Raw genomic sequence first — 144,179 nt, forward strand, 5'->3', positions numbered from 1 at the left:
AACGAGATGAACACATGCAGGATCTTTTTCATACATTCTAATTTTCTGTAACAGGCAACTCCAGCACAGAAGCAGTTTGGCCTCAGTCATTTATGGAACACCCAAGCATTAGATAAAGACCTTTATTAGGAAATGCGAGGAGGAATAGGGATAAAACTGATTCATTTGCAATTATTGCCTGGACAAGATATTAGCTAATTTTGCCAGAGGGTGTTATATGCATACCTTTAACCAAGGTATGGTTAATTTAATTTAATTTACATTTAGGATTATAGTGCGTTGCAGACCCAACTGAAATAAGAATATCCTTCAAGAAGTACCTCTGATACAGAGAGCTCTAGATGTAGAATTAAGTTTTACTTGAAAGAAGTTCCTTAACATGACAGCTAAAAATGTTTTCTGCTAACCAGGATTGGTTTATAAGACCCAATTATTGTTTACTGAATAATACACTAAGAATGCTTCCTGAACAGTGTCATCTATGGTGCTTAAACAGTGAGGAAAAATATACATGGGATGTCTGAAAGAGAGCCTGAATCATAATGCTATATAGTTAATGCATTTTTGACTGAGTTCCCAGATTATTTCTGTAAGGAGAAAACACTTCATGTTGCGAGCTTTGAACTTTGTTGGTTGATACTGCTTATTAGAGAGGGTTCAGATAAACTCTCAGTTTTCTCTCAACCTCATCTTTCCCTGTCTTTCCATTTCCTGCACACTTTGCTTATTCTCTTTGCTTATCCTTTGTTAATACACATGCAACAAAAAATGGGAAGGGAGTATTTATTCCCCAAATTGTGTCAACAAAAGAAGAACTAAGAAATCATGATATAAAATAAATGTGGTACAAATGTCAAAAAAAAATTGAAATAGTGAATTGTAAAAATAGACACCTTAATATTACACTCTTTCAATGTTGAATAATTCTTAGGCAGACTGTAAAATATTATTTTAATATAGTTTAGTTATTACAATAATTATTATAATAATTCTGCATGTAGGAAAAATGACCCATAGTTTCTCTTTTTATTCTATTCTTGATCTAATCCCAATTTTTCTTTTGCATTGTAGTCACAATGAGTTAGTAAATTACCTCATCATTTTCTGTGTGGTAGAAGAGTTTGTGTAAGATAAAAATAACCTCATAACTACTACATCTACATTGTATCCTCTTTGTAGTTACCTAGGTGATAGGACACTTTTCTAGCCTGTGATTCCCTGCTCAATATTCTCGAGCATATTTCCTTGCAGTTAGGGTGACTGTATAATTTTTCGTGAAAATGAGGGACTTTATGAATGTGAGTGTGCACTATTAATAATTTTAGAAGGACAACGGTTGAAAAGCAGGATGTTGATGGACAGCAAATGACAGAGAGTATATCCTTTGAGATGGTGTTAATGTTATAATAAATACTTAAAGGCAGTTAAGTATCAAATATAACTTTAAGGGGAAAAATAAAAGGGAAGAAAGGGATAAAGCAAAGAGGAAAGATAATCTCAAAAATCAAATATGTGGATACCTATTTAGTGATAAATATTCTGATGAGGGTTGGAGTGAAATGGGACAAGAAATAGAACATCAAAAATGTATGAGATATTACTTCTCCCTTAGAGGGATTACAGAATACAGAAAAAATTAAGACATAGGAAATAGAGAAATATAAAACTATAGTCATGCTTTAACTTGTGATGAAAAGAACCTGGGAAAATCAGAGGAACAGGTGATAATTGAGACAGATCACTGAATATTGTCTTTAAGGAGGATATTCATTAATTTATTTGTTGTTATTTAATTAGAGAAAGCCATAAGTACTTCAGAATCTGTCTCTTTCTAAAGTGATTAGCACAGTGCCTACTTCATGATGGATGCTTAATAAATTTTGGTTATTATTATAATATACCATGTAAAGCACTTGAAAACTGAGTGAAGAGAGAAATGGCATAAATGGGATTTGAATATGTCTTGCTTAGAAGAGTTGTATTGCTGTCTTTGGTTTCAAGTTGTTCCAAAAGAATGTCATACAGTGGATAGGTAATTTATAAAAAAAATGGAAATTCATTTGGCTCAGGATTCTGGAGGATGGGGAGTCCACATGTGGGGAAGCCTCACTGCTACATCTTTACATGGGTGGAGGTGTCACGTGGTGAACGAGTACATGTGGAAGACAACCCCCTTTCCATGTGAGGAACCCACTTACTTGGTAACTATCCCACTCCCTCAATAATGACACTAATCACCTCTTAAAGGCCCATCTTTCAACACTGTTATATTGGTAATTAAATTGCAACACATATAAACTTTGGAGGACACATTCTTGCTATTGAAATTGCTTATAACTTTTAGGGCCAAATTATTTATTCATTCATTGGTCATTGGTCTTTCACTTTTAAGTACCTTAAAATGCTTATTGACTGAATGAATGAGTTCTATGATACTTGGTATGGGGGCTAAGTAGAGGAGAAAATGGACATGCCCATCCCTGAGCAGCTCATAGTCTAGCAAGACCTAACTTGCTATGTGTAGTCAGGAGGAGACCCAGTATATTCCCAACAGACATAATGAAGATATAACTTGTCTGGAAGAGAAACAGCCACCTGGTATTGTAGCAGTTCTGCCTAGGAAGTCAAGGAAGCCCTCCTAGAGAATAGCAGAGCTATGTTCTGAAGGGTTTATAAGATTCACCAGGCAGAGAAAGGGACAGAGGGAAGAGTGGGCTAGGTATTCCAGGGAATGACTTGAGAAGAGGCCTGCAGGTATGAAATGCTCCTGGGGAATGTCAAGTAGTTCAGGGTGTTAGAATACAGTATTGAGGGAGTAATTGGAAAAGGTAGAAGCTGGAAGAGAATACAATGCTAGAGAGGAAACCTGGGGTTTCTCCAGAAGTTACTAATGATGAAGTTTGAGTTTGTACTAAAGTTCTGAGGAATGATTTTGTGGTGATAGTGGAGGGAAGGAGGATCTTCTCTGTGTTTTTAGACCCTAGATGAGCAATGACCTATTTGCTATCCCATAAAGATGTCCTTGATTCCATTAACTACACATTTATACTTAATTAGACTTTTGTGGTATTTTTAGATATGAAAGCTCCCATCGTTATTGAATCAGGAAATGTGTCCATATTTTATAATTCCACATTGAAGCTGTTCCACAATTACCCTTAATAGGAGTTAAATCCATTATCTCAATTTACAAAGATCATCAGGAGCTTAATTGCAAATCATATTAGTGTTGAAACCATGTGGCACTGCAAGGTTTCTAATCTACAGGAATGTGACTCTGAGCAAGAAGGGCAGAAGAAAGAGGCCCAGGGTGAAGATCACAAACCAAAGAAACCACTACAGAGAGACAACCTCTGTGAATAAAGAGAAGCTGATCTTGTAGAACTCAGAGGGAAGCTGCTGTAATACAATCTAGATTTTAAGATGATAAAACACTTGCAGGAAATATTACCTCCATGATCTGTAGAACAAATATTTATTACTTATTTTCCCACAGCCAATTTTTTCAACCATTTTATATAATGTTTGCAATAATAGTACATCTGGAAGACAGCAAGTTACTGTGGAGTGAGATCCTCTAGAAAGATCAGAATTTCTTCTCCCCCAAACCCATGCCCAACCCCTTGAAGGCATTAAATCAAGGTTATGTTAAATTAGTATTAAATACTATGGGAAGAACATCATGGAGAATTGATCAACACATTTTGTGGGATTATAAGCCATAGGTCCATAGACATTTATCAAGTAACCTAATATATTCTACAAACACTATTCCAGGTATGTGGGGAACACCTGTGAGCAAAACAATTCTTATCAAGAAGTTTACATTCCAGAGAGATACTTATGCAATATGCATATCTAAACTGTGTTGCCACCTTGGCATCAGGATTATCCTGAAGTCCAAGTCTTCTCAAATTTGAATATGCCAAGAATGGCCTTGAGAATCTTGCAGGTGCTGATTCAGGAGGTGTGGGTGGGGCCTGAACTTCAGCCTTTCTAATAAGAGTAGATGCTGCCCGTGCTGAAGATGCACAGGCATATTTCATAACAAGGTAACCTGTGACTTTTCTACATTTGCTACCTGAAAACCAGTCAGGAAAGATGCCCTAAGGAAAAAAATAGTATTTTATCAGATAATCTTGAGAAGGGCTGTCTACTATATCCTCTCAGAGATTCATTATGCACATGACCATGTGCAAAGCTCTGAGAATTTTTTCAGTAAAGAAAACTGTAACTTTATTTTATTATCATGGATAGCAAAACACTCTCCCTTCTTCTTTGTAGCATAAAAACTGACCAAAAAGACACTTGTATAGGAGATACTTCTAATTTTTCACCTGAGGAATTCTTTAGGTTCATCATTAGCCACTGCGGGTACAGAAAGATATGACAAATTTCTCACCCATCATAAGCTCCATGGCCAATATGCCTACAGCAAAACGTGGGGTTAATAAGAGAAAACTGTAGTAAATTTGCTTAATCAAAATTTTCCATAACATAGGAAATTTCAGAAATGAATACCCAAATGCCCAGGGAAAATTCTCTATTTTTATACTTAGGTTTGATGGCCATGGACAATTGTGGACCAATGTGATCGGACAAAAGGGTATGACATGATAAATTGAGAGGGGATCCAGCAAGAGGTCTCTGTTCAGGGTTTTCTTAGTTTTTCTATGTAGCATTCTTTTTCCCATGTGGGATTCCTCTGTAATGAGGGTCTTGAAGGAGAAGGGAGAAGGGAGAGAGTGACTCTTTTTATGTTTTCTGGCTTGCTTTAGAGGAGAGAAGTTCCAGTTTTTATGAGAGTCTCAGGAAAGAGTATTATGGTTTTTATTGTTCACTTCAGGAGAGAATGTAAGATGAGAGCCAGGAGGATGGGACAATGTAAGAAAGACCTTGCTGCTGAGGCTTTTCAATCTTCTTCAGTTCAGAGTATTCATTCAGCACACCCCAAGGTGCCTCTACTTTGGGGTATCATGTCCTGAGCCCCAACATCACTACTAAATTTTTCTTTTACAATTCAATAATTTTCTGTTTGGGAATCAAAATTGCAAACCTCAAGACTGAAATCAACTTTGGTCAAAAGAAAAATAAGTTATAGATCATAATGATATTTGATGAGAAACCTTGGAGAAAATAATCTTGTTGACAAAAAAATACTCTTTGAAATTCCAGAGCTGTGGTGTTTACTGTCCTTTGTAGCAAGATAAAGAAGAGAAGGATAATGAATATTAATATTGCAGGGACAATAAACATACAATGAAGAAGAGATTGTTAGAGACTGGATAATTGTGACAAATATCTTATGTAATTTTAAAACTATTCATCTTGATTCTTTCTATTATGATCACAGTTCTCTTTTTTTTTTCATGTTCAAAGGAATAAGAATAAAAAGCTCTCTGGGATATTCAACTTTTTAACTACAGAGTTTTAAAAAAAAAATCTCTTAATTGTTAAGTTTTCGATAATCACCAGTCTTGCACAACATTTGGCTATAAAGAATCTCATTTGTTCACATAAGCTGTAGGTAAACTCCACAGCCTTGTCTTAGTTTTAGCTTACCCCTATAAATGAACTCTTCAAAAAATCGTGTGCAAATAAGCTTGTTACACTATATGGTGTATGAGTTCTTTTGTTACTTGAGAAGCACTAGACTATAGCTCACTTGTCCATACAGGTATGACAGAAAAAAAGTATACCTGTAACAGCATCTGATCTGAATGCACAGGAAGCTACATTTTTACCCTGTGTAGACTAGCATTCTGTGGATATTTGAGGCTGACTTACTCCCTCGTTTGATAGAAAAGGTACAATAATAGTAATGTGACTTGTGTGGCAGCTCTTACCTAGCCTCTAACCTGAGAAATATAGAGAAGGAAAGAAGAAAAAAAGCTCCTTTTACTACTTAGGGAGATTGGAGGGGAGGATAGTACTTGCCCTAAGGAAAATGACTTCACTTTTTTTTTTCTTACATTTAAATATGTGTATATTATTATAGGTGACAATACTGGTTTTTTTTTCAATAACTAACAAAGTACTACATTTCCCAGAGTTCTTTATTATAACACATTTTTCCCAACAAGTATTTACTTTTAGAAAAAAAATTAATGTATTAATTACTTCACTTTGGAAGCTTCCATTTGTGGGTGATGCAAGGCACACAGAGGGAAGGGGAAATATTTTTCTTTTTATCCTTCATAGTTCTTAGTTGGGATGGATTCCTAAAACAAAAGGCAGATCAACAAGACAAAAGCAAATTTATTTTTTATTTTTTTTTAAATTTTTTTTATTTTTTTTATTGTTGGTTGTTCAAAACATTACATAGTTCTTGATATATCATATTTCATACTTTGATTCAAGCAGGTTATGAACTCCCATTTTACCCCGTATACAGCTTGCAGAATCCCATCAGTTACACTTACATTGATTTACATATTGATATACTCATGTCTGTTGTATTCTGCTGCCTTTCCTATCCTCCACTATCCCCCCTCCCCTCCCCTCCCCTCCCCTCTACTCTCTGTACCCCCACTACTGTAATTCATTCCTCCCCCTTGTATTATTTTTCCCTTTCCCCTTACTTCCTCTTGTATGCAACCTTGTATAACCCTGAGGGTCTCCTTCCATCTCCATGCAATTTCCCTTCTCTCTCCCCTTCCCTCCCACCTCTCATCCTTGTTTAATGTTGGTCTTCTTCTCGTGCTCTTCTTCCCTAGTCTGTTCTTAGTTACTCTCCTTATATCAAAGAAGACATTTGGCATTTGTTTTTTAGGGCTTGGCTAGCTTCACTTAGCATCATCTGCTCTAATGCCATCCATTTCACACCAAATTCTATGATTTTGTCATTTTTTAATGCAGAGTAATACTCCATTGTGTATAAATGCCACATTTTTTTAATCCATTCGTCTATTGAAGGGCATCTAGGTTGGTTCCACAGTCTTGCTATTGTGAATTGTGCTGCTATGAACATCGATGTAGCAGTGTCCCTGTAGCATGCTCTTTTTAGGTCTTTAGGGAATAGACCCAGAAGGGGAATGGCTGGGTCAAATGGTGGTTCCATTCCCAGCTTTCCAAGAAATCTCCATACTGCTTTCCAAATTGGCTGCACCAATTTGCAGTCCCACCAACAATGTACAAGTGTACCCTTTTCCCCACATCCTCGCCAGCACTTATTGTTGTTTGACTTCATAATGGCTGCCAATCTTACTGGAGTGACATGGTATCTTAGGGTGGTTTTGATTTGCATTTCTCTGACTGCTAGCGATGGTGAGCATTTTTTCATGTACTTGTTGATTGATTGTATGTCCTCCTCTGAGAAGTGTCTGTTCAGGTCCTTGGCCCATTCGTTGATTGGGTTATTTGTTATCTTATTGTCTAATTTTCTGAGTTCTTTATATACTCTGGATATTAGGGCTCTATCTGAAGTGTGAGGAGTAAAGATTTGTTCCCAGGATGTAGGCTCCCTATTTACCTCTCTTATTGTATCTTTTGCTGAGAAAAAACTTTTTAGTTTGAGTAAGTCCCATTTGTTGATTCTAGATGTTAACTCTTGTGCTATGGGTGTCCTATTGAGGAATTTGGAGCCCGACCCCACAGCATGTAGGTCATAGACAACTTTTTCTTCTATCAGATGCCATGTCTCTGATTTGATATCAAGCTCCTTGATCCATTTTGAGTTAACTTTTGTGCATGGCGAGAGAAAGGGATTCAGTTTCATTTTGTTGCATATGGATTTCCAGGTTTCCCAGCACCATTTGTTGAAGATGCTATCCTTCCTCCATTGCATGCTTTTAGCCCCTTTATCAAATATAATAAAGTTGTAGTTTTGTGGGTTGGTTTCTGTGTCCTCTATTCTGTACCATTGGTCCACCCGCCTGTTTTGGTAGCAGTACCATGCTGTTTTTGTTACTATTGCTCTGTAGTATAGTTTGAAATCTGGAATCGCTATACCACCTGATTCACACTTCCTGCTTAGTATTGTTTTTGCTATTCTGGGTCTTTTATTCTTCCATATGAATTTCATGATTGCTTTCTCTATTTCTACAAGAAATGCCGTTGGGATTTTGATTGGCATTGCATTAAACCTTTAGAGAACTTTTGGTAATATCGCCATTTTGATGATGTTAGTTCTGCCTATCCATGAACAGGGTATATTTTTCCATCTTCTAAGGTCTTCTTCAATTTCTCTCTTTAGGGTTCTGTAGTTTTCATTGTATAAGTCTTTCACCTCTTTTGTTAGGTTGATTCCCAAGTATTTTATTCTTTTTGAGGATATTGTGAACAGAGTGGTTGTCCTCATTTCCATTTCAGAGGATTTGTCGCTGATATACAGGAATGCCTTTGATTTATGCGTGTTGATCTTATATCCTGCCACTTTGCTGAATTCATTTATTAGCTCTAATAGTTTCTTTGTAGACCCTTTTGGGTCTGCTAGGTATAGGATCATATCATCTGCAAATAGTGATAATTTAAGTTCTTCTTTTCCTATTTTTATGCCTTTAATTTCTTTCGTCTGTCTAATTGCTCTGGCCAGTGTTTCGAGGACTATGTTGAACAGAAGTGGTGAAAGAGGGCATCCCTGTCTTGTTCCAGATTTTAGAGGGAATGCCTTCAATTTTTCTCCATTCAGAATGATACTAGCCTGAGGCTTAGCATAGATTGCTTTTACAATGTTGAGGTATGTTCCTGTTATCCCTAGTTTTTCGAGAGTTTTGAACATAAAGGGATGCTGTACTTTGTCGAATGCTTTTTCCACATCTATCGAGATGATCATATGGTTCTTATTTTTAAGTCTATTGATGTGGTGAATAACATTTATTGATTTCCGTATATTGAACCAGCCTTGCATACCAGGGATGAATCCTACTTGATCATGGTGCACAATTTTTTTGATATGTTTTTGTATCCGATTCGCCAGAATTTTATTGAGGATTTTTGCATTTAGGTTCATTAGAGATACTGGTCTGTAGTTTTCTTTCTTTGAAGTGTCTTTGTCTGGTTTCGGAATCAGGGTGATGTTGGCCTCGTAGAATGAATTTGGAAGTTCTCCCTCTTTTTCTATTTCCTGAAATAGTTTGAAAAGTATTGGTATTAGTTCCTCTTTAAAGGTTTTGTAAAACTCTGCTGTATACCCATCCGGTCCTGGGCTTTTCTTAGATGGTAATCTTTTGATGGTTTCTTCTATTTCCTCAATTGATATTGGTCTGTTTAGGTTGTCTATATTCTCCTGACTCAGTCTGGGCAGATTATATGACTTAAGAAATTTATCGATGCCTTCACTATCTTCTATTTTATTGGAGTATAAGGATTCAAAATAATTTCTGATTATCTTCTGTATTTCTGAAGTGTCTGTTGTGATCTTGCCTTTTTCATCCCGTATGCTAGTAATTTGAGTTCTCTCTCCTCTTCGCTAGCATGGCTAAGGGTCTGTCAATTTTATTTATTTTTTCAAAGAACCAACTTTTAGTTTTGTCAATTTTTTCAATTGTTTCTTTTGTTTCGATTTCATTAATTTCAGCTCTGATTTTAATTATTTCTTCCCTTCTACTTCTTTTGCTGTTGTTTTGCTCTTCTTTTTCTAGGATTTTGAGATGAAGTATGAGATCATTAATTTGTTGGTTTTTTCTTTTTTTAAGGAATGCACTCCAAGCAATGAATTTTCCTCTTAGAACTGCTTTCAATGTGTCCCATAGATTCCGATATGTTGTGTCTGTGTTTTCATTTAACTCTAAGAATTTTTTAATTTCCTCCTTGATGTCTTCTAAAACCCATTGATCATTCAGTAACCTATTGTTCATTCTCCAAGTGATGCATGATTTTTCCTTCCTTCTTTTATCATTGATTTTCAGTTTCATTCCATTATGATCAGATAAGATGCATGGTATTATCTCTACTCCTTTATATTGTCTAAGAGTTGCCCTGTGACATAATATATGATCTATTTTTGAGAAGGATCCATGTGCTGCTGAGAAAAAAGTGTAGCTGCTTGATGTTGGGTGGTATATTCTATATATGTCAATTAGGTCTAGGTTGTTAATTGTGTTATTGAGTTCTATAGTTTCCTTATTCAACTTTTGTTTGGAAGATCTGTCCAGTGGTGAGAGAGGTGTGTTGAAGTCTCCCATGATTATTGTATGGTGGTCTATTAGACTCTTGAACTTGAGAAGAGTTTGCTTGATGAACATAGCAGCACCATTGTTTGGGGCATATATATTTATGATTGTTATGTCTTGTTGGTGTATGGTTCCCTTGAGCAGTATGTAGTGTCCCTCTTTATCCCTTTTGATTAACTTTGGCTTGAAATCTATTTTATTAGATATGAGTATGGACACTCCTGCTTGTTTCCGCGGTCCATATGAGTGATATGATTTTTCCCAACCTTTCACCTTCAGTCTATGTATATCTTTTCCTATCAAATGTGTCTCCTGTAGGCAGCATATTGTTGGGTCTTGTTTTGTGATCCATTCAACTAGCCTGTGTCTCTTAATTGGTGAGTTTAAGCCATTAACATTTAGGGTTATTATTGAGATATGGTTTGTTCTTCCAGCCATATTTGTTTATTAATGCTAATAAACCTGATTTGTTTTCCTCTTTGATTATTTTCCCCCCTTTACTGTCCTACCTCCCACTGTTGATTTTCATTGTTGTTTTCCATTTCCTCTTCCTGTAGTGTTTTGCCAAGGATTTTTTGAAGAGATTGTTTTATAGCTGCAAATTCTTTTAACTTTTGTTTATCGTGGAATGTTTTAATTTCATCTTCCATCCTGAAGCTTAATTTCGCCGGATACACGATTCTTGGTTGGAACCCATTTTCTTTTAGTGTTTGAAATATGTTATTCCAGGATCTTCTAGCTTTTAGAGTCTGTGTTGAGAGATCAGCTGTTATCCTGATTGGTTTACCCCTAAATGTAATCTGCTTCCTTTCTCTTGTACCTTTTAAAATTCTCTCCTTATTCTGTATGTTGGACATCTTCATTATAATGTGTCTAGGTGTGGATCTCTTATGATTTTGCACATTCGGCGTCCTGTAGGCTTCTAGGATTTGGGATTCTGTCTCATTCTTCAAGTCTGGGAAGTTTTCTCGTATTATTTCACTGAATAGATTGTTTATTCCTTTGGTTTGGAGCTCTGTGCCTTCCTGTATCCCAATGACTCTTAAGTTTGGTCTTTTGATATTATCCCATAGTTCTTGGATGTTCTGCTCATGGTTTCTTAGCAGACTTGCTGAGCTGTCTATGTTCTTTTCAAGTTGAAATACTCTGACTTCATTGTCTGATGTTCTATCTTCTAAGTGATCCACTCTGCTGGTAGTATTCTCAATTGAGTTTTTAAGTTGGTTTATTGTTTCCTGCATTTCTAGAATTTCTATTTGTTTGTTTTTTATTACCTCTATCTCCCTGTGAAATTGATGTTTTACTTCCTGGATTTGTTTATGTAGTTCCTTGTCAATGTGATCTTTCATTGTCTGATTTTGCTGTCTCATGTCTTCCTTGAGACTCCAGATCATCTGAGCATGTATATCCTGACCTCTCTATCTGACATTCCATCTGTTGCAGCTATTACCTCTTCTAAAGTTGAGTTGACCTGCATTGCCTGTGGTCCTTTCTTTCCTTGTCTTTTCATACTGCTGGCGTTTCTTTCTGCTTGGTGAAACTGTTGTGTTTTTGAAATTTTCCCTCTATCTATTTATATTGCTCTTGTATAGTTGAAAAATCACCCTTGCAGGGCAGGTAGTGGCTATGATCCTCCTCCAATTGGTGTGATCCGTCTACCCCGCTGGTGAGCCCTAGGTCTGCTCTGCTGGTCAGTCAAAGGTCCGCCTACCCAGCAGGCGCGAGGGGCACCTCTGTCACTCCGCAGGTTGCTGGGCCTAATCTCCCGATGGGTCACAGGTCCGCCTACCTTGCAGGTGCGGGGGGAGGGGGCGGCTCCGCCCCTCAGCAGGCCGCTGGACCTGTCCTACTGGTGGGTTGCAGGTCTGCGTTCCCTGCAGGCGCGTGCAGCCGCTCTGTCACTCGGCAGGTTGGTGGGCCTGACCTGCCCGTGGGTCGTAGGCTCGCCTAGCTTGCAGGCACTGGGGGAGGGGCCGGCTCCGCCCCTCAGCAGACCGCTGGGCCTGATCTGCTGGTGGTCACAGTCCCACCTACCTTGCAGACACTGGGGGAGGAGACGGGCCTGCCCCTCAGCAGGCCGCTGGACCTGTCCTACTGGTGGGTCGCAGGTCCGCGTTCCCTGCAGGCGCGTGTAGCTGCTCTGTCACTCGGCAGGTTGCTGGGCCTGACCTGCCCATGGGTCACAGGTTCGCCTAGCTTCGCAAATTTATTCATGTGTATCTCATATCTATGTGGGAGACACCCACAGAAATGGGTAAGTCTCAGAGACTTCACTTTGGGTTCAGGCCTTCATACCATCCTCTCTTAGAATGAAGCAAGAAGGATAGGCAGAGGGTCAGGTTATAGGGAGATAGCAAGGAAAAATATTGTAAAAAGGGAGGTTTGTTTTTTTATATTTATGTTGGTGCTTTGTCCACTTTGTCTCTGGTCATCTTTCTCTTCCTGGTACAGAGTGGGAGACAGACTTATGAATGAAGATGTCCTTTATAAGTGTGAATTTATCCTACATAAGGGTAACTCCTACTCTTCAGAGCATCGCCTGTGTCCATAGTTTCTCAAAATAATCAGCCCAAAATAATCCTTATTCCAAGAGACATATTTTGGGGTAACATATGCTGGCATTCCACATTCATATTTGGTATGGAATGTACTGGTATTCTAGGTAGATATCAGGATGTCCTTTGTGTCTTATTCTTTATTTTCTATTAGTTATCTGGGCAATCCTGACAATAGTATATACTGATTTCTCCCTTTGGGACAGAATGATTTCTGTAGATTGAGTGGAACTTGGGAAAATTCTTTCCTTCATGGATATGAATTTAAGTTTTATTATAAAAAGTAATCTGAAAAGAATTTGGTCCTTGAGAATTGTGTGTGTATGTCTAAGGATTTTGGAATTCTTGTTCTTTGCAATAATTACACTCTGAAGGACAGACATTAGAGGTGGGATAAAGGGGCAGAGGAGATACATGGCACCTTACAATGGCAAATAGATTTTGAATTTTTCATAGTCCCAAGTGTATATTGGAAACATCCGAGCGGGTTTTAAAAATATCCATGAAGAGAACTCTAGAGATCCTGAGTAGTTGGTATGGAGTGTAGCCCAAGCACAGTCCTATTTGAAGTACTTTTTTTTTTTTTTGGAAAGACAATAACAGCCATTCTTCTCATGAGAATAGTTGAACATCCATGGCCTAAGAGTCTCTGAGACTGAGGTAGAGACTGCAGATAGGGGTCAGGGGAGGTTCAGAAGAGACAGGAGCCAAATCTTCTCTCTTTTTCTGGAGGGTGTAGGCTCCTGGAGATTTCTTGAAGATGGGAGAGTCTATCACCAAGTGCTATGGCTGGATCTAGAATGAGCCCTAAGGTCTTATGCTCCAGAGTGGCACTATTTGGAGATGGGGAACCTTTAGGAGGTGGGGATGGGTGAGGGGGTCTTCAGGTATTGGAGGCATGTCCTTGAAAGGGATAGTGGTTCCCCAGCCCCTTTCTCTTGCTTTCTTTTGTGTTCCTCCTAAGGTGGGTGACTTTGAGATTAGAATAGAATAGATAGTCAAATGACAAGGCTATCAGGATAGGGTGCCCCCTTCAAAGGCAGAGACCAGAACAGGAGGTGACCAACCAATGAAAACATTAATGGGCACCCTCAAGTCCTTCTTCACATGTAAAACACAGTGAGGCTCACCTGGGGGGACACTCGAGTCAACCCCTTTGTGCCAGAGGCCAGAAAATGGAAAGTGGCACTATTTGGAGATGGGAAATCTTTAGGAGGTGGGGATGGGTGGGTGGGGTCTTCAGGTATTGTAGGCATGTCCTTGAAGGGAGTTAAAAGAAGGATTAACAATCAAAGGTAATAGCCCTGATGCTTTTTCCAGACTTGTTATACATAGATTTTGACCAATGACTGGTATTTTTTCAATGCCTATTTTACATAACTTTGCTCAAAACTGTATGAGCCCCTAAATGAGTACACCAAATTGGGTTTTCCTGTTATCAGGCCCCCTCCTGCAGGTCAGGAGTTCTCTCTCTTCCCACATGAATAAGTCCTACTCTGTTTACTCTTCCCTGCTGTTATTGTCTTTAGGTTTTATTCTTCAAGTTTGTGAGACAAGAACCCACAAGAAAATTGGTGAAGCAGAGAATCTAGTTTCATCTCAAAATGTCAGTTTCAACTTTGCTCCATCTTGTGCTCTCCATCATGATGGGCTGCCTTACCCACAGCCCCAGAAGCAACAGAGCCGACCAGCCATGGACCAGGACCTCCAGAACTGTGGGCCAGAATGAACTTTTTCTTTCAATGAATTGATCTCAGGTATTTATTATAGAGACATGAAGCTGATTAACATACTAGATAATCGTTTGGAAATTTCCATTTCAGGAAGCATTTATTTTCTTTGTTCAAGATTTGCTAGATCACGAAGCTGTAAAACTATAAATAATGGTTTGCTGTTGTTGCTTTTACCCAGAGAAGGTAAGTGCAAACTCTAACTGCCATTGTCATAAAACTGGCAGCTCTGAATAACAAAGATGATTTCTTATTTTTTTCCTGGCTCCAGCATCCATAGCAGACAATGCACAGAATGTGGCGTTCTGATTTCTTTCTTTTTAAGTTTCTTTTTTTAAAAAATTTTTAAGTAATGTTTGATAGTGAAAGACCTCTGTGGACCAGAAGCTAACTCTTCCTTGCTCTTCTATTATGGAAATGAATTTTCCAAAAGTATTAGTTTAATTTTGGTATTGGTTTTCCTTTTGGATTTCTATAGGATGTTTGTTACTTTGGGTTTCCTGCAATTATGTGCTATAATGATTTACAATGGGCTGGCACAAAGAGTTCTTCCCCCTTGAAAGGCTACTTTTGAAGTCTGTTTACTGAAATGGAAGCACCACTTGAAAAATCACTTACTCATTGAATAATTTGACTAAGTAAAGACTTTCAACTCTGTCAAATAAAGAGGAATCAATCAGTACACTCCTATATTTTAAGTAAATTTTAGCCTGACTTTTCATATGCAAAATCCTTTCTTCAAAAAGGAAGGATTTTGCACAGTGCCTGTCCATTAGGTGGAAATTATTGTGCCCCTTTCCAAGGGTTATTTCTAAAGATAATGTCTTAGAAAGCCATTTTGAAGATTATTATCTTGAAAATGTCCTATTCTGTGCTCACTTTCAGGTCCCAGAAAATAGGAAGGAATGAAATCAATATCCTCAGCCCATGACCCTTGTCTCTTTCCCAAAGTCAGAGACATCAGAACTTGCCACTGTAAGAAACAAGTGTTCCGGTTGTGCTATCATGAGGAAGACTTGGGTTCTGAAGCACATAATAAGGTCTCCCAATATCACTTCACAGAAATGGGCTATCTTTGTAAAGAAAATTTCTGTGAACTCTGGAAAATCTTTATCACATGTGTGAACAGGTCCGAGTACATATTAAGTTGTAGAATAAAAATTTTTAAATTTTTATTAAAAAAATTTAGTCTATCATTAAATATAGAAACTACATTCTATTTTTTTCCATGTAAAAGTATAATTCAAGAGGATGTATTATTTTTCATAAATTACTCTTTAAAAGAACAAATGTTCAGAGACTGCTTACTGGAGAAATTGAGGAAGGCACTAGGCCACTCAGACACTTTAATTATCAGGATTTATTAGATAGTCTCTATGGTTGGTTTGTTGAGATACCATCATTTTTGGTATTCTTCCTTAATTCACTTTACCACTAAGTTCTTTTATCTTAAACCCAATACTGGATAACTCTTAGTTTTTATCTGATACAGCATTTCCAAAGTAGTTTTTACTTCCTCTTCAATACTTCTGTTTAGAGGACTTGAAATCTAAATTATACCAAATAGTAATACCTGGGTGTTTTAGCACTCTTTTATTTTTATTTTCTTCCTTTTACAGTACAAGGTATTGAAGCTTGTAGGGCTACTCTATCACTGAGCACATCCCAAATCCTTTTTATGTTTAATTTTGAGACAGGATCTCACTAAGTTCCTAATACTGGCCTTAAAAAAAGTTTTAGGCAAGAGAAGCTAGAATACTCTTTTTTATTATTATGATAACACTGGCCATCAGGGACTTGAGTGGAGGAAAACTTTTTTAGAAAGTCCATACTGAGATAGTCTCTAGTGTCATTGCCACCCCTGCCCCCCACCCCAGTATTTGCCTCAGGGTCATCAGTATTTGAAACTTAGAAGAGATAATTACATATAGAATTTTTATTTTGTTCTTTTTGAGTTGTTGTCTATGCTTTACTAAGAGAAACCACATAGTCAGAAGAGCTCAAAAGCCAAAGAGTAAAGGCACCAGGAATTCCTGACTGTGATGGGAAGTTCCCCTCATTCAGAACATTCTCATTGGAACTTAAAATTGAGGCAAAAGAGGAGGTGCTTAAGTGTAAAAGGACCCTACATCTTAGAGCCACGGACTTCAGATTGAAGTTCAAAGGGTTTCCTAGTAAACAACACACTTTTCTAATAAAGACTGGAGAAAGAACCAGAGTTGGGTGAGTAGAGACCCACCGTAGCTGAGCATCTTTGAGAAAAGTGCTAACCATGAAGGTGTGCTCTTTAAGTAAAGTCCCTAAATCCCAGCAAAATCACATTGTTGAAGGTAAACTCTTTCACAAAAGATGAGACTAGAGAACAAAGGATTCAATGCAATTGAAGCAGTCAATAAACAAGTATTTATTGATAGTTGAATCAAAGCTCAGTGTATTTGGTGACAAGTAACAAAGCCAGAATACCATTAGCCTAAGCAGATAGGCTTTATCTCCAGATGAGCCAGTCTAGATCTGGCTGGTATAAATGTAACAAAGTGTCAGCAAAGATCCAAGCTCTTTCAGTCTTTCCACTGTGACAGCTTTACTCTATTAATCTACTTGTGTCTTTTGGCTTTTTGTCTTATGATCCATCTTGAGTGTTCTCTTTTTAAAACTGTGTTGAGTTTTAGTGCATAATAGTTATAATGGGGTTCATTTTTGACATATTCACAAATGATTATAACATAGCCTTCTCCATTTCAATCCCCAGCAATATCTACTCCTCTCCATCATCCCTCACCCTGATATCTCCTTCTTCTACTCTGTCTTCCTACTTTTGGTTTACTTTTGATTGATGCCATTAGAGTTAAAATTGGAAGGCCTTGTGATATATTCTTACTTGAACATAGAAAAATTGGGCCAACTTCATTCCCCATTTCTTCAGCTTTCCTTTCCCTGTTCCTTCTCCCTTGGTCCCCCACTTCTATTCTACTGATCTCCCTTCAATTTTCACAAGATCTTAATTTTTAAAATTCCTGTTTCTTCCCTAGTTTCTGCATATGAGGGAAAACATTCAAATCTTGTCTTTCCAAAGCTGGCTTATTTCACTCAGTATGTTGTTCTCCAGTTTCAACCATTTACCAGCAAATGACATAATTTCACTCTTCTGAGAAGAACTCCATTGTGTATATATACCGAATTTTCTTTATTCATTCACTTATTGATAGGCATCTAGACTGGTTCCATAACTTGGCTATTGTGATTTGTGTTGTTATAAACATTGGTATGCATGTATCACTATGGCATCCTCATTTTAACTCTATTGGATATTTACTAAGTAGTGCTTTCCTAAGCGGCTGTACTAAATTGTAGTCCCACCAACAATGTGTAAGTTTATCTTTATTCCCCACAAATTACCAGCCATTGTTGCTATTTGTATTCTTGATGATTGTCATTCTAACTGGGGTGAGATAAAATCTCAGTGTAGTTCTGATTTGCATGGCCCTGATTGCTAAAGATATTGAACACTTTTTTTTTCATAGATTTGTTGACCATTTGTATTTCTTCTTTTTGAGAAAGGACTCTTTAAAAAATTTTGCTCTTTTATTGAGGGGGTTATTAGTTTTTTTAGTGTTATTTTTTAAGTTTATCAGTTCTATTCAGTTTTATATGACAGTAGAAAGCTCTTTGATTTGCTGGACACAAATGGAGCAGAATTTCTCACTTCTCCTGTTGTGCATGAAGTAGAGTCACACCATTCATGCAACCATATCTATACCTAGGGTAATTATGTCTGTCTCATTCCACCATCTTTCCTAACCCTTTTCCCCTCACCCCTCCCCTTTGCCGCATCCATATTTCTTCCATTTATCCCATGCACCCCCACTTGCCCCTTATGGATTAGCATCCACTTATCATAGAAAACATTCAGCCCCTGTTTTTTTGAGATTGGCTTATTTCACTTCATGATATTATCCAACTCCATCCATTTATCTGAAAATTTCATAATTTTATTCTCTTTTAATGCTGAATAATATTCTATTGTGTTTACATACCATAGTTTCTTTATCCATTCATCTTTTGAAGGGCATCTAGGCTGCTTTCCACAGTTTAGCAATTGTGAATTGTGCTTCTATAAACATTGAAATGGCTGCATTAGTGTAGTATGTGTAGTCTTTAGGGTATAGACTGAGGAGTGGGATAGCTGGGTCAATAATGGTTACATTCCAAGTTTTCCAGTTCACTGCTTACCAGATTGGTTGCACTAATTTGCAGTCCTACCAGCAATGTATGAGTGTGCCTTTTCCCCCAAATCCCCGCCAATGCTTACTGTTGCTGGTATTCTTGATAACTGCCATTGACTGGAGTGAAATGAAATCTTAGGGTAGTTTTGATTTGCATTTCTCTAATTATTATGAATGTTGAATTTTTTTTCATATATTTGTCGATCAATTGTATTTGTTGTGAGAAATGTCTGTTCAGCTTCTTAGCCCATTTATTGATTGTGGTATTTGGGGTTTTTTTCGTGTTAAGTTTTTTGAGTTCTTTATATATCATGAAGATATGTTCTATCTGATGTGCATGTGGCAAAAATTTGCTCCCAAATGTAGGTTCTCTCTTCGCCTCATTGATTGTTTCTTTTTTCGTTTGAATCCATCCCATTTATTAATTCTTGATTTTATTTATTGTGCTTTAGGAGTCTTGTTAAGGAAGTCAGGGCCTAATCTAACATGATGAAGATTTGGGCCTACTTTTTCTTCTATTAGGCGGAGGGTCTCTGGTTTAATTCCTAGGTCCTTGATCCAATTTGAGTTTAGATAGACAAAAGAAATTAAAGGGACATGAATAGGAAAAGAAGAACTCAAACTATCACTATTTGCCAATGACATAATTCTATACCAGAAATTCCACCAGAAAAACTTCTAGAATTAATAAATGAATTCAGCAAAGTAGCAGGATATAAAATCAATACCCATAAATGAAATGCATTCTATACATCAGTGATGAATCCTCTGAAAGAGAAATTAAGAAAACTACCCCATTCACAATAGCCTAAAAAAATAAAAATACATAAATAAAATTAAATACTTAGGAATCAACTTAACAAGAGGTGAAAAGACTTCTACAATAAAAATGACAGAACACTAAAGAAAGAAACTGAAGAAGACCTTAGAAGATGGAGAGATCTCTCTTGTTCTTGAATAGGCAGAATCAATATTGTCAAAATGGCCACACTACCCAAAGTGCTATACAGATTCAATGCAATTCCTATTAAAATCCAATTGTCATTCCTTATAGAAATAGAAAAAGCAATCATGAAATTCATTTGGAAAAATAAGAGACCCAGAATAGCCAAAGCAATCCTTAGCTTTGTGAAGCAGGAGGCATCACAATACCAGACCTTAAACTATACTACAAGGCTATAGTAACAAAAATGGCATGGTATTGACACCAAAACTGACATGTAGACCAATGGTACAGAATAGAAGACACAGAGACAAACCCACATAAATATAGTTATCTCATACTAGACAAAGGTGCCAAAAACCTACATTGGGGAAAAGATAGCCTCTTCAACAAATGGTGCTAGGAAAACTGGAATTCCATATGCAGCAAAACGAAACTAAACTCCTATCTCTCACCATGCACAAAACTCAACTAAAGTAGTGTTAAGTTTTTTGAGTTTCTTTTACATTCTGGTTACTAATCCTCTGTTGGAAGAGTAGCCGACAAAAGATTTTCTCCCATTCTATATGCTTTTCCTTCATGCTCTTGTTTTCTTTGCTGTGCAAAAGTTTTTCTTTCGTTCTTTTTAAAAATATTATGCTATCCCTCTTATTGATTCTTGGTTTATTTCATGAGTTTTAGGAGTTTTATTAAGGAAGTTGTTGACTATATAAATGGGTTGGAATGTTTCTCCTATGTTTTCTTCTAGCAGGTTGACTGTTTCTGGTCAAATCCTAGGTCTTTATTCACTTTGAGTTGACTTTTGTGTATGGTGAACAATGGGGATCTATTTTCATTCTTCTACAAGTGAATTTTCTGAGCACCCTTTGTTAAAAGGTGCTTTTGGCACCTTTTTCAAGGATCAGATAACCACATTTATGTACATTTGTCTCTGTGTCTTCAAGTCTATTCCATTGATCTTCATATCGCTTTTTCAGCCAATACCATGTTGTTTTTGTTACTGTAGCTCTGTTGTATAATTTGAGGTATAGTGTTGTGATGCCTCCTCCAGCCTTGCTCTTGTGGCTCAGGATTGCTTTGGGTATTCTGGGTCTTTGGGTATTCTGGGTCTTTTATTCTTCCCTATAAATTTTAGAGCTATTTTTTCTCATTCTGTTAGGAATGTCATTGGTGTTTTGATGGGGATTGCGTTGACTCTGTAGATTCCTTTTGTTATATGTCCATTGGTTTAGTCAGCTTGTTCATTGCTGTGACCGAAGACCTGAAAAGAACAATTTTAGAAAAGGAAAAGTTTATCTTAGCGCCTGTAGTTTCAGAGGTCTCTGTCCATAGACAGCTGGCTGTATTCCTTGGGACTTAAAGTGAGGCTGAATGTCATGATGGAAGAGTGTGGTGGAGGGAAACAGCTCAAGACACCACACCAGGAAGCAAAGAGAAGGAAAGCTCTCCCCACCAGGACAAAATGTAAACCTCAAAGGCATACCCCAAAGACCCACCTCCTCTAGCCACAACTTACCTGCCTTCAGTTACCACTCAGGGAATTAATTCACTGACTGGGTTAAGGATTTCATACCCAATCATTTCACCTCTTTTTCATTGCTCACACATGAGCTTTTGGGGAACATCTTATATCTAAACAATAATAGCCATTTTGATGCTATTAATTGTATCTATTCATTAACATGGAAGGTCTTTCCACATTATCATGTCTTTTTCATTTTTTTTCCTTCAGTGTCTTAAAATTTTTGTTGTAGAGGTCTTTTATTTCCTTATTTAGATCTATTCTTAAGTATTTTTCTTGAAGTTTTTGTGAATGGAGTATTTTCTTGGTTTCTTTCTTGGCAGATTCATTATTGGGGTATAAGAAAGCTATGGTCTTGTTTGATCTTGTTTTCTCCTACTATGTTGAAATTATCAGCTCTAGAAGTCTTCTGGTGGAGGTTTTTTTGGTCATTGGCAAACAGAGATAATTTGACTTCTTTTTCTATTTGTATCTCTTTAACTTCCTTCTCTGACCCAATTGCTCTGGCTAGAGTTTCAAGAATTTTATTGGATAAGGGGAGACATCTTGTCTTGCTCCTAATTTAAAGGAAATCCTTTCAGTTTTTCTCTCTTCAGTATGATGTTGTCTTTTGTTTGTAATATATAGACTTTCATGTGGAGGTAAGTTCCTTTGATCCTTAGTTTCTCTAGATTTTTAAACTGAAGATGTGCTAAATTTTACCTAAGACCTCTTATTGCATCTATTGAGATGATCATGTGATTTTTGCCTTTGATTCTATTTATGTGATGAATTACATTTATTGATTTATATTTATTGAATCAAACTTCCATCTCATGGTTGAAGGAATTTATTATTGTATACAGTCTTCTTTTTTTATTGGTTGCTCAAAACATTACAATGATCTTGACATATCATATATCATACATTTGATTCAAATGGGGTATGGATTCTTATTTTTCCATGTGTACAGATTGCAGGATCATATTGGTTATACAGCCATGTTTATACATACTGCCATACTAGTGTCTGTTGTATTCTGCTGCCCTTCCTATCCCCTTCCTATCCCCCCTCCCCTCCCATCCCCTCCCATCATCTCTCTCTACCCCATCTACTGTAACTCATATTTCTCTCTCTTTTTTCCCCTTCCCCCTCACATCCTCTTATATGTAATTTTGTATAACAATGAAGGTCTCCTTCCATCTTCCATGCAATTTCCCTTCTCTCTCCCAATCCCTCCAACCTCTCGTGCCTGTTTAATGGTAATCTTCTTCTCATGCTCTTCCTCCCTACTCTGTTTTGAGTCACCCCCCTTGTATAAAAGAAGACATTTGGCATTTGTTTTTTAGGGATTGGCTAACTTCACTTAGCATAGTCTGCTCTAGTGCCATCCATTTCCCTGAAAATGCCGTGATTTTGTCATTTTTTAGTGCAGAGTAATACTCCATTGTGTATAAATGCCACATTTTTTTTATCCATTCATCTATTGAAGGGCATCTAGGTTGGTTCCACAGTTTAGCTATTGTGAATTGTGCTGCTATGAACATTGATGTAGCTGTATCCCTGTATTATGCTCTTTTTAGGTCTTTTGGGAATAGTCTGAGAAGGGGAATAGCTGGGTCGAATGGTGGTTCCATTCCCAGCTTTCCAAGGAATCTCTATACTGCTTTCCAAATTGGCCGCACCAATTTGCAGTCCCACCAGCAATAAACAAGTGTACCCTTTTCCTCACATCCTCACCAGTACTTCTTGTTGTTTGACTTTATAATGGCTGCCAATCTTACTGGAGTGAGATGGTATCTTAGAGTGGTTTTAATTTGCATTTCTCTGACTGCTAGAGATGGTGAACATTTTTTCTTGTATTTGTTAGTTGATTGTAAACCCTTCTCTGAGAAGTGTCTGTTCAGATACTTGGCCTATTTGTTGACTGGGTTATTTGTTTTCTTATTGTTTAATTTTTTGAGTTCTTTGTGTATACAGTCTTCGTAATGTGTTTTTGAATGTGGTTTGCTAATATTTTATTAAGGATGTTTTTACATCTATGTTCATTGGGGATATTGATCTGGAGTTTTCTTTCTTGATATGTCTTTGGTTGTGGTGTCAGGTGATACTAATTTTATAGAATGAATTTGGGCCTGTTTCCTCCCTTTCTATTTCATGGAATTGTTTGAGGAGTTATGGTTTAGCTATGAGGTGTCCCCCAAAAGCTCATGTGTGAGACAATGCCAAAATTTTCAGAGGTGAAATGATAAGATTATGAGCTATCTCCCCTCCACCCCCTGCCTCTCCTTCTTGGTTACAAGGTCCTAAATTACTTTCCTCCTCAAAACTCTTCTGCCCTGATGTTCTGCCTCATTTTAGGCCCAGAACTATGGAATCAGCTGACTGGGTATTGAACCTCTGAAACTGTAAACCAAAATAAGTTTTCTTCCTTTATTTTGTTCTTGCCACGTCTTTTGGTCACAGTGATGAAAAGTTGACTAAAACAAGGAGGATTGCTGTTTGTTCTTTAAGGGTCTCTGGTTGAACTCAACTGAGAATCCATCTGGTTCTGGGCTTCTCTTTGTTAAAAGGCTTTTTAGTACTGCTTCAATATTATTGTTGATATCGGTTTGTTTATGTTTTCTTTATCCTCTTGGTTCAATTTGGATAAGTCATATGTGCCTAGAAATTTGTCAATATTCTCTGGATTTTTCCAATTAATGGGAATATAAGTTTTCAAAATAGTCTTTAATGATCCACTGAATTTCAGAAATGTTTGTGGTGATATCTCCTTTTTCATCTCTAATTTTGTTGATTTGATTCTTCTTTCTCATTTGGCTAGAGGTTTATCAATCTTGTTTATATTTCCAAGGAACTAACTCTTTGTTCTATTGGTACTTTGTATAATTTTTAAATTCTCCATTTCATTAATTTCAGCTCTGATCCTAATTATCTCCCGTCTTCTAAGGGTTTTGGAATTAATTTATTCCTGCTTTTCTAGGGCCTTAAGATGTAGCATTGGATTGTTTATTTGGGCTATTTCTGGCTTTTTTCCCCTTTAATATGGCTACTTAATGCTATAAACTTTCCTCTTAATACCACCTTCATAGAGTTCCAGAGATTTGGTCATGTTACACTACTGTTCTCATTTGATTCTAGAATTTTTTAAATTTTTTCTTTTTAGATATACATGGCAGTAGAGTATGTTTTGACATATTATACACACATGGGGTATAACTTTCCATTCTTGTGGTTGTACATGATGTGGAGTTACCTTGGTCATGTATTTATATATGAACATAGGAAAGTTATTTTTGAATCAAGGAATTTTTAAATTTCTGTTATCATTTATTCTATGATTCACTCATCATTTAAAGGAGTATTGTTCAATCTTCATATGTTGTTGTAGCTTCTTAAGTTTTCTGGCCATTGGTTTTTAATTTCAGTGCATATTATCTGACAAAATTCATGGAATATTACTGATATTTTTATATTTGCTAAGGCTTCCTTTGAACCCTAAAATATGGCAAATTTGGGGTAAGGTTTCATGAACTGCTGAGAAGAAAGTATATTCAGCTGTTGTTGGGTGAAATGTTCTGTAGATGTCTGTTAGATCTACTTGATTTATACTATCATTTAGGTCAGAATTATCTTTATTGATTTTATGTTTGAATGACATATAACTTATTGAGTGAGGTAGGTTGAAATCCCCAAGTATAATTTATTGGGTTTATCTGGGACTTAACAAGTGTTTGGTTTATGTAGTTAGGTGTGCAAATATTTGGGACATAAATAGTATGTAATGGCCTTTAGCAGTATGTAGTGGTCTTTCTTTTCCCTTAAAATTAGTTTTTACTTGAAATATGCTTTCAGAAAAATAAATGGTTATTTTGGGGCTCTATTTACACAAAGTATCTTTTTCCATCCTTTTACTTTCAGTGTGTATATATCTTTACCTAAAAGATTATAGTCTTTTGCAAAGAGTATACATTGAGTCTTGTTTTTAAATCCATTCTTCCAGTCTGTGCCTTTTAATTAGAATTAAAACCATTTATATTCAAAATTTATTATGGAGAGATGCTTATTATACTCAGTCAGTTGGGTTTGCATCATAGATTTAATTCATTCTTAATTTCCATTTGTTTAATTGCTCTTCTGGAGAGTTTCATCCATTTGTGAGCTATGGAATTTGTTTTTTAGATCTTTGTATATTATTTCTTTAAGCATTTCTTATAATGCAGTTTTAGTGGTCATGAATTCTTAGTTTGTCCTTATCACAGAAAGTTTTTATTTCAGTTTTGATTCTGAATGATAGCTTTGATGTATATAGAGCAATCTTGCATTGTTTTCTTTCAGAGTTTGAATTATCTCTTTCCAAGTCCACCTCCCTTTAAAGTCTGAGTTGAGAAGTCTAAAGTGAACCTTATTGGCCTACCTCTAAACATAAACTGACATTTTTTTTCTTGTTGCTTTCAATATTTTATCCTTAGTTTTTTATTTTTGGAATTTTGATAATAATGTGTCTTAGAGAGCTTCTTTTTTGATCTTGTCTGTTTGGGGTTCTATATGCATCTTGTATGTGGATGGATAACCATCTCATTCATAATGTTTGGAAAATTTTCTGCTAGTATTTCACTTAAAAGTTTCTTAAAGCCATTAATTTGTATTTTTGTGCCCTCTTCTACCTCAGTGACTCTAAATTTGGTCTCTTACTGTTGTCTCAAGTTCTTGTATATTCTGCTCATAGTCTTCTTTTTCCCCCTTAATTGTTTTCTGAGTGCTCCAGCTCAAATACCCCATATTTAAGGCCTTAGGTTCTGTTCTCTATGCAATCTAGTTTGTTGGTGATATTTTCAAGGGAATTTTTTTAAACTTTGTTTTATTTACTTATTTTTCAATGTGGTGCTGAGGATTGAACCCAGTGCCTACATGTGCTAGGTAAGCACTATATCACTGATCCACAACCCCAGCCCTCAAGTGAATTTTTTATTTGATTTGTTGTTTCTTTCATGTCTGGGAATTCTGATTTTTTTTTAAGACTCTCTCTCTCTTTATTGAAATGGTCCTTCACTTTATGCAATTGCTTTCTAAGTTCATCCCTTAATTTATTTCTTAGATCTTCTTTTAGCTCTTTAATCATTAATCATTTTAATAATCAATTTTTAAAAGTCTTTCTCTTCAGTTTCATCCCCTTCCATGTCCATGTGTTTCTTTGTTGGGGGATTGTAACTTTTGAAGGGACACTTGTTAGCCTGTTTCCTCAGGTCTTGAACTTGCACATCTCTTGATGTGGATTCTTCCTCTGATTTCAAGGGGATGCCCTTTGAAATGTGGTTGCCTTTCTTGTTATAAGTCCCATGTTGTTGGTATCTCTTAGCTTCAACATGTAGGCTCAGTGTAATACGTGTGGTTTCAATCATCAGGGCCTCTCAATTTGCCACTGTAGAACTGCTGAATTTATTCATTCTTTTAAAGTTACTATAACTCTGTGGATTTTTTTAGCCTTATTTTTGGAATCTTTCTCTGTAGAGTAGATATTCAAGGGTGGGACATGATGTCCCCCTCTAATCATTCCTACTTGGGGCCTAGTCATTAGTTTGGGGTTTTTGTCTCCCCTACTGTTTTAGTGAGGTGTTTTGCTACTGTGACTAAATGGCCCCACCAACACAACTGTAGAGGAAGAAGACTTTATCTGAGGGTTCATGGTTTCAGAGGTCTCAATCCATAGACAGCTGGCTCCATTCCTCAGGGCTCCAGGTGAGAGAGGAACAACATGGCGGGAGAGTGTCGCAGAGGGAAGCAGCTTCTGTGGTGATCAAGAAGCAGACAGAGAGAACTCCCACTTTCCAGAGACAAATATGCACCCCAGAGTCACATCCCAATTCCCACCTCCTCCAGCCATACCCTACCACTTCAATTACCACTAAATTAATCCCTATCAGGGGAATAGTTCAGTGAATTATTTTAATTTTGATTTCAATCCATTATTATCTGATAAGATGCATGGTGAATTATTCTCCTGATAGGGGATTATGTTAAGACTAAGTCTTAGGTTAAGACTATAACCATCATTTCCTCTCCAAAACTTCTTGCAATGAGCTTTTGGCGGACACCTTATATCTGAACCATAGCACCTACTCTACGTGCTAAAGTATTGTTGAGGCTTGGACTGGTTTGTATGTGGTTTGGTTTGTATGTGGAAGAAGGTACACTGCAACTTTGCTGAATTATGAGTGTGGTTCAACTGAGAAGTCTCTCACCTGTGAACTCATAGTGTACTAGTAACTTTGCAGCCCCTCTCATAAAAAGGGGAAAGAAGCAATGGCAACAATTGTCGTGATCAATATACAACATTAGAATAAAATTCAGTGTCTATTATGACATGCGCACCATTAATTACTGCAAAAAGAAAAACATGGTTTCAGTATTTTAAAATAGCTATAATAAACAGTGTGAACTCGATCTAGCATTAAAATATACAGTAGGTATCAATCTTCCCAATATTAATAACCACAACAACATGAATGGAGGGGCCAGTAATTATATAAACTAAATTGTTCTTAAAGATAGTAAACTACAGTTCACTAAGAGGAAAGAAAAATGGGGTTGGAAGATGAGGAAAGTTTAAAATATTTAAAAGGTAAACAGAAGTACAGCAGGTGAGAGGTAGCAGGTGCTGATTACAAAAAGAGAAATAAAATAAATAACAAAAGAGAAAAAGAGAATAAGTGAATTTGGCTATTTAAGAGGAAGAGAGGAGAGGAGGATCATAAGAGAAACAGGAGAAAAAAGCCAAAAACAAAACAAAGCACATAAACAAAAAGCCCTTACTCTCTAAAATCAAAACAAGGTGAAATAACAAAAGATTGAGGAAAGGAAAAAAAAAAGTGAAACATAAAATATCAAAAAGAAAACTGAGATGAAAATTAGTGATTAAAATGAAGAGAAAAAATTGTGTGTGCATGTATTCACAAGCCAGTCAACAGCTAGAATATACACATACACAGATTTATACTCACACTAAATAGCAAAGGAGAAAAGAAAAAAAATAATGAAAAATGAAGACTTTGTGCCGAGGTCAAAACTGTTGGCAAGAATGACTGTCCACTGCCAATGCCTTACTGTCCCTGTGTACCCCTCAGAGAGAGAAAGAGAGGAGTGGGGTGCTGGAGGCTGTTACATCTTCTTTGGCTTGCTCAATAAGCTGTCAGCTGGAGTGGCCTGGACCTGAAGCAGGCTATAGGGGCTCTTAGCTCCCCTTCTCATCAGCTTAAGTTAGGTCAGAACAGGACCTAGTGAAAATTGGAGTTTTTCTATGCAAACTCTATACAGGCACTCCGGTGAGGGGCTGATACAGAGTTTTAACATACAATTCAGGCAGCTCTCTGTTAGATCTGACTGACATTCAAGCTTTGTCATGAGGTGTCTGCTCTAGAGAGGAAACCTCCACTCACCCTATTTCCAGGCTAATCTCTACTAGATCTGGGAGGAGAGCTCCCAAGAACTGCATTCTGGGGCAAAGCAACAAACTTTTCACTCTTCTTGCATACTCCACTGCTACAAATGTTGTCTTCTTAGGACCAGACCCTAAGCACAAATGTGCCTACCTGTCCAGTTTCTGAGTTCTCTCTGGGTTATCTTTTTTTTTTTTTTGGTAGTTGTAGATGGACACAACACCTTTATTTTTATTTATTTATTTGTATGCAGTGCTGAGGATTTAAGCCAGTGTCTCACATGTGCCAGGCAAGTGCTCTACCACTGAGCCACAACCCCAGGCCCTTTCTGGCTAATCTTGCAAGCTGTCAAACCCAAAGGGAAAGAGAACCACTCTGCACTCTGTATTCTTAGTTTGAGTTCCCCAGGGTAAATCCCTCTGTGCACCTTAGTCACACCCTTCCAGGGGGACTCTACATCTCATGGCAGGCATAGTTAGGAACAATTGGTTAAAGATGTTTCATCTCTGGCTCCTGCAGCAGAAAACCATCGGGAGGTCACCCCAAGATGGTGTCCTATGTCAGCTCTCTACTCTGTAGCTGAGAAACACAGAGCACCCCTCACACAGTGACTGACCACACTGTTTCTTGGTCACTCATTTTCACACAGACCCTCTATTCCATGAGTTCCCCTATGCCATATATATATATATATATATATATATATATATATATATATATATATAATTTTTGCAAATTTTTAGTTACTTGAGTTATCCCTCTACAGTGGGTTGGCATAAAGGAGTTACTGACTATATTCCTGGGGTCTTCTTTCCTATTCTAAGTCCAACACATCTGAATCTGTGTCCTTATGATTCTGATATTGAAATTCCTTCTGTCACCTGCCCCACTGGGAAACAGTATTCACACTGCTTGAATTCCAAGCCACAGAACAACTGGAAATCACAACCTTCTTCTATTCCACCATCTCTGTCCCTCCCAAGAATCTCAAGTGTTCTCTTTGATTTGTGAATTTTGTGTTCACATCCAAGCAGGAGGGGAACAGATAAAGAGAAGAAAAAGTGATGTTTTACCTAGCATTCTGATGATCTATTTACTACAGATCAAGCAATAGGTTTAAAGAAAAATTTAAAATATTATATGTCATGATTCTGTGGGGAAGGGAGAGCTGAAATAGCTGAGAGTTGCACAGGCATCTCTGTTCCCCCTTTACACAACCTCTCCACATGGCTAGCTTGGGCTTCCTCACAGCACAGTCTCCTCAGAGTAATAAGATTTCTTGTATGGTAGCTCAGGACTCCAAAGGGAAGAGAAAAGTACCAGGTGTCATGAAGGTTACGCTTGCTAAGGTGGCATAATTATTGGTCAAAGCCAATATTCAAGAGAAGTAGACAGACATTTCCATTCTCCAGGCTCTCAATAGTAATTGCAAAGAATTTACCTTCATCTCTACTGAAGTCTATACTCTTATAATACAATAGTTACATTTCTTCCACATACAAAAATATATTTACCTTTTCCAAGACCTCAAAAGTCTCACTTCCATGATGGTGGCAGATTTAGGCTCAACATCTAAGATCTTACAATCTGTATTATATCCAGGGAGATAGAAGGTTTCAGAGATATGGTTCTTGGATTCCATGAATACAGTTCCTCTCAAGCTGAAGATTTATGAGCTAAAGAGACAAACTCTGTGTGCCCCATATAAATAGAACATGTCATAGGATAACAATAGACTCACATTCAAGTAAGTGGGCTTCCCTCACTTCCATCATATTCATTAGGTCAAAACAGTCAGAAGCAAGCCTAGAATCAAGGGACGGGGTTCTAGAATCTCTTTTTGATGGGGAAGCAACAAAAGATGTGTAGCTATTTTTTAAGTTGCTCACATATATCAGTGCTATTAATCTGGGAAATGGAGCTATCCACAGAAACTCATACCTACATATAATTGATCAGAAATATGGACTATGGATCACCTCGAGCAGCAAAGGAGTTTGGGAAGTTGAATACAGTCAGGGAAGACAAGTATGAAGAAACTTTGAGGTAGCTAAATAACAGTGCCTGTAAAAGCTTGTCTACTATGTGCTAGGTATTGTATTTAGCATGAGAACAAACTAACTTTCAAAGAGATTGTGAAGAAGGTAAAAAGACTTTAGAGAATTGTGAGCTAGTATAGGGAGATGCTCAGGAAATGAGATGACAGGTTCCTATCCAAGAAGATCTAGGCAGGAAAAGGTAGTGCCTGTAAAATGAATAGGAATTGACAGGTTAAGGTGTGTCTAATGGGGATCAGGGAGTGGGAAGTGAGGAGGGGGTGTCATGGAAAAGCAGAATGAGCTTTAGCCCATTCAGTAAAAAGAGAGCGCAAGTGGTTCGTGATTACTGCATCAGAGCTTGAGAGCGTGGGAGAATAGAGATGATACTGCCTTTATATTTTGGATCCAATAGAAACCACCTCACTATTCCTTGAGACAAAAACTGAGTCATCTCACAGATTAAATCACAAAAGACACAGTTAGCCAGCAATTAAACGAAATGAAAATTTGCACATTATAAATTTCTTTGTAAATTGAAGTACTTGGGGACCAAAATTTTCATTACATGACAATCTCAAGTTATGATTCTCAGGTATATAATTCTCAGAATTCAACTCATACATTCAAATTCACTGTTGCCATTTAAACCATTTCAATTACTACATAAAAATCCAGGTTTCTATGATATAATAGCTTTGTTTATAAAAACAATGACATTGAAAAAAATAACATCTTCCAGTTTCTTACTTTCAGAACAATCTCATTGTAATTGGAAAATTTATTTGTCAGACTCTATTTTTTAATTTTAACTGACATAAAACATAAGTTGTACATTAATAGGGCAACATGTAATGTTTGATACATGAATGTATTATGCAATTTTAAGTTAGGTTAAACATACATATGTCCTCAAACTTTTATAATTTCTTTGTGATGAAAACTTTCAAAATCCTTTTTTTTAGCTTTTTGAAATATACAGTACATATTTGTTCTCCATAGTTACTGTACTGTGCAAAAAACAACCTAGATCTTTTTGCTCCCATCTATCTGTAACTTAGTACCCCATTTCTCATCCGTCCTTACCCCACTACTGTCCCCAAACTTTGTTAACGACAGAATTCTTCTCCATTTCTATGAGATCAACATTTTTAGATACCACATATGAATGAGATCATGTGATACTTGTCTTTCTGTGTCTGACTTATTTGGCTTAACACAATGATTCCCAGTTCCAAACAAGTGGCTGCAAATGACAGGTTTCATTTTTTTAATGGCTGAATAGTATCACATTAAGTATATGTACCATATTTTCTTTTTTCTCTCATCAGTCAAGGGACACTTGGTTGTTTCTATTTCTTGGCTACTGTGAATAATTGTGCAATGAGCACGGGGCTACAGAAGACTCTTAAACATACTGATTTGATTTATTGTAGCTATATAGCCAGTATTGGACTTGTTGGGTCATATATTATTTCTATTTTTAATTTTGTGTGAAATGTCCCTAATGCTTTTCACCAACAGAGTCCCCTTTTCTTCACTTCCTTGCCAGCACTTGATATCTTTAGTCTTTTTGATCATAGGTATCTTTACTGGGATGAGGTTGATAATAGGCATTTTTACTGGTATTGATATGCATTTCTAAGATGATCAATGATGATTATTTTTTTCATGTACCTGTTGACACTTGGTTATCTTCTTTTGAGAAATATCTATTTGGACCTATTGCCCATTTTCTAATTGGGCTATTTATTGTGTGTTTTCCTATTTATTTATTTTTTAGTTCTTAATATATTCTGGGATATCAACCCCTTGTAATATGTGTATATTTCAAATATTTTCTCACATTCTGTGTCTCTGCAGTCTATTGAGTGTTTTCTTCACTGTGAAGAATGCTTTTAGTTTGACATAATCCCATTTGTTTATTCTGGTCTTATTTCCTTTGTTTTGAAGGTTTTATATAAAAATACTTGATCAGTCTAAGGTCCTGAAGCATTTCCCCTGTATTTCCCCATGTTTTCTTCTAGCAGTTTCAGTTTTTTAATTTAATTTTTTAATCCATTTTGAGTTGATCTTTGTTTCTGGTGAGAGATGGGAGTCTACTGCTTCATTTTTTTTTCTGCATGTGGATGTCCATTATCCCAACACCAATTTTTTTTGAAAGACTCTCCTCCAATATGTGTTCTTAGCACCTTTGTCAAAAATTAGTTAGCTATGGATATGTGGGTTAATTCTAGCCTCCTGTTCTGTTGCATCTGTTTTGGATGCTGATACCATGCAGTTTTGATCACTATATCTTTGTGGTATGTTCCTTATTTTATTATCCTTAATCTTCCTATTCAGTCTCCTTTACCTCCATCTCTGTTTCCCTTCCTTCCCTCATTCTCTTCTTCCATTTCTCACTTTCTTCCTCTCACAATCTCTCTGCTTCCTACTTTCTTAATCAGTTTTCACTCTGCATTTTTCCTTCTAAGATGTTTATTTCATAGCAACAACATAAACTCTTCTATAGCTTTGAGAGCTCTGAGCATTAGCATGTCAAATGTCACACACAAATGTCTAAAAAACATTAGATCCCCACAGGTAATAGATCCATCTATCACTTTTCTCCTTTTGTTTCTTAATTTTAGTCAACCCACTTCAGCTATTCATCCTTTGCTTTGATGCACAAAGACAATAAACCAACCAATGACTTCCTTCTAGCAGCTTAAAGCCAAAATAACTTATATATATTCATCAACTATTGGATATTTTAGTTTTTGTGTCTACATTTAAAAAATACCTTCTTTTCAGTTGAAATTCAATATACTTTATGGCCACTGTTTGTTTAAAACTTTCATAATGTCCTGAAGTGATAGAATTTTATGAATAAAAGACCATCTGGCTCCCCAGAGTTGTGAAATTTTTTTTCAGCCTCTTTGAATGGGGCTTTATTTTCAGTAACAAGCTACACCTAAAAAATGAATGTGTGATGAATAAACCAGTGAGGCTTTGTAAAGTGCCAATTTTGTCTTTCAGGAGCGTCTTTTAAAATCTCTTATTTCCATCTCTTTATTTTTCCTATACCCATAGGAAATGGAAGTGCATCTAAGTCTCTTTTACCTGTCTTCTTTTTGTCTTAGATTTTTACCCAAGGGAAAAAGTCATCCTGAGTCAAGGTAACTGGTACTGTGGAATAGGAAGGCTTAGGTATAAGTTGAGGAGGACAGTAGATCTCTCACACCCAGCTAAGATTTCAATGGAAATAATCCAGTCAATAATAAAAATAACAACAGCAAAAGATACTCCAAGATCCACCTGCATCAGTTCTGGAAATGAAGAATGGTATTATTCACCTGCTAGAAGAGTCAGCAGTTTTTTGTTGATAGATGATTGTAGATGGAACAGGACAGAGGACTGACATCACTTCTCTCTACAAACACAAATTGTGCTAGGGAGTTAAGTGGTGTGTATTAGCTGTGCTAGGCTGTTTTATAAAAAAAACAAAACAATCCCACATCTCAGAGGCTTATAAAACACATAATTATTTCAACATGTTCTCTCTCATGTAAAATAACTCTAGAAAACATAATGAAGTAGTTAGATGTTCATAAGTTTATACAGAATAATTGGGTGCCAAAGTACAAATATAGATTGATAGATGTATGTTACAGAGGTCACGCTTCACAAGAAGCATTGCCATTGAAAAAGTTATTTTCAAAATGATAGACCAGCATTTGTTTAAACCCTGAACAAGGTAAATCCTTTGCATTCTATAAAATTCTGTATTTATTGAAATTGTTTTAAAATTTGTTTAAATAAATGAAATAAATGTATGAAATAATTACATTTATATGAATGTAAATAATGAAATAAATGTAAGTTCTAAAATAGCTATAGTTTCTGCATGCATAATTCTCCAGTGGGATGCTTGAAACTGTGTAGCCATGAGAAAAACCTCATTGTATGGAAGTTTCCTTCTCATTGCAAGAAGTCTAGTATCTAGCATATGTTTTCTGCACACTCATAAATGAAAATCCTAGCCATTGTGGTGAATGATATGGCAGTTCCTCAAAAACTAAAAAATGGAATTACCATATTATTCAAAAATTCCACTTCTGGATAGATACCCAGAAGTATTGAAAGCAAGATCTTTAAGAGATACACATTTGTATTCCTTTAGTCATAGCAGCATTATTCATAGTTAGTTAGAATGTAAAAGCAACCCAAGTATCTATCAATGAGTAAGCTAATAAACAAGATGTTGTTCTACATACAATGGAATGTTATCCAATCTTTTAAAAAAGTATAATATTTTGATAAATACTACAGCATGGAAGAATGTTGAGGAAAATATGATAAGTGAAATATGCTAGACACAAATGGATAAATATTTTATGATTCATCTTACATGAGATACTTAGTCAAAACCATAGAGGTAAAATATAGAATGATAATTTTGGACAGGAGAATTTAGAAATGAGTGCTATTGTTTGACAGGTAAAAGAGCTTCATTTTAACAAGATGAAAAGAGTTCTACAGTTCAGGTGATGATCACACAATGCTGAATGTACTTAATGTGACTCAACTGTATATTTAAAAATGGTTGAGATGGTAAATTTTATATGATGTGAATTTACCACAATAGAAAATGAAATGGAAAACTCCACAATAATCCACCTGAGTCATTAAGATGACAAAATCACCCCAATAGATTTTTAAAGTGCCCTCCCTCATTTTTATTGAGAAGCACTGCACTAAAAGAAAATGGCACATGTTCATGAAAACATAAGACTAGAAAAGGAAAATAAATAATTCAAATGTCAGGAAAGATAAAAGAAACAATAAGAAACATTAAAACAGAAAGAAACACAAACAAAAAAAAAATAAAAAATAACTTTCTGCCTACTGTGTAGAAAACTGGGAAGAGTGTTCCTGCCACTCTAACAAGAAAAAGCCAAATGAATTATAAATCATTACTTTCCTAAAATACACCAGAAAACTGAGGTCCCTGATCAGTCCATCCCTCAGCCTTGGTGGAGCACAGAAGGAGAGATTCCAGGCACAATTCAAGATGGCAAGAAGATTCAACTAAGATTTTTAACAATTGCTAAGTGGAAAACGTCAGCTAGCAGGAGAATACAGAATCTCTGGGAGCCACAGAGACAAGAGAATTTTGCAAAAACTCACAAGGTCTTTTCACGCACCTGTAGTGGTTACGTAGGAAAAAAGATTGGGTGGGAGATCAGAGGAAAGCGTCTGTAGATAGTGCAGCTCTGGAAAAGGTGTTTTCTCCTCTACAGAAAAAGCAAGAACTCAGTGTCCTACAGACTTACAAAGCAGAAATTTTAAGCCTCTTAAGGAAGGAAAGCAAACTATATTGCCTCTGGGACACAGTGAGGACTTGGAGCTAGGGAAAGACTAAAAGTGAAAAACACAAAACAAATGAAAACAAAAACCTTCTACCATGGGTGAGGATGGTAGAAATCTTCCTGGGCCCAACCCGGTAGAGTTATTCTACTATTGGGGAAGGAGAAAAACCTCTCATAAGACCTTCTGATGATACGAAAAACTTTGACTACCATGGGGGACAAGATCACAGGAAAAGCTACACCTCAAAGACCCAGAGATCCAAGATTCCCTTAGACAAGCTGCACAAAGACAAAAGTAATACACTACCCTCAATTACCAGGTAGTGTATTAATAAGACAATCAATAGCTCTCTACCACTGGGAAAAGAGCAAGAGCATCCAGAGAGATTTCTAAGGCACAGGTGCACAGCAAAAGCCAAAATCTGAGGATGCAGCAGAATTATTCAGAAAAACATCATAGGCATACTAATCTCTAACCTAAGCAGTAGGTGATACTGGACTGAGGGCAACCGTAGCAGCAAAAACCAAACTCAGCCCAATTCTTGATTTGCTCAACCACTCATGCTAAGCATGTAGCAGAAAAACAGCATAAATATTATTTTTAAGAATGAAAGTATTATTTGTCTTGGATTCTGCTCTCTTACACACACACACACACACACACACACACACAATATGAGTCTCCCTCCCTTCTTCCTTTCCTCACACCCCCTGCCCATGCCACACACCAAGGAAAGCAAAAGGTGTTTCAAGGCATAAGACAAGGCAGCCTGTAGAGTTGGGTTACCTGTCCCGTCACTCTGCCTTTGGTGGCTATTGTGGCAGGACGAGAGGATCCAGTGCAGTGGGAGATTTGCCATAACAGCATAGATTGAGAGTACACTGAGGTCATCACCAGTAGCTCCAAGAAAATTACAGACTTTCTTAACTCCTTCGTTATGTCTTGTTACTCAAGACTTGCAGCTCTGTAAGTGAAATCGACAGCAGTTGGTTGGAGAACAGAGAGCCTAGGAGCATACTGCAGCACTATGCCATGCTGCTGTGGGGTGGTTGCTTCCAGAGCACAGGCCATGTTGGGAAAGACCCCATCAGCCCCCAGCTCTTCTTTGCTTCTTAAGGAGCAGCAGGGCTTTTTGTTTGTTTGTTTTGTTTTTCTTTTTACAAAAATGTGACCTTTGGGCTCTTCCATGTATAGTCCAGGAGGACTGTTGGAAATAACATTAGGATTTTACCTGTTCAGTAACACTTTATAGAAATATTTATCAATGTATTTGAGGTGCTTGTGTTCAGAGACCAAAGCCTGGGACTCTGCTAAGATCCACCCCACCTTTCATTTTTCTCTCTCAGATTTTCCTTACAGTCCTATTGCCTGGTTCCATACTGATTCCGTAAAGAACAGAATCCACTTTGATGGAAGGTGGGGTTGACATGGCTCGGATTTTCATGTCCTGGCAAAGTGGCTGCCATAGAATGTTGCTGCTAACTCATCAGTGTCTTGCTTTGAAAGGTCAAGACCAGGCTTCCACTTTGCTGAAAGGTCATTTTCAGATGTTTTTTCTTTTTTTGGAACTTGAAGCTTTTATGCCTCTCATATTTCCCAATTAAACCCCTCAACTTGAAAGAAAAGTCAGACAACCAACCAAATCAGACTCAGATGCCCTAGATGTTGGAATTATCAGATGGAATTTAAAATGTGTCATGGTAAAAGCCTCAAGTATAAAAACCAGACAATATGTATTAACAGGCAGGAAGTTTCAGCAGAAAGAAACTGTGAGTCAAGTAGATATGATGGAAATTAAAAAAAAAGTGATAGCAGAGATGAAGAGTTACTTTGAAAACCTTACCTATGGACTCACGCCAAAAGAAAAGGAAAAAACATTGAACTCTCAGATAATAAAAATTATAAAGTAAAAAAGTATATCAAATACAGCATCAAAAACTGTGGGACAACCTCAAGTGGTCTTGTATGTATATAATTTAATTTCAGAAGAGAGAGAATGGAATAGGGAAGAAGAAATATTAAAAGAGATAATAGTTGAGGATTTTCCAAAAATAATGAAAGATCCACAACTCCAACAACTTGGAGAACTCCAAACAGGATCAATACAAAACAAACAAAATTCACACAACTAAATATAGCTACACATAATACTCAAACTGTCAAAACCAAAGATGAATCTTGAAGCTAGCAGAAGGGGGAGGTGGGGAGAAGGGCATATACAAAACCAAAGGTAAGAATTATAGCAAACCTCTTGTTAGAAAAACTCTGTCAGCCAGGACACAATGGAGTGACAGAGTTACAGTGTTGAAATAAATGTCAACCCAAAATATCTTTGAAGAATAGTAATGAAACACATAGCTATCAAAATATACCATTAAGAAATCAACTTTCTAAGTCAAACACCTTCAGAACACTTTGCTACCTCACCCACTCCACCTTGAATTAAATCTCCTAGGTTTTAAACACCAGCTCTACTCCAGTATCCAATTCTAGCTACTAATTCTGTAACATGGGTCCACTTTATGCTTTGAGTATAAACCTTGCTGCTCTACCACAGGAGGCTTATTTATAATGACCCCCAGCTGCCACTTTCTTATTCTTCTGCCTGTTCCCCTCCCTAAAAGCAGGGAAGCAAGACTAACATTTTTCCTATCCCAGTCTGAGCTACTATGTCCTTCATTGCTTAAAAGAGTCTTACTGTCCCCAAGAACAAAGAAACATCAAGCCTGGGAACTGGAGCAACAGCTCTCTCAAGGACACCCAACGGACACTAATTAATTGTATCTTCTGATAATATTTGTATTTCATCCCTCTTAAAAAAAAAAACCAAAAAACAAAAAACTGTATGTTTCCCTGGCAGAGAGAATCACAGTCTCTGGGACAGGAGTTCCATGTGTTTCTCTTGGTCTAGCAAATCATTGAAACTTCCTTTTCCTTTTTCTCAAAAACTTATTCATGTTATTGGATCAGCTATGGGGACAAGGACCGAGCTTTCCGTATCAATTCTAGCTTCCTAATGCTTGCTATCATCTCCTCTGATCCTTTCCTTCTATAAAGGATGAACAATCATCTTACAAGCATAATGTAAAAAGAAAGTTAAAAGGAATCTACAAAATTGCATCTTCTACTTTAAATAAGCCAGTCTACTGAGCTTTTGATGCAGTTTTCTAAAAAAAAAAAAACCTAAGTTAAAGCATTTGAAGAAAAACTCATTTTTTAAAAAAAAATGTGGCATATATTTGCTTTAATACAAACATCACTTATATATCTAAAACTTCCCTTTAAATGGCTTTTGTCTCTTTTATGAATGTAATTATGATGTATTTTCAAGGTATACATTTCATAAATTAAATTTTATCTTTTGTTTTTGACTCTCTGCTCTGAATGATAGACATTCTCATTTTTACATTGCCTCTTTCTTCACCATTTTTTTCTTTTTAAGTCCCCTTGTCCCGTTTCATTGGCATTGTTGAAATTTTTTTCCTTCTATAAAGGTTTATTCTATTTCATACTATTCCATCCAAAATATTATGATGTTTACTTTATGAAATTTAATTTCAAGAATTAAAATAATTACTTTGTTTTGTGCTTCTAGTTACTGGTGCATCTAAATGGAGTCAGATTTGATGCCAAGTTTTTTGTTTTTTGTTTTTTTTTTACTGTGACTCTTCCATTTGTGAATTAATTTATTGATTCATTTTCAAGCTTGTTGAATTGTGTATTGATGTGGATTTTCAAAAAAGTATTATGAGTTTCTGAGTATTGGAAACTATCTTTCATTTTTCTTCATTTGTCAGTGGTAAGTCTAGACAAGTAAATAAATCTTAATTTGTCTCATTTATCCCTTGTTAAACTGAAATTCTTGGCCTCTGCTTTCTCCATATTTGGATGATAAAGTCTGGCCCAAAGTAGCCTCTGTATGTGCCCTAGCTTGATGTGTAAGCCCAGTGTAACCTAATCTAAGAATATACTCTTGTATCCAAGCAATTGATCCTCAACCAATCACAGCAGTTATGCAGTTATGCTTCAGCCATTTCCAGTCTGTCAATTGATCAGCTCATGTCTATAAAAAGCAAATATTTTATATATATATATATATATATATATATATATATATATATATATTTCAGAGCAGAGAGTCAAAAACAAAAGATAAAATTTAATATATGCATATATATATAAATTAGAGGAAAGGGCATATAAAGTAGGTGATAAAGTAATTACGATTATAGAAATAAGTATATTCAACTTTAAGATAATCAGGTTGAAAATTTTAAGCAGATGGTTTGTGGTAAAAGAAAAAGTTATGAATTATTAAAGTAAATCTAAGATGAAGAAATAGTGAGTAGCAGTAAATCAAAGAAATGGTAAATATATTTCTTTAGTACTATATACCAAGGATATAAGTTCACATCAATTAAAAATCTAAATAAGAAACATAAAATAATAACATTAATATAAGATAGTAAGAGGGAATATTATCTTAAGATAGAAGCAGGAAAGGAGTTCTTCATTAAAATTGAGAAGAATAACCATTGTTCTTTTTCAACCATCAATTAAAAGTAATTGTTTCCATCAAAATTATCTTCTAAGGAACCAAAGTAGACTATGGCAGACTTTTCAGGAACAAGGGCAGATGTCTGAAGACAATGGAATTCGTCTTCAAAGTATATAGACTCAGATAACAGATACCTGTTAGAAAAAATATTATTCAAGAGTGAGCAAATATTGATTTTTTTCCCAAACTAAGAAGGCTTACCAACCACAGATATTTATTGAAAGAATTAATTAATGTAATTTTAAGGTAAGTCAACTATTTGGGAATAGAAAAAGAACTGGCAAAATAATTCTAGAAAAAACAGTTGAAAATAATAAAAATTTATAAATGAATTGTCTCCAAAAACATAATGTTGAATTTAATGGAAACTTGAATTTTAGAAAGTAACATAAGTTATCTGAAGAAAATTATATAATGCAATTTAGATAAAATCTTGAAACATGTCATATATCTTTTATCTACCTATGCACATTTATGTTGTAAATGACTAATAAGTGGACTGAAAGAATTCACAAGAAATTCATTCTTCTTTTCTTTGAGGAGAAAAAAATGACAGATTTAATTGAGAATCAAATGAAATTCAAATATTTTGTTTATTTTACCTAAAAAGATTAGTTAACTATGTAAAATATTCTTTTGTTTTAAAACACTGCAACAAATATGACAAATACCCTATTCATGCTTGGTGGTGTGTATGTGTGTCTTAAAATGTTACTTCTGGCATTTTATTAGCATTTACCAATTAAAAATAGAAAACATGGGAGAATAAGCAGAAACTCTGTTAGCAGAGTTGTAGAGAGAGAATCCAGAAGATTCCTCAGACATTGACAGAACAAGCTGACAAAAATTAAATAATATTTAAACAAAAATGAAATTATATTTAAATATTCCTTCCTACTATCTTCCATTAATGTAACTGTTTTACATTTCATAATTTAGAATTTTAACTGATGTGAACTTATATCCTTGGCATATAGTGTTGAGAAAATATGCTTACCATTTCTTCTTTGATTTATTGCTATTCTCTTTTTCTTCATCTTAGTCTTAATTTAATTATTTGTAACTTTTTCTTTACTACTTTCAGCTTGAAAGTTTCAACCTGTTTATCATAAAAGTTGAATACAATTATTGAATACAACAGGCACAAAGAGAAGTTCCTAAAACATCATTTTGTTTTTGCTTTCCCAAAGTTAAATTGGTTTGCCATTTTGACTCTTTTAGTTATGACTTACAATCTATTTTAAAATTTGTGTATTTCTTGTGATATGTTTTTATTAATTAAAAGTTAAATAATATGTAAATATTTGAAAGCTGAATATATTTATATGTAATATTTATGAAACAGTTATGCCAATTGATATATAAACCACAAATTGTATCTCAATTTATATCCAAAGGCAAAAATCATATCAATGATTTGTCCCCTCACATCAATGGAATCAAATAGTAATAATAAGAAAAGTCCAATAGATCATGGGCATATCAAGAGATAGACTTCTTTGAATTAAAAATACTTAATTTTGGATCAATGAGAAATCCAACTAATATTACTAGGTTATTAAATACATACAGAAGCACAAGAATTGCAGATTTTTGAGAAAATTCTACAGTATGACAAAACAATTAAGAGAATAAAATGGAAAACAGTGTCTAGTGTCTAAATTAAAGGACTTCAGGAAGAAAATTAATATCCTCTGGATAATTCAAGATTATATTGATGGCATAAAACTAGCACTCTTTTCTATGGGAAGAGAAAATATAGATAAGACAAATCTGGGACACTAAATATATGATTACTACATTTTAAAAAAATGTACATTTGGAAGATGAAGTTAAAGACTTCCAAAGAATGTAAAAGAAGCAGACAACCAAAAGACATGTGAACAAAGACAAAAGGCATACAGGGTCAATTCCAGGAGTTCAACATTCAATTACTAGATCACCCAAAAAGAGAACCCAGAGAGCTGGAGAGAAAGTGATTAAATTATAAATACAAATAGTATAGTTGGAAAAGAAGGAATAAGATTCATCAAGTGTTGCACTTGATGGATGAATAAATAGATAGACATATGAAGTTGCTAGAGAATGAGGCATAAAGAGAAGTTCTTAAAACATCAGAGAGAACTGAAGATAAGCTACAAAGGAATGAGAATCCAACTGAAATCCTGTCTCAGGAATGGAATTTAATGCCTTTGAGCATGTGAGGGAAAGTGATTTCCAACTTAGACTTCCTTTCCCAGTCATATTACCAGTCAAGTGTAAGGACAAGAAAAAGGTATTTTAAAGTACACAGGACTCAGACTGTCTTCCTTGGATTTTTTTGTTAAGTATGCATTCCACTGAAGTCATGGAATGAACTAGAATAGGAGGTCAGGAATTAATGAAGGAGAAGTACAGCTCTATATGTAGTACAGGGGACAGTCCAAAGAAGAGAGGCTCCAGGCTCCAGTGGGCTCCAATGGGCTCCAGGAAAATAAACAAAACACACTATAAACAAACCAACAAACATACACAACCATTTAGAATTTGAAGGAACATAAACTACAACAGAGAGCTTGGAATATTTTACATGATAAAAACACAGAAGTAAATGCAATTAGAGCCCATGAAAGAAAAACAAGTAAAACTATACAAAAAAAAGTCTGATCCTAGAAGGTAGCAAAGTTGTGGCAAGACATGGGTCAGTCAGTAGAGTGTAAACAGGAGCAATAAGTCTGAATTCAGCCCAGGAACATTCTATTTTGAGTGGCACAGGAGAACTGACATGAAAACTACTGAAAATTTGCCTAGCCATTTGAAATGCAATCACCATTTATTGGTTTTCAACTTTTAGAATCTTATAATTTACAGGCAAAGCATAGAGGAACTAAGTTTAAAAAGTAAATAAACATGTTATTTAAAAATCACAAGTAAAAGCCAAAGTAGAGACAATATTGGATAGGATCTGAAAGGATAAAGGAATGTGGATAATAAGTGTTATTGTCATTGAAAGACAGTAGGTAAAAGTTGTATATGTTATCAGGAAAAGAAGTGTGGGTTTAAGAATGTTGCTGTAAATGGAAATTGAAAATAATGATATAACTCTGGTGAGCAAATAGAAGGATGAAAAGGTAATAGGAACATGTTAAATCCTTATCTATCAAATAAAAACTTAATGTTGATATCTGAATTATGTGAATATTGAAATAGAACTTCAGTGATCTTATTTAGAGATAGACTGTCACTAGAGGTAATGAAAGAAAACTGGTTTAAATGGCAATCATAAATTAGTGACATTTGAGTGGAGATGGGTAGGCCATAAACTGGTTAATTTTCTTTATAGATCTTTCAGAATGCTAATATATATCCTGTGCATACATTACTTTGAATACATCTGCAATTCAAAGACTCTGCAAAATAAAATGGAGATGAATAAGCTACACAGAAAATACAGAATGTGGTCAAAATAAGCTCAGAACTAAATTTATAGTCTTAAAGGTTATTATAAAATAAGAAAAAAATTAAAATAAATGAAGTAAGCATACCATGCAAGTTAGGAAAACAAGACTAAGGAGGCCTGAAAGGAACAATGGGATACAATAGAAAATTATAAATTATAAAAAGAGAATTATAATGCTAATACATCTGATGCTATTTTAATTGTTTTTCATGCTTTAATTTCTTTAATCAACATAGCAAACTATAAGGGAGTTGCTGTTAGTAACCTCATGTTCAGATAAAGAAATTGAGGTACAAATACATAATTTGCCCAGAGTTATCTAGTGAATAACAGAACAAAGATTGAGAGCAGGGCCTGTTGGCAAAGGCTTGGCAATATTTGACAAACAGCTTTCCTCCCCCTTGCCTCCCTGCCAAAGCCCTTTTTCAAAGTGTTTGTACTCCCTGGACGGTCAGTTCACTGACACTGTGTGTCTGGAGTTGGGAAGAGATGTGCCCAGTTTGCCCTTTGAAGCAGCACACTACTGATTCAAACCCAGGTGATCTGGTTTCAGAGGATTAAAGTGAGGTTATTCTAAGGGCATTTCCATTAGTGTTAGAGAGAGATTTTTAGATTGGCAATATTGTTATTATACCAAATATAACTAATGCAATGAAACAAATAGGTGATTATATAGCTACTAAAGTGTCATTTAATTCCAGTAAAGAGTGAAATTGGTACAGAAATGGCATTGGACAATTGGTGATTCATTAGAAAGGTGATCAGGTTAGACCACTACCTTACATTACATAAAATCAAATTCCCGAGGAATTAAATACCTAAATATTTTTAAAACCTGTGAAATATTAAAAATAAATATGGGAATATTTTTGTAGCCTTGATGTAGGGAGACTTTCCTCAGCAAGCCACAAGTAAAAGATCGTTAATATATGAGTGTGTGAGTAAATAATATGAAAAATGAACACAATCAATGAATTAACAACAAATGTGATTATTTCTAGAGCTGAGAGTGGATGAGGAATGTACATACATGGAAAATCTCAGTGATTTTTACATCATGTAAAAATAAAGAATACAGCCAAATGCCATGGTGCATGCCTATAATCCCAAAGGCTTGGGAGCCTGAGACAGGAGAATCTCGAGTTCAAAGCCAGCCTTAGCAACTCAGTGAGACCCTGTCTCTAAATAAAATACAAAATAGGGCTGGGGATGGGGCTCACTGGTTGAGTGCCCCTGAGTTCATTCAATCTCTGGTACACACCCATCCCCACCGCCAAAAAAAAATGACTGCAACCTACAATTTAGATCGAGTGGATGATTTTAATGAATACTAGACATATGAGAATTAAATAAAAGAAATTAGAAAATGTGAACAGATCAAAAAGTCAAGAAAATTAGAGGTACCCATCAAACTCTCTCTCCTCTCCTCCCTTCCTTTCTGTTCTGTGAAAGACTTCAGGTTTATAGTGTGTGGGATATTGGTCACTTAACTTATGAATTACCAAGTTACATATTGTTATAACTCACAGAAAAAATAAGGAAAACTTTCTCATTCAACTTAATAATCCATTTAACAAATATTTATTGTGGTGCTTGCTCGATTAGATTTTGAGGTTATAGCATTAAATGAGAATTTTCATTTAAATCTAGAAAATAATGGTAAAACCAAATTCTCCTTGTATTTGCAATTATAGTAATTAAAATCTGGCAAAGATAGCAAACAGAAAACAATTTTTGAGAGATAGATAGGTCCCAAGTAGTCTATTAAATATTACCTAACTGAATTTAGTAGTGTATTAGGAGGCAATTATAAACCAGAGCAAATTAGGTTTTATCCTAGACATATAAGGATGATGAAACTTTTTTTAAAAAAATGGTTTAATACAAACAGTGGATATTTCTGAGAAAAAATATGCAATAATCATCTTTGTAGATGATAAAAGGTATTTGATAATATCCAATATATCTTTCTTCATGGAACACTAATTTATTTAACAAATATTCATTGAATTTCAGGTGTCCTAGGGGTACTGGGCATAAAATAGTGAAAGAGAAGGCTCATGCTCTAGGTTTCAGGTAGTTTATATTACAATGGAGAAGACAGAGGCCTGACTAACGAATTGTAACGCAGAGTGAAAGGGAATTATAGGTGCCTAGAAAGCCAGATCAGCTTGTGAGTTTGGAAGGCTTATTGGAATAAGAATTCACCAGCAAAGAAGGGTGAAGACCACTACAGTATGACTGGAGTGCAGAGCTAGAGTTGGCTGGTGGCTAGAGATCAGCTCAAGACATGAGCAGGGCCAGATCATTCAGGTCCTTGTAACCATACTAAAAAAATTTAATTTAATTCTAAGAGTATAATAAGAGATTTGTTGAAAGAATTGGGCAGAGGAGTGGCATAATCAGTGTTGCATTTCAGAAAGTTCAAATGAATGACAGTGTGGAATAGATTAAAAGGGCTCAGTGCAGGCGACAAATTGTTAAAAGCAGATGTGAAAACAGAAGAGAGGTGACAACCGCGTGGTCTAAGGCTGTGGTAGCCAAAAAGAAAATGTAGAGTAGATTGAGAGTTATTTACAGGTAGAATTGTGAAACCTTGGTGTTGACTAGATATACAGGGGGAAAGGGAAAGGGAAGAGTCAAGAGATTATTGGTTGGTGGAAGGAGATTCTCTAAAAGCACTCTGTGCTGTGTTATCACTTTCTTAAGGTTATAAAAGCTATTTGATTGAAGTCAACATAGCAGATTTTTAAATTAAATTTATTTTCAACTGATACAGAACATAAAAATTACACATATTAATAAAATAAGATCAACTTTGTAAGATTCCACATATGAGTGAAATCAGGTGGTATTTGTCTTTCTTCTCGCTTAACATACATCCTTCCGTTCTGTCCATCTTGTCACAAATGACAGGATGTCAATCCTTTTTATGGCTAAATGGTATTCCATTGTGCATATGTACCACATGTTCTTTATATATTCCTCAGGTGATGGACAACTTAGGTTGTTTCATTTCTTGGCTTTGTAAGTAGTCCTACAGTGAACATGGGAGTGCAGATGTCTCTTCAACATACTGATTTCATTTCATTTGGATATACATCAAGGAGTGGGATTGCTGGATCATATGGTAGTTCTATTTTTAATCTTTTGAGGAACATCCATACTGTTTTTCATAATGTCTGTATTAATTTACACTCCCACCAACAGTGCAGGCACATTTATTCTTAGTAATAAAACACTAAAAATATCCCTATGATAATCTATAGCAAGATAATAAGGTCCATTATTACCACCATAATTTAATGTTACATTTCAAGTGATAACTATGTAATAAGTAGGAAAAATGAATTAAAATAATTCTTGGAAGCCAGACAATTATTATCATCATTTACAGAAGATCTGAATATATACCTAGAAAACCCATGACTCAAGAGGAAAACTAGAAACAGGTAAAATCTCAAGTTATGACATAAATTTTATGAAATTTAGTAGTTTCTTATTTTTATCAAGAAAAACATTATAAAAGACAATTTTAAAACTTTCTTTTCAAAATGAAATGCAAATATAAAATACCTGAGAATACAGTTGAGAATTAATCAGTATTGATATGGAAGAAAAGGCAAAACTTTACTGAATAAATGGAGACTCATAACAAGTTCTTGAATGTGAAGTCTAGGAGAAAAAAAAGTTAATTTTCTCAAATTGATTTATAAATTTGATTTTAAAATTAAACTAGTAGTGTTAGAGCAACCAAGAAAATTTTGATATTGTGAAAAAGAATTATGATTAAAAATTATACTGCCAGATATAAAAAATATATCTTGAATTCATGGTAATTTGAGGTCTGGTACTGGTTTATAATTAGAGAGCGCAGTAGAATAGATTAAGAATGCCTTAAAACATTGCCAATTATATGCCAATTTTAGTATAAAATTTTATATATGAAGAAAGTAGCATTTAAGCTAGAGAGGAAAAAATAAGTGTGACTGAGCAGATGAATTTATGTCTTCTTTTATAGAAACCTTATGAGATATCAATAAAAGATTTTAAAAAGAACCAGATCTATAAGTATAAATGGATCAGGACAAAGGACAAAAGCAGATGAGAGATGCAAAGGTTTGGAAGACAGAGAGCAAACAGAGAAATAGTAATTAACTCAAGAAGGGAGGATGCTATAACTCAGGTAACAGTGAGATGAAGTCCAGTGACAGAGGAGAGAGGAATAAGGTTGAGGGGAATGTCTATATCCTGAATCCTGGGTCATACCCATGGCTGAAAGCAAGATGATCATTTTCTTGGGAAATTGAGAAAGTACCCCAATCTCATTATATTTGGGCTCCACTATCTAAAAATCCATCTTTCTGCCTAATGTCTCTAAAACAGAGCCTACCAATTTAAAACTCATATTCCCACCCTTTCTCCTTTCCCAGAAAAGCTCCAACTGCTTCTTGGAAACTCTCTCTTAGATACACATGGTATACCAACAGTAAGTAGAAAATTGAGAAAATCTACAACTTGATATAGAGTTGATATATAGCAAACAGAAAACAAATGGAATCCTCAGAAGGAATACGGGGGAAGGTGCTTAAAAAGACAACAAGAAAAACAAAAAATTCTGAAATTTTTATTCTCAGAAGGATAATAGAAAATATTGCAACACTGAAATAATAACCAGAGAGCATACAAAAGGAACAACCAGACCAAGAAAGAAATCTTAGAAATTAAAAAAAAAATGAGAAGGAGGAAAACAATAATAACAAATCAATAAAAGGATTGGAAAATGAGGAAGTGAGAAAAAAAAAAGGTCAAACACACACATACACATACATTCCAATGGAATAGATAAAAGTATAGAAAAAAAGAATTTTTAAGCATCAATCAGAAGAGGTGGTGGTGGGTGGGGCATTGAATTAATCAGTCCCCCCCAAAAAAAGAATAAATAGTATAGGAAGAAATAAAATAGCAAAAAATATATGGAAAAAAATTCTAGTACCGAAGACCTAAGTTTCTAAATTAAAAGGACCAACTGATTACTGGTAATTTTTGACTTTTCTGGTCATTAACAAAGATTGTAAACTCCAGCCACTTATGGCCAGTAGGTCTCTATTACTTTGGGGCACTACCATCATCAAGGCTATTAAAGAGCCCAATTCTTTAAAAAATGAAAGAAAAAAAAAAAAAGCCCGATTCTGTGTTATACCAGTACCACTGCCTTGCAGACAACAGCCACCACTAAATTCTGAGTGATGCTGCCCCCAGTCAAGTGCAGATCCTATTGGCCTTGGGGGATGATCTGTCCTCATTAGAATATTTATGTTACCCTATGTTGGTTGGCTTTCTCATCATTCATAATCTATTTATTGCAACATGCCCACTTCCCTCAGCCTTTTTGGTTCTTCGTCTGTCACCTGCCAGGACAATTCAGATATTCAGTGTGACTGGATGTCGGCCATTACTTTTTCCATGTGTCTAATAGCCACTCTAGCCATGAGTTTGTCATATTTCCTGTGGTCCTCGCTGGGATGATAAAGCCCATGTCTCAGAAAAGTGCCTTGAAGCCAATGAATTGTTGTCAGCTTCCTTCTTTACCAGGACATTTCACCAGGCCACCACCTGTGAAATATTTATCAATTGACCTGCCATCTTGTGCTAGGGATTATCCATGAATACTCACACTTCACTGACCACAGGATATTATCCTCTGTACCCACCAGGTAGTGAGTGAACTAGTTCCCAGTCCTCATCTGTTTTCTTGGATCACTCTCAGTGCAACTTGCATTAGTCCACTGAGTAGCAGCAGATACAGAACAGGCGGGAAAGACATGAATTAATCACTGATACTGCCCATCTGTCTTACTTGATTTCTGGGTAGATGGTAGTGTCAGAGAATACAGGGAAGGAACATTTGAAAGATAATGGTCTTTGAACACATATTGAACATCATCAGTGAAGAGGTATATAGCAGTCATTGAAAATATGTGGGTCTGAACTTGGGACTGAAATCTAGTGGTAAGAAATATGAATGGTCGTTGTGGCCATAGGAGTAGGTCAATTGCATAGGGAAGATGTATACCAAGTAAGATTAGAAGGAGGGCCCCAAATAGAGCAGCTCATTTATGTTACCCTATGTTCTCTAGATTTATACTGTAATTTATATTTCCATTACCTTGTGTCAGACCTTGAAGTTTTTTCTTCAAATTTGAACTCTTACACATCATCTAGCAAGAACAGTTTTGCACATACATCTTTGTCTAATTTTAAGCTTATTTTCTTAGGACAGATGCCCCAAAGTGGAATTACAGAGATTTTTATCCCACTTTGAAATATGAGGTGCTGTGGACATGGGTTATTTCTAAAAAAGGTTCTTATGAACAAAGTAGGGTGTGACATGGTTTGAGAGGAAAGCCTGGTGGATCAGTTATTCCTAAAGGAGACTATCATAATATCATTGAGAAACTTAATCTCTCCACAGTGTATCAGGGAAAGATGGGCCTCTTTAGGGTCTCTCAGATGTTAGAGGTCACTAGACAAGGATTTGAAACCCTCAGGCAGGACAAACCTGAGACACATTTACCAGGAACTCATGGAGGAAACAGTTTTCTCCCCAACTTCTCCAGAGAGCAAAGGTGACTTACCGCATGGGACTTGGTAAGTCACCTTTGCTTTCTTCTTTCTCACCCCAGTCTCACTCTTACTTTGACTAAAGCCATTTTGCTCTTTCTTTGTCCCTTTGAGGCAGCATGGGAAGATGCACGGCGTTTAGAGTCACAAAGACCTGAGGGTATGACTCAGTTCTTCTGCTTATTTGACAGTGTTCCAATTATTTATTGCTGCAAAACAAATCACCTTATGAAACTGCAGTTTGGGCAGATTTGGCAGGAACAGCTTGTCTCTGCTCCACTTAGCATCAGCTGGCGTGGATCACAGGCTGGAGGCTGGAGTGGAATGAAGTAGGGTTTCTCGCCCTCAGAGGGCTGGAGGCCTGTGTACTGTCGGATACTTATCAGCATCCCAGCTCCTACCCACTAGATGCCAGTAGCACTCTCCCTCTAGTTGTAACAATTAAAAATGTCTCCAGAAGTCGCCAAATGTCTCCTTCAGGGTAAGGGGTGAAGAGATGGACAAAATTGCCCTCAGTTGAGAAACGATCTGAATGCTTGCTCCCTGACGTGTGTGGCAGTTGATGCTGGTATTGACAGGACCTTTGTGGGGACTAATGTTTGGTCTGGGACATGTGGTCTCTCCTAAATGATGCTCCATCTCACAAAATGGTGGCTGAGATCCAATGGAGCGTCCCTAGACGGGGTGGAGAAGGAAAGCCATTGTGTTTTCATGACATAGCTCTGGAGGCAGCTTCATTTCAGACACATCTATTCACTGAGGCAACCACAAAGGCCATTTCCAATTTTGAGAGGAGCGGAAATGGACTCCACCTTTGCATGCAGCACTGACAAGCCTCTAGCAAAACATGTGGGACCATAAATACTGCTGTAGCCATTCCTGGAAAATTCAGTTTACCACAAATGAGAAGAAGTCGTAATTTTGTTTTGTGGGTTTGTTGGGAGAAATTAAGTAAGTTTTTCTTCTCTTAAATGTCAATCACAAAATTTAAATTCTGAATGACCTATATGTAATTGCTACTTGTTACTAAATGTGATCGTTACTTATGGGTCTAGGTCCTTTCTAATTCTGTAAGCACTGTCTGGTAACTTAATTAAAACATTTCCTCTAAATATTCCTGGGTTTTCTCCAGAGAGTTCAAGGAAGAACAGGGATACATATCTTCTGGAGAGTGACTCTAGGCCCAGAACCAAAGAATGGGTGGTGGTTAGGAGAGTAGAGGTATCCCAAGTGGACTCTGTGTGTAGCTGGGACAGGGTAGGTAAAGAGAGCCCAAGGGAGTTAAGATCAAATAGAGCTTTCTGCCAGGGATCTTTGGGATACAAAACATCAGAGTGGGCCTACCTACCCTTATCTCCCTCTGCGAGTAGAAGAGAATATTCACTTTTAATACTTTTGGCCAATCAGTCATTTCTGATATAGGGTATTGTGATATAAACATCTTGAGCTGGTGATTTGCACTACTGAATCATGAAAACCCATTTCCTAAAACTCCCAATATGTTGTCTAACCTCAACTATTTCCTAATTATAAACATTTCAGAGAATGAACTAATGGAAAGGCTTTAGGAGTTCATATATTAGTTTAAGGTATCAGGCATCCAGGGGGAAATAAGCAACACAAACAATAAAAAAAGGGGAATATGTTTATCTTGGACTGCATCAGTATAGTTGGCTTATACCAGATTCAGTTCAAATAGCTCAAGATGCACCTTGTTCTAAAAACAAAGCATGGCTTTCCTGGGGCTACTCAATCTTTATCAAGTTTCTCTTCTACAAAAGGCAGCGCTGGCCAAGCAACTTCATTGCCTTCTGGGGAAAGATGTTCCGCAGCACTGTCCTCACCACCTGGAGACTGCACTCAGGAATGGCAAGCAGCTATTGATGTCCCAGTCTCTGCTGGCACATTAGGATAAAAACAAGCCATCGTCCTGCCACCTTGCTTCACCTTACTGTGTCCGAGCTGGGTTCCAACTCAAGAGGGCAGATACATTGTTCATCAAGTTCTTAATTAAGATCAAAGGAATAAAGGGAAACAATGATAAAATAAGACAAAGCCCTGGCTGGTAGGAGACTGGCAATGGGATCAAGAGCAATAGAACTGGTTTCAGTAGGAGTCTTCAATTCATTAGGATTTTTAAACTTTCACAAGTAATTCAATCCTAAGTCTCTATCCTAGAAATTTATTTAAAACAAACAAACCAACCCCCAAAACTTTAAAACTATATCTTTAAAAAAGAAATGTACTGCAGCATTATTGACACTGATGATAACAGTGAGCAAAATATAGCCTTATGGATATTAGTATGTATGGAGGTAAAGTCCCACATTTACTGGATTGAATATGATACATTTAAAAAATATTGGTTATTAAAAATAGAGGAAATCATTGGGTACATGGCTGAATGAATCTGATGATATCTACACTTAAATGAATATTGTAATGATTTGTTTCAACACTTAATATTTATATAACAAACATAGTTATATAATCACATTATAACGTTCAAATACATGTCTATAATCTCATTAAAATGTTCAAAAAACTAAAAAATGTAATAATCCCTCTCTCTGACTCTCTCTGATCTCACTCTTGTTTCCAATTGTAATCATTACTAATGCCACAGTGCATTTCTCTTCTCATATTCTATATACATTTCCTTGTGTCATTTTTCATAATGAGATTATATTAAATCTATTGTTCTACAACAGGCTGTTATTATTTAATGATATGTATTGGAAATCTTTTCTCTAACTGACACTGCTATTGTTAACAGTGTTTCATATTTTTAAACATCCATTGAATTCTCCAATATGAATATGGGATAATTTTTTAAACTGCTCTTCTCCTGATTCAGATTTTGATGATTTCTATTTTTTTTTTTTAATTCTGAAAAGAATGATTCAATGAACGTTGCTGCACTTACATTTCTGTGTAGTGGGGTGAATATTTCTCTAGAATACCTAAAACAGAGTTTAATAGACTGGTTTCCAATCTTTTTTCCATTATATACTCCAATGAATGGAATATAGAACTATCTCTACCTAGAAAAGATTTTTTTTAATATTTATTTTTTAGTTTTCGGCGGCTACAACATCTTTGTATGTGGTGCTGAGGGTCGAACCTAGGCCGCACGCATGCCAGGCGAGCGAGCTACCACTTGAGCCACATCTCCAGCCCTAGAAAAGATTTTCAATGTCCTGAATTTCTGCAGTAAATGATGTTTTATTGGTTGAATGTTAATTTTCTTAATTAGCAGTGAAGTATGCATATTAGCCACTTAATATATTTCTCCTTTTAAGAACTCTTCATTTGTAGTTTTGTTGCCACTGATTTTTCATTGAGAAACACACACACAAAAAAAAAAAAAACACAAAGAAAACACATAAAGATATTAATAGAGGTTGTATTAAGGAGTAGACTTATAGGTGATCTTTTCTCTTCTGAAAATTTGAAATTTTAATGTGGTTTCATTAAAGTTTTTTTTAAAAAGCATCACAAATACATTTGTGGCTATTCTTTTGTTACTTTTCTCTCACAAGCTTCTTGAGGAGACTTTTCTTCTGAAAAGCAGCCTACACTTTAATCAGTCATGGGAAACTGGAACTGTCTCTTACTGTTGAATGCTGTGCACCCTCCTTACCACCACCACAGGGGATTAGATCCAGGGGTTGCTTCACCACTGAGCCACATCTGCAGCCCTTTTTATGTTTTATTTTGAGACAGGGTCTCCTTAAGTCCCTAAGATTCTTGCTAAATTGCTGAGATTGTTTTCAAACTTGCCATCCTCCTGCCTCCCTCAGCTTCCCCAATTGCTGGATTACAAGTGTGTGCCTCCTTGCTTGGCTGCGTGCTTTGTTGTAAGCTTGAAGCTGCAATCCTGAGAGTTGGTTGGAAGCATCTGCTGTGGGCCCAGATTCTGTGTGCTTCTTCACCTAAACCATGCTTTCAGCTGGTAAATGACATAATAAATCACACAAGAAACGGCTGCAAGAATCAGAGTGATAAAACATGAATTATCTTCTCACAAGGAATTCATTATATGGAGGAAAATGATTCATTATTTCCCAAAATGGTCATTTGTCCCTTGTCCATACTACATAAAACATCTCAGAGAATGGCAGCTCTGTTTGGCGCTCCTGAATAAATTCTGATGTTGGAGAGAATGTGAAGGAATGAGTACCTGCCAAGGTGCCAGGGATGAACTGACATCAAGACCTTGGATTGATGTCAGTCCTATTATTGTTGACCTCTTCTCAGACAGGGGGCCAGGAGGAAGTGCCAAGCCCCTGTGGGTGTCTATGGCATAGATTAGAGTGGGGAGAGTGCCAAATTTGCGACAATTTGGACAGGAGCTGAAAAGCAAACAAACTCAAAAGTGGAACTAAGTGGGGACAGTCAGCAAGATTCAGTACCTGGAGATGGGCTTTAAAGTTAGACAAACATGGATCCAAATCTTAATGTAGCCTATTTCTAATTATGAGAAATTGGTCAAGTAAAACCTATTTCAGTCTAATTTTTTTTTCCTGACTTAGAAAGGGAATAATAATGCAATTGGCCATGAGATGTATTTGTGAGAATTAAATGAGAAAATACAGAGTAATTTGAACAATATGTAGCATAGAAATAATGGCTTAATAAATATCGACTTCTATTGTATTAATTCTATTCTGTTTAATTTTTTAATTGTTCAGTACCAAGGATTGAACCCGGGGCAATTAATCACTGAATCACACCCACAACCCTTATTTATATTTTATTTAGAGATAGAGTCTCACTGAGTTGCTCAGGGTCTGTCTACATTGCTGAGGCTAGCTTTGAATCTGAAATCCTCCTGCCTCATCTTCCTGAGCCTGGGGATTACAGGCAGGTGCCACCACACCTGGCTCTATTGCATATTTTAAAATTTAATAAGCCACTTTTAATAAGGTGATAGGGTCTTCATTCCTGAAGAGGGGAGTTTGAATTTGACTCTTTTCCCTGGAGGGACTTAAGAAGGGAGTCTTGCGTATCGTTTGCTCCATGCCTGTTCCTTAATATCTGCTTATTCTCCTGATCCCTCAAGGATTTGGAATCAGAATAGGCTCATCTGAGGGTGGAGCCTAGAACTGTGTGGCTTATGCCTACTTAAATTCTTCTAGTCTCATGGTAAGATGGTCTTTGATCTTAGTGAGGATAAAGTAGACTTTTGGGGGACTCTGGAGGCAAAGGCAGGGAGCCAGGTGGGAAAGTACTGGAAATAAATGAGGGTATGAGAGCCATTTTGAAGGAAGGAAAGGAGAAAGGGAGGGATCCATCCTGACAGCTCAGAGATAGCAGTGAAGGAAGGAGGAGAGTCTAAGATGCAGGTACATTTTTTAGTCTAAGAAAATGGAACAGTAGAGACCAGGATTCTCTCCACAGCCCTGCTTCCATTTTCTGCCTCTCAGGGAATACTGGTAATCAAAGTGAGTCTAACCAAGTACACACAGCTTCCATATTGTAATTTTTAATATTTTGGATCTCTGTTTGACTATCTCTATTTATTTCTCTTTTGGAAAGATCTCTGTCAGCTCCTCATCATTTTCTTATCATGTGTTTATATCTAATGACTCCCATAGTTTCTGGGATTGCTGTTAGCAGCAGCCAGTGACTTCTACCAATGGTTTGTAGCACAAACTGCTTTCAAAAAGAGTTGTGTCTTTTACCACAAACTAATTTTGCAGAAATGTTCCTTGAGCATAACTTCTTGATTGTGCGAGGATTTCTCCAAATGATTCAGATTTATGATACAGCAAGTCATGTGTTGTTAACTATTGATAAAAATAACTCATAGTGGTCAACATTTTAGAATTAACATTGATAGCCTCCATGCTAAGAATTTTATGTCTTATTTCATAATAGCTTTGTAAGGATAACAGCCTTCTTCCTATTTTATAGATAAAGTTTAAAGTTTATTTTAATTGACATATAAAATATTTGGACCTTTTTTGTGAGATATAATTTGGTGTTTTGATTCATGAATATATTGGATAATCATCAACCAAGGGTAATCAGCATATCTTTCATTTTACACTCTCATCATTTCTTTATGGTGAGCACATGTGGTATTACCTCTTCTAATGAATTATTGTTAATTATATTCACCCTGTCATGCCAAAGAACACCAGAATTTATTTCTCCTACCTACCTGTAACTATGTTCCCATTGTTCAATCTCTTCCCTCTTATTCTCCACAGTCTCCTGTAACAGGATTCTACCATTTTAGATTCTACAAGTGAGAGCATGCAAGTGTTTGTCTTTTTTTTTTTTGCCTGACTTATGGGATTTAAAGTTTAGAGAGATGAGATTACCTGTCCTGCTACAGAGAAGAGAAGAGGTTAAAACGCAGGATGTTGGTTAAATTATTCAGTTAATTGTGTGCCTGTATGAATATGTAACAACAAATCCCGTCATCGTGTACACCATAATGCCTCAATAAAAAATATGGAAAGAGGGGGAAAAGAAAAGAATTAAACAAACAAACAAAAAAAATCCCAGACTGTTGACCTTGTGCTGGGTGCATACATCTCAAGCTGGATCCTGAAGGTTCATAGAAAAGTGACAGAAGTTTCGTGACACAAGTTGCACATTCCCAGAATGCCAATTTTACTAAATGCTTTAGAAGAAAATATTTGATTATTAAATAAATGTTTGTTACTGGAATCTCTAGATTCATCATCTAGGAATGGAAACAATGTCATTATAAAGCAGAACTCCGGAGACAACAACTTTCAGAGCTTGCCAGCCCACTTTATCAGGATGCCCAGGCCTTTCTGGTGACTTTTCTGATGTCACTCAAGTGAGTACAGAAAGTTAGTCCTGTCTGTTATAAGGTTTCACTAGTTGATTCAGATCTCATACCATCTACCTGAAACATGGCCATTAACTTGAACATCCAAGAACCTGATCACTTCTGTGGCACTGCTTCTGGCCGACCTTAGCATAGTTGTTTAGTATGCATTCTGTCTGTCTAAGCCATTTACTTCTGCTTCCCCAGCACCCTATGGATGCCCTGTTTTCTCTGGATGCCTTTCCTTCCTCTGAATTCAGGACAGGAATGCTACTCTCCTCTGTATTGTTTCTTCAGGAATTTCCAGGTTTAACTCTGGGTCTAGGGACTTATTACCTGTGTGAAATAAGTTTTTGCTCTCTCCTCAGGCAAGAATCATCTCACTTCCAGACTGTTTGCCTTCCGTGATTGAAGTTTATCTACAAGTACCTGGCATGGTCCTTTTTACTGACTTACAGCACAAGTACAGATACATTTTTAAATTTTACAATAGGTTCACTTTCAGCTTGTTCATGTTTTCTGACTCATTCAAGAAAAGCTCTGTCCATAGAGATTAGTGCCTTCTCTAAATGTCAAGCAAAGAAAAGCGAAAAATCCAATTTGTCTATCAGCACCATTGGTTTGGACATAGTGCCAACATGTGGCTGTGGGACCCCCACCTGAGAAGCGCTTGTTTAGGCACAGCAATGTCCTTGCTAGTACTTGGTGCAATGATGTCCATTCTTGGGCTCCAAGTTCATTGCTGTTTTAGTTTATGTTTCTAAAGTCAGCCATTGCTCCCCCAGACATGACTCCTGGTAGATGAATCTGGACAAACATCTAAGCCTTAGCCAAATAGAGTCTGAAGCCAACCTTTTCTGGGTTGTCTGGGCTTACTCTGCTTCCCCTTTTTTCTCATGGTGAATTACCCTCGGTCAATGGAACCTTTGGTGGGTTTTCCAGGCAACAAATTTATGTTGGAGCTACTAATAAGAATTTTTAAATATATAATTTTGAACTACAAAACCAGGAAGATCTTATTAGTTTTTTTTTTTTTTTTTAATCCAGGGATTGAATTCAGGGACATTTAACCACTGAGCCACATCCCCAGCCCTACTTATTTTTGTTTGTTTGTTTTGTTTTTACACAGGGTCTTACTAAGTCACTTGGGGTCTTGTTAAGTTGATGAGGCTGGCTTTAAATTTGTGATGCTCCTGCCTAAACCACCCAGGCTGCTGGGATTCCAGGTGTGTGCCGCTGTACCCAGCTCATTAGTTTTCCTTAGGAAACCTTTTAACTCCTGATTCAAACTGGTTTACTATCCCAACAAGGTTTTTTAGATCAAGGGATATTATAGTGACAAGGAAACTGTATTAGACATATGTCACCACTGATTTCCAGGAGAAATGTGCTGGGTTACCTTAGGTGGACCTTTCTGAGAAGAGCTTTGAGTTCTGACTACAGCTGATTCCCAAGTCAGAAAGGGAACAGAGCATTAGTTTATTCGATACCTGGCTCCACACTTCATCCTCAGATAACCTTTCAGTATGATAGACAGTGAGGACCTCCAGGTATCCTTTCTTTTTCCCTTAGAGTAAAATTCCACACTGTAATGCTATTATTCCTAAATTTTGAGTTAAACTCTATTTTATCCTTTTCCCTGATTATATATAGATAGATTGTGATAAAAAGTCATAATATTTTTAAAATCATGAAATGGGAAAGGTATTTTAACCTTGAAGTGAGAAGTTATGGGCTCACCCCGTGGAGGTATAGCATGTAGGTATACTTTGGACAAAACTGAGAAGGCCCTAAAGCCCCAAATGTAAAGCCATGTTTAGTTTGTGAGTCTTATGTTAGGTCTTTAAAATACTTTTAGGTCTAGGGTTTTGAAATTTCATGTTACATAACATAAAAATAAAAGTCTAGATTATGGAAATATAGCTTAGTTGGTAGAGTGCTTGCCTTGCATGCACAAGGCCCTGGGTTCAATCCCCAGAACCACCAAAAAAAAAAAAAAAAAGTCTACATTATTACCTTACTGTAAGAGTAGTTAGGGTAGCCTTTACCCTTGTATAATAATATCAGACTTCACAAAAAGTCAAACTAAAACCAATTCAACTGATTAAAATTCATCAATAGTCCTATCATAATACTTTTGTTTTAGTCAGCTATTTTACTGCTGTAACTAAAATACCTGACCAGAACAACTTTTGGGGGTGAGAGTTTCTTTGATGGCTCACCATTTCAGAGGTCTCAGTCCATAGAAGGCTGGCTCCATTCCTAGGGGTTTGAGGTGAGGCAGAACATCATGGAAGAAGAGTGTGGCAGTAGGAAGCAGCTCACACAGTGATCAGGAAGCAGGGAGAGTCTCCAGTCTCCAGATACAAAATGTATACCACACTCCCAATGAACTTTTTCCTCCAGCCACACCGCACCTCCCTTTTCTTACCACACAGTTAATCCCACCAGAGATTAATTCACTGATTAAGTGAAGGCTATGATCCAATCACTTATTCTCCAAACCTTCCTGCATTGTCTCACATGTGAGCTTTTGGGGTTCACCTCATATCTAAGCCATAACATACTTATATAATTTGGGTGGGGGGAATATGGTAGCTAAATTATAGTTTATGATATGATTCTATATAAGCCTAATCAATCAATTTGAATGACTGATTTAATAATAAGATTAAACAATTTTACTTGGAATTGAAGAGTATAAGGATGAAACAATATAGAAAATCTCAAGTGATAAAGTCAAGTTTTCTAACATGACAAAGGGAGCAGATCTAGAAAAATACAAGTTACCTCCTATATCACAGTCTTCATCTCTAGAGACCATTTGAGAACTGACTCACACACAAAATTAGGGGCTTATGGATCGAATCCTGCTGAGTGGTATACTTTTTTTTTGTCAGCACAGTGTTATAAATACCTTTTAAAAATTGCCAACATTTTTTAATTGTAAGATTAAAAATAAAAATTCTATTCCATGAAAATAAGAATTGGCAGCAATCATGTGTTGTGTATGAGTTCTGATGAGGACCACCACATGATGCCAGGAGATGCCATCTATGTGGATGTTAAGTAAATAATGGTCCCTAAATTCTGGTCTTCAACTCACTGTCTAGATTGAATCAATCACTTATGTTGCCTAGGCAATCAATATTGAAAGACTCTGTACATCTTTTTAAAGCCAACAGTCATTATTGCTTTTCTTCTCTTTATGGAAATCATCCATGTATAAGTGGAGCTCATTGAGGAGAACCAAATAGGCACCCTAAGGAGAGTTAGAATATGTGAATCACTGTAGAAATGGTCAAAAAGGAAACAGGGAATAAATTCATTTGGAAGACTAAGGATGATAACTAGAAAGAATCAGAAAAGAATGGGTCCAGAAAGTGAGCCACGAAGATCTATAAGGTTCATTTTTCACAGGTAGGTGAGGAATGACCACAGTTTGCTAGTAGCAGACATTATTCCAGATAAAGGAAACTAGCTGAAATCTAGGAAGCTGTTTTCTACAGAAAAGGAATCAGTAACAGGACTGGGTTGAGGGAGAAATCTCAATTTTAACACAAGGCAGTATTCTCTCATCATTTTAGAAGTTAGAAATTGAACATATTGCTAAATTGCTGGTATTGCTGTAAGTGCTAAAAATACGATGCGTGCTCCCATTGCTACCATACCTATATGGTTCCCACTGCCAGCCACTCTGCACCTTGTCTGACCATGCAATGCCATCAGAATGGAGTGTGGATATAGTTCCTGTCACTGCCTCTCCACATGAAGCATCTGGATCTGCACCTCTATTTGGTGGGAGGACAAGTGCTTCATCCCCTCACTAGTACTGGTACCCCAGATGCCCTCGTTAGTAACAGAATCAACATCAAAAATGTGTGAGGAAACCCTCCCCCACCGACTTGATTAAGGCCGCAATTTCCATTGTAGGAGTAGCCAGCCACACAGTGAGCACCCCACACATTCAACTGTCTACATCACACCTTCCTGAACTCTCTGAGTGTCCTTACTCTTGTATGACCTGCAGAAATACTAGGTGTCTCTTGCTCTGACACATTAGGCATTGTGTCCAAACTCACTAATCAGGGCAAGGGAACTATATGGAGACTACACCATGAAGCCCAGCTAGAATAAAAGCCAAAATTGCATAACAAACTGAAACCCCTAGGCACATCTTCAGGAGAAAGCCACTTACTAAGAAGAGTACCCCATAACAGTGGTAGAGACATTGGGTTCATGAGATGTACAAATCTCACATAAACACACACACACACACACACACACACACACTGTAAAAAAATCAAGATGATATAATAACTCAAAAAGATCATTAACTCTTTAGAAAAAGATTCTAAAGTAATTGAAATGGATGAAATGCCTGATAAATAATTAAAAAATAATTATTACAAAATGTTCAGTGGGATCAAAAAGAATACAAATAAACCTCTTAAGAAGACTATACAGGATATAAATGAGAAATTCAGCGAAGAGAGATTTGAAAAAGAACCAAACAGAAATCTTGGAAATGAAGATCTCAGCAAAGCAAAAGTGAAAAAAAAAAATCAGTTGAAAGCCTTAACCACAGACTAGATCAAGTGGAACAAAGAATGTCTGAATTTGAAAACAGGTCTTCTAAAATATCTAATCTGGACAAAAAAAAAGAAAAAAGAAAAAGAAGCAAAAAGAAAAGAAATAATGAAAAGATAAAGAGTGCATTCAAAATCTTTGGAAAATTATTAAATGACTAAACATCTGCACCTGTGTAATATCCAAAGGTGAGGAAATAAAGATTAAGGGCATAGTAACCTATTCAATAAAATAACAGCAGAAATAGTCCCTAATCTTGGGAAAGATGTAGACATCCATGTACAGGAGACTTATAGAACCATAAATAGATATAAACAGAAAAGATCTTCACCTTAGTATATTATGGTCAAACTGTCAAAGTACAGATTAAAGAAATAATTTTAAAATCTGCAACAAAAAAGCACCAAGTCACGTTTATGGATAGCCCCATTATTCTAACAGCATATTTCTTAGCCCTGTAGGCCAGGAGAGCCTTGGAATTATATATTCCAATAACTGAATAAAACAGCTGTTAAACAAAATTAATCAAATAAAATTACTACCTAGAAAAGCTTTTCTTCAAAAATGAAGAAAAAATAAAGACCTTCCAAGAAAAGCAAAAATTAAGGGAATCATTACCATGAGACTGGGCTTGTAAAAGATTCTTGAGAGTCCTACATCTAGAAGTGAAAGAAAGACAACTAACATTATGATGATGTATGAGAGTATAAATACCACTGTAAGAGTAACTACACAAAAGAAAAACAGAAAAGTATCAAACATCATCAATACAGCAACCATCAAACTACAAAGATGGACAAGGGAGGAAGAAAATAACAAAGAATATTTAAAACAACTAAAAGAAAATAAAGAAAATGTCCTTACCTTTTGATAATAACATTGAATGTAAATGGACTAAATTCTCCAATTTAGAGATATAGACTGGATGAATGGAAAACACAATAAAATATATCCCAATAATGTGCTGCCCACAGGAACTCACTTAAAAAGGCACATACAGACTGAATGTGAAAGGATGTAAAATGATACTCCAAGCAAATGTATACATAAAGCAAGCAGGACTAGCTGTGCTTCTATCTGATAAAATAGATTTTAGGACAATAACTAAGAAGAGACAAAGGAGGTCACTATATAATGATTAAGGAATCAATGGAAAGATGACATTATGATTATACAGCTATATGCACCTAATATTAGAGCACCCACATTTATAGAACACTATTAGATATAAAAAGAAAGACAGACTCCAATGCAATAGTAGTAGGTGATTTTAATACTTCACTTTTGTCAATGGACACTTCTTTCAGACAAAAAAGTCAACAAAGAAACACTGCAGTTAAACTACACTGCAGTTCAAATGAACTTAAGAATTTATAGAATACTTCATCTACCAGTTGCAGAGTGTATATTCTTTTCATTAATACATGTAACTTGATCTACAATAGACCATATATTAGGTCACAAAGCATGTCCTAACAATAAAAAAATGAAATCATATCCTATATCTTTTCTGATAGAATAGAAAAGAAACTAGAACTACAATAAGACTAGAAGTTATTAATAAAAAAGAAAAATTTGAAATTATTTAAGTATATAGAAACTAAACAATACACTTTTGAATGAACAGTGGTTCTTTAAGGAAGTCAGAAGGGAAATTCAAAAATTCTTTGAAACCAAGAAAAATGGAAACACAACTTAGCAAAATCTGTGAAATGCAGCAAAAGTAGTACTAAGAAGAAAGTTTATAATAATGAGTGCTTACATTAAAAAAAGATTCCAAATAAACAACCCAACAATGCATCTCAAGGACTTAGAAAATCAAGAACAAACCAACCCCATAATTAGTTGAAGGAAAGAAGAAATGAAGATCATAGCAGAAATAAATTAATTATTAACTAAAACCACAAAAGATCAATGAAACGGAAGAGTTGGTTCTTTGAAATGATAAGCAAAATTGACAAACCTTTAGCTAGACTAACAAAGAACAAAAGACGGAATAAACAGTCATATTTGAAAATGGAGATGGTATCACAGAAGACAAAATATAATTAAGGATTATATTGAAAAACTATATGCAAACAAATTGGAAAATGTAGATGACAGGAACAAATTTCTGGGCAAATATTGCCTACCAAATTTGAAATAAGAGAACATTAAAAAAACTGAAAAAACTAATAACAAGTAATGAGATTGAATCAGTAATTGAACACTCTCCCATTGATGAAAAGTCCAGAACCAGATGCTGCATTGCTGAGTTTTTAACCACTTTAAAAAAAATTTGATGAGAATTCCTCTCAAGCTATTCAATAGAATTGAAAAGAAGTAAACCCTTCCAAACTCACTCTATAAGGTATGTTACCACTATCTAACAAAGACACAACAGAAAAAAAGAAAACTATAGACCAATATCCCTGATGAACATAAATGCAAAAATCCTCAACAAAACACTTGCAAGTCAAATTCAACAGCACACCAAAAAACTCATGTACTTCAGGGATTCAAGGATGGTTCAGCACATGCAAATCAGTGAACATAATTCATCATACTATCAGAATGAAGGATAAAAATCATAAGATCATATCAACAGATGCAGAAATTCAACATGCTTTCATTATAAAATCCTGAACAAATTAGGTCCAGAAGAACTAGAACTTGACAGATGTATGACAAATCCCTAGTCAACATCATACTGAAAGCATTTCCTCTAAGATCAGGAACAAGACAAGGATAGTCTACTCTCACCATTCTTGTTCTACATAGTATAGGAACATAGCACTAGAAGATTTAACCAGAGCAGTTAGGGAAGATAAAGAATCAAAATCCTCTAAATAGGAAAGGGGGGAATCAAATCTTATCTTATTTACAGAGAATATAATTTTATACATATCAAAACCTAAAGACTCCACCAAAGGACTATCAGAACAGGCAAACAAATTCAGCAAAGCAAGAGAATATGAAATCAACATAAAACATTAGTAGCTTCTCTATATACCAATAACAAATGTGCTGAGAAAGAAATTATGAAAAAAACCCATTCACAATAGCTACAAAAATATAATACTTAAGAATAAACTTTACCTGGGAAGTAAAAGATCTCTACAATGAAAATGAAAAAGCATCAATGAAAAAAATTGAAGGAGATGCTGAAAGACCTGTGACCTTATGTTCATGGACTGGAATAATTAATGTTGTTAAAATATCTATACTACACAAAAAAATTTGTAGATATGATATCCCTACAAAATATCAATGATATTTTTCACAGAATAAGAAAAAATATCCCAAAATTCATATGGAAGCACAATAGACCCTGAATAGCTAAATGAATCCTGAGCAAAAAGATCAAAGCTGGAGGCATCATAATTCTACATACTATAGAGCCATACTAACCAAACAGCATGGTATTTGCATAAAAAAAGACACATGGGACAATGAAACAGAATAGAAATCCCAGAAATAAAATCACACATCTACAACCAACGGATTCTTGACAGAGTGTCCAAAAAATGTACATTGGAGAAAGGACAGAATCTTCAATAAATTGTGCTAGAAAAAATGGATACCAGAAGATTGAAACTTGACTCCTACCTCTCACTGTTAAAAATCAACTCAAAATGGATTCAAAGACCCAAATGTAATATATGAAGTAACTAGAAGAAAATGTAGAGAAAACACTTCAAGATATTAGTACAGGTAGTGATATTCTGGATAGGACCCCCCAAAAGCACAGGGAATGAAGAAAGAATAAACAGGATTGCACTAAACTGAAAGTTCCCTGTAAAGTAAAGGAAACAATAAGCAGCATAAACGAACAACCTACAGAATGGGAGAAAATATTTTCCAACTAGTCATTCTTCTAGAGAATGAATATATAGAATATGTAAAGAACTCAAAAAACAATAATAAAAAAGCACAAGTAATCCAATTATAAAATGGGAAGATGATTTGCATAGATACTTCTCATTTCCAGGAGTTCTGACTGATTTCTTTTTAAAATCTCTTTCTTGAATGAGGTCTTTCACTACCTGTATTTACTCTTTTAATTTGTTCTTTAGATCTTCTTTCAGCTTATTAATCTTTTTAGCAATCAGCTTTTTTGTAGTCTTTCTCTGAAATTTCATTCTCTTTGATATCTGTGGGTTCATTTATTGGGGGATGGCAGGGTTTCTGGAGGAGACTTATTTGCCTGTTTCTTTATGTTTTCAGAGGTCCTAAACATGCACCTTGGTTGAAATGAATTCCTCTTCCTCTTTTAGATGGGCACTCTTTGGGTGTCTCTTTGTTATAAGTGCCGTGTTGGAGATACATCTGAGCTTCAACACAGGTTCAGCATAATCCAAGTGTTAATTTCAACCTCCAGTGCCTCTCAGTTTGACGCTGCAGAACTGCTGATTTAATTTATTCTTGGAGTGCTGCTGCATCACTGTGGATTCCTTTAAGACATTATTTTGGAAGAGATGAATAGATATTTCTCAAAAGAAGAAATTCATATGGACAATAAATATATTTTAAAATATTCAATACCACTAGCCATCAGGGAAATGCAAATCAAACCACAACGAGATGTGGTCTCACTCTAGTTAGAATGGCTAATATTAAATACATACATACATACATATTTACAAATGATGACAAGGATATGGAAAAAGGAAATAATTATACACATTGTTAGTGGGAATGTAAATTAGTACAGCCATTATGGAGAATAGTCTGAACATTCCTCAAAAAATTAAAAAACTGCCATATAACCTAGCTATCTCCCTCCTGGGTATATATAGAGAGAGCCAAAAGAAATGAAATTAGCATATCAAAGAGGTACTTGTACACCCATGTTTACTGTGTACTGTTCACACTACCTAAGGTTTAGAATAAGCTTAGGTGACCACCAAGATGAACGGATAATGAAAATGTTATATATATGCACAAAGTAGAGTATTATTCAGCCACCAAGAACGACATTTTTTCATTTACAACAAACTGTATGACACTGGAGGACATTATGTTAAGTGAAATAAGCTAAACATAGACAAACAAGTACCAGGTGTTCTCTTTCATATTTTGAAACAAAAAAAATATGTCAACCTTAAAGTAAAATAGTGTTTGCTATGGATTGGGAAGGGTGGGGTGAGAGAGAATAGAAAAAAATGTACTTGGATATGATCAATACACACTGCATGTGTATGTGGATTAAATTCATTAATACATACAATGAATATATGTCAGTAAACTAGATGTATACATTTTTTAAACTCCCAAATTAAAAACAAAAACTGAAAGAGAAAAGAAAAAGCTGTATGTATATCAGATCAGGCAAATCTGATGTTAAGCCTCTCAACATAAAATCTTAAGTTCACTGAATTATATATCAAATTAGGAACAGGACTGATCAAATCCAGTAGTGAAGATTATACACAAACAATGCACAGAACCTCAGATGCCACCAGCCATGGGAGCTAGACTGATGAGAGACAATGAAACTAACAAACACTTTTAGAGTCAGACTAAAGGCAAAGTTCTGATGACTTCAAATGCTCTGAAATAAATTGATGGAGAAGAAGGGTTCATATTCCCTAATTCAATTCAGAAAGGATTCTTATCACTTAATACCTTCTTTCATGTCCACATTGAATTAAGCCTCCTGAATTAATATAGAGCTGTGGGTAAAATGTTTTCATGAGTCTTTTCAATCCAGAGTAAAGCTCCTTTCCTGCCTTATTAGGAAAACAAGATTGTGTTCCAGATGCTATCCTATCTAGTTCCACGTTTTCCCAGGAATTATGGAGCTGTATCCAGTGCCACACAAATATGCTGAGAAGACAGAGCAGCATGGCTCACTTTGCTGGCCATCTGGGAAGGCCATCTTGCCTGAGTTAGGCCACCACACAGCCATGGCTATATCTCCTCCATCTGGCACTGATTTTCAACATGTTTCCTAAAGACACAGAAAAATCACCCAATAAAGGAGACGATGATTCTTTCACTGTCATTGTCATCACTTTATTACCAGTCATCATGTGACTCACTGGAATGAATAGCCTAAGAGGTACCAGGTTCTCAAACTAGAGTTAACTATGAAAATGGGTCAGAGGCTGAAAAAACACTCTAATTTCTATCTATTCAAATTAATTGTTCAAATACAATTAAAGAAAAACAACAGTGGCAACTATAATTGCTCTCATTTATTATTGACCACACAGTGAATGAACACTAGGCAGGCACTCTATAACTTATTGAAACAGCAATGGCTCAAGATAACCTCTTTAAACTGTTTTCTGGATTGGTGGAAATGTGTCCCGAAGCTTCACTTGAATAACAATGACATTTTTTTTCTTATTTTTGTTCAAAATCATTATTGAAAACTTAAAAATGAGAGTAAGAGTAGGGCAGCACATTTTTTTCATTGTCTAATGAGGATACTGTTTATCAGATTTACCCAAGGAAATTTAGGGGTATGTACTTTGTCTACTCTTAGTAAAAAAAAACATACGTTACAATGTACAGGTTAACTTTTAGATCTTGTGGTAAGAATGCAAATAGTTTTTGCCCATTTGAAAAGACAGCACCAAAAGTTATGGTTCATTGCCTTGTAGGGTATTGATCAAATTTGTCTCTCTTAGCAAATTAATTTCCTCATTCTTTTGATTGACTTCATAAAGATTCACTTTCAAATTTTCTCTTTGACCCAGCCTTTCCATCTTGCTGGTTCTCTTATTACTAAGTTGAATCAAATGTGTGAGCATGTTCATTCTGTATTTGCATGAGAGTCACGTCCATAACTTCTCAAAAATTACAACAGATACACTGGAGGTATGGCCTTTGCTGCTTTGGGTGGAATCAAACAACTTCTGCTGAGCTTGCAGTCTAGCAGAATACTACTGAAACTGCTGTGGATTCTCCTGCAGCTCAGAGTTGGCAGCAGCTCCTTCTGGATGCATGTAGAAAACAAGAGTCTTTCTGTTCCTCCCACCATCAGAGCCCTTATCAGAGCTACTAGAGCTCCCTCTTGCCCAAGGTAACTGAAAATATGTTGGCAAGGCAGTTTGGAAAATGAAGACTTCTTGCTAACTATGATGTTAGGAAAAGCATGAAAATGAAGCAGTGGAGCTGAAAGCCAAAAGGCAAAATAATTGGCACAAAGAGCAAAGGCAGATGGAAGGGTGCACTCAAATCATCCCTTATGTTCTCCACAAGGTACATATAATCATAAATTCCACTTTATAAGAGGAAATTCAGGCACAGAGAAGCTACTCAAGATCACACAGCTGTTATTGGCAGTACTTGGATTTAGATGCAGACATCACATCAAAATTTAGTTTAAAATATCTGTTTGATTGTCTTCCATCATGTGATATTGCCTCCCCCAGAAAGTGAGTGTCAGACAAGAATAGCTGGCCATGCAATGCAGCAGCAGATATGGAGGAGACTAAACAGAAACGCTGGGAATCCATCAGTAATTTGGAACTCTAAGCAAGCCTATAAAAATCTGTGTCTCCTCACTGTCCCCATGTATCAGTCTGAAATTCCAACTCCAAACCTTAGAATGAACAGAGAATAAAAGAGAGACATGAATTATAAGGCAAGTTACTAGACAGAGAAAACAGGAAAACAAGCCAAGAGCTCTTTACTAGCTGGGCACAGTATCAAGTTTAGAAGGATGCAAGGGTTAGGTTAAAATATTTAGTGAACCGATTGAAGTTGGGTGTTCCAGGGAATATTATGTGGCAAATGCATCTTAGTTTCTTCTTCCTGTCATCATTCTGCAGTGATTAAGGAGAAGATGAATTCAGATGAGTGTTCTCCCCAAAGAAATGGAACTAAAAGCCTGCCCATAACCTACTGGGTTTCTAATAGACAGGAAATGTGAGAGAATGAGTTTACGTTAAAATGAAAGGGATGTCTATATAGCCATTTTTAAAGTCAACCTGGAACAGGAGAAGACTTATCAATTAAATTTTGACATTTATTGATTATTCACTTACTCCTTGATAAGCTTCAAAACATAAAATTGATCAATGAATTGAAACCCAGGAGTACAAAGATGAATCAAATTCATTCCCTGCCATCAAAGAGCTTATGGTCCAGAAACTAGTCAAATATATGTAGGCAGCTATCTATAGTGGAAAGTAAAATTAACTAAAGAAAACAAGCAAATAATTGTGAGAGAAGAAAAAAAGATGTCTCAAATTTTCATTAAGGAAAAAGGGGTTTATGGAAGAGATTTGTTTTGAGGTGATTCTTAAAGGATGATCAGGCTAGTGACACAAAACTTTCATCTACTTTAAAATTGTTAGAAGATTCTATGGATACTAATAAGTGTGGATATACCTTATGGAGCAGCTATATTTATACTGTTGAAATGTTTGTCTCTCATTCAATATAACACACACACACACACACACACACACACACACAGAGTTTAAAATGTCTGGATGTACTCATAAGCTAAATGGAGTGGGATGAAAAAAAGGAATGAAGAGCTATCTTGTACTTCTGCTTCATACATTATTATTTTGATTGATTTTTGGAACAAGGATGATATATTTTTATAATAAATTATCTTTTTATAAATAATACCTCCCCCTTCTCCAGATCAATGTGATTCTGACAGGCAGAGTATGGTAGGACTAGGGGCTGATGACAAGAAATGTTGGCAGCATATAGTTTTGGAGCAAAGGTTTATGGAATTTGAATCAAGTGTGTTGGGTATTAAATGCTTGAATGCTCAGGAATCTTTGGATCAAAATAAATAGAAGACCAGACTTAATCTATTTTAAAGGAAATTTATCTAAAGTAACTGAAAAATTGAGGGGAGATTTTTTTTCAGTATGTACTAAAACACTAATAACAGAAATATTTCTCTATGCATCTCTTGTTGTACTTTTCTCTAGTGGGGCTTAATTTTGAAGCATGAAAACGACTACCACGGTCCCAAGCTGACATCCCACTAGAGATTTGGAATCCCAATACAAAAAAAAGGCTATTTATTCCTCTAAATTTCAGAAGTCCCAGAGTCAGCTGTTTTGGGCATGATGTCAGCCATGCATGCACCCCTATGAATCACGGAATCCAGGATAAGTGAGGTCTGTGATTGGCTATGTCTGTCTCCTTTCCCCACCTCCTGGAGCATCTTCCCTGAGAGTGAAAAAGAAGTAAAAAGTCTAAGGGACATGCTCAAGGTAGATATCTGAAGGCAGAAGATTATGGGCAGGAAAAAAGAAAATTTATGAGGGACTTGCTGATGTAAGTCATGGTGGCATGGAATCTTTTTCTAAAGTCCTCAGCATGAATGAGAAATGAGAGTCCACTTAATGATGTACAAAGAGGAATGGCTGACTCCTTACAAATGTGACCCAAAAAGTGACCTTAGAGACCACAGCATAAGATGAGTTACTCACAAGAAAATGCTGCTCTGTGATTGTTTTTAGAATCTGAATTCCACACTGCAAGATGTGGACACATTCCCAAAGTGGTTAATTTCCCCACAAGAATATACTTCAGCATTGAGACAGTATCAAGAAATGTTCTCACCTGTGTATGTAGATGACCCAAGATCCACTGTCATTAGAAATTTTAACTCTTTTTTTTTCTTTAAATTGATCAAACTATGAGGTTTACCCAGGAGCAACAATGTAGCTTCTCCAAATTTTGTCTCTTTCTGGCTCCCTTTCCTGCATATTCATGCTCCTCCCCACTCCTAGTATTGATTCACTGATGTGCCTTTGTTTTGTTATATAAGGCAGTCACTCATTTGAGTTTGTGCTCCCATTTTTCATCTGCCTTATTTGGCTCATTCTCGAGTTCATGTCTCTATCATCACGGTTTCAGCTTTGACTGGCTTTCTTCTCTTTCTTAATGTTGGTTTTGGCACTAGCAGCAATTTTGCTGTAACAATAGTGGGTCTGCTGAAGCATTTCTCATCAGTGGGTGTCTCCAAAACACATCTGGAAAATAAAGAAAAAATAACTGGGGAATAGAACCTGAACTCATCCACTGCCTCCCCATCTTCCCACCCTTGCCACCACTGCGGTGTTATCAGGTGACTGACTGTGGCTCATTAAGAGTTGGCAGATGTTTTATCACTCATTATCTTATTCACTACGGTTTCAAGTATATAAAATACCATTAGTTACCCTAAATTAATTACAGGGGAATAACTATACCATGCTCATGTTTTTCATTCTTTATTTATCATGACTTTATTTCCTGACACATGGAACAAAGAGGATGTACATGGAATGAAATGAAACTTTAGATCCATCTCAACATTTTTCAGCACTGACATTCCTGTGTAACTATGAATCTATGAATCCCCATTACAATCTGGCTTCACTTTATTCCTCAGTGAATATCTACAGCAGTCTCTTGTCACTCCTAAAGTATTACTGATTTTTTGATAATATAGCACAGAATGTTTGTTGAAGTATCATGAATAATTAGAAATAACAGAAATTTGCCTTCTGAGCCAGTGTCCTTCAGTTCTTAATCACATTCTCATACAAAGTGTTGTAAGATATTCTAATACATAGTAATGTTCCTTGTCATTAATTGCAAATGGCAAGGGAACATAATCCAGCATTTTGCATGCTATTATATTTCAACCTCAATTCTGGTTTCAGCTTTGCTTTTCCCAGATGGGTGGCTTTGGACAAGTGCTAACCTCTCTATGTCTCAGTTTTCCTGAGCAAAAAAGAAAAATATAGCTGCTAATATTTACTCAGTATATGTGACAGGACTATTTGAGGATTAATTGCAAAAATTTAAATAAAAAGACTTTGCTAGGTGTATTAGTCAGCATTCCATCTCTGCAATAAAATGCCTGAGGACAAAATAACTTAAAAGGAAGAAATTTTATTTTGGTTTAGTTTCAGAGGTTTCAGTCCATGGTTACTTGGCTTCATAGTTTCTGGGCCTATAATGAGGCAGAACATTATGGTGCCGAGGGATGGAGAAAAGCTGCTTAACTCATGGTAGTCAGAAAGGTATGAGTAAGGGAGTGAGAGGAAGAATAGTAGGAGAGAAAAAGGGAAAGAGTGAGAGAGAATAAAAGACAAAATATACCCTTTTAAGGATCTATCCCCAGTGACATACTTCCTCCAATGAGGCATACTTCTTGAAGTTTCAACCTCCTCATAGCTCACTAAGCTATGAATTCAGCAATGGATTAAGCCATCGATGAGGTTGAAACTCCCATGATATAATCACTTTCTAAAAGTCCTACCTTGGAAGACTGCCAACTTGAGGGACCAAGTTTTTAATACATGAGCTTTGGGAAAACATTTCAGATCTAATCCATAACACTAACCTATAAACTATATATGATTTAAAATTATAAAGTATAGACTACTATAGAATATGACTTGACTTCAAACCATAAGCTCCCTAAAGGCAGTGACATGAACTATGTTGTTGATCACAGTGCCTGACATTAGTTGTTTTTTTGTTTTTTGTTTTTTTTTGGTGGGGGGGTTACTGGGAATTGAACTCAGGGGCATTAGGCTACTGAGTTACATCCCCAACCCTATTTTGTATTTTATTTAGAAATAGGGTATTGCTTTTGCTGAGGCTGGCTTTGAATTCTCCATCCTCCTGAGCTACTGAGATTACAGGTATGTGTGGTGGCAGCTTCCCAATACATATTTGTATTGAGAGCAGGCTGATTCTCAATACATATTTGTAAGTGAATAGATGACTCTTTCTGGTATTCTAAACACTAAGTCCATGTTACTGGTTAGATTGTGTCCTCCAAAAAGATCAGTTGAAGTCCCAACCTGTGAGGTTTCAGAAAGTTACCTTATTTGGAATAATCAAGTTAAGGTAAAATTTATTTATACTGGATTATGATAGGCCCTAATCCAACGACTGGTATCTTATAAGGAAGAGAGAAATTTGGATGCAGAGACAGGGAGGAGCAGGCTAGGAGGAGACAGAGACAGGGATTGGGCAAATATATCTATAATGCAGGGAACCCCACAGATAGTTAGCAACTACTAGAAGGAAGAACAATTGAAGGATTCTCCCCTAGAGGCTTTAGAAAGAGCCCTGCCAACTCTTTGATTTCAGACTTCTAATCTCCGGTACTCTGAGAGAATAAAATTCTGTTGTTTTAAGCTATCAGTTTGTAGTACTTTGTTATGGAATCCCTAGGAAACCATTATAGCCATCCAGGATCTCAAATAAAGTAGTACATGTCTGTGATGATGTAGGGGCTCACTATTTGATGTCAGTCTTTATTTAGAAATTTTATTTCAGAGAGGTAATTTGATTTAGCTTGGCTTAAAATGAACAAATGGAAAGTCCAACATTATGTACAATTAATGAAATACTATATAAATTATTACATAGTTAAATATTATATAAATTATAACATGTTTCCTTATTGTAATAAAAGAAAACAACAATATATTAAGCATTAATAGCAATTATTCTTAGATAATATAATTTCAAACTTCCATAACTGTCTTTTGTTTTCTGTCAATCCCTTTCCTCTAAATCATTTCTCAACATATGCTATGTTGACCTATGTAACGTTATAGAATTCTCAAAAGATAAAGGTTGATCACTGTACAATTAATATTTTCAGATATCTGCTCTTTCTAAAAATAAATTCATATTTATAATATACAACTCTCTGGCTACCATATGTCATCTGTATAACTTGGGTAGTTAACCACTGTTTGTAAACTGGTGCCAGGGCACTTGGTGAACACATGAAGATTTGAAGACTGGAGTAAGTTTCTAAGAGAGAAAGGATTTTTGGTCCAAAGATTTTTGTAAGACAATATGAATGGTGTATTATGTTGTCAACATCATTGAATTGTAAATGACAGCATTTAATTGTTAGGGCCATTTCAAGTTCCATAACAACAATTTTGTATCTTCATTAAGACACATTCTTTCCCCCGTTTCTCAATGATAAAAAACATACCTATGATTCACGTGTCATGCTTATCAGGTACTCCCAACCTTTCAGTTCAGCCTTTCTAATAGTAGCACACACTTTACATTAGAAAATCCTCAACTCACAGCTTTCCCTTTGCAAGGACACTTTGGAATTATTATACAAATATAAAAAGTTCTTTATAGGTTCATCGTAGAACAGAATTTATAGAAACTTCTATCTGGGTATCCAATTAAAATTCAAGGACATTTCAAATATGCCAAGACTTGTCATGAATTATGCATTGTTTTAGATTTCTATAATCTCCTTGCTTTCTTTGAAATATGTGCTCTAATCTTGCCTTGATTCCTCTGGTTTTTGATGTAACAATTTTATTTGAATCATTTTTGTGTTCTAGATTTTTCAGGGAGTAAATAAAGTATAATGATTTGCCAAAATTAGAACAAAGCTTTTTTAAAAATCTCAAAATGCCTGAAGTCATAAAAGATGTTTTTGTATATTTCTTTATGTATGTAGATGCCAGCATTATGTAATGACTTCTCCCCCCCCCCAAGGATTGTCATAGGTCTGCTCAAATATATTGTTTCATTTTATGGGACTCTTTTGCTCAGAGAAACAACCCCCCCCCTGCAATATACAGGCTGATATAAGTAGAACCCTCTATGGAAAACAGCATATTATTGCATTTTTGTCCCAATAAACATCAAATAAAGGTAAAGCTATCTTAAACATTTTTTTTTGTATTATTTTAGAATCAGATCGTTACCTATTTCTGGAAGCTTAGGTAGTACATTTGTACAAGATATTTCAATAAAGGAGTAGGGGGAGGGGAACGAGGATGTTAGAGCACAAGGAGAACTTTATAATTTATTAATATATAAATATTGTTTTCTCATTTAAAAACACTGCTTTAATACTTTCAGTAACCCTCTTTCAAAGAAACACTTTTGCAACATCTATATTTGGACAAAGGAATTATTGAAAAGAATGTCTCTATCTGGGAAACTGAACAACATCTTCAATATGGTAAGTTTTACATTTCATTCTACCTAATCAATGCTGAAGTAGATGAACCTCTGATTCATCCCTTCATTTTTGAAATCATATCAATAAATCAAAGAAATTAAAGACATTTTGATTAAACCATTTTTATGTCAGAAAAGATAATATCCATGATTTAATTATTTTAAAAAATCATTAAAATTTAACAAAATGGATTTTTAAAGATCATAGACTTGGATATAGAAAAAATATCTCAAATCATTTGATCACAAGAGTAATTTTAAGAAATGCATTTTGCTGATGTATTTTGTAAAGACATTGTTTTTCCCATAAGAACTTTTCCATTACATTGATTGTCTATCCTTAAGTCACCTCTGTTTCACCAGTTCTATTGTTTTCCTATATTATATTGCTACTTATCCAAAACTTTTAACTGTTCTCAGGCAAAAAGGCATGATAAAACCAAAGTCAAAATTTATCTCACTTCCTAAATGTCAACCAATGCTACAAGTACACACTTACTCAGCAGGTGGAGGGGTACCCCACCTCTCTACCTCTACATTCTGTCCAACTCTGCCACAGTCTATTTTCCCTTCCAACTGTTTCTTGCCCTAGTATTCAGTTTGGAGGCCACTCTGCCCCATTTCAACCCTTTTTTGCCTTTGTAGATAAAGACTCCCAGACTTACAGGTTTAAATAACTTGCTCAGAGTCATAAAACTAGTACATGTTGACATCATTCTGTCTGACACCCAAATCTTTACTCTTTCTGCTGTTTTGAAACTTCTCCAGCAGAAGTGATTTCTTGTGCACTGGTGCATTGGATACTAAAAATAGGTATGTTAGAACAATATTTCTCGGATCTTTGATGAACATGCAAATAACTGCAGATTCTGATCAGGAGGTTTGAGTATCCAATATTCTGTGAGTTTTTTCCTTCTTTATTATTAATTTTTTTCAGTGCTAAGAATCAAATTCAAATTCCATGGCTCAGTTACTCCCCAGACTAAGATTCTATATTTCTAATGAGTTCCCAGGTTCTGCTGAAGCTGCTGAACTTTCAGGAGTAAGGTCTTATGAATCCTAGCAGAAGCTGGTATTGTTTGTAAATCTACTATCTAATTCTATCCACTACTTTTCTTACAAATACTGCAGTATTTATCATATATTATTTTATGCTTTATTAAATATTCTGAGGTGACTTCCACAATAAATCTAATATGTTAGAGTTTTTGATATAGTGAAACAAATTCATATTCAGGATCATTAGCTAATCTGTCATCTCTTTCCAATGAAACTGGCAGAGTCATCCTTAAGAAAACGAATGAGTTAAATATGACCTACAGGTCCTTTTTGCAAAGGTGGTGGGGACCAAGAAGATAGTTTGACTAGGTACTATCTCCAACCCCAACTGACATTTTTATCTAGGTGACAAAAGGTTACAAAGAATATAATGAGCAGCCTTGATGGAGATCTGATCACCCAAGGGCAAGTGGAAGAGCAAAGGTGAAAAGTAGAAAAAGACCTGCTCTCAGAGAAGCTCCAGGTAGGAGCATGTAAAGGTGGGGAGAAGAGTTTCAAGAACCACAACCAAAGTTAGAATCTTGACTTTGCCACTCATCTTGGACATCTGATTTGGGCAAATCATTTATCTTCATCGATAGTTTTCTCTTCACTAAACATCTATTTTACAGTGTTACTATTAAGATCAACAGAATAATGGGGGTAAAAGGACCTGCTCACAGTAGGCAAGCTAAAAATTGATTTGTTTTTTGCTATTGCTGTCTGAAGTTAATATCCTATGTACTTTTAGGTACAGACCTTAAGCAGCTTTTCCTAGCTGCTTCTCTAGTGTCCCTTCCCTGTAGTTTTTATCCAGTTATCCTGGGCACCAATGGTATTGAAGGATGGGGTCTAGAGCAATTAATTTAATCCTAGAGAAGGCACTCTTGGCTGGTATCTGGGTCACCTAACATTTGCACATACATTATGATTCTGTGGATCATAAATATTTTACCAATTAATGCAATTGGGACAGGGCCCATCCCTATAGTCATTAAATCTGGTTGGTCAGTCAAAAAGCTTTACTTGACATCCTTGTGCAAAATAAATTTTGCATGTGTTTGTAATGCAGAGAGAAGCCAGAAACTTTTAATAATGAGCAACTGAAATTCTGAAAATAATGAATTCTACCATTTTTAAAGCAGATCCTTTGATAAATTTCAGTTAGCATTTGACATTTAGATCTATAGTTCTACTTAGCATGAACAAGTTTTCCTGGCACCAACTTCCTGTTTCTCAAATCTCTGAGAACTGAAGTCAGTCCTTCAGAGCTATTTTGGATGCCATTTTAACTTGTAGCAATGAGGCACAAAGAGGAGAGTGGAGGTAGGAATTCAGGTCTAGGAGAAACCAAGACTCAGCAAAACAACAAAATGATTTGAATTTTCTATTATAAAGGGGATGTTTTTCAGCTTCTGGATTGAGGCTTAAAATAACTCTGGAGAGGTCTGTCCAGCTCTATTGTAGAAAAAGCCTTAGGATTCTTTAGAGCCTCTTGTCTGTGAGTAAAGCAAGTGCTTTTGGGTGTCCAATAGCCTAGAAAATTATAGTGTCACTAAAAAAATTCCCTCCCTCTAATTCATTGATTTATCCTCTTCCTTTAAATCCATCAATTTGCTGCCTTCCTTCAGTTCCATCCTTATCTAGCTCAGATTCCACAGCCCATGAACACAAAGACTGTAGTCTTACTCAGCTTTTCATTGCTGTGACCAAAATACCCAGCAAGAACCACTTAGAGGATGAAAAGTTTGTTTCAGATCTTAGTTCTAGAGGTTCAATCCATGGTCAGTCAACTCCACAGCTCTAGCCCCAAAGTGAGACAGAACATCATGGCAGAAAGGCATGGCCCAGGAAACGTGCCCAGGTCCTGACAGCCAGCAAGCAGTCAGAGCTCAAGGGCAACAAGCAGCTATAACATAGTTCCCAAGGGCATGCGGCTATGGGATGATTTGAAAGTTAAGTTAGGCTGACTCCATGCTGCTCAGACATCTCACCCTGTACAGAACTGTCCCCTACTTTCCTCATGAACCTACTCTAATAAAAACTGACACCCTCACCCACTTGCATCCTGACCACAATATCTTTAAACTATGCAGCAGATGTTAGCTTACTTCCTGAATGGATACAAAAAAAGTGCCAATTTTGAGAATGTACTTAGGATTCTACTTGCCTCTCCTGCCCACCTCCTTTGTGGTTTTTCTGTTTAAATGGCCCCTATGTCTGCATTCAGTGTCTTGGACTGCAGAAGTGTCTGCTTTCTGCTCCCTTGACCCTGTCCAAAATAAATCCTTTGTCTTTTCTTCAAAAGACCCTGAGTTTTAGCTGGGATTTTGGAATCACACTTTAACATTGCCCCCAGTGACCTTCTTCTTCCAGCCACACCCTACCTGGCCAGTTAGCACCCACTAATCCATTCAAATGATTAATCCATCAAATGTATCAATCCACCAACCTGGCCACAGCACCCATAATCCAGCCATTTCACCTCTCAACATTCCTGCATTGCCTCACACATGAACCTTTGGGAGGACACCTCATATATAAACTATAACAACTGCTACCTCTCCAATCCCACCTCCCCTCTCCATCTGCACCTCCCTGCCAAACCCTGTCTTCAGTGAACCACCACTGACCTTTGCTGAGACTTCACTAGAGCAGCCAAGTTGATGGCAGAGAAAACCATATTCCACCCAGACAACCTGCATTGTTCACTTGCCTCAACTGAGCCTTTGACACTGTCCAGAAATTTCTTTCCAACAATCTTGACCTTCCATCCATAGAAACTAACAGTTCATACTTTACCTATTCTCTGACTTCCCCTGCTGATGACATGTGTAAGATGTCCTAGAAAAGATAGAAGTCATCAGATAAAAGTGTCTTTATATTTTGCCACCAAATCTATAATGTACTCTTCTCTCTTCCAACCACCCTTTCCTGGATGGCCTCTGATATGGGCTGAATCTTAACCCCTGTCCACCAGAATTCATATATTGATGAAATAGTTCCCAACACTTGGTTCTTAAGCATATGACTGTATTTAGAGATAAGGTTTTTAAAGTGGTAAGGTAAGTGGTAAGGTAAAATTAGGTCATATGAGTGAGTCCTAATCCAGTATGACCAGTAACCTTCTAATAAGAGAAGACCATCAGGACAAAGATCACACATAGGCCAAGGAAAAACAGATGAGACAGAGTGAGAAGGAGATCATCCACCAGACAAGAAGAGAGATCTTGGAAAAATCCCAATCTATGAACATTTGAATCTTGGACTTTTAGCTTCTAGAACTGTGAGAAAGTAAATTTCTGTTGTTTAAGCCATCTAGTCTGTGGTATTTTGCTATGGCCACCCTAGCAACATAATACATTCTTACCTGAGACCCAACTTAAATGTTTCTCAAAGAAAAAAATATCTTGATCTAAATTAAGCTCCATTATTACATTTAGAATGTTCTGGATTTTTCTTCATAGCATTTATCATAATTGACTATGATATATTCATTTTTTATTATCTATTTACCTCACTATATTTTAAGATCTAGAGGGAGGCAGGACTAGTGGCAATTTCAAAAGGTGGGGAGGTGGCTGTCCCCCTTTTAATACCCTATGTTGATTTGATGTGGACAATTGGCTTTTAACTAGTGCTGTGTCAATGATTATATTAAACAAAATTCAGGACAAGTTCTTGTCTTTCTTTATACCAAGTTTTCCCTTTAAGCCTATTTTGCATAGAAATTATCAATCTGATTCTCACTGGGACAATATCTGTGAGCCACTGCTATATTCCTGGTACTCAGCATTATTCCAAGTAAACAGCATTTAATCAATAATTATTTTTCTAAAAGTAAAGAAGGAAACAAGCAAAGAAAAAATGAAGAAAAGAATTGAAAATTACAGTGTCACTAAAAATAGATATACTTACAAAAACCATAAAGGAAACCAGTTACATTCCATAGAGACTCTCCAACAGGGCTGATTGTGATTCACTCAGGGGTATTTAGTATGGGGGGGCAATTAAATTCCTGGAATCACAGCAAGTCTATCAAATTTCTTGTGATCATGGATCAACTAAAGACCTTGGGGATTTATTATGTAACTGATTTGCCTGGTTCTTTCTGTTGCTTTTACTTCTGAATGGATTTTGATTTCTTATGCACTGTGATGGTTAATTTCATATGTTGACTGGGCTAAGAGGATACCCAGAAATTTGGTGTAAACATTATTCTGTGACGTTGTTTCTGGATGTGTTAACATTTGAATTAGACTAGTAAAGCAGATTGCCCTCCATGGTGTGGACAGGCCTCACACAATCCATGAGAGGTCTCAATAAAACAAAAGGTGGAATAAGAGAATTTACTCTTTCTGAGTAGCTTCAAGTTGGAACTTCAGTTTTCTCCCGCTGTTGGACTTGGATTCACACTAGAACTTAGGCCATTGGCTGTACGAGGTTTCAGGCCTTCATGCTAGAACTAGAACTGGACTGTACCATTGTTTCCCCTTGGTCTATAGCATGCCAACCATAGATCCTGAACTTCTCAACCTCCATAACTATGAGCCAGTTCCAACAAACTCTCTCTGCACACAAACATACACACATCTCTTTTTGGTTCTGTTTGTTAGGAGCATCCAGACTAATATAGTCTCCTAGCAGATATTGTATTTGTGAATTCTTATAGATGAAAGAGAATTTAGAAACTATTTTATTTTTTAAGCCAGATCTGTGATATGAATAGTCATCTGAGAGATCTTGCAATTTGAGACAGATTGTATAAAAACAATGTTTGCCAATGCAACAAAGGTTCTTGAGAATTGTATGTGGAATATTTCATGTATGCGTCCCCATACAGGAATCTGTACAATTTCTCCACAGTGAGGAAGCTGGATTTTTATAAGTTTCTTACTTTTAAGGAAAAATTATAGAAAACTTAAAACATACACAAATGTGGAAAGAATAGTGTTATAAATCTCAGTGTACCCATCACCCAGCTTCAACAATTTTCAACTCATCACAATCTTATTTATCTCATTCTACCATTGTTTTGAAACAATTCCCAGACATCATATCATTTCATGAATAAATGCCAAATAGCTAATTTACAGAAACATTTTTAGAACACAATCCTCTACTGATTTGAAGATTGCCTGTATGTCCACCTCAAGTTAAGTAATGGATTTACTAATTCTCTACTCTCTCTCACTTCCTTATGGACATTCTTATGTGTATGGAAAGAAAGCAATAATTTTGCCTACTACTTGGCCACATTTACCTCCTTATACAGACTAATCTGAATAGAAAGTTGAAGTATGTGACTTTTCACGAGATCTTAGCTTTCTATGTCTCAGTTTCTTCATCTATTTTAATAAAATGAGGAAATACTTGATGATTGTACTGTGATGTGATACTCGACAACACAAGCAATTATTAACATCATTGTTGTTATTTAAATCAGAACTAGAGCTAGAAGTTGCAGACAAGTGATGACTCACCTATAATCCTTGTAGTAACACCATTGAGTACATTGCAGGTGCTCAGAAATTGCCACTAAGAAGCAAAAGAGTCATCCTTTCCTATCTAGAGAATGCCAGGTGTCCTCACATACCCTTGTAATGGTTCTTTCCTGTGTCAAAGGGATAATGGGGCAGATTGATCCCCTCTCTAATGGCACACAGTTAGAGTCTCAGCTTATGCCTAGTGATAAATAATGAAGCAAGCTAACAGATCCTGCCTGCACTCAATTATCCTGGATCCCTGAGTCTTACTCTTGCAAGGGGCCCTCAACAGGGACTATGTAGCTGCAGAAGTGAGAGCAAAATGGAGAAATAAAGAAAAAAACAATTCCATCTGTCAAACTGATGATGGATGCTGTCCAAACCTGTGAACAAAACCTGAAGTGCTAATTCTATGCACTGCTGATGCCTTTAATTATGCGACTTTGACAGATGGAAAGATCATTATGCGGTTTTTATTTAAGAAGCTCATGCAACTGTAGTTTTTGTGCCAAGGGTAATCAGCCACATTAAAGAATTTGCCAGAAAGTATAACTCTACCTTATTTATAGCTTACTAGGTCCTAATTATGCTTCATAAATGGACAGTCAAGTAATAAGGCAAACAGAAAATATACATGACTGCAAATTACCACACAGCAGTTACATGTCAGAACAGGCAGCCTTTTTCAAACCTCACAAAACCTTCCTGGCAGGCAGCACATACCTCTACCTTGTTGAGGTAGAACTCCAGAGGACTAACATATTTCTTTTCCTTAGTCTTGGTTTCAAAAAGGCCTCAGAAAAGTCTCAGAACAATCCCTGTTTACCCTATATATGTATTCCTCTTTGTGTCATTCACATCTCTAAGGGTTTGTATGATTCTGAGCATTTTCACCAGCCTCTCCTGCTATTTTCTTGAAATACTGCCTTAGTGTTATCTGCAGTGGTGTCTCAGCCATGAAATACATCATCTTCAGATACTTTTAGCTTCTTTCTTCTGGTGTCCCTACCTTGGTGTTTCTTTTCTGTTCACCTCTTCCCCAACTCCTTATTGTGGCCTGTATGTAAAGAGGAGATCTAGAGACCTATAATCTTGGGAAGCACTGTGGTTGTGTATCTCTGGTCAAGAGGTGTCCTGCTTTTTTGGCTTTCCATGGTTGCCTCTTGGGCAACCCTTCACCATCCTGAAGCTATTATATGTCCACACCTACAACCTCCTCTCACCTCCTGGCTTGACCTGCATACTCTTCCAGATGGATGGTCTTCCTACTGAATTCTTCACACATGTCTCCTGTTCAAGAGCCTTTAATGGGTCCCTTGCCTCTAGATTAAAGCCTCAAGCCTACAACTTCCTCATAGCCTGGTTTCAGCCAACCTTCAAACTCCTCTCTTTCTGCTCATCAACATGCATATTCTACTCTAATTGTAAGGGACACATCTCCATTTTCTGGCTGCCCTCTTCTGTAACTTCTAACCTACTGCTTTGCTCACTGCCATTTCTCTCTCTCAGACACCTTCCAAATTATTTTTACTTCCTGGAATTCTAGACTTTTTATTAATGAAGTTCAGGACTCAAGTAAGTGTGACTCCTCCAAGGAGTTCTTTTTTTGCAGAGTTTTGAACACAGGGCATGTGTAAGGATTTTATATTTATATGGCATTTGAAATATTCTGAATTCTTCTTCTTCCTTTTTGTATTTTGTTGTTTTCTTTCTAAGTACATTACTAATGTGTATGTATGTATGTATGTGTGTGTATATAATATATATTATATATACACATATATGTATACACACACACATATATATATATATATATATATATATATATATATATATATATATAAACAACATATGCATTTTGCTAAGTTGGAAAGCACTTGAGTTTGGGACTCTGAGAGGCTAAGGAAGGTCACATGAAGACCTGAGGATTAGCCTTAAACACATTAAAACTCTGATCCTTGCCCTTGTGGACTTTGTGCCAATGGATGAGTTACTGAGACTCTGAGCTCCAGGTCCTTCATCTGTAAAATATGGTAACAGTGTACTCTCTTAAAGGGCTTTTGAAGAACCAAATGGCATAATGAATTAAATGTACCCAATATATTAAGACCATTAGGATATTAAATTTATCTTGTACCTTCAGTGCTGAGCAGAGAAAATGGTAAATAGTTGGCATTCAATAAATTTTAATTGAATCAACTGCATTTGTGTTCTTAGCATTTAACTCTGGTTACTGCCAGTATTGATATTAGCTAATGAATCTTCTCAACTTAGTAAGTTCTTTAAAATCAAGAATAAGGGGTGTTTAGAACTTGTTGACCTAAAAATTGATATTATGAAATTTTTATATCATTTATTAATGCAGATGTTTTCAGCTCTGAACTTATGGATTTTAGTTGAATGCAGACTTTTATGCAGCTTAAGTGACAGAAAAGCTTCTTGAACCCAGTTAAAATGTACCTGCCATTGTTGTGACCTGAGTACAATAGAAACAGATGTCACCTGAATTTCAGAAAAGGAAAATAGCTGGTTGATAGAAAAGAAATGTTTAGAGAAAAAAGAAGAAGCAGGAGAAAAAGAGCCTTATCACTTGGAGAGGAAAGTTGGTAGTGCAGACAATAAAGACAAAGAATACTTGGTTTCTTGTTCAGTTTTTTTACCACAATGAAATCTTCACTTTAGACTTTTTTTCTGCAAATTTATATTGTTAGGATAGATAAGAATTTCACCAGCTTCAGAGATCTGAAAATCATTTTGATAATTTTTTTGCCATATTTTGGTACCATGCAAACTATTAATTACTTAATATTTTCTTTAAATGGACTCACTTTGTTTTCACTCATACACAGTTTTTATAAAAGAAAACTAGATGTCATTTCCATAAGTAGAAAACCAGAATAGTTTGCTATAAATAGAAGATAACTGTGAAAATAGATAACGACAGGGCCATCTTAGGAAAAACACTCAGTTATACAAGGATACCTAGCGAAGGATTCAAGACTGAATCTCCCCTTTCTTTAATAAAAAGGGAAATCATTACGTGTCAGGGAGATGATGGAGAAGAGTAACATAAAAACTAAGGTTTCCCTCTTCTGTATAGTCCAAATGTATCAAAAGAAAATTTAAAAATAAATGGCTTCCTTGCTCAGTCACACTCTCAGTTATTATTGCCATGTGTCTATGCTGGCAGATGCCTTTGGTCTCTTAGCAATAGTGCAGACATCCACCAGGCAGACAACAGATCCTTCACATTCAGTTGATCTTAACATGGGACAAAGTGTAAGTAAAATGCTTGTACTAAAATTTACAGACAAGGGTATAGGTGGCAAAATACTTGTGGTTACATAATAGTTCGTTTCTATACATAATTTCATCTGACAATTTTAAGAAATTATTAATGTGTTTTCAGAATCTCTGAACAATCTGAATAATAAATTAAACAACAATCACAATATCTCATCTTTGGAGTCTGCTTCTTCCCTCCCCCAAAACAGCAAAGTTCTTCATCTCATTTGATAATCTGTGTATAAAAAGAAATAGGCACCAACTTTGTAATGAATATGAGTAAGTTCATATCCAAACTCATCACTGTTTAGGTCTGAGGTCCTTAGGAAATTATTTAATCTTGTTTATTTATTATTTTTATATTCACATGCATGGGCTCCTGAAAGAGCCTAAACAATTACTCTCACAAAGTCATGTTTTCAAACAAAACTGCAAAACAGGATATTTTCATGGCACTCAATTATGATTTCTATTTCTTTCCCCTCCTTTCCCTTTTCTTTTTCTTCCTATCACACTTAAATTTATGTTGGGTAGCACTAGAGTGGTCATGAACATTTTTGAGATATAGCTAAGGAGAAGTTGAATTAAGGATATATTTGGTTTCGATTTAACTAAATAAATATGCCATATTATGAGTTACTTTGATGTAGTTATGTTATTGCTAGCCCTCCTGATATAAGAATGCATCTGGGAGTGCATTTCTCTCCTAGCCTGCCCAGGATGATGTGATACATCAGAGCTGGTACCATGATTATGAACTTGTACTACTGATTGCCCAACATGTATGTGTAAAGGAGGAAAAACACCTATTTTTGCTACTTTTCTATGTTTTGTTATACCTTGTAATATTTTTAGCCTTTTGTTTTTATTATTATAATTATTACAGATTAATTGTACATATTAATGGGTTCCACTGTGGCATTTCCATACATGCATATATTGAGCCTTGATCATATCTACTCTCTCTTCTCCCATCCCCTTCTCAACCACTCACTTATGCTCAACATAATATAGTCCATTTTCTACTTTCAGGTTTTATTTTTCCATAGTTTCCATGTGTAAGAGGAAACTTGTGATACTTATCTTTGTTTGTCTGAATTATTTCATTGAACATGATATATTCCAGTGCCATCCATTTCTTTACAAATGAAAGTATTTCATTCTACATACTCTCATGTATTTCTATTTCATTACTTGAAAAATGAGATAAATAAATCTTACTTCATGGAACTGTTGTAAGAATTAGAGGTAACTCATGTAAAGAAGTTGATACCTTGGTGCAGCCATTATGGAAAGAAGTATGAAGATTCCTTGGAAATCTGGGAATGGAACCACCATTTGACCCAGCTATTCTTCTCCTCAGTCTATACCCAAAGGACTTAAAAACAGCATACTACAAGGACACAGCCACATCAATGTTTATAGCAGCACAATTCACAATAGCTAAACTATGGAGCCAACCTAGATGTCCTTCAGTGGATGAATGGATAAAAAAATGTGGCTTATATACACAATGGAATTTTACTCAGCATTAAAAAAGAACAAAATCATGGCATTTGCAGGTAAATGGATGGTGTTGGAGAAGATAATGCTAAGGGAAGTTAGCCAATCCAAATGTTTTCTCTGATATAAGGAGGCTAACTCATAGTGGGGTAGGGAGGGGGACCATGGGAGGATTAAATGAATTCTAGATAGGGCAGAAGGGTGGGAGGGAAAAGGAGGGGGAAGGGGATTAGCAAGGATGGTGGAATGTAATGGATACCATTAAACAAAGTACACATATGAAGACTTGAATTGGGTGTCAACAAACTTTATATACAACCAGAGATAAAAAAAAATTGCTGTATATGTGTAATAAGAATTGTAATGCATTCCACTGTCATTTATTTTTTAAAAAAAAATCAATAAAAAAGAAGCTGATACCTAATAGGATTCTGAAGTTGATAGGCTCTTTGCTCCTTTTCACTCAAAAAGCAACTGCATCTTTTCATGTAGGGCCAGTTGAGTCTTTGAGACATGAAGATGAAGTTTCGAATAATGGATTTGGCTGAATTGGGTGACCAGTCTCCAGAGCTTGCTTTTAACTTTGGCAAAGTGAATAATGTTGCCATTAATGCAGACTTCATTAACTTCAACTAAATGGAACATCATAGTTTGTGGTATGATTCCACTTTTGACAAATTCACTGGTATAGTCAAGGCTGAGAATGAGAAGCTTATCATCAATAGAAAACCCGTCTCCATCTTCCAGGAATGAGATCCATCAACATCAAATGGGATGACCTAGTACTAAGTATGTCGAGAGGTCCTCTGGTGTCTCTTCTACATTGGAGAAAGCTGAATTTACTTGAAGGGTGAAGTCAAAAGTGCTTCCATCTCTCCTTTCTACTGATGCCCCAGGTTTGTGACGGATGTAAAACATGAGAAATGTAACTCCATCAAAGTTGTTAGCGATACCTCCAACATCACCCAGAATTTAGACCCTGTGGTCAGGATCATACAGAACAACTTTGGCATCATGGAGGGGCTCATCACCAGGATCCATGCAAAGACTGCCATCCAGAAGACCATGGATTAATCTTCAGAGAAATTACTATATCCTGGCTGTGGGACTGCATTTTATGATGCAGAACATCATCCTGCATTTCTTGCTGCTCCTGAGGCTACGGTCAACTTCATCTCTGAGATGAATGAAAAGTTTACTGATATGGCCTCCCATAGCCCTGCCTTTGATGTTGTTAGGTACAGGTCTGACCTGCCATCTAAAGAAAGCTTCCAAGTATGATGACATCAAAAAAGCAACGAAGCAGCCATCAAAGAGACCCCAAAAGGGTCTCCGAGGCTATACTGAGGATGAAATAGTCTCCTATGACTTTAACAGTGACACTCACTCTGTCACCTTGAATCCTGGGGCCTGCATGGCCCTCAACTATCACTCTGTCCAGCTCATTTCTTGGTATGACAATGAATCCAGCTATAGCAAGAGGGTGGTGAATCTTATAGTTAGTCAAGAGCCCCTTGAGTTACTAGCTCTAGTGAGAGCAAGAGAGGGAGATAAAGGCTCTCAGTTCCTGCAGAGCCCTTGCCCCAACTCAACCCTTCACTTTATTGAATATCTCCCTTCCTTGGCACAGTTTTCATCTCAGAACCATTGAAAAAAAAAGGGAGAGGTTTAGGGAGTCTTACCTTGCCATGTACCATTAGAAAACTCCACTGTACCCAGGCAAAAACAAATAAAATTAGTTGTTCATTTTTTCACCTGAGAAAGTGGAAAGAGCAATTGTCATCAATTTCCTTCTATAAATAGTGCTACTGAAGCTCAGGAAAGGTAAAAATGTGAAGTCCAATCATTAGAAGGCAGATGATTTCAATTAAACTTTTAAGTTTTTTTTTTTAATTTTCAGAACAATTTTCTTTCTTTTTGACTTTTTTTTTCCCCTTGCTTCTGAAATATCTGTCCCTACTATATTCCTATGCCTGTCTACAAGAAAAAAGTCTGTTTTCTTTACTATCACTCTCAACTCTTTGGCTACTCAATGTGTGAAATTTTTTGCCACTCAGCTTAATTCAGTTCTCTGGGGCACAACAACTAGTGTCCCTGAATTCTGCCACTTTTTAGAGATAGCATCAGGTCCCTCAGTTTAGGGGCTTAATCTTTTTTTTTTTAAAGAGAGAGAATTTTTTAATATTTATTTTTTAGTTTTCAATGGACACAACATCTTTATTTTTATGTGGTGCTAAGGATCGAATCCAGTGTCCTATGCATGCCAGGCGAGTGCCCTACCGCTTGACTACATCCCCAGCCCTAGAGGCTTAATCTTTTAAAGATATTTCCTACTTCAAAAATCAGTCTCAAGTCCAGTGTGTCCCCTGTGCTCCCAATCAACAGATATAAATTGGAATTTCTCACAGTCCCCTCCTTTAGTTAGATCATTTGCTGGAATGGCTCATGGAACCCAGGGAAGCAGTTTCCTTATGAGGTTAGAGGTTTATTCCAAAAGGACACAACTCAGGAACAGAGACCTGGAAGACAAGGAGAGGGCACAGGGACCTGGAGCCTCCATGCCATCGGCAGGCAAATCACCTTCCCAGCCTTCCATGTGTCTCTAAAGAAGTTCTCGGAACCCTGTCCTTTGGTGTTTTACAGGGATATAGAGATGATACAGTACACCATTGGCCATTGGTGATCAACTCAATCTGTAGCACCTGACTCTTCTCCAGAGGTAGGAAGTGTGGCTAAAGTTTCCAACCCTCAGATCACAGGTTGGTTCCTCCTCCGGCAATCAGCCCCCATCCTGAGCTATGCAGGAGGCCCCAGCCTTCTCAATTCATTAGCATAAAAACCAGAAAACTTATCGTTTTGGAGATTCCAGAAAAGGGGGAGGGCAAAACCCCAAATTTAAATTTCCTATTATGTCAAGCCCTATAAAACAAAATGAAAATCAAAACAAAACAACTCAGAAGGAAGATCACTATTTAATTTATTTATTATTTATTCTTTTTAGTTACACATGACAGTAGAATCTATTTTGATATTATTTACAAGCACGGAGTATATCTTATTCCAGGTAGGATCCCATTCTTGTGAATTTACGTGATGGTGGGATTCACTGTGATGTGATATATGTACATGGGAAAATCATTCCAGATTCATTCCACCATCTTTCCTTTTCCTTTTGCCCCTTCCTTCCCTTCCTTCCCTAATGTCTAATTTACTAAACTTCTTCACTGTAGTTTCTCCTTACCTCTCTGTTATGTAGCTTTGAAATTATCCTAAACACTTAAGTAGTTTGCCACATGAGTGATGTGTGTACTACTGTGTTAAGAATATGGATGTGGGCTGAGGATGTGGCTCAAGCGGTAGCACGCTCGCCTGGCATGCACGGGATGCTGGGTTCGATCCTCAGCACCACATAAAAATATTTTTCAAGAACTATGTAATGTTTTGAACAACCAACAATAAAAAAAAAGAAAAAGAAACAAAAAAAAGAAACAAAAAAAATAAAAATAAAATATTAAATAAAAAGAAAGATGTTGTATCCACCAAAAACTATAAAATAAATATTAAAAAAAATTCTCTCTCTCTCTCTCCTTAAAAAAAAAAAAGAATATGGATGTAATCCCCCTCCCTAAGAGAATGTTACATCACACCTTATCAGACCACAGATGTGAGCTAAAGCCCTCAACTACTGACCTCCAAAACACTTGTGAGCACAAGGTTTTGACAAAGGCTTTCAGAGCTTAAGTTCTGTCAGGGCTTCCTCTCCACTAGCCTTCCAGGTATTCTCTGAACCCTCACCCACACGGCTCTCCAGCATCAGGGACGTTGCCTGTTGTCATGGAACTCTGCTGTGTTGGTAAAGCTTTCTCTTCCAGGAACCCCTCATAGAGTTACACCTCAAAATCTGATTAGACCGTATCTCCACAGAGGCTTTGCTGGTATCCTAATGGGCCAACTAAACTTCGACAAATGGATTCTAAATGAAATTGGAACTCACTATGTGCTTAATGTATCTCATCTATTGAATACATTTCCTGTGAAATTCGTTCTTGTTATTCTTCCCCTCTTTGAGCATTGGAAAGTTAATTTAGAAAATCACTTTGTAAAGCAATAAATCTTGTGTTTCATGAAATCTTCCTTGGATTTCTTCTCCTTATTTTAACCATGCAAAACACCCTCCCCAACAGAAGGAATTGCTCCCTTACCTTTGTCCTTGTGCTTAAATTACCTCCATATGTGGAATGGTTTTCTCTCACATGTTGGTGTCACTTTCCTGCTGTGAGCTCTGTAATTAGGGGAACATGTGTATGCCTCTCTGTAACCAGTGTCCAGCGTGTGTCATCTGGTAGTCAGTTGTACACTCCATAAGTGTAGGCTGACTTGAATTCAGCTACAAATTCAGAAGAATTTCTTCTTCACAGAGAAATTAAATAGTAGAATAAGTGTAACTTGTCTATAAACAGAATAATTAGAGATATCAACAAAAGTGTTTAGTGTACGCTGCTCACTGTGGAGTCATGTCATTGTTGTATTTTTGTTTGCAAACGGTGTAATGATATGTATATAAATTTATACATCTATTAAAACACAAATAATCCCTATTGCAAGGCAAAGAACATTGAGATTTTCTTTGCATTCTGGGTTCTGCTAAGATATAAGAGCTATATGAAGAGAGCTAAATTGACATTGCCAATGCATCCAGTTATTGGGGAAACTTTGCAGGCTGTACAGTTATGCAAATGGACATAGGAAATTGATCAAACTTAAAGAATGAACAAAATAGAATCAGCCTCAACTTGCTGCTCCAAAATACTATCAAGGTCCTTGCTTTGCTCCCCCAGGGAATTTTTTTTTTGTCCCTGCAAGATAACCCTGGGACCAAGGAAGAGATAATTCATTTTGAAATGAAATGCCCTATTTTTGGAGTACTGCCCTGAATTTTTTCTTTTGCCTATAATAATCTATTGTCCTGGATACCAAAAATAGAGTTGGGCAGGGATTATTTAAAGCTCTTTAGCAGAAGGCAGTAATGCAGTCAGCTGAACTTCTTAGAACAAAAGAAGTTATGTTACAGTTAAAGAGAACTTTGAAACTATCTATAGAGGTGGAGACATGTGCCGGTTCCCCAAATATTTTTTGTTTTCCTGCATTTATATTTTCAAAGAGCTGGAGATGTGGTAAAAGCTCATTGGGAGGCTTATTTAGGAAGACCCACTTCAAAACATAAAACAAAATTCAAAAGAAAACATTTTTTAACAGCCATTGTATTGAAGCTGGATGACTGGGACACCAGGAAGGGCTACTACTTTCCTCTTGAATATCATTTAATGGGACCCTGATTCTTTCCAGGAAGCATGATTTCTTTATTGCATCTCAACAAGTTGTAATACTTGCAGTTAGTGAGAGTTGGTGATAAAATAGGTAGAGAGGGATAAATCCCGTAAATGCTTCCGAGAGAGAGAGAGAGAGAGAGAGAGAGAGAGAGAGAGAGAGAGAGAGAGAGAGAGAGATATTGAGATTGAGATTGATTTACTCCTGTTCAAAAGGGCAAAATGTTGATCTATCCTAATAAGTAGAGTGAGAGAAAAATGTGTAGAATAGATTTGAATTTCAAACACTACTGTCTATTTTCAGTTTCTGGCCTGTCAGTTAAGGGTGTTAGAAGCCACTATTGAGTACTAACAAGGAAAAAGCTAAATAGGTTGAAAAGTCAATAGCTCTTAAATTCTAAAGAGAGGTGAGATCATAAGGAAAACCAGTGACCCCAGAATTAAAGAGACAGATAGGTGGATACAGAGAATTACAGCTTCCAGGGTAGAAACCTATGACCAAAATCCTATGCTAGCAGGAACTAGTCCTGGCATAGGAAAGCCTGAACCCTAATTGAGTTGCTGGAGTTTGATTAAACATTTCAGATAGACCTAGTTATAGGGGGTTCCAAAACTGTCATTTTTGCCTTTGGGTGTCCTACCAGATCTCCACAGTGTATATTTGAGAGGACTCCCATTGGGGAAGGGAAAATATAACCATGTTGAAATATACCAGAGTATTTCATTCTTCTTAATAAAGTCTGCCTCAGGAGACATTTTTACCAGAGCCTAATCTGCTGGAGTTTCCATTAAAACCCAACTGACCTGGGGGAGGAGAAACACCCAACACAAGCTTCTCTAATCTCTCATGTCGCAGAAGACAAGGGTCCATTATAGCCTACTGTAGCCTCACTGTCCCTCCTAAAGGGAAGGGGAAATTGCAAAGCATTTGTGAAGTGCATAGTCCATAGGCATTGAATCACTCAGACCAAAATCTAATCACAAGATGATAGAACTCCTCTCCTCTACTCCCAACCATATCACTAAATTAGTTCTTTTTACCCAGTACATCATGTCTGGCTATCAAGAAAAAAATACTAAAAGACAAAGAGCACACTAAAAGACAAAGAACATGGTGTGAAGAGATGGAACTAGTTTCAGAACAAGACATACTAGGGAACTTGGAACCATTAGACCAGAGTTATTTTAAATGATTATTATGCTAAGAACTGTCATGGATGAAGTAGATTGTACTTAAGAATTGATACTATTAAGATAATGTAAGAAGAGAGATGGAAATTCTAAAAACGAATTGTTTAAAAAAGCTAGAAGTTAAAAAAAAATAAATAAAACCTCAAAACACTGTAATAGAGAGAATGCCTTTGATGGCCTTACTAAGTCTTATTTGGGGAATAATCTCTGAGCTTGAGAATATCTCAATAGAAACTGTCTAATCGGAAAAGACAAAGATTAAAAAAAAACTGAAAAGACAGAACTGAAAATTCAAGGACTGAGAGACAACTACAAAATGTGTAACATAATATACACCAGGGATCCTGAAAAGATAAGGAAGAGAAAAAAGAAACAGAAGGAACATTTGAAGGAATAATCACTGAGAAATTCCCTCAAATTAATGTCAGATTCCAAGTTACAGGTCCAGAAAACTCAAGGAACACCAAATGTTTTAGCCAGCTTTTTCACTGCTAAACGGACCCAACCAGAACAACTGTAGAGGAAGAAAAGTTTATTTGTGGGCTCACGGTTTCAGAGGTCTACATCCTCAGACAACTGGCTTCCTGCCTTGGGGGCTCCCCGTGAGGCAGGACATCATGGCGGAAGAGTGTGGCAGAGGGAACTAGCTCACATGGTGGTCAGGAAGCAGAGAAAGAGAAAGACTCCACTCTCCAGAAACAAAATATATACCCCATAGCCACACCCCATGAACCACTTTCTCGAGCCATACCCACCTGCTTCCAGTTACCACTCAGTTAATCCATAAGGGATTAATTCACTGATTAGGTTCAGGCTACAACCCCATCATTTCCCCTCCAAACCTCTTGCATTATCTCACACATGAGCTTTTGAAAGACACCTCACATCCAAACCATAATACCAAACATGATAAATTCCAAAACCCCTATGTTTAGACATATTATATTTAAATTGAAGAAAGTCAAATACAAAATAAAAAAATTCTAAAAGTAGAAATAAATCAAAACTTATATAGGAAGAAAAAGTAGAAATAAAACAAAACTTATATAGAGAGGAGCAAAGGTAAGAATGACACCAGACATCTTAGAAATCATGCAAGCAAAGAAAGAGCGCAGTGAAACACATAAAGTTGGTGGGGGGGGGTCATCAATGTAGAATTCTTTACCCTACAAAATCATTCTTCATAAGCAAAGAGAAATAAAGCTTCTCTGACATATGATTATATCTGCCTTGTAACAAATACTAAAAGTCTAAAGTTCTTTAGAAAGATGGAAACTGATATCGATCAGAAATTTGAATCTACATAAGAAAGAGCATCAGAAGAGGGATAAATGCATGATGTTTTTTTATTACTTGATACAACAGATACATTTGTTCAAAATGATAATAGCAATATTTTATTCAATTATATGTACATATATGTATGTGTGTATATATATATATATATATATATATATATATATATATATACTTATGTACACGTGAAATAAATGACAACATGATATAAAGGATAGGAAGGAAGTATTAGGTTATGTTGTTATGAGATACTAGTGGTGAAGTGGTATAGTGTCATTTGGGTTAGTTGTAAAGGCGTATTTCAAACTCAAGGGCAACCACTAAAAAAGTAAAAAAATATATATTTAACTTCTTTATTAGAAGAATACTTTATAAAACAAATCATAAGAAATTTAAAAGAACAGGAATCATAAAATATCTGCTCTTGGACCATGATGAACTTAAACTGATTACAAGAAGATAACTGAGGAATCCTCAACCTCCCATTATTCAGATCTCTAAATAAACATGAGTCAAAGATAAAATCTCAAGACAGATTTTAAAGTAATTTTTAGCTAAAAGAAAAAGAAAAAAGAACTTATAAAAATGTGTGAAATGCCGTGAAACAGTACTTAGAGAGGAATTTATAGCACTTAATGCAAATAGAAGAAGAGAAAAAAGATCTAAAATTAATAATCTAAGTTTCCACTTTGGGAAACTAGAAAATAGAGAAAATTAAATCCAAAATTAGCAAAATGAAAGAAACAATAAAAATTAAAACAGAAATCAATGGAATTAAAAACAGAAAATCAATAATGACAATCAGTAAAACCTAAGCTGCATTTAAAAAAAAATCAATAAAGTCAATTATTTAGCCAAGTAAACTAAACACCAGACCCCGATGGCTTACTGGTGAATTCTACCAAGAATTTTCAGAAGTTTATCTTTCTTATTAGTTTCTCTCAAAGGATAAAAGCAGAATAAGACATTCTGCTTTTATCCTTTGAGAGATAAGACAAAGACCTCCTAAGACATTCTATGAGGCCTGTGTAATACACAAAGACATTACACGAAAAGAATACTACAGACCTATTCCTCTCATGAGCTCTAATTCGAAAGTCCTTGTCAAAAATATTAGCAAATCAAACCAAAAAAATATATTAAAAGACTTATTCACCATGATCAAGTGAGATGGATTCCAGGTATATAAGGCTGGTACAAAATTTGAAACCAGTTAATATAACTCATCATATCAAAGGCTATGGAAGAAAATTCTCATGATTATGAGAATTTATGAGAAGAAACACTGGACAAAACATACAGCACCCATTAATGATAATAACACAGTAAACTAGGATAGAAGAGAGTTTCCTGAACTTAATAAAAGAACATCTACAAAAATCCTACAGCTACTATCATACTTGGTGAAAACCTGGAAGCTTTTTTCCATGAACAAAAGACAAGGCCAGGATGTCTCCACTTTTCCACATCAGGCTGAAGTCCCAACTAATGCTAAGAAAAGGAGAGGATAAAAAAGGTTCTGCAAATTGGGAGGGAAAAAAATAAAAATATCTTTGTTTACAAATAATATGATGATCTATGTACAAAGTCTAAAAGAATTTACCGAAAGCTCCCAGAATAAATAATAATAATTTATTATAGCAGGGTAGTTTGTTGTAAAGTTAATAGACAAATGTTAATAACCTATTTACCAATAGGGAGCCAAAGGAAATAAAAATTAAAAACATCATATCATTTATGCTAGTACATTCCAAAATGAAATACTTAAGTATCAATCTAACAAAATATATCTAAGAGAAAAGCTATGAAACTGATGAAAGAAATCAAAAAGCACTAAATAAGAGGAGAGAGATTCCACATTCATGGTTAGGAAGTCTCTGTATTGTTAAGAGGTCCAATCTGCAAAAGATACAGTGACTGAATAACAAGAATTCAAGCCATGAACTGGGAGAAAATATGTGCAAAGGCACAGTGGATAAAGGACTCATACTCAAAATGTAAAAAAAAAAAAAAAAAAAAAAAAAAAAAAACCTTTTAAAAAGTCAACAATAAGATTTACCATCCACAATATTCTCTCCTCCTCCATAGGCTCTCTTTTCAGTTGGCTGATTGTTTCCTTTGGATTACAGGGTTTTAATTTGATGTAGTCCCACTTGTTTATTTTTGCCCTTTCTGCTTGAGCTTTCAGTGTGATACTTTAAAATACCATTGCTAAGGCCAATGCCAACCACATTTCCTCTATGTTTTCTTCTAGGATTTTCATGTCTTATATTTAGGACCTAAATCCATTTTTAGTCAATTTTTGTGCATAGTGTAAGATAAAGGTTGATTTTCAGTCTTTTATATGTGAATGCCTAGTTTTTCCAAAACCATTTATTGAAGAGACTATTCTTTCCCAACTGTGCCTTTTTAATGTCTTGTTGAAAATTAACTGACTATATGTGTTTGGTTTTATTTGTGGGATTTTTATTTTATTCTATGGGTTAATCTGCCATTTTTATGAAAGTACTATATCTTTTCTGTTCTTTTTTTTAAAAAACAAAAGAGCATATTTATGTGGTAAAGTGTCATAATTTGAAGCATGCATTCAATATGAAATGATGAAATCAAGGTAACTTGTATTTTCATCTCCTTAAATAATTACTTTTATTTCGTGTTGGAAATATTTGAACTTCTCATTCTTTTTTTGTAAGGTTTTTCTTTTTCTTTTTTTATTGAGTTTTAAAAAAATAAATGACAGTCGAGGGGCTGGGGTTGTGGCTCGGTGGTAGAGCGCTCATCTAACAAGTGTAAGGTCCTGGATTCAATCCTCAGCACCACATAAAAATAAATAAATAAAGGTATTTCGTCCAACTTTGACTAAAAACCAAAATGATGGCGGAATGCATTACAATTCTTATTACACATATAGAGCATAATTATTCATATCTCTGGTTATATATAAAGTATGTTCATACGAATTCGTGTCTTCATATATGTACTTTGGATAATGATGTCCTTCACATTCCACCATCCTTGCTAATCCCCTGCCTCCTCCTTTTCCCTCCCTCCCTCTTCCTTATTTAAAATTCATCTATTCCTCCCATGTTCCCCCTCCCTACCCCCACTATGAGTCAGCCATCTTATATCAGAGAAACATTTGACATTTGTTTTTTGGGGATTGGCTGACTTCACTTAGCATTATCTTCTCTAACTCCATCCATTTACCTGCAAATGTCATGATTTTCTTCTCTTTTATTGCTGAGTAATATTCCATTGTGTATATATGCCACTTTTTAAAAATCCCTTCATCCACTGAAGAACATCTAGGTTGGCTCCACAGTTTAACTATTGTGAATTGTGCTGCTATAAACATTGATGTGGCTGTGTCCCTGTAGAATGCTGTTTTTAAGTCTTTTGGGTATAGTTCGAGGAGAGGGGTAGCTGAGTCCAATGGTGGTTACATTCCCAGTTTTCCAAGGAATCTCCATACTGCTTTCCATATTGGCTACACCAATTTGCACTCCCACCAGCAATGTATGAGTGTATCTTTTTTCCCCACATCCTCGCCAACACTTATTGTTGTTGATCTTCATGATAGCTGCCATTCTGACTGGAGTGAGATGATATCTTAGAGTAGTTTTGATTTGCATTTCTCTAATTGCTAGAGATGTTGAACATTTTTTCACATATTTGTTGATTGATTGTATATCCTCTTCTGAGAAGTATCTGTTCAGGTCTTTGGCCCATTTATTGATTGGTTTATTTGTTTTTTTTGGTGCTTAACTTTTTGAGTTCTTCATATACCCTAGAAATTAGTGCTCTATCTGATGTGTGAGGAGTAAAAATTTGCTCTCAAGATGTAGGCTCTCTATTTACCTCACAGATTATTTCTTTTGCTGAGAAGAATCTTTTTAGTTTGAATCCATTCCATTTATTGATTCTTGGTTTTAATTCTTGTGCAATAGGAGTCTTATTAAGGAAGATAGGGCCTAATCCCACATGATGGAAATTAGGGCCTACTTTTTCTTCTATTAGACACAGTGTCTCTTGTTTAATTACTAGGTCCTTGATTCACTTTGAGTTGAGTTTTGTGAATGGGGAGAATTTAATTTCATTTTGTTGCATATGAATTTCCAGTTTTCCCAGCACCATTTGTTGAAGATGCTATCTTTTCTCCAGTGCATGTTCTTGGCATCTTTGTCTAATATAAGATAATTGTAATTTTGTGGGTTAGTCTCTGGGTCCTCTCTTCTGTACCATTGGTCTACCAGTCTGTTTTGGTGCCAATACCATGCTGTTTTTGTTACTATTGCTCTTTAGTATAGTTTAAGGTCTGTTATAGTGATGCCACCTGCTTCACTCTTCCTGCTAAGGATTGCTTTAGCTATTCTGGGTCTCTTATTTTTTCCAGATGAATTTCATGATTGCTTTTTCTATTTCTATGAGGAATGTCATTGGGATTTTTATTGGAATTGCATTAAATCTGTATAGTGCTTTTGGTATTATGGTCATTTTGATAATATTAATTCTGCCTATCCAAGAGCAAAGTAGATCTTTCCATCTTCTAAGGTCTTCTTTGATTTCTTTCTTTAGGGTTCTGTAGTTTTCATTGTAGAGATCTTTTACCTCTTTTGTTAAGTTGATTCCCAAGGTTTTTTTTTTTTGAGGCTATTGTAAATGGGGCAGTTTTCCTCATTTCCCCCTCTGAGGATTTGTCACTGATTTACAGAATTGCCTTTGATTTATGGGTGTTGATTTTATATCCTGCTACTTTGCTGAATTCATTTACTAGTTCTAGAAATTTTCTCATGGAGATTTTTGGGTCTTCTAGGTATAGAATCATATTGTCAGCAAATAGTGCTAATTTAGAAAAACTGTGGTCACATTACTGTACTGTATAATTCTAGTACTTATTCCTCCTATGTGACTGCATTTTTGTATGTCTTATCTGTTTTCTCTCTCCTCTTTACCCACTTATATTTCTAGTGATAACTGTTCTATCATCTCTATGAAGTTTTTCTTAGCTACTACATATTAGTGAATTCATATGATATGATATTTGCTTTTCTGTGCCTAATTTCACTTTACATAATATCCTGTATCTCCATCCATATTGCCACAAATGACAGAATTTCATCTTCTGTTGCTGAATATTGCATTGTGTATTATATGTTTTTCTCTATTCTTTCATCCATTAATGGACACTTTGGTTGGTTCCATATTTTGACTCATATGACCAATGTTTCAATAGTCATGGGGGGCTGGGGCTGGGGCTCAATGGTAGAGCACTTGCCTGGCATGTATGAGGCACTGGGTTCAATCTTTAGCACCACATAAAAATAAATAAATACAGATATTGTGTCCATATACCACTAAAAAAATATTTAAAAAAATAGTCATGGTAGTTCAGGTATCTCTTTGATATACTGACTTCATTTTCTTTGGATTTTTGTTTGTATATTTGTTTTTTTGTTTTTTGTTTTTGTTTTTTGTTTTTAGTACTGGGGATTGAACCCAGGAGTACTTTACCACTGAGCCACACCCCTAGCCCTTCTTCTTTTTTTTTAAATTTTGGAACAGGATCTCACCAATTTGCTGAAGGTCTAAGTTGCCAAGTTTGGCCTCAAACTTGTGATTTTCCTGCCTTAGCCTCCCAAATTGCTGCGATTGAAGGTGTGCACCACCATGTCCAGCTCATTTCCTTTGGATATATAATCAAATGATGGAATTGACTGGTCATAAAATGAGCTGGAGGGGAGGATACTCAGAAGCTTTCCATAGCCAAGGGAGAGTTGATGGAACTGTGGGAGAATAAGTGAGGCTGCCTGGCTGCTTTCCAGGACCATGGAAGAGTGGATGGCAGTGTGACAGTGATTTGTGGGCTAGATATACAGATAAAACTTAGGTGAAAAAAGTATAACAAGAGCTGGATTTTCTCTCCAGAGTAGTACAGTGGCATGAATTCCTTGTCATCTCCCCAAACTGGTCTCAGGGACTGTGAAGGTTTCAGACTTCTCAGTGAAAAATACTTCCACTGCCCACAATATTATTATTATTATTATTATTATTATTATTATTATTAGAGAGAGAGAGAGAGAGAGAGAGAGAGAGAGAGAGAGAGAGAGAAAGAGAGAGAATTTTTAAAATATTTATTTTCCAGTTTTCGGTGGACACAACATCTTTGTTTGTATGTGGTGCTGAGGATAGAACCCTGGCCGCACGCATGCCAGGCGAGCGAGCTACTGCTTGAGCCACATCCCCAGCCCCACTGTCCACAATATTAATGGGCACTTCAGGAGGGCACCTACCTACCCATTCCCCATTTTGTGGACTACCTCTATGTTCAGAGTTAATCTCATCTGGTATATGCTATATGCTGGTGCTTCATTCTCATTTTTATAAGGACATCCTGCTTTCCCATGTTCCACAGAATTTCTGCTGTATCCCTATGGCACTGATGTTCTCCTTCAAACATTCCAGTATAATTACAATTGTTATTTATTTATTTGGTGGGATCATGTGCCAGGAGCCTTTAGTCAGACATCGTGCTGATGTTATCATCATAATATTTTGGTTACTATAGTTTTAGAATATACTGAAATCATGATTTTGACACCTCTAGATTTTTCTTTTTCAAGGTTCTTTGGCTACTTTAGGATCTTTTGTAGTTTCATACATAGTTTAGAGTTTTTTCTCTCGTTTCCATGGAATTTTTGATAGAGATTGGAATTTTGATAGAGATTACAGTGCATCTGTATGTTGCTTTGTGTAGTATGGATATTTTAGCAATATTAACCATTTCAATCCATGAACACAAAGTATCTTTCTATTCATTTGTCTCCTTTGATTAATTTCATTAATGTTTTATAATTTTCAGCGTACAGGTATTTTCATTCTTACTCTAAATTTTTGCTAAACATTTTATTCTTTTTGGTGCTAATGTAAATGGAATTGGCTTTTTGAACTTTTTTTTCATTTTTATTGATACATTATGGTTGTATATAATGGAGGGATTTGTTGTTATATATTCATGCATGCACACAATATAACAATATAATTTGGCCAAAATCATTCCCCGGGATTTCCCCTTTCCCTCCTTTCCTCCCTGGTTCCTTTCCTCTACTCTACTGATCTCTCTTCAATTTTCATGATATTTCCCTTTTTCCTCTCTAGCTTCTACATATGAGAGAAAACATATGACACTTGACTTTCTGAATTTGTCTTATTTTGCTTAACTTAATATTCTCAAGTTCCATCCATTTTCCTGAAAATGACATAATTTTCATTCTTCTTTAGGGCTGAATAAAATTTCATTGTGTATATTTGCCACATTTTCTTTATCCATTCATTTATTAATAGATACCTAGGCTGGTTCCATAGTTTGGCTACTGTGAATTGTGCTACTATAAACATGGGCATGCCTGTATCTAGATTATGATAACTGATCTTCAGAATAAATACCAAAGAGCGGTATACATGAATTGTATGGTAGTTTCATTCCTAGTCTTTTGAAGAAACTTCATACTGATTTCAGTAGTGGTTGTACTACTTTACACTTTACACCAACAGTGTAAAGTGTTCCTCTTTCTCAACATCCTCTCCAGCATTTATTACTATTTGTAATGTTAATAGCTGCCATTCTGACTGAAGAGAGATGAAATCTTCAATGTATTTTGATTTTCAGTTCCCTAATTGCTAAAGCTGTTGAACAGATTTTCATATGCTTGTAGGTTATTTATATTTCTTCTTTTGAAAAGTGCCTGTTTTATTCATTTGTCTGTTTATTAATTGTGGTTTTTTTGTGTTGAATTTTTTGAGTTCTTTATATATTCTGGATATTAATCCTCTGTTGGAAGAATAGCTAGCAAAATTTTTCTCCCATCCTTTAGGTTCTCTCTACATATATTTAATAGTTTCCTTTGCAGTGCAGAAGCTCTTTGATGCCATCCCATTTGTTAACTCTTGGCATTATTTCCCTTTAGGGGTTCTATTTAGAAAGTCATTGCCTGTGCCTCTATGTTGGGGCATTGACCTTATGTTTTTGAATTGCATAGTTTCTGGTCTAATTTTTATTCTTCTATAGGGTGAGAGATAGGGTCCAGTTTCATTACTCTACATATGGATAACCAAATTTCCCAACATTTGTTAGAAAGGCTGCCTTTTCTCCAGTGTATGTTTTTGGCACCTTTGTCTAGGATCAGATAACTGTTTCTAAGTGGGGTTTTCTCTGTGTTTTCTATTCTTTACCATTGGTCTTTTTATGCCAGAACTGGTTTTCATGCCATTACCATGCAGTTTTTGTTACTGTAGTTCTGTAGAACAATTTGAAATCAGGTATTGTGATGCCTTCAGAATGGATTTTTGGGCTTAGAATTGCTTTGTTAATCAATTACATTGATAAGTAATTATTGGTGTAAAAAATACATATAACACATTTTTAAGTTTGTTTTTCTGTCCTTAAATTTTTCTGAATTTATTTATCAGATGTAGCAGTTTTTAAAGGGTCTTTTCTACATATAGGATTATGTCATCCACGAATATGGATAGTTCTGCTTCTTATTTTTTAATTTGGATAACTTTTGTTTCTTTTTCTTGTATGATTGCTCCTATTTGAACTTGCAGTAGAATCAATAAAAATGCTGAGAATAGGCATCCTTACTTTGTAATAGATCCTAGAGGGAATTTTTAAGGTTTTACCCCATTGATTATGTTGTTAGGTATGAGTTTTTATAACTGGCCTTTATTTTATTGAGGAAATTTCCCTCTATGCCTGGAATGTTGAGAGTTTATATGTTGAACCTTATCAAATATTTTTCTGCATCTGTTGGAATGTTGGCATGGTGTGTATCATTCATTGCAACATTATAGTGCACCACACCGAGTGATTTGCCTATTTTTAACCAACCTTATAATCTTGCAGGGATAAATCCCACTTGGTCTTGGTATAAAATCTTTGTCGTGTTGAATTCAGTTGGCTAATATTTTATTGAGGATTTTGCATTTGTGTTCATCAAAGGTATTAGTATATGTGTTTCTTGTGGTGTCTTTGACTTTGGTATAAGCATGGTGCTGGTTTCATAGCATGAGTTTAAAAATATTATCTCTACTTTGCTTTTTTGGAAGATTAATGAGGTATTAGTACCAACTCTTATTTGAATGTTCAGTAGAATTTTACCATGAAGGACTCTTTCTGTAAATTTCTTAACTGAGAGGTTTTTGTTATACCTCCAAACAAATTTGAAGGGAAAAATAGGCAGCAATACAATAAAAGTGGGAGCTTCAATATTCCACTTTCAACAATTGACAGATTATCCAGATAGAAACTCAATAAGGTCATAGTCGACTTGAACTACACTTTAGATCAAGTGGACCTAATAGATTTATACAGAACATTGTGTTCAACAGCATCAGAATGAGTGTTTTTCTCAAGTACACATAGAGCATTCTCCAGGCATGATCATATGTTTGGATACAAATGACAGCAAATTTAAGATGATTGAAATTATCTCAAGTTTTTTTTTATGACCACAATGGTATAAACATGGTACATTTACAATGTGTGGAAATCAAACAGCATTCATTAACATTAAAAAAACACTCCTGAATAACCAATGAGTCAAAGAAGAATTCAAAAGAGAAATATAAAAATATCTTGAGACACAAATAAAAACAACATACCCAAACTTAAAGGATACAGCTGTGACAAAATACCTGAGATAACCAACTTATAAAGATCAGAAGAGAAATAAATCAAATAGAAAATTTATAGAAAAAATTAAAAGTTGGTGTTTTGAGAAAAACTAACAAAATTAACAAACTCTTAGCTAAACTAATTCAGAAGGAAACAAGAAGACTCAAATAAATAAAATCAGAAACGGAAGTTGAGGCTTTATAATGGAAACTTCAGAAATAAAAAAGAGCTTCTAAAAAAAAACCCCAAAACATTATAGACAATTATATGGCAACAAATTGGATATTCCAGAGGAAGTGGATTCTAAAATAAATAAATTCTAGACCCTTATAACATAAGATTGGATCAGAAAGAAATAGAAAGCCTGAACAGACTGATAAACTCAATAAGAAGAAAACAAAAATTCCCAAGTTAGAAAAAATGGACCGAAAATGTTAACATACATACCTTACCAAGAAAATTTGCCCAGATGGCAAATAAACTTGAAAGATGTTTCACATCATATGTTACTAGGAAAATGCAAATTAAACCAACAATGAACATCACTACAGAACTATTAGAATGGCCAAAAATCCAGAATGCTGACAATACCAAATACTGATAAGAATGTGGAGCAACAGGAGTTTTCTAACTGCTGATGGTAATACACAATGGTAAGGATTCATTGCAAGACTGACAATTTTTTGCAAAGTTAAACATTCTCTTATCATGTGGTCCAGCAATCATCATCCTTATTTATATAAAAGAGCTAAAAACATGTGCTCACACAAACCTGGGCATGGAAGTTCATAGAAGCTTTTTTTTTTTTTTTCTTTTGAAACAGCCAAAGCTTGGAAGCAACCTAGATGTCCTTCAGTGTTTGAATGGATAAATCAACTGTGGTACATCCAGACAATGCAATGATAATCAGTGCTAAAACAAATGAGTATCAAGCCATAAATAGATATGGAGGAAACATAAATGCATATTATGAAAAGTGAAAGAAATGGCAACATACTGTATAATCCCAACTATTTGAGAAGAAAAGGTAAAACTATGGAAACAGTGAAAAATTCAGTTTGCCAGGGGTTATGAGGTAGAAGGATGAATAGTCAGGAGGGTATAGAGGATCTTTAGTGTAGTAAAATTATTCTATATGACACTACCATGGTGGGTTCATGCCATTACAACTGTGTTCAAACTTACTGAATGTACAACACCAAGAGTGAACACTAATGTAAACTGTGGACTCTGGGTGATAATGATGTGTCAATTTGATTCTTTTATTATAAAAATGCATCACTCTGGTGGGGATACAGTTAATGGGGGAGGCTGTGTGTATATAGGGGCAGAGGATCTATAGGAAATCTTCGTACCTTTCACTCGTTTTTTATTTCCCTGTGAATTTAAAACCACTCTAAAAAAATAGTCTATTTTAAAAGAAAATACTACTGCCCACACTCAAACATTTCCATGCCTTTGTAAGAGTCTCTGTTCAAAATATATGCTAATGTGAAAGAATAAGTTTGCAGCCAAAACTCATTTTTAAAACTGGTTTATCTCCAAATGTATGAGTGTTTTATTACTGTTATTATAAATGCCCTTTAATGTAGGCCTTCTCATTTATTATCACGGAGAGCTCTAAAGTGAGATGAAAAACAACAGCTTCTTGACAAGCTTACAGACTTTAAAGTTGTTATAGTGGGTGGAAGAAATGAGTGTGGCAAAGCTTTATAATTGTCAATAGGATCGCTTTATTCTGAAATGATGACATAAATAAGCCTCTTCAGAAGCTTCATTGAATGTATCATGGAAAATGCCATGTCAATTTTGGGAACTTGATAACTTTTGAACCTTAAGTATAAATAATACGCTGTCCAGCAAAACTTGAGCCAAAGCTTTTACTGGCAGGTTCACAAATTTCTAAAACTTTAGTATGGCAATTTCTGAAAAGGCAATTCTTTAGCTAGCATTTTTATGTGCATATTATTGTCTATTTTAAAACTGAGAAAATGAATTTTTTCTTAAGAATGTAGGAAGGGAACTGATGTTTAATGTTTACTATGTGCTACGTCCGTAGCATAAATAATCTCATTTAATCTTGACTACAAAGCCATGAGGTCAGAACTGTTATCTCTGTTTTAGACATAAGGAAACTAAGAAATGGAAAATAATAGCAGCTAAGGCTTACGTAACACTGTGTCAGGTAATGTTTCGAGTACTTTTTGCATATATTGACAGACTTGATTCCCATTAATAGGCTTAAAAAGGTAGGCACCATTATTACCATTTTGTAGATGAGAAAACTGAAGCAGAGGGAGATCATAAGTGATGTATCATAATCCAGGATTGAGGCACAGGGAGGTTGGCTTGAATCTATACCTTTAACGAAAAACTATGTAACTGAAAGAGTCGCAAAAGCAAAGCAGATGACAGATTCATTTTTTCCCCAGTCTTTCTAACCCTTGAAAATCTTTCTTATCTTCGAAGTTCCATTTAGCTGAGAGTTGTTATTGCTAACTTCACTTTCAGGTATTATTAGAATAATTTTTTCCTCCAGAATTCCATGCACATATTATTTGTACTTCTAACTAAGAAGGTATTAAATTCTGATTCAGGTGTTTATATGTAATCTCTTTTAAGACAGAGACTAACTTTTTAATGGTATGTCAAAGCAACCAAGCATATAGTTGATTTTGAAATGAACAAGGGGACTGTCTGTATCAGTTATTAAATAAGCAGGTTTTTTTCTCTACAAAGGGGGTAAATATAACATGAATGAAAAGATGATGGCATTGTTAGCTTAGAAGACTGAATAGTTTAAGCATTAATTGAAAATATTCAGACGAAAAGAATGTCAACTGAATGGCAAATTGAAGGTAACAGAAACAATGTAAACTGATAGAAAATTCAGATTATAATATGTATAATAAAATCCCTGTCTTCTTCTTAAGAAGAGTCACATTCATACAAAGACTATGTTCTCTGATATCTGCACCCCCAAAGTCCTAGTACCAACTCCCTGGACTGAGAGGTGTGGTCTCTGTCACTCAGGAGATACCACTTGAGGTTCTCCAAAGCTGAGAAATGAAGCATCTGCCTTGCAAGACAGTGATATCCACCCTCTGCTCCAAATAACATGGCTCATGTGGATTAAGCCAGGAAGGTATGTTGCAGTGAAATAGCATTGAGCATGGAGTCATAGGATCTGGGATTAAATCTGAGTTCTGAACACTTCCTAGTTGTGTGCTTGGGCAGGTTCCTGGGGATCAGTTTCTTCATCTGTGTAATGGGTGTCATGATGCTGCCATTTCAGTCTGTTTGAAGGGATTGCTTGAGATTTCATGAAAGTCTTTGGCATATCAAATCTATCACTTATTGTTTGGACAATGTGAATTCCATTCATTCCTGTGGGGATAATTCCACTGGGTCCTGGCCACCCTCCACATGTATTTCTACTCTGGTAGCCATTCCTTGGGCTCTCACCAGTCTAGCTTCTCAAAGGCTGATGCTGAGTGCTGACTTCAATCCCCCAAACCACTCACCACAGGAGCCTTGCTCTTCACTGCACTATGGTGAGAGCTCTGTTCAATATCGCTGCTGCCCCTGCTCTCATCCAGCCCCCAGTGCACACTTCACTGCAGATTTCACTTTTCTTGGGGCTTCGTGAGGCCCCTACAAGCTGTCAGTGCCACCTTTGTAGAGACCTTCTAGCTCTGCCTGCTGACACTGACTACCCAGAGTTCCCATCCAACACCCATGTAGTCCACAGACATTCGCTGAGAGTCTACTAAACACCAGGTCGGACCGTTATGGACCATTATGGAGGAGTTACGGACCGTTGCCCTCAAGCAGCTAAGAATTTAAAAGGCAAATAGACCAACAAACCTATATAGCAATAGAATAAAAGATGAATTAAGGGAGAAGGAAGCAGAACTAGAAACCAGGGAGGGATCCTCTGTAGATACAGCCTTCAAATACGCCAGCATGGCCACCCTCAGCAACAGATCTGTATCTCAGGCTTTGGATACAGGGATACAAGACCCCAGATCTCAAAACCTGACAAAAGAAGGGCATTGCTGGATTGTTTTTATGCCTTTCCTGTTCTGTGTCCCCAGGAGCAGGGCCAGGTAGAGGGTACTTATTTTCTCCAATGCTAGGATCCCCCTGTGATTCTATACCCCACAGGTGCAGCAATCATCTGTGTAATTTCTATGCATGATGGTTTCTCCCTCTCTGATGTGGACAGGCCTTCCATGTCCCTGTTCTTTAGATTCTACCAGGAAACAAGCTCTAGGTCAACTCCATTTATTAATCCAGAAAACAATGACCGTGTACCATAAAACCTGTGAAGAGTGCCTCAGGGTTAATTAGAAAGGACTCTTCTGACTACAGGACCTGAGCTGTGGCTTGTTTTCTTCACCAGTGGGGGTGAATTTGAACTAATGCTCTGAACGCTTCCTCTTGCTCTCCTAGCAACCAGTGGAAGACATGTACCTCACTGGACCAGGTGCAAAGTCTTCACTGGTCATGTGAGGATAACCAGAAAATGGACCCATAAAGTGACTAAAGTCAAAACTCTGACAACTTCATTAAGATAACTGGTCTACACCAAAGTGAACAGCCCAGAGGAAAGGTGCCATCTATGGTCTCGGGCCACAGTTGCTTCTGCAGATAGAATTTTTGAGTCAATTGTAAGAAGGCTACTATAATGATGAGTCTTTGCATATTCTTGCTATAGTTACCACTGAATGAATAAAATAAATGCAAAAGTAGGTAAAACAAAATGTGTGAGCAAGAGAAGCATGATTAAGAGAAAGAATTCTTTATACAAATACTGGTCCACAAAGCATGGGTTCTCAAGGGTAGGGGCAGTCCATGCAACCCCTGTCCTCAGAACCTAGGAGATAGTTTAATTTGCCTATTACACATGCTTAAGAAATATTAGTTAAAGGAGAATCTGAAATGAATTCCTGAAAAGCTGAAATAATGAATCTATGAGGGATTAATTAGGGTAACAGTTGCTTAATACTGGAAGTCAAATATAGAGCAAAATATAAATTCATTTTATAAAGTATGTGAAAAATATATTAGATAAGATTTAATATAATATATAATAAATAATGTGAACTGGGTTGATTTTAAAAAGGAAAATCTATAAATGCCTTGTCACGTTGTCAAACGTGTCCACCAGTTGAATTTTTTTTTGTATAATTTGCGACTCCAAAGATGACACAAAATCTTAAACAAAAGTAGGCAAGAAGAGGTTAAGACTTGGTGAAAATATTTACTACTATCCATCTGCCATGGATTTGTCACCATGAAATACACTTAAATTTTTCCCCATGTCATCAGTAGAAAATAAACATAAACTGGGCTTTCAGAGTAATAATGTCCTTAAAAAATACTTGTCACTCTTGCTCTTTAAATCATCCATTTTGGGATTCTTAAAATGCCTCCAGCTACTAAGCAGGACCATTCACAAACATGTCATTTTTGGTTCATTTAAATGAATTCCTTTCCTGCCCAAGAATGACATAGTCATTTAAAAACAACACATTGTTTTCTTGCAAAATAAAGTACTTAAAAAAAAAAGTAAAAAGTATCCCAAAAAGGAAATTCTTTGTAAGAAGGTAGAAGATACTTCCAAAACAGGGCACTTGCCTCTCCTTTCCTACATTCTGCAGTGAATCTGGGACCCCCAGAGTTTGGGCATACATCATCCCAACTAAACCCACAGGGCAGAGTGCCCACCCAGCTTCTCCATCAGGCTCAGCACAGCTGGGAGCTAATTGGCATGCTCCCCAGCTGTCTTCCAACCTTCTAACCAAGCCTAGGTGTTAATTAAGTTTAATGCCTCCAGCCCTATCCACTTCCAGTTAGTTAACTGGGAAGCTGCTACCAATCCACGACTAGATCTCTTAGTACTCAGTCTTAGAGATTGAAAGGCTGAATTTAGAAACACCAGGATGGACTTTGGACAATATATAGGAAGGAAGTGCCCTTCCTGAGCTGAACACATACCCCAGAGAGATGCAGGGGATGAAAACAGAAGGTCTCCCGAAAGGTTTATTTTGGGAATTCAAACATTAACATGTTGCTTAGTCTTCCATTTAGAATATTATCTTAAATGCGTGTCAAAACCAAACAATTTGTCACAGCGATGGGGTTGATATAATATGACAACTAACCTTATTTCATGTCAATCTTATTAGTTATAAAAATGCAAGTACTTTGGTCTTCTTCAGATAAGAAATATAAAAATAATCTCTGAGCATATATATTGCTCCTGTTTACCCAATATCCATGTATTAATTGAACACCAAATGCAGCCCCAATACCACCAGTCTGAGAAGAGCAGTGTGGTGTGGAAACCTCACTGCCTCACAGTGTGATCCCCAGACCAAAACATGGGTTTCACTGGGGAGTTTGTTAGAATTTGTTAGGAATGCAAAGTCTTAGCTGGATGGGGCCCACTGAATCTGAACCTGCATTTAAAAAATGTATGTGAACATTAATATTCATGAAGCACTGCTATAGTTTGGAGCTTAAATGTTCCCCAAAGGCCCGTGAAAAAGTATTCCCAGCTTGGTGCTATTTGGTGGTGGGACCTAGTGGGAGGTCCTCTGGGCATTTACAGAATGCCCTTGAGGGAGATAGTGGGTCACCAACCTTTTCCTCTTTCTTTCTCTCTCACTTCTTAGCCATGAGAAAGGTTTTGCTTGGCCACATCCTCCTACCATTATGTGCTGCCCCATGCCGCCACCACCAGAGACCTGAAAGCAACAGGTTCCCCGATCATGGACTGGAACCTCCAAAACTGTGAGCCCAAATAAGCCTTCCCTCTTCATAAGTTATAGCAGATATTTTGTCACAATATCAAAAAGCTGACAAACACCAGTATAGAGTAGCCCCCAAACCTTCTTAAAATCATGCATCCTTATGCATTAAAAAAGTGTCAGTCTCCAATAAGTGTGCATATATTTATAAATTATATGTGCACTACTATAATATTTTATAATATATATTTGATAATATATTATATATATTATAGTCACATATTCTATAAAGAATGGATGAAAAATTAAGCTAAATTATAGACATCTGAGTAACTTCTTGCCATGCCTCAATGGATCATCTTTAGGGCACACCTATTTTGCAGGTCCCTTGTCAGTGCCCTGAGCTTAAGGCATAAGACACAAGGTTTGATTTGTCTCTGCCACCAATTAGGTTTAGTTGCAGAGGGAAGAAGTGATACAGATGGGAAGATAACAAGAAGAGGAGACATGGCCAGGGAAAGACTGATCCTAATAAATCAAGTCCCAGTAAAAGAAGGGTAACCCCAATTCAGTTATAGGTAGGTTCACAATCCAAGTGCAATCGACCTTTCCAGAACTTTGCATAGTAATGGGCAATGCTTACAGGACAATATTGACTGGATGATTAAATAGAAAACAGAAAATGTGAGAGAATGGGAAGCAGGTGCCTCAGGGAAGAATGAATAAAATTGAAGTTTGAGGATGGACAGATCTGGGTTCAAATTATGATACCTTTCTTTATAATCAGTGCTGCTTTGGCAAGTTACTTTAAACTCTCCGAGACTCCATTTCTTGTCAGGATTAATAATAGAATGCCTTCAACTATGAAGAAATTTCAACAATCTAAAGCCACCCCAAATGAAACCCTCCTTGGCTAGAGGTCATTCCAGAGGAAAGGGGGGGGGATTTCAAATAAGAACAACTTTCTTCCTCCAAACCATCCCAAATAAGTAGTTTTTCAAGTTCGTCTATCATGCAGAGTCAATTCCTAAGAAAGCAACATTCCTATTTCTACCAACATTTCCTTCATTGGGATTGAAGTCTCTGAGTTTCAAGGTGTGGAAAAGCCCTTCACCTGTTGTTCTGCTACCTCCACCCTCAGCTGGTAGCCCCGAGTCCAACTGGTATGTGGCTGCTTCATCATTAAGAATCTGCTTTGCTAGAGGTAATCTGCTTCCCATGCTCTTTCTCCTTACCCCATTTTGAGTCACCCCCTTAAATCAGAGAAGACATTCGGCATTTGTTTTTTTGGGATTGGCTAACTTCACTTAGCTTAATCTGCTCTAATGCCATCCATTTCTCTGCAAATGCCATGTATTAAGAATTGTAATGCAAAAATAAATAGATAGATAGATAGATAGATAGATAGATAGATAGATAGATAGATAGATAATCTGCTTTGTGCTCCTGCCTTCAACACCTCTTAAAAACGGTGGACTGGAGTAGGTAAGCTTGCCAGCTCTGGAGCCAGGCAGATGTGGGCTTGAACACATACACTGGGCACATGGTACCAGAGAGTGGGTTGCAATTTTTTTAGTCATAAATGAATCTGGCAAGTCCCATCTGGTTGGCTGACCAGAGAGAAGGCTAGTTCCCCCTGGCACCACATTCCTGAGGAGGCAGAGCAGTTCCAAGCTGCCAAGACACTGGAACAGGAGGAGGCCTGGGGGAGGATGCTTGATGGGGTGTGGGGACAGGACAAGGTGTGGGGTTGGGCTTAGATTTGAGAAATTGCAAACCCATACAGCCATAAAAATGCAGTGGTAAAAAGTGGCTAACCATATTCTCTAGCTCTCAGATGCAGAGAATCAGAAGACCACCTCCCAAATCCCACATTTAACGGGACCAGGGTGAAAGCCCTCCTGCCTGGTAGTTCTCCACTACCTCTGACAGGGCCAGGCAGCCTTCAGTCTAGCAGGTGCTCATTACATCCTCCTGGGCAGGGGCCAACAATGACAGCACATCCTTTCACTTCTCACTGGAGCACCACAGCACTGGCAGGTTCCAATACAGCAGTGGATTTTGGTTTCAGGCAGACACATGCCCTTGATCTGTGCCTCCGCCATTTACTGGACTATAATCTTTGTCAAAGTAATTAACCTGTCTGAGTCTCAGTTTTCATTCTGTATAATGTAGACTGTTTTAATCATAGTAAACTTTCATGGGGGACTTCCTATGTGCTCTACACAGTGTTATTTGCTTTATATGAACTCTCTCCTACAATCCATCTGGCAACCCTGGGTTCTGTGCTATCATACCCCCATCTTACAGACAGGAAAAACATAGCTTAGAGAAGCTATAAAACTTATTCAAGTTTACATCCACACAGAGATGGAGTTGAGATTCTGCCTCAGTCAATAAAGACTCATAAATGAGATGATGGACCACAGCACTAATATCTTGCCTAGAGAAGTTAATGCTACTGTAATCAAAGCTCCATTTCATCTATAAGGAGGGTAGGGTAGGGAAAGGACAAATCCAAAGCAAAGGATTCTTCCATGTATGCTCAACACCCTTGACCCTGAAGGACAGTCAAGGAAAAGTCAGTGAGGGCTAGCTAGGCAGCAAAAACCTAAGAGTTGATCTAGTCCTTGAAAGAAAAGATGAGATGGGCTTGCCAGCCACCTTTACGAGATTTACAGGCACATAAACTTCAAGGTGTTATGTAAATTGTTGAATAATTTCACTCATTAGTAGAGAAGCTCTATTTTTTTAAATATACAAAAGATAAATTGCCAATGAGATTCTATTACCTTTTTATTTCCTATTAATGCCTGACTTGAGCAAATCACAGAATTGGTATAATTGATGGTCCTTGGACATGACAGACTCTCCCCAGGTGGAGAAAATAAATGTCAATGAAGCTTTGGAGGGTAGCATGATCCTCTAGCTTTAGAATTGTTCCATTGTCATCTCAAAACAAGGGTAAGGAAGAAAACATCTTTATTCTACAGAACTGAAAACATGCTTTACAGGCACAAGTTTGCTGTGTTAATTAAACATTCATTAATTATTTCATTCATTCAAAAAGTATTTACTGAGAACTTTAAATGTACCAGGTCCTGTGATAATCTAGTATCGAGTTTTTACTATACTATTCTGGCATTCTGTAGAAATTCCAATGAGAAGCACTGTGGAAAACAAACAGATCAGGATGGTTAGCTTTAGTATGCATCAAAAGAGGTTAAATTAACTCTTTCCAAGTCTGATCTAAAAATTGTACATCAAATGAAAAACATTAGTTTATTGTGCAAAATGCACCCCCTATACCAGGTCCAGGAGGAAACACTTCCCCACAGGGTTTTCGAGGAATGTGTTTTTATGACACAGTAAGCTTTACTGCTGTTATGTTCCATGAGCCACTACACTGAGAGAAGACCTAGTATTTAAACAGCTGTTTTGAAACAATAAATCCACTGACTTTCTCTACGGGGACTTCTTCCTCCATTTCCAACCTGATTTCTGTTTATGGAGGACAGATCCAACTTTCATCTTTAGGCTAGCGTGGTAAAACGCCTTTAACAAATCTAAGAGAAGTAACAGGACCACTTCTCTAATGCCCTATTAAGTGGAAGACCTCACTCCCCTGATTTTTTTTGGTAGGGTTATTATTATTATTATTATTATTAACAGTCTGTGTCTTCTGGGGTGTGAAGTGGTTGTCCCTGAAGGAACATCCTGAACTGAATTCAGACTGAATATTATATTTTTACATCTGAAAGCATATGCTTCAGAATATACTAAACCTAAGATTAACCAAGATGTTAGTAGCAGAACAATATGTACGATATATAAACTGTGGTGACATTTTAATGAAGAAGAAAACTAAATCATAAAAAAATCTCAAAAAGCAACCTACATATTTTCTGTGGGTGTGGATCAGTCCATGGAAGTACACATCAAGCTGATTAATAGTGATCTTGAGATGAGGGTGGAAAGCTCAAAGGGGCTACCAATAGAGTGGAAACTACCTTATTTTTGAGATGCTATTAATACGAAAAAATGTATAAGACTTTCAAATTGACTCTCAGACTATAACTTTTGCTAAAAGATGAGTCTAGTTTATATCTCCTAAACCCACTGTGCTTAGATAGGGTTAGAAGAACCTCATAGACTTCAATGGGGATTAGCTTTGGGATCAGTAATACTTCTAAGCCACCTCCCCTTTGAAAATCTAAGTTTTATTCTTCTATGCTTTCTGTTTTTTCAAAGCTTGTTGTCAAATATACACAATATAAAATATATCTTCTTAACCATTTTTAAGTATACAGTTCAGTAGTATTGAATACATATTTTCACACAACCCTGATTTCTAAAACTTTATTCATCTTGCAAAACTCAAACTCTGTACCCATCAAACAACAAGTTTCCATTCTCTTCTCTCCCAATGCCTGGGCAACTACCATTCTATCCTCTGTCTCTATGAATTTAATTGCTCCACATTCCTCATATAAATAGAATCATAATATTTGATCTTTTTTGTGATGGCTTTGTAATGTCTTCAAGTTTTATCCATTGTATAACCTGTGTCCCAATTTCCTTTCTTCTTAAGGCTGAGTAATATATCACTGTATGTATATATATAATGGCTTATCTAGTCATCTGTTGAAAACATTTGGGTTGCCTCCATGTTGTGGCTATTGTAAAAAATGCTGCTATGAATTTGGGTGTGCTAAGTCCTCTTCGAAATCCTACTTTCAGTTTTTTAGAGTAGAAGCCCAGAAGTAGAATTACTGGAACATATGGTAATCCTATTTTTAATTTTTTAAGGAACTGCCATGCTGTTTTCCATCGCAACCACACCATTTTACATTCCCACCAATAGTGCAGAAAGGTTCCAATTTCTCCACATTCTTGCTGACACTCACTATTTTACTTTTTATAGCAGTCATTCGAATGGATGTGAAGTGGTCTTTCCTTCTGGATTTGATTTGTACATCCCTCATGATTAGTGATGTTGAACATCTTTTCATATGCTTGTTGACCATTCATCTATCTTCTTTGGAGAAATGTCTATTCAAGTCCTTTACCTACTTTTTAAAATCAGGTTGTTTTTGTTGTTGAGATGTACATGTTCTTTATATGTTCTTGATATTAACCCTTATCAAATACATGATTGGCAAATACTCTCCCCCATTCTGAGCTGCCTTTTTATATGTACACTGTTGGTTGTGTATTTTGATGCTCCCTGCCTTATGTTTTGCCATGATGACTTACCAACTCTGAATTCATACTTTCTAGTGTTTTCTCCAGACCTGTGATTATGAGCCATCTTCCCTTCAGATTGATTCTCATGCCAGTTTTTACAACAACAAGCTAAAGTTTCCCTAATAATGTCCCAGCTTCCTGTCTGATTCCACTCTTAGATCCCCTGCCTCAGTGAAGGCCTTGAGGCTTCTTTAGAACTTATTTTGTCCTTAACATATAGAAAGCTGCAGCAATAAAATTTGTGATCATAATGTTAATCCTGAGATGATGGAAAAAACTTAACTTCCAATTTCTAAAAGACAAAATAAGGCAAATAAAATGACAATCAAGAGCTTCATAAACTACAAGGAAAGTGAATCACACCAAACACTAAGTTATGGATTTTGGTTATGAGTGTTTAGAACTGTGAAGGTTTAACCTACTTGCAAGTTAATAATTAGCCTTCCATATTTTCATGGATGGTAGAAGATTTATGATCCTCTTTGTTCAGAGACAAACGATTTAATTACAACAACCGCAGTAGCCAGTGTCTATATTTTCTTGAACTGACTCTCCCAGCACCAGAGGCCACAGAATATGTGTGAGGGCTGAGTGGTATATACACAGACAAGGGGTTGTACTGCAGGAGGAGAACCCTGAGCTCAAGCAACTTCAGTCTTGTGATGTGCAATAGGCATGCCTGAACTTTGTTCTGGAGGATGACATAGTCTCTGTATTCTAAGGCTGTTGCTGTAAAAGGATCCCTGTAAAAGTAATCCACAGCAAAGAGTAGTTAGCACCTCACTTGAAGCCATGCAGAAAAATGAGATAGCCATGGAATGGTCTTCCACAAATGAGAAGTTCCTTTTATTTTGTTCCTCAGAGATTTCTGGCTATCAAGACCAAAAGGCAAATATTTTTTTTCCCAATGACTACATAGCTGTCCTTAAAACTAGAACACAACAATTAATTGAGACAAACTTTTTTTCCCCTAGCACTAAACTTTACAATAAGATAGGCACTTAGAATCATACCTTGACTATAAATTAAACAACATAATATAGAATGTGCTCAGAATTTTACATCTCTAGGAACATGCTTTTTCCACATGGCCATTTCTCATGCAGGTGTGGAAGAAGTCAGGAAAAAGTTAGTCAAATTGCTGTAATATATTTTATGAAGATAATCTATGTATTTTAACAGTAATAAATTTTAAATGTCTGATTTTTTTACAATTTTATTTTAGAGTTTTTTTTTACAATTTTATTTTAGAGTTTTTTTTTACAATTTTATTTTAGAGTTTTTTTATACTTATTTAAATGTCTGATTTTCAACATGCTAATATTTATAGGGTATGTACAAATAGCTAAAGTTTAGTCTAAGGCAAATTATGGACAAGAGTAGAACATAATATATCATATATATATATAGTTTAGAAGCCAGTAATTTACCCTCTTAATACATAGGAACACCTATTCAGCATATTTAAAAAATAAAAATTATTTGATCACCTACTGGGCTTTGCATACATTGCTATTTACTGCATATGTAGAGAAAACTCATACCCTGTTCCCACCTTTAATGAGCAATCCACCCATTTTTTTTCCCAGCCATGTGGATAGCTTAATTCCATAAAAAGGAAGAGGAACTCAGCCCAGTCACATGCAAGAAGCTGGTAAGCAAAGGGAAGCTACTTCATGAAGATTGCATTTCACCTCTCTCATTTCATGAGCTGCATTATTTTAGAACTGACCTTTCCAATATGGTAGTGAATATACAAATCTGATTGTTTAAATTTTCATTTAAATTAAGTAAAGTTTCAAAAGTCAATTCCTCAGTCATAGTAACCCATAACATGGGCTCAGTAGCCATATGTAGCCAGTGACCAGTGTGTTTAACAGTGCAGATATAGAATATTTTTATTGTCACAGAAAATTCTGTTCAACAGATCTGTTTCAGAGTGTGGCTTTGCTTGTTAAGGGATGGTCTTTTCTTTTTTTTTTTTTTAAATAAACTATATATGCCCCAGAGTTGGTGCTCAGTATAGCACAGTCATAGAGATAACAATGATGAAGTTATAGAGATGTAAATATAGATATTTATTCTATACAGTTGCCTAATTCCTCACACTCATTCTCAAGGAGAAAAGTATCAGCCAGTCAGTATTAGCAGAATCAACTCTCTAAATTTTATGGCTGAATAGGTGATAGTTTCAGTAATTTCTTGTGGCTTTCCCCCTGTGATTGAATTTTCCTGGCTGCAGTATTCTCAATGGTGATTTTGTTGGAAAGTAGAACTCTGTAATTACCACATTAGCTCACACAAGAATTAGACAGGTATGTACTTTGTAAATGTCATTTGATATTTGCATGTGGCATTTAGATTCCTCCTAGTGTTAATGTACCACGGAGATCTTTGTATTGTTTCTGAGTTGTTTCTTTTGTTAATTATTATTCTACTTGCAGTAGGCATTTCAGAAGTTAGTGGGAAAGTTAGACTTTCTTGTGTTTTATAGTCCCATTGATACTCAGTAGGTTTAATAAAGAAATGAGAATCCAAGAACTGTGTGAGGAGATTTTCATCTCCAATTGTCTATTTCCTTAGGTTAATTACTGGAGAGACTAGAACAGGCTCTCAAAATCTCACCCTCAAAAATAATACAAGTACATATGGACACAGTGAGCTGCACTACAAATGGGTTTACTGTCATAATAAATACATGTTCTCATGCAATCTTTTTTTGAATTTTATGGTTTTATTAGTGGTATAACTAGGATGACTAATTTTCCCAGATTTAGACTTGGTAGCAGCAGGGCAAATACAATTTCACTTAAATGAAGAATTTTCCTCAAATTTGAATATTATTAATTTTGGCTCTTGGCACAATTTCTTTCTGGTATCTTTAGTGATCAGATGTCCTTTAATTTTCATCCTTGTCATGGGTATTTATTTTGACAAATGGAACATTTTGTTCATCTTGCAAACCTTATTTGACTTTAAATATTTTTAAAGGAGGTGGATGTTTGGTTTTGCTTGCTTTTGTTGTATAAGCAGGATCTTGCATATAGTGACATTTTGGCCAGAAATGGCACTTCTGTTCTTTGCAGGATCCTCAGAGAGATTCTTAGTCATGCAATCAAATACATATGATTTTCTTCGTAATCCTGTAGCTAATAATCCAATATATTAAGACAGAATGCATTAGAATTTTGTAAATTGTCTGAAATTCCTTTAAAGTTTATAATAGTTTTAAAATTAAAATTTAAAACATAATTAAGAACAAAGATAAGCAAAATCTTTTTATTTCCCCAGCCTAGACCCCCACACTAGACTAACACTGTTAACACTGGAGTTAAATCCTTTTTGCTATGCATATATATGTATATACATATATTTTTCACAAATCTAGGATTATTGTATGTTATTTTATAATTTGAATTTTTACCTCATTATATTTTTATATCTTTCCCACCCTATAACCTCCTTAGAAATTAAATATTCTCCTAAAACGTCATTTGTAATTTTTGCATAGGAGTCTGATGCTTAAAAATAGCACAATGTATTAAACTATCCCCATCACTGAGTATTTTAATTTTCTCTGATATAGGGACTTCATCATAAAAAAACCTTTTGATTTTATTTCATTCTAGTACCTATTGACTTTTATATTAGTACAGAAATTTCCGAGAGTTATTAGAAATAACCAAATTTTAAGTCTTCTTTCCTTACATAATCATCTAACTTAACTTTGCTTATCTAAAACAATAATTAATAAGCTGTTTGATCTAAGTCCTGTGGAACCATTTTCTCAGCATGCAAATCTTTAATTTTTTACCTACTTACTAATGCTATTTTTCTATATTCCCACTTGCTATCATTCTTTGTCTTCCTAAAAGTCTACTTCTAGGTATTTCATTAACAAGAAGTTATAATTCATTAATTATAATTTAATGTTTTCTTTCCCAAGGTTATTTGCATTTTAACAGAAATCAAAACCTTACAGTAATGAGACAATTCTCGGATGGAAGCATTATAGCATCAGCCAGAAGGTTGAAAAAAATCCCTGTGAACAAATCCTATCATGCTTTGCTTCTTTTTCTCATTTTGAAGTTTTGGGGCTAAAGATTCCCAGCTGGCACTCCTCAGTTAACTTTCCAGCATGTTTGATAAACCTCGAGTTCTTCATAAAGTTCAAAGGGGCAAACCTGAGAGTGAAGAACTTTAGGTAGAGATTGCCTGTTGTTGCAAAGCTGAGATGCCCGGCACAATGCCAAACCCAATACAGTGACACAAAACAAAGACATTCATTTAATTGATCAACTGATAGGAACTTAGGCTATGGCTATTGATCTCTAGGGATTGCTGACTTTATTTCCTTTATCTTCTAATCCTTATAATGCAATTTCAGATAATATGCAAGAGATACCCTTAAACAACATTCATGGCTCCTTCATATACAGTACAAAGAATGGTCCTACAAAATCAGGAAAATTTGTATTGAGTCAAAATGAAGAAATGAGAAGTGAGGAAGCTCTCTATCCCCACTATGCAAAAACAATATGAACAAGACATGGGTTTATCAATTTTCCAGGAAAGGAAACCATTATTTAAATGATTTACATTATGGATACAACGATAGAATAATATACATGATAAAATAGAACCAGAAGAATGAGCCATAAACTCTGCCTACAGAGGTCAAAGAAATCACCTGGGAGTTACCACCTCCACAGAGTCTAGAAGCAGAAATAGAGGTATCTGGGAAGACAGAAAGAGCATATTGTGCAGAAAGGTTAAAGACCGCATCAAGTTCAAAATGCTCCAAGTAGTATGATCTTGGAATGTGAAATATCAGACACAAGATACCAGAGAAGATTGGAGAGTTGGGCCTGGCACTATCACAGAATTGTTGTGTTCCATATTAAGGAGCCAGGGTTCTATTCTCTAGGCCAGTGTTTTACCATCTTAGCTTCACATGAGTACTGCCTGGAGAGGTTTTCAAAAATACAAATGCTCAAGTCCTACCTATGTGTGTGCTTGAGGACGTACAGAAAAATTAGTTCTACTTAGCTGTTGTGCGTTTGGGATACCTGTAAAGCATCCAAACTGGAGCTTTCTCTTAGTGGTTGGGTATGTGAATTTGGAGCTTTGCAAACGTCTGTGAGGCTTACATTTTGTGGGTACAGAGACTGCATGGTGCATTAGCTTAAGTATAGCTGGAGTTTAGTTTGAGTCTCAACATACAAACATAACAGTTCTGCAACCTTGGGTAAGTTACTTCTTTTTGAGCCTCAGTTTCCTACTTTGGAAATGGGAGCTTATAAGATTATAAATGAGAAAACATTTTGTAAAGTATTACATGACTATGCAGTTTTGAGTTTTATTATCAGCATTTATTGATTTGTTTATGTAGTATAAATATTTTCTCTGCATGCACATGGCACAGAAGAGAATATCAGACAAAGATCAAGTGATCTATGTTCAACTTCTTTGGGCACTTGATAGCACTCATACGTCAACATCCACAAAGTGAAAATTGGACAAGATCAGTACTTTTAAAACTTTGCTCAGTAGAGTCTCATCATTTTCCAATGAGACAGCTCAGGGACTCTCAAGTGATGGAGGAATGGAGTTTGGAGAGACCACAATAGGCTCTTTTCTGCCAGATTTTTTTTTTTTTTGTCAGTTGGAGAAGTTATAACAAATATCATATCCTGAGTGGCTTACAAACAACAGAAATTTTTCAGTTTTAGAAGATGGAAGTCTGAGATGATGATACCAGCATGTCCAGTTCCGGAGAGGGTTCTTTTCTAGGTTGCAAACTGCTAATTTTATTCTGTAGAAAGGCAGCAAAAGTTCTAGGTCCTTCTTATAAATACTCTAATCCCATTCACGAGGGTTCTGCCTTCATGATTCAGTCACCTCCCAATGGCCCCACCTCCTAATACCATCACACTGGGGACTTCAACAAATGAATCTGAGAGGCAGGGAACAAGCATTAGACCACTAATAAAAAAAAAAATATTTGGAAGTCCAGTATATAACAAATTGCTCTGGAGCTAAGAACAGCAAAGTCTAAAAACTCCTGAATTAGAGAATCTCCAAGAAGCAGGCCTCTGGGCCTTCCTATGGCTGTCCTGTGCTGTATTGATCAGGCATCTCCAAATCTCTGCCTTCTCTACGAGGTGATTTGGAGTAAGAGTTCTCTGAGAGCTATAAGAAGATGCTCTGGAGTTGCTTATTGACCATTCCCAGATACCAAGTGATATATTCACGTCTACATTCTGTCACAAAATTGAATATATTTTTCTTTTTGTTTTATGTGGAGGCATTGCAGGTAATGGAAAATATTTATCATACATGCCAATTCTAGTTGGCATTCTGGTCATGATCTGGTTTCTGTGTCTGTATTGTATTTGGCTTCTCTCAGAAAAAAAATGTTGTGATCATTTTTTTGTAAGCATATAAAGGAGGATACAGGCACTTACACTATTATTTTTTATTCCTCTTAAAAGCAAAATTTTGCTCTCAGTGTGGCCAGTAGAGTTTAACTACAATTCACACCCCCCAACTTCTACTTTTGCACACAGAGATTCAATGCCTGTGGGGAAAGTTAAATGTCACAGTTGAATTTCTCTTCTTTGGTATCCAAGGAATTGTGTTCTGCTCAAATTAACAGAACAACTAAAAAAATAAAAAAGGAAAAAAAAGTCTTGCACAAAATAATATAGGAAACTTTCTTAACCTGAAAAGAATGACCCCTAAGGTCAGGAATCAAGAATAAGGTAGGGATGTCTGACCTCGCTATTTCTATTCATTTGGAGTAGACATTCTTGCTACTTTTGGTAAAGCAAGAAAATTTCTTGACAAAGGACTTTTATTTGGAGTATATGAAGAACTCTTAAACTCTATAATAAGAAGACAACAAAATTAACAAAGAACTTTTTTTGTCCATTAGAAAAATCTTGATTAGAAATAAACTACATAATAATTTATAAATTGGTCAACAACATAAAAAGATAATAAAAAGTAAAAATTAGTAAATGATCATTTGTTCATATCATGACTTTCCATAGTCTTTATTTTTTCTCTTTTCACATTTTTATTGATGCATTATAATTGTACATTTTGATGAGATTTGTTGTTACATGTTCATACATGCACACAATATAACAATATAATTTACCCAAAATCATAACTCACCAGCGCTTTCCCCCTCCCTCCCTAATTCCCATCTTTGAATCCCTTTCCTCTCCTGATGTCTCTTTGATTTTTAGGAGATCTACCCTCACCTTTCGTTTCCTTTTTCCTCTCTAGCTTCACGTATGAGAGAAAACATTTGACCCTTGAGTTTGACTTATTTCTCTTAACACGATGGTCTCTAGTTGCATCCATTTTCTTGGAAATGCCATGATTTCATTTTTCTTTATGAGTGAATAAAACTCCTTTTTTGTATATACTTACTGCATACTGTTTTCCATAGTGTAGCTGTTATTATGTTCTCTTAACAAATCATTTTAATAGACACTTCATCAAAGAAGATATATAGATGGCAAATAAGTATATGAAAATGTGTTCATTACCATTACTTTTATGAAAATGTAAATGCAAAATACCGATGAAGACATGGAACAAGTGGAATTCTGGTACACTGGTGGTGGAAATGTAAAATGGTATAACTTTTAGAAGACAGTTTAGAAGTTTCTTGCAAAAGTAATTTGCATGTCTAATATGTGACTCAACCATTTCACCCACTGATAGGTCCTTTTATCATTCCTAATCTATGATATATAAACCACATCCAAAAAAACCAGAGGAAGTCCTAAACCCTGATACTTAAATCTTGACAATAAAAGAAACTGTGCATTACTTCTAGGAAAAGGTGGGGAGGCAACATAATTTTATATATATATATATATATATATATATATATATATATATATATATATATAATTTTTTTTCTGTGACTTTGACCATGAGCTGCCATGGATTCTGCTTATTTATTTATTAGTTTGTGGGGTACCTGTAAAAGACTCTCCCTGAGCTCAGGCTGACTACATCCCAGAATGCTAATCAACTGTCAGGAAGAGTGGAGGGATCTGTGGCCTCTGGGTCACTTGAGACCTTATACAATTAGTAAAAATTTGTACTTTTTATAGGATCAAAATTGATGTGGACAGAGTAAAAATGTTTCAAAATGCTGTTCTAGAAATCCTTCTCAAATGCATTCAGACAATGCTTTCTGAGATTATAGGAATTGAAAGAAATGTGAATAATCTCACTATTACCGATCTTTATTCTTCAAATAATAATTTAAAAAATAAATAAATAAATAACTTCAGAATTAATTAAATGTTTACTTGGTTCCAGGCTCTGTGCTCAATGTTTTATATATGATAATCTTCAAAAACATCCAATATTGTTATTTACTTCCACATATATATATATATATATATATATATATGTGGAAAGCAAAATACCTATACACACACACACACACACACACACACACAAACACACATATAAAACCTAGGACTTAACAATGCTGAGATACTACTAGTCACACAACTAGTGGATAACCAGACATTAATAATTCTCTCCATAGTATTTTCAGATCATGAATTGAACTTGAGTCATTGGCTCTGAATTCTGCTGCACTCCATTTCTAACTTACAGATTGGCCTTCTGAAAGTCACCGACCCACTTCTTGTCTCAGATTCTGCATCTTAAAAACAAAGATAATAACATTTTTTCCAAACCCCACATACAAAGGAGATAAGGAGATATGACATACTCATATGACAAAATAAACATATTTGCATTGTTGGCACCATCTTCCATAAAAAATTTAAAATAATTTTACACAGTTTGACATTTTTCATTTATATGTATATCCCAAATGTCAGCCAAATATACCCTATTTTTAAAGATTGACATAAAATGACTGAATGCTCCTGTCCCTTTGAAAGCAAAATACCCACTTGCTTTCACCACCATCCCACTTTTTGAGAGATAGTTATTAAATGTGCTTTTGTGGATGACAGTAGTTATCAATTCCCACACAAGGAACTCTGTCTTCCTTTTTATTGTGTGTGTGTGTGGTACTGGGGATTAAACCCAGGGGCACTTAGCCACTGAGCCACACCCCCAGGCCTTTTTAATATTTTATGTAGAGACAGGGTCTCACTAAGTTGCTTAGTGCCTGACTAAATTGCTGATACTGGCTTTGAACTCGAGATTCTCCTGCCTCAGCCTTCCAAGTCACTGGGATTACAAATGTGTGCCACTGTGCCCAGCCTCTGTCTTACTTTTATTTCATTTCCAATGACTTTTTCACGATTACTGATCTTTATTCTCCAATAATAATTTAAAGAAAAAATAAATAAATAACTTCAGAATTAATTAAATATTTACTTGATTCCAGGCTCTGTGCTCTATGTTTTGCATATAATAATCCTCAAGAACATCCAATATTATTATTTACTTCCATACATATTGATAGGGCTTATATATATATATATACACACACACACATATATATGTGCATATGTATGTATGTGTGTATATATGTGTGTGTGTGTGTGTGTGTGTATATATATATATATCCTAAGGCTTAGCAACACTGAGATACTACCAGTCACACAAGTAGTGAAGAGCTAGGTATTAATTATTCTCTCCATAATTCACCAGAAGTGAACACTGAATTTTCCCAAGATGATGTCAGTTATTTGTGTAGATGACTTTTCTGAAGGTTTAAAGCAATAAAAGAAGGAACTTATAGGATAAAACTGCATAGAAAATATGTTTAAACATGTTAGATGATCCTTTTAATTAAAACTCTTTAATGTCCCTGCTGACCAGGAATTATGTGCTGACTTCCTGTCTTCAGTTACCAGCCTTCTTCTATCTTATTTGGCTCTAACTAATCCTTATCTCATTTTTATCCTCCTCACAAATTTATGCCAACTTATTCTCAACAGTTTAGCTTATAATACTTTCATGTATTTCCTTCCAGATTATATGCCTCATCTTCCATATAAGAGACATTTTCCTTATCAAAACAATTTGTTCTCCCTGAAAGGAAATTGGTTGCCACTCACCAACATATACTTTTATAAAACTCCATTTCATATTGGACACACTAGCACCTTGCTTATTTGGGTTTACTCATGTGGTGAACTTAGTACAGAGCAGAAAGTCCCTCTGAAGCCAAGTCTACATCTCAGGCATTTCATTTATCAAAATAAATAAATAAATAAAAATGTTTAAGAAGTAGCAGTAATGATGAAAATGATTTTAAAAACAAAGAGTTTGTCTTATCCTTTTAAAAAACTCCTCTAAAAGTCAAAGTTCTTTTTAGTAAAAATACTTTCTTCCATTGTTAAAAAGAATGAGCTATAATAAAGGAATCTAAGAAGCATTTCTGAATATGACATATCTCAGATGTGATTGTATCAATGGATTAATTTGTCATATGCTTGAATGTTTAGAAAAAAGCCACTAAGATAAAATAACAAACACACAAAGATAAGCCAACTCTACTGTTGCACAAAGTAATGAGAAAGAAAGTTGTTGCAATGGGGATAAAAAGCAAGCAAACATAAACACATTGGAATAAAAGGGCCTAAAATTCTCCCTTAGACTTGTTACTGGTAGAGGCAGGATGAAGTTTCCAATTTACATTTTTAAAACTCACACCTAGTTTTAAATCCAATACCACCAGCTGTAACCCAGCAATCACATGAAGTAAATTCATTTTTTTAAAATTGGTTGAGAGATTCATGTATTTGACCTCAACATTATGATAACTATAAATATCAGATTAATTATTGACTGTGTACTCTACAGTATAGTCTTTCAGAAGAACTTGTCATTGACCTAGGTTTTAATAGATGAATAACAGTTCCAGAATCAGCGCCGTGGGCAATCCTGATGGAATGAGTGCACAAGCAGTGCCAAGTGTGCCGATTACTTGTCGTTCTATAAGGAGGATGCAAAGATCAAAGAACGTGGACAGGTAGGCGTTCACTCCTGGAATGAAAGTCAAAGGATCACTACTCTGATGAAACAAAAACACAATTCATTCATTTTTTTTTTTTTATGATACCAGGGACTGAACCCAGGAGTGCTTAATCACTGAGCCACATCCCCAGCCCTTTTCTTTTCTTTTTAGTATCTTTATTTTATTTATTTATTTTTATGTAAGTAAGTCTAGTTTCCTCAAAACCTTTTTAAATGGCATTTTACAACTTTTTACTTTACCACACAGAGATTATCTCATCTAGAAACATTTCTTTTTCCTTTAACCTTTTATATTAAAATATATTTCCACATCTTGAATCTTTTTATATCTCTTTTTTAACCATTAACCCTTTTTATAAATTCACATTCTGAAACAACCCTTATAAAATTTCTGATTTAGACAAATTACTCCACTTTAATAAGATGAAATAATTTCATGTTTTTTTATGGTACTATAATACTGTAATTGAAACCCAACTGAAACTTCTTATACTCTTTGTATATAAATTACACATGATAGAATCTTAACACTTAGTAACCTTGTTTCAGCAAAGACACAGACCAAAGCAATATTAAACTTTTTTCTATTTACAAATTTATGATATTTTAACACTTTAGCTTTGTAAATTAATCAGATGTCTGTAAAAACCAAGATCTTAGACAAGTATAGTAAACAGAACTAGTCATCTCTTTCTTGTTGAAGAAAAATCCTACTACAGGATACCATGATATCCCCATGCCATTGTATATAAAGGACTTGAGCATCTGTGGATTTTGTTATCCTCAAAGGGTCTTGGAATCAAAATGCACAAATACTAAGAGACAACTATATATCCTTTGTTTTCCCCTAAACATACATACCTATTATGAAGTTTAATTTATAAATTAGATAAAGTAAGATAACAATCATAATTATTATAAAATAGAAGCATTATAACAATATACAATAGTTAAAATTATTTGAAAGTGGTCTGTCTCTCAAAACATGGAATTTCCCATTTAATATCTTCAGAGAACAATTGACCACAGATAACTTTAACCTCATAAAATGGAACCACAGTTAAGGAGGATTACTGTACAATTAAATTTTTCAATTTTTTTTGTCTTAGAAAAATGCATCCTCTTCAAGTTTAGATAAAAAGAAGTATGCACATTTCTTTCATTTGTTTTTGAAACCCTATGACATTCCTCCCCATCTCACTGTAACATTCTGCAACTCCCCCAGCCCACACATACACTTCCCACTCCTTCCTCCATTCAGTTTAAGGGGACCATCTCCTTTCCGGCCCCAGCACAGTGCTGTCAACACAACTTTTAGTGGAAGAAGTACACGGTCTATTCCTAAACAATCAAGTACCAAGTAGACTAATTCCTTAAAATTTTGCTCCCAGATGGCCAGAGAACCTTGCTGGGCTGACATTCTCTATCTTCAAGTGAGACAGATAAATGACCTCCTTAGAGGATGATACAAATTTGAAGATTGAAGAAAAATCAAACTCCTCAATCTTTTTAAACCAGGAGCCAGGGGAAAAACAATTGTGTGTGTGCTCACCTGACAACAAAGAGTAATTCTTTCTATCTGTATCAACGAATTAATCTTGAAGCTGATGTGAAATGTGTCTGTCTACAGAACATGGGTTCCTTTTGCTTTTGTTTGATAACACTACCCCTTTGGAGATTCTTCTGGCTTTGTGCCATGAACATTTATTTCCTGCAATGATAGTTGCTTGGATATTTTGATTTTGTGAAGCCTGGATGAATCTGATGACAATGATTTCCCATCAAAGTTGCACACATGTGAAATTGGATTTGGCAGGATGAAAAGGAGTCTTTCTCGTTTGCCCAGTGAATCATTTACCAGGTACAGATTTCTCATGATTAGGAAGTCTACATTTTAAGTCATTTTGGATATCTAAGTAGGTCCTTGAAGGTTGGATGAGTCAACAAAATTTGCAGAATTGGCCACACAGACTTTGGAGCAAAGACCAGCAGCTGGCAACTGGGCAGTGATTCAGGGGACAGCTGATGCTAAAAGAAAAAAAAGAATATGCAATTCATTGCCTGCAATCAGCTCCTAATCTCTTTAAAAACACCCTTAATTTCCGTTATGGTTTCTTTTTCCTTCCAAAGAGTTTCTGGATCTCAATTTTATCTGATTTCAACAGGACACACACCAATGTGGGAGGAGTGGAGGACAAGGCAGGTGAGTAGCACAGGGATTTAATCTGGGCCTCAATCACACATGGGCACTTATGGCTGAATATTCCAGAAAAATGAAAATGATGGAAACAGCTCACAGAAAATTCGAGAAGAGAAGCTGGAATGTGCAGATCTCTATGCAGCATAGTTATTAGGGGGAGGACAAGCTCTGAAATCAGGAGGTGAAATCTGTGAAGGAGAAGTTGATAGAAGAGGGAACAGGGAGGGAAAAGGAGAAAAGGAGGACCAGAGAAGGGAAGAAGGTGTGAGCTTCATGACTTGATTAGGGCTAGGTCCTCGTCTTGAGCTCAGCCAAGCTGTCATAAGCTGACCCCAATGTCTCAGTAGCTTACAACAACACATTTATTTCTCTCCTGCTTCAAGTCTGTTCCAGGCCAACTGCTGTGGGCAGTTCATTGTCTTCGCTCCAGACTTCAGGCTGCCTGCCTGAGAGACCTTCATGGAGGTTTCAGAGGACAAAGAGAGCTTGGAAACCACAAGGTGGAAGCTCAGAAGAGACAGGCTTCATTTCTGTTCGAATTTCATTTGTCAAAGCAAGTCATATGGCCAAGCCTGATGTCAATGTGGTAGGAATGCTCACATGGAGCGGTATATAGTTATCTAACAGCATGTAATAATTAGATCTGTTGTAATCTTTATAAATAAGGAAAGATAGATGACTTTAGGAGTGCTGGACAAGGTATTTTGTAGAATTTCCTTCAGTTTGAGGTTTTCTAATTTTTTTTCAATAATATTTTTTTTCTAGGGGGCTGGGTTGTGGCTCAGTGGTAGAGTGCTTGCCTAGCACATGTAGACCCTGAGTTCAATCCTCAGCACCACATAAAAATAAATGAATAATAATAAAAAAAGAATGCCCACCTGTAAATGCTAATGAAAGATATCTTTTAACGAATAATATTTTTTTTCTAATAGTTTTATCTTTGGGAGGAGATCACAGCAAATGTACTATTTCCACACATAATGAATCTGTGACTCATCGATGCTGTTAACCTTAAGGTCGGGGTTCTCTGCAATCTCCACTGTGAAGTTACTTGTTTTTCCCTTTTTATACTGTATTATTTGGAGGGAAGCTGCTAAGCACTATGGGATATAGATTTTTCTACTTCCCCGAGGGCATTTCCCCAATTAACAAGAAAGGAATCTGAAGTTTAGAGAATTTAAACCATAGTTACCATAAGACATTCAAGATTGAAACCCAAATATGTTTGACTTATAAAACTGTTCTCTTTTTTTTTTCAGGGCTTCACATTTGGAAGCATAATGGCTGGGAAAGCAGAAGTAAATATCTATTCTTGTGCCATTGAAGCATGTTGAAAAGCACGCCCTCTGAAACCTGAGGCTCTCAGATAATGATTCCTCAATGTACTCCTCACTAGCATGGTGACTGGAGAGTTATAAATCTTCATCTTTACAATGCTATCCAATCATCGTCCTGACATGGCCTAGTAATTATCTTTCCATAGATATGTTCTGAGTTCATTTTAACCAGTAAGCCATCTTTCAAAACAGAAATCAAATCCCTGGCACACTGTGAGGGAAAGTGATTTTATCTGCACTTCTTGTGAGATGGAGAGAATTTCTCAACATGATTTCATGAAGAGTTGTAACTCCAGATCTGCCCATGAATGGAGAAGCTCCGGACAATGGAGAAACTGTCACCCAGGCTGAGAAGCAGAGCAATGATAGTTGACGTTGGTAGGTAAAAATTCTATGAGGTTTTTCCTTTTTACCATGGAGACATCATTCAATGTTGGCTTTTTAAAGTATGTGCCAGGACCTGGTCTATGTAGTTTTCTTTTGAAGAGTCATTGCCTGTGCAATTCAAAGACAGAAACAACCATGTAACAGCACTGGGTTGTGTTTTTGAACTAGGATCTACTTTCTCTTCTGACAAAAACCAAAGTTATAGAGAATATATAAAGATAAAACAGAATTTGGGGACATTATATTTCATATGAGGAAAAATCTTTCCTTGACCCATTTTTATAATCAGAATACAAGCTGTCTGGTTTCTGAGTCACATGTGTTTGCCATACACTTAAATTGTAATTTTATGATGCCCTTGAGCATTAGTTTAAATATTCTGATATACAGTGATTTTTAAGTAGACTGAGTTCTTAAGTGACAATCAGGAAGCTGACTAACTCACCCGTATTTCTCATATTGTAGAGAAGTCTATCTTTTCAAAGTTCATTTTCTCCTCCAATTGCTGAGATTATCTGGACTTTCCAAAATTGCTATGTATGTATCATGCACAGAAATTGAGCTTTTAGGGTACAGACTGTTTTGTTCACTTTAATGTCCCAGTACTCAGTACATCCTAAGATGCTGCATGCATTCAACAATGTTTATTAAATTAATATTTAATGAATACTTTCAAGAAATAAGCATTGTGTAAGTTTAAAGTAGTCATAAAATAGACAACTGCATTAAAATGAAAGGCAGTATCTAATGTCTATGCTCATTCATTTCCTTCAGATCAGAATGTAATTTTTGATTTTGGAGGAGATCAAGTATAATAAAGTCTGTGTTACATAACGGAAGTGATAACACGTTTTCTTCCAAATAGTCTGATCAAAGGCAAAAGCTCCAAAGGTGGAATTAATGACAGATTCTCAGCTTCTTCTGAAGCTCACTAAGATGCGCTGTCCATGAGGCTATTTGTATAAACAGAATACAATTTTCCTTTTGCTAAGTCAGTAAGGTTACATTTTATTTATGTAAAAAAAATTGATTGAAAATGAATTCTTAATGCTGGTGAGAGTAGGTCAAGAGAATTAATTCTCTATGGTTTGTGTAAGGATGCTTAATACAACTTTTCTGGAAAATACTTTGAGAATAGAGAATACTTTATAAAAGAGGCTTAAAGAGTTTGTGGCTCTTTATTTAAACCCAAGAGTTTTACTTCCAGATATTTATGTAAAATAAATAATCAGAGATATCAATGTTTAAGGATATCAGGATGTCTGTTACCTAATAATACTGAGACCTTTGAAATAACTTCAATTTTTTAATAATAAAGGACTGGTTAAATAAATTAAGAAATATTTACTCAAGAGAGTATTATCCAATATGAGGTATCTATTTGTAGAAACTAGGTGTTAAATCCTGCCTTTTCTATTTTCAAGTTCAATGACCTTGACCTTATCTGTGTTCTAATTTTTAGGCAATAAATTATTTTTTAACATAGTGTTAATTTTTTATCAAAGTTATACACAGTCATAATTCTTAGAACCAATTATTGTACAAGGTTTATTACAGAAAAACAGCAGAATGCTGACTATTTCTTTCCAATTTCTTTTTCCCTAGAGGTGATCACTTTCAGCTTTTTAACTGATTTTATATATGTCTCCGAACTTCCACTGCTCTAAAAACAGAGAATCAAGAAATAAACTTGATTTTTGAGTTTTAGGAATCATTTATTGACTTCCTACTGAAGCAAATTATAGTTTAGCTTCCTTATACCACCTCTACCCCTAGCATATATGCGCACAACTTTAAGTCTCTGCAAGAGTTTTATCACAATTTTGGTTACACCATTAGTGTTTATAGTATTACCACCATATAAATAGGAGATGTTGCTTAGTCACATGGGGTACTATTATTATCTTTCCTTTTCTGAACAAATTTTGGTTCTTTGTTTTACTTTGCTTTCTCATGGTTGTTATTGTGAATCATTCTTAGTTTCCTATGTATTTGTCATCCTTTTTTTTCACAAACATTTCCCCAGTTGTACAAACCTTCTCTCAATATGCTAATGCACATTAAGCATCAATTTTATGTACCCAAGAAAGTCTCCCAAGAGGCTACTGACTTGTCCATGTCAGAACTGTTTGGTGCTTAACTGTTGAAATCTCTTTTCACCATTATTCTGAGAATTATTTTTCCCTAATCTGTTTGGGATTTCATTACCAGGATTCTATGTCTTTCTCTTAATTTTCATTTTGACTTGGCAGAACAGCTTTCTGAGAAAATATACCTAAGAGATAAAATGAAACTACATATATCAAAATTTTTTTTAAATTTCACTTTCATATTAAACTGGTCATTGGCTGGATACAGAACCCCAGACTAGAAATCATGTACCCTCAGAATTTTGAAGGTGTCAATCTATTGCTTTCTGGAGTTTCTAATAAAAGATTTGATTAAAAAAAAGCAGACATTTTCTCAGCACTGACTAGGTGTCAGTTCAATTCTATATGTATATCTGTTTATCATCTCATTTGATCTTCCCAACAATCACCATTTTACACTGGTGCCTCTGTAACTGAGTAAGTTTCCAGGGTTTAAGGCCAGCAATTCCAGAGTCTGGAATTAGAATTCAAGTGAGATGGATTGAGAACTCTTAACCTCCATGTTTTGCCACCATTCTGATTATGGATCCCGTCACAAAATATGAACTTTCTGTTTACTTTTGTTATTATTCTTATTATTCAATATTTTCAAAATTTTGCAATACTTTGTCTTGTGGTAAGTCATTTATCATTCATTATCGTGAACACACAGTGGGACCTTGCATTCTGGAATGCTGTGCTTCAATTCTGAAAAAAAGTTCTTCAATTATTTTTGTATTAGTTCCCTTGCTTCCATTTTCTCTGTTCCCTGTTTCTAGATTTCATGGACTAGTGCAACCAATTTTCCAATTCTTTGCTTGTTCTCTTTTCCATAACTTTGCCTTCTTGCTCTGCTTTCTGTAAGTTTTCCTCAACTTTACCTACCAAATTTTCCACTGAACTTTTTGTTTTGATCATATTTTACTAAGAGCTTGCATTCCTCCTCTTTGAATGTACTCCTTGAAAGCATTTAGTTTTTCCCCACAGGTTTACTTACTCATAGCTCATAGCTCATGAATATATCTCATGTATTCATATGCACATCAATCAGAATATTTACATTCTTAAATTATTTCAATTTTTAAAGAACTTTCATGCCAGCTGCTGTTTTGTCTTCACTTGTGTCCCATCTGCAGTATGGGGTGCACACAGACTAGTTGCATTAGAGAGCTGCTGGAACTTCCTGCAGGTGGAAGGAGTTTATGGACTGGTCATCTGTGTATCGATGGCTGCTGGACTTTTTCACTGGGGAATCTGTGATGCTGGTATCTTTTATTTTATTTTATTTTTATTTTTGTCGGGGGATAGGCTGATTCCTCAGAGATCAGTGTTCCAATCTCCTGCCTGAAGGGAAAATTCTGGCTACCAGAGTTTTAGAAGTCAAGTAGGTAGAAAGAAAGTAGTCAATGTACACATGAAACCTAATTCCCTGCTTTCGACATAATACTCCTGCCCTTACCTGGTGTCTCCTATTTGAAGCCCTTCTGAATTGTCCCCGCTATACTGCTAGTGCTCTGCTGGGACAAGCCAGGGAGAGAGGAGGGAGGCACAGGTCCTGCCACGTGTGGAGTGACCTTCCAGCTCTGGGACTTGATGAGTTACTTTTCATATTTTCCCATGTTTAGCTTCAGATTCTGTTTTCTTGCGTTTCCCCAGTCAAGTTCGCTGGTCCATCTGCTTCTTCTGCTCTGACATTCTCAGTCCTGGAGTATCCATGCTTTTTCAAAAGCCTCCATTTCTGTCATTTTAGTGGGCTTTGAAGAAGCGACACAGGCAATAAAATGTGTGTGTTTCTACCAGGCAAGGGGTGTGTAAACTTGCCACTCCTAATTAGTACCTTCTGCTGAGTGCTTTAAACTTCAGTTTCTTTATATCTAAAATTCAGGTGCTAATACTTAACTCTTAGAATTGATATAAAGATTCAAAAGCATTTAATCAGATAAGTGAACACAGAAACACTTGGAATGATGCCTTGTACACAGCAAGTTAGTCACTATTAATGAACCTTAACATGGTATCTTAACAGAAGCATACTCAAATTAGCTCAAGTTAAAAATATACTTAGAAAAAATAAAATAAAAAAGATACAGAGAAGAATTTTGGAATCCGCTTGGAGGAAAAACCAGTTAAGATCTCCCTGCTGTTGGAAATGCCTCCAGTATATACCATCTCCTATGTCTCCTCCTCTCCCAGGACACAAGCTTGTCCAGTCACTTGACTGTTTTTTTCAGTGTGTCTCTTCCATTCTCTTGTTTCTCCTTTACACTGGGGTGCTCCATTTCTTCAGTGTACCCATAGCTGAAAATGGCCTCAAACTCCATCACAGACTTCTATTTGCTGACACTTGTTCTGTCCCTCAGTTGCACTTTCTCAGGCATGACTAGCCGATTGTCCTTGCTCAGCAGAGTCCATCTTCTTTCCAGTCAGCCTGCCTGGGACCATGTGATCCCAGTGCTGCCTCTTATAGGCTATGGGATAAGAGCGCCATGAAGTAATGGGGACCTCTACTACCCTGAGACACAGATTGTAATGTAATCTTAAGAGAAAAAGAAAAAATATAAAGCAGCATGAATGGGATGTTATAAAGTTTATGTATAATATATATGAGTGTGTGTGTGTGTGTGTATATGTATAAACATATATATATATATAAACATGTAAGTATGTATGTGTAGATGTGTGTGTGTATACACTCTCAGAGGGTTGTTGAAGGGTTGTTACATGCATGAAAAAATGCTCATAAAAGTATTTAGAATAATTCATGCCCATAGTAAATTCAATAAATGTTTTATGTTATAGAAGTAAAATATATAGAAAAAAAGTGCTAAAGGAAAATTCACTAATAATTATGTTTTTTTTCTCTGTAAGGTATAGATATGGATGGTTTATGTTTTCTTATTTGTACTTCTCAAGACTAATTTTTTTTACAACAACCGTTCATTTCTTATATAATCATAAAATTCATTCTATTGATACAAAAATGAACATATGAAAATATAACAATTGGTCAGAATTTATCTTCCAACTACTGGTTCCTCTATGTATTTGACAGCTTGAAAAAAAAATTTCTACATGTCACTTTTCTTTTAATGCTCCTATGTTTCTTCCTTTGATATGGTAAGGTGAGGGAGCCTGAAGGTATCTGGGCTTTGTGATGCATGAGAGCACTTTAAAGGTTTGACTTTTCAGTTTCATAGACCTATTAGAGTTTCCAAGTTGATAAGCTCAGAGAAAGCATTGAGAAAGGAAGAGATGCAATATAGGAAAAACTAGACCTAAAGCCTTCACCCTAAAATTAGTTATTTAAAAATATTACTGAATTAATACATTTAATGAATCTCCATTATCTTTTCCTCTGGTATCATGGTAACTCACTATCCTCCTAAATGTTATTTTCCTTTTTAAGACAACTTGCCTTGTTTATCTGATTCCAGAGCATAATTGAAAACTCAGTTTCTCACAGCCAGAAAAGCAGATTAAATGTCATCTATTTCAAAAATCAGAATCTTTCAGATGAAAATATACAAGCCAAGACAGTTGTCTTAACATAATAAATCTAGTAATAAGCAATGGTGTCAAATAAAGAAACAGTCTCACATTTTAACCTGATACCCTTTCTGCTGCAAGACTCTCCCACTTCCCTTTGTTTGGTTCATCATAAATTTCCAGGTCATTACCTGCTTCACTAAATTAGATTGCTCTTAGAAGTGTCTGTGAAGTCATAGGTGATCTCTGAGGCAACAATCGATTACATAGGTTGATTCTCAATTTGAAGACTCATTACCAAGCAAGTAGCTCAGCATTTTAATTAAGGAAAGGTCAGCTTAGACTATTCAATTTATGTCTACTTTTACAGATTTGTTTCTTTGAAGGAAAACAACAACAACAAAAGAAATTCCTGTACTTTAGCAAAATTGCTTTTCTTTTGTGAAATTGTCAATTGACTTATAACCTGTGTTTCTCTTTGTGCTGGGCCTTCTAAGAAGCTCAGAACCAAATCATGAGTAATTTCTAGTAAGGAGCCTTCAGTATTGTTTTCTTGTAATAATATTGTCTTCTGTAGGGAAAGGGGAGATACTAGGGAATGAAATTGACCAATTTATATTATGTGCATGTATGAATATGCCATGGTGAATCCCACTATCAGGTATAATTATAATGCAGCAATTAAAATTATAAAGTAAAAATTAAATGAATGAGTAAATAAAAACTTTTGTACAAGGATAAACAAATATGACTTCCCATGTGCTTTTTTTTCCTATCTTTGTTTTCCCTTTAAACCTATTTCCTTAACTATATTTTTTTTTACTGACATAGTTTCATAAATCATTTCAAAATTTTCTTGGAATCAGACATTACATAAGCAAAAAAGGTGAAACAATTTTCATATGCTTTTTTTCAGTACACATCACTTTTAAAATACCTGTTATACTACACTGAGACAAAGTTTACTCATATGTCTTGGTCAGTATCCGTGGTAGGAAGGCTCTATATTACCCACCATGAAGTTATGAAACATAAAATGAATTAATTTTAAGACTTAGTTCTGTTGCTGTATAAATCAACGTTGTCCTTGAATCTCTTTTCAGTTCAATGTGATCCATAAATCATTTCTTCTTGCAGCTTTTGACACATATTTATAATTTAAAATAGAAGGTGAATGTATATTGTTTCATGGCCCTGAAAGTTTTTCCATATAACTTTAAGGAATCTTCTGGAAAATCCTGCCAGCTTCATCATGCTGGCCCCATTTCAGATGTGTGGAACCTGAGGTCCACAGAGGTCATGACCTGAAAGCCATACATTAGTCAAGCGGGCCCTCCATATTTTCAGTCCAGGGTGTTCCTAATTGTAAACCACAATGGCTTCTGAGCTTCGAAAAATCAATACCTCCTTTTCCTCAGACCCACACAGAGCTCCTTACGAAGCTGACCTCATCCTGCTCTGTCCCTTATTAACATTGAACATCAATAGCTGAGGGAAAAGGGGGAGGCTCACAGACCCACCTATTGCTACAGTGTTCCGTATTATATTTATAGGTCTCTTTTCATATTTTAAGGCCTGGACTTTCTTGGGATCTTGTGTATTTATTTATTTATTTATTTATTTTATTTATTTTTTATTATTGGTCTTTCAAAATATTACATAGTTCTTAATACATCATATTACACGGTTTGGTTCAAGTGGGTTATGAACTCCCAATTTTACCCCGTATACAGATTGCTGAATCACATCAGTTACCCTTCCATTGATTGACATATTGCCTTTCTAGTGTCTGATGTATTCTGCTGTCTGTCCTATTTTCTATTATCCCCCTCCCCTCCCCTCCCCTCCCCTTTTCTCTCTCTACCCCTTCTACTGTAAATCATTTCTTCCATTTGTATTATCTTGTCTTACCCCTCCTTTCCTCTTATATGTCATTTTGTATAACCCTGGGGATCGCCTTCCATTTCCATGCGATTCCCCTTCTCACTCCCTTTCCCTCCCACCTCTCATCCCTGTTTAATGTAAATCTTCTTCTCAAGCTCTTCATCCCTACCCTGTCCTTGTTGACTCCCCTTATATCAAAGGAGTCATTTGGTATTTGTTTTTTAAAGATTGACTAGCTTCACTTAGCATAATCTGCTCTAATGCCATCCATTTCCCTCCAAATTCTATGATTTTGTCATTTCTTAATGCAGAGTAATACTCCATAGTGTATAAATGCCACATTTTTTTTATCCATTCATCTATTGAAGGGCATCTATTCTTATTTGTCTTTAAAATGGCCACCCTGGTCCCCACCTCACGACTTTGTATTTGTTAGTCCCTCTGCCTGACACACATTTCCCAAAGACTTTGAAGAGTCTCCTTCCTCAATTCATTCCTGTCTCTGCTCAATGTCAAATCCTCACTGAGAGTCTCTTTACAAAAGGGAGCCTCCTTCACCTCTTCTGTTCGTTGCTATTTCCTCTGTCTGCATATTTTTCTTCATAGTGCTATCACTACCTCATTTCACCTAATGTGCCTATGTCTCTAGTCTTCCTGGAGGATATTAGCTGCATAGAGGATGGGAAGGACCTAATGGCTCCATCTCCAGCACTTAACAGCAGTTCCTGCACAATAGAAGCCTTGTTTCAAGTTAGAAAGTAGCAGACTACAATTAGAAATAAAATACATACTTTTGCCTAAGCACAGACAAAAACTCCATTTGCAAACTGAGAACATTCTTTCAGAGGCAGCTTTAACACAGGAAAAGAATGAGCTGTCAGGATAATTGAGAAGTTAGATGAAGAAAGTGAAAGTTCAGCTGGGCTTGACCTGAAAGGAGGCAAAAGAGAAATAATGGGAGAAGGAAAATAAGACTGAAATTTAAAATAGGAAGGTCAAAGAAAACCAGCTTCCATTTTACAGACGACAGAGTAGTAGAGAGGACCAAATCCTGTAACTAGCTGTGGAGAGGGATTCGGCACTGGGCACAGAGCTGCCAAGGTTATCACTCTGTAACAGAGCTTTGGGAACCCTTTAATGACAGTGACAGGCAATCTGTTGAAAGGTTAGCTGCAGAGGGCTCCTGTGATGGAAAGTGAACAGCAAAGTGCATGAAATGATATGGCCTATATCTAGTAATCGTACAGTGCAAGATTGAATATTCATTGTGCAGAGATTGTAAACAGGACAAGGCATAGGAAATAGGAGCTCAGAGTGTTTTCAATATCAGATTTAGTAGAATTTAAAATGAAGCTTATTCTCAAATATCAACAGAAAGAAAATATTTAAAGAGAGGTGAACTGGCAGAGGGCGGAGGATGAGACAGAGGTGCATACAGAGTTGACCACACCCATGCACATGGTGCTGTGAGGGGAAAACAAGAAGAAATCCGAAAATAAAATCCAGAATATTGCATGCACACATATACATGCTCGCACATATGGCATGACACAGATGAAATGGAATAATTAAAGATACCTTGATAATCATTTGACAACATGGTGAATTCAAAGCCCAAATTCCCAGGATTGAAAACAGGTCAAATCCCAAATTAGTTGAGTGACCTTATGTGATCAGCTAACCCTCACTTCTTCTTGTGAGGAAAAGAAGAGGATTTAACTACATGATTCCTAAAGTCCATTCCACTTTCAGCAATTTCTACACTATAATATTTGGCACGATTGAAGCAAATCACAACTGCAACACAGCTCCTAAAGTCTGACTCATCCCTTTAATTTGCTTATAGTTAATCAAATGTCATTTATTCATCAGCCATCCATCCTTCATTCAACAAACATTTATTCAGTATATGACAAATGCCACTCTAGGAGTTTTGACAGGCATAGAAAAGGTCCCAGCCCTTAAAGAATCTAATAACAATACTTTACCTAAAGGATTTGACCCTAGTTTTCAAAGTTTAATTGGTTTTCAAGAGTCTGGTAATAGAAATAGGTTTACTTATTTAAGAATGTGCAGATTTCAATGCATACCTATTTGCATCTGTGCTTTTTTATGAATCACATTAAATGTTTTTCTGCAAAGTTCCTATACATATGTATACAAAATATGCATTCATATGTATATATAACTATATTTTTGCAAGCTGCTGCATTGTGTCAATCACAGGGAGAGTGGTAAATGCAGTTTATAGCTTGGTCCCAACAATTGACTCACAGAACTCTGTCCTCCAACTAGTTCCACACTTCGGCACGGACAAAGGGATATCCTAGCTTGTGCAAGCTACTGCAAGAAGTCTCTGCATCCACACTAAGGCCCATCTGCTGGGTGGCTCAGGCTGAGCACAGCCTCCTTCAGGGGAGTTAAACAGTGCATTAGTCTCTCTTCATAGCCTGTTGAGTTCTGCTTCTGAATGCCCATTTATCAGAGAATAAAGTGATTTTGCATTCCTTTCTCTCCTTGAGGATGGTCTAGACTATGTGAAGATTCTTTTTAGTCTTCTCTGCCCATTTTCTGATTTACCACTAGTTCCTAGCATTCACTCAATTTTTCCAGGATCTCACAATTGATTCACATCAAAACATTTATTATCAGAAAAACATTCAAACAAGTTTACTTTGGTTGTGGAATTTATGCCACCTTTTTAGGGAATGAAAAAAAAAAAGACACCAAAAAAGGCCTGTATTCTTTAACTCAACAATCACTTAGGAAAGCAAAAAAACAGTTCTTTAAGAACCAGATGGCCACTTCCTTCTGCACTATCTACCTAGTACCCAGAGATGTGTGACTTTAGGGAGAAACTTAAAAAATTTAAAATTCCTATAATTTACCTCACCTAAAAAATAAGAAATAAAATATACAAAAAAATAGATAATTATATTTTTACTGTTTTGTGAGAGAGTCTTAAAAATCTCATTTCTTGGTGGCAGACATGGAAATGTGCCATTTAAGGAATACTTACTATCCAGCTTCAAGGAAATATGATCAGTAGAAAGTCTCCCCATGGGCCCTTCAGGATCTGCCTCCCCTATAGGGAACCAAGGTGATACCATTCTCAGGGTGCTCCATCCAATGACTGGACAGGGCAGGGGTGTAGGAGGAGGGTCATTTGGGACCAAAGTAGAATGCTCTAATGGGCTCAGACTCCCCAGGAATGGGGTTTGGGGTAAATAAAAGACCAGGTAACTTGCAGAGGGTAGCAAAGAGCTAGCTGAGGGTAATGGACACTGGAAAGTTTGAGCAAGGAGGGAGATAAGTGCCAGTTGTAGCCTTGAGACCAACTTTAGGAAGAGCAGCTATAACGTGTCCTACTAATCTTTCTTTTCTGAGTTTCTCTCAATGAAAAGAGTTCCAACAGAGTTCCAGAAGATTGATGCCAATTGATATCTAGAGAAGGAAATCGAAAAAGTACAAGACATAGAGTATAATAGAAATGTGCTGCCCAGATTCTTTTTCAAGGAATAAATTTCTGCCCAGCTGTTGAAAACAGCCGATATCAGGCAGCTTTCATTAACTGGCTTCTTGAGAGTTTTCCCTAATTGCAGAGAACTAGGACCTCATTCTTCCTGGGTGGCTGGCATCCAATGACTGAGCAAGGTAGAGCTATGCAAGTCTGTCTGGTTCAGCCCAATGCAGGTTAATACCTGCTCTGGAGCTCCCATAGAGCTCTCAGAAGGTCTCCTAGAGACCTGACCAATCCTGCACCATGATCTGAAATGGCCCCTTTTCAGTCTTACTCCCTACACCTCCTCCTCCTTTCATAGACATTTTGCTTAATTAACTCCATTTCAGGACTGCTTCCAGGGACAGCTTACAACTTGGAGCTCTCCCCTCTGATTATCCACATAGAACCCTGCCCCTTACTTTGCTTTTTCACCTCATATGTTGGAGGGAAAAAATGGTCAAGGTAACCAGCAACCCAGAGGACAGTCAGTCTGAGGAGTGGGGAGGCCAAGATTAAAATTGTTTCAATCCTTTTTCACTTTTCACCTCAGGTACTGGCTATGGATACCATTAATGATATGGGAGAGTTTGGTGGTTGGCTGTACACTTTGCCACTTAGGGTAATAAATCTCTAAGAAATAGATCCATTTTTAAATGTTGTAATTTAGTTAAAGAAACTTTACAATGGATCCTCTGGTAAATAAAATAATTTTCTGTTTTACAAATACAGAAGTTCCTATGTCATGATTATATAAATTACATTTTTAAAAGCTAAAATAAAGCAGCAATTCTGATTTGTGCCACCTCAAGATTGGGGAAGGGCCAGGTTAAAAAGCTCCTCTTGACATTATCAAAAATATACATACTTTCCAACATTTGAACTTCCACGTCACATTCTCCTCACATTGAAGAGAACCATTCCTTCCCCTTCAACATCTTAACCAGCCTCCACTCCCATCCCTGTTTCTGGGCATTACTCTGTCCTCCTTGGCCTGACCTGCAGAATTCTGGAGACTGGCTTAGAGTGCTGGTTTCACCCCAAGACCAGGGAAAGGAGGAGGGTCACCAAACTTTCTGGTTTGGGTACTTCTGCCATGGAACTGAGAACCACACAGACAGAACAAAGCGTCTATTCCCTGGGCTTTTCCATTTGTACCCAAGGCAAGACAAATGAGTGCCGAGAAGGCTGATCTCTCTCCCTGATCACTTCTTCATCCCTATAAGGACATTCACAAGTACAGACTTGCTGTGAAGCTTAAATGAGATGGAAAAATGTGAGAAGGTCCAATACAATGCAGGGCACACCAAGCTGCCCCAAAAGTGGGTGTGTTTGTTCATCTATGTTTGTTCGTTCAGTCCTGCCCAACTCTCAGGAATATACAAAGATAAATGTTCTATGTAAGCCCACTTACCTGTTACAGCTTGCAGGTTAAAAAGGGAGGGCATCCTTTAAGAGGTAGGATTTCCTTACAGATTGAAGCCGTTTGACCTCCACTGCTCTGCCCTAAAACATTCTCTTCCCAGCCATTCCAAGCTCTCCATTATAATCCTCCAAGGTGCTCCCAGTTCTACAGGAATTGTAATTGGTAAAAAGTATTGAAGTAGGTCACTCTGACT

General features: G+C 36.1%; 1 pseudogene; it reads left to right on the forward strand.

Annotated features, from left to right (window-relative positions):
- The window catches only part of LOC113178740 (ribosomal protein S6 kinase delta-1 pseudogene), a 3,328-nt pseudogene extending 3,318 nt beyond the window's left edge, over positions 1-10 (forward strand).
- The last annotated feature ends 144,169 nt before the right edge of the window (positions 11-144,179 follow it).

This window comes from Urocitellus parryii, chromosome 2, assembly GCF_045843805.1.
Source record: "Urocitellus parryii isolate mUroPar1 chromosome 2, mUroPar1.hap1, whole genome shotgun sequence".
NCBI lineage: Eukaryota > Metazoa > Chordata > Mammalia > Rodentia > Sciuridae > Urocitellus > Urocitellus parryii.